General features: G+C 59.7%; 4 protein-coding genes and 3 long non-coding RNA genes across 20 annotated transcripts; 3 read left to right on the top strand and 4 right to left on the bottom strand.

The window, feature by feature from the left end:
• Positions 1 to 2,043: 2,043 nt before the first annotated feature.
• Positions 2,044 to 23,844, top strand: ZXDC (ZXD family zinc finger C). Its single transcript, XM_070463492.1, has 10 exons — positions 2,044 to 2,956; positions 5,178 to 5,330; positions 5,416 to 5,494; positions 6,257 to 6,387; positions 11,716 to 11,886; positions 14,652 to 15,298; positions 16,581 to 16,665; positions 21,418 to 21,542; positions 21,947 to 22,048; positions 22,910 to 23,844. The coding sequence occupies exons 1-10, from the start codon at positions 2,101 to 2,103 to the stop codon at positions 22,994 to 22,996; spliced, it is 2,436 nt and encodes an 811-aa protein (XP_070319593.1). The 5' UTR covers positions 2,044 to 2,100; the 3' UTR covers positions 22,997 to 23,844.
• Positions 22,377 to 45,708, bottom strand: SLC41A3 (solute carrier family 41 member 3). 7 transcript variants are annotated; one of them, XM_070463493.1, is made up of 11 exons: positions 45,623 to 45,708; positions 42,758 to 43,010; positions 31,750 to 31,857; positions 30,903 to 30,974; positions 28,857 to 29,001; positions 28,255 to 28,401; positions 27,903 to 28,047; positions 27,372 to 27,451; positions 26,137 to 26,271; positions 24,950 to 25,098; positions 22,377 to 24,383 (listed from the first exon to the last, which is right to left on the bottom strand). In XM_070463493.1, exons 2-11 carry the CDS (start codon positions 42,968 to 42,970, stop codon positions 24,174 to 24,176), a joined length of 1,404 nt encoding a protein of 467 aa, XP_070319594.1. In that variant the 5' UTR covers positions 42,971 to 43,010; positions 45,623 to 45,708; the 3' UTR covers positions 22,377 to 24,173. The 7 variants fall into 7 exon arrangements, with proteins under 7 accessions (XP_070319594.1, XP_070319598.1, XP_070319595.1 ...); XM_070463497.1 differs by having other exon boundaries at positions 42,758 to 42,801; positions 45,623 to 45,641; XM_070463494.1 differs by lacking the exon at positions 45,623 to 45,708 and adding an exon at positions 45,501 to 45,588.
• A 4,669-nt stretch (positions 45,709 to 50,377) lies between these two features.
• Positions 50,378 to 72,733, bottom strand: ALDH1L1 (aldehyde dehydrogenase 1 family member L1). Of its 2 annotated transcripts, none has more exons than XM_020881415.2 (23): positions 72,629 to 72,733; positions 70,681 to 70,830; positions 69,223 to 69,457; positions 68,542 to 68,707; positions 67,304 to 67,405; positions 66,755 to 66,844; positions 65,055 to 65,192; positions 63,137 to 63,262; positions 62,698 to 62,789; positions 61,975 to 62,119; positions 60,499 to 60,618; positions 59,554 to 59,681; positions 58,851 to 59,001; positions 58,625 to 58,695; positions 56,964 to 57,069; positions 55,695 to 55,782; positions 55,235 to 55,328; positions 54,159 to 54,258; positions 53,990 to 54,088; positions 53,130 to 53,295; positions 52,034 to 52,139; positions 51,382 to 51,581; positions 50,378 to 50,589 (listed from the first exon to the last, which is right to left on the bottom strand). In XM_020881415.2, the coding sequence occupies exons 2-23, from the start codon at positions 70,805 to 70,807 to the stop codon at positions 50,534 to 50,536; spliced, it is 2,706 nt and encodes a 901-aa protein (XP_020737074.2). In that variant the 5' UTR covers positions 70,808 to 70,830; positions 72,629 to 72,733; the 3' UTR covers positions 50,378 to 50,533. The 2 variants fall into 2 exon arrangements, with proteins under 2 accessions (XP_020737074.2, XP_070319629.1); XM_070463528.1 differs by lacking the exon at positions 72,629 to 72,733 and adding an exon at positions 72,478 to 72,562.
• Positions 72,279 to 94,249, top strand: LOC139033810 (uncharacterized). The gene is made up of 3 exons (XR_011486285.1): positions 72,279 to 72,404; positions 74,385 to 74,487; positions 93,190 to 94,249. It is a non-coding gene; the product is annotated as an uncharacterized lncRNA (long non-coding RNA).
• A 322-nt stretch (positions 94,250 to 94,571) lies between these two features.
• On the bottom strand, positions 94,572 to 97,243 carry LOC110129811 (uncharacterized). 4 transcript variants are annotated; one of them, XR_011486283.1, is made up of 2 exons: positions 95,591 to 97,243; positions 94,572 to 95,087 (listed from the first exon to the last, which is right to left on the bottom strand). It is a non-coding gene; the product is annotated as an uncharacterized lncRNA (long non-coding RNA). The 4 variants fall into 4 exon arrangements; XR_002311619.2 differs by having other exon boundaries at positions 94,572 to 94,828; XR_011486284.1 differs by having other exon boundaries at positions 95,636 to 97,243.
• A 2,241-nt stretch (positions 97,244 to 99,484) lies between these two features.
• On the bottom strand, positions 99,485 to 104,569 carry LOC139033809 (uncharacterized). Its single transcript, XR_011486282.1, has 2 exons — positions 103,935 to 104,569; positions 99,485 to 103,768 (listed from the first exon to the last, which is right to left on the bottom strand). It is a non-coding gene; the product is annotated as an uncharacterized lncRNA (long non-coding RNA).
• A 25-nt stretch (positions 104,570 to 104,594) lies between these two features.
• KLF15 (KLF transcription factor 15) lies at positions 104,595 to 117,146 on the top strand. Of its 4 annotated transcripts, XM_020881450.2 has the most exons (4): positions 105,759 to 107,437; positions 108,191 to 108,266; positions 108,442 to 109,503; positions 116,058 to 117,146. In XM_020881450.2, the coding sequence occupies exons 2-4, from the start codon at positions 108,238 to 108,240 to the stop codon at positions 116,218 to 116,220; spliced, it is 1,254 nt and encodes a 417-aa protein (XP_020737109.2). In that variant the 5' UTR covers positions 105,759 to 107,437; positions 108,191 to 108,237; the 3' UTR covers positions 116,221 to 117,146. The 4 variants fall into 4 exon arrangements, with proteins under 4 accessions (XP_070319627.1, XP_020737109.2, XP_020737118.2 ...); XM_070463526.1 differs by lacking the exons at positions 105,759 to 107,437; positions 108,191 to 108,266 and adding an exon at positions 104,595 to 104,753; XM_020881459.2 differs by lacking the exon at positions 108,191 to 108,266 and having other exon boundaries at positions 105,760 to 107,437.
• The last annotated feature ends 4,309 nt before the right edge of the window (positions 117,147 to 121,455 follow it).

Below are 121,455 nucleotides of genomic sequence, written 5' to 3'. Positions count from 1 at the left end.
GTTATAAGGAAATTCTTCCCAGGTGGTGCTAGTGGTAGAGAACCTGCCTGCCAAAGCAGGAGATGTAAGAGACATGGGTTCAATCCCTGGGTCAGGAAGATCCCCTGGAGGAGAGCATGGCAACCACTCTAGTATTCTTGCCTGGAGAATTTCATGGGCAGAGGAGCCTGGTGGGCTGCGCTCCATAGGGTTGCAAAGAGTTGGACACTACTGAAGTGACTTAGCACACAAGGAAATTCTGTCTTTAACTTTTTGAGGAACTGCCAACCTTTTTTACACAGCAACGTTCTCACCAGAAATATATGAGGGTTCCAATTTTTCCACACCCTCACCAACACTTGTTCTCTATTTAAAAAATTGTAACTATCCTAGTAGGTGTGAAGTGGTATCTCATTGTGGTTCTGAGCTGCATTTCCCTGATGACTAATGAAACTGAGCTTCTTTTCATGGGTGTATTGGCTAGTTCTTATTTGGAAAAATGTTTATTAAGATCCTGTGTGTATTTTTAAATTGGGTTGTCTTTGTGATTGACTTACAAATTTTTAAAAATATGTTCTGGATAGTAGATCCCCACCAGATACATAATTTGCAAATTTCCTCCCATATTATGGGTTATCTTTTCACTTTTTTGTTCCTGTTCTTTGACTCAAATTTTTTAACTTTTATGAAGCCCAGTTTGCTTCTTTGGGCTTTTGGTTTCACATCTGAGAAGCCATTCCCTCATCCAAGGTCACAGAGATCTACAGTTATGCTTTCTTCTAGCCATTTTATAGTTACAGCTCTTAGGTTAGACCTGGGATCCACTTTGAGTTCCTTTTTGTGTCTGGTACCAGGCAGAGGTCCAAACCCTCTCTGCTGTGTGTGACTATTCAGTGATTCCAGAATTATTTATTGAAAAGACTGTTGCCTTTATTGAATGGTCTTGGAAAAATTTATTTTTGGCACAAACATATATATATATATATATATATATATATATATATATATGTAGGTTCAGTTCAGTTCAGTCACTCAGTCGTGTCCGACTCTTTGCGACCCCATGGACTGCAGCATGCCAGGCTTCCCTGTCCATCACCAACTCCCAGAGCTTACTCAAACTCATGTCCATCGAGTCAGTGATGCCATCCAACCATCTCATCCTCTGTTGTCCCCTTCTCCTCCCACCTTCAATCTTTCCCAGCATCAGGGTCTTTTCAGATGAGTCAGTTCTTCGCATCAGGTGGCCAAAGTATTGGAGTTTCAGCTTCAGCATCAGTCCTCTTATCCAATGAATATTCAGGACTGATTTCCCTTAGGATGGACTGGTTGGATCTCCTTGCAGTCCAAGGGACTCTCAAGAGTCTTCTCCAACACCACAGTTCAAAAGTATATGTAGGTGTGTTTCCTATTCTTTCCAATATTGTTGATGTACTTTTTTTGGGGGGGTGCTGCACCTTGGGGTTTGGGGGGATCTAAGTTCCCTGACCAGCTGTGGGAATGGAGTCCTATTCGCGGGAGCTCCCGAAGTCCCTTATTCTTAAGGTGCTTTTTAATAATAAAGCAGTCACCAACGCATCACACGTTGGCGGAGTCTCCAGTGCTGGCCTCAGGACTCAGCTGTAGAGGGCTCCCCAGGGTCTCCGTCCTCACGGGCCGCACAGGAAAAGGGACGAAGAACACCAGCGCGCCGTGGACACAGACCCTGCGTGGAGCCTGCAGGAGCGGGGGGGCCGTGAAGCGGCGGCGGGACGTCCGGCGAGAGGAGAGAGAGCCGGCGGGGCCGCTCGGGTAGGGGGCGCGGCGGCCGCGGGGTCATCGCCCTAGACGCGCGGGTGGGACGACAAGCCAGGCGGCAGGACCGCAGCGAGTGGCCGCCGGACGGCTCCGCTCCTCCAAGCAGGCTCCGCCCCATGTGATGTCACGCGCCCGGCGGGCCCTGGGCGACAGCCGCGCATGCGCGCCTGGAGGGCTCCGCCGCGCGCTTGGGCGCTGACCAGCCGGCAGCTCGCACGGCGTCGCGCACGGCGTCGCGCTCGGCGGCCAGTCTGCGTCGCGCTCGGCGGGCGTGCGTGCGGGGCGGCGCTTCCGGCTAGGCGGTGGCTGGACGCGCCGCGGCCCAAAATGGACGCGCCCGCGGTGCTTGCTGCAGCGGCCCCGGACGCGCTCGGGCCCCAACTCGGCGGTGGCCCCGGCCGGCCCCGTAGATCCCCGGGCCCCGCGCGCCGCCGCCTGCTGCTGCTGAGGGAGCCCGAGGGCGGCGCGCGGGACTCGCGCTGCGCGGAGGCCGGGCCGCCGGCCGTCGCCGGCGGCGACTCTCTTGTGGTGCTGCTGGACGTGGCGCGCGGCGCTGCCGCGGCCCCGGGGCGGCAGGAGCCGGAGCCGGAGCCCCGAGCCGCCTCGAGCCCGGCCGGCCGCCCCGCGCAGGCCCCCGGCACCGCGCCCCTCGGGGGCCCCGGGGCCGCCGACCCCCAGGACCTGCTGGTGCGCCTGGAGCGCGGCGTTCTCGCGCTGGCCGCGCCGTCTAGGGGCCCGCCGCGCGGCCAAGAGGCCGGCAGCCCGGCCGAGGCCCGCCGCGCGCCCGCAGGCCCCGGCTACCGATGCCCAGAGCCGCAGTGCGCGCTCGCCTTCGCCAAGAAGCACCAGCTCCAGGTGCACCTGCTCACGCACGGCAGTGGCCAGGGCCGGCGGCCCTTCAAGTGCCCGCTGGACGGCTGCGGCTGGGCCTTCACCACGTCCTACAAGCTCAAGCGGCACCTGCAGTCGCACGACAAGCTGCGGCCGTTCGGTTGCCCGGTGGGCGGCTGCGGCAAGAAGTTCACCACCGTGTACAACCTCAAGGCGCACATGAGGGCGCACGAGCAGGAGAGCCTGTTCAAGTGCGAGGTGTGTGCCGAGCGCTTCCCCACGCACGCCAAGCTCAGCTCGCACCAGCGCAGCCACTTCGAGCCCGAGAGGCCCTACAAGTGCGACTTTCCCGGTGAGCGGCGCGGGCGGGGCGCGGTGTCTCCTCTCCCCCCGCCCCGGGGGCGCGGCGGCTCCCGGACCCCGCTTGGCCGCGAAGTAGCTCGGGGAATCTCGGAGCCCTCCCCCGGGTGCGTCGGATGAGCGGGACCGCAAGGCGTCTTCCCACCGACGGAGCCGGAGGCAGGTCTGGTTACTGGGAAACGCTCAGTCCGGCTTGCGGGCGCGCGCCCCTAGCTGCAGGAACTTTGGGTCGCCCGCGCAGCCCGCGCTAGACATTAGGGCGCCCCAGGGGATCATCGCCCGCTGCGGCGCCTCCGCCTTTTATGCCGTTAAGACCTTTGTTTCGTTTGGACTTCATGGTTGTGTGAAGTTCTGAAACTCGTCTTCATCTTCAGATGGAGACTCCCGGCGAGGTGGGTCCAGTGGGTGAGTGCCCGTGGACTCTCCACCCGGATAGGCGGCTCCAGCTGCGGAGGGCGTGTGCCTGCGAAGGGGGGGCTGGGGGCCCGGGGCCGGGCTGCGGAGCCGAGGCAGGGAATGCGGGCAGGGGGGAGGCTTCTGGAGGGCCTTTCTTAAAAGAAGCTGGAGTGTGCGCCCGGCGATCGGTTGATAAGTTGTGGACCGGGAATGCGCTCCGCATAATGTCCAGGTTATGGAAGTGTGCAGGAATGAGGGATTTTGAAAGGGCGGAAGAAAAGTCAGATGTTAGGGGGTTCTCTCTGATCTTCCCGAGCACCCTGGCCGGTCCTGTGCACTCCGTCTCCGTGGAGAGCATGGCTGGAGGGCACTCTCTCTCTGTCCCGCACTCTAGTGAAAAGCTCAGAGGGTGTCCATCCGAACACAGTGCTAGCAGGATCTGGGATCCACCTGCTTTGGGCACGGGGTCACCCTGGGTTTTGAAGTGAATGATCTGTGAGGTGTCTGTCCCGGGTGGGTGGGCGGAAGGAGGAGAGGGACCAGTGGGATGTTCCAGACTGCAGGGGGCTGAGGGCTGACCCAGGTGGAGGCCATGGGTCGCTGGGGCGGCTCCAGCTGGGGAGGATTGAGGCGCTGGGTCCTGCGGCTTCTCTGTCGGTCGGGAGAGGGTGCGTCTTGCTGAGGCAGACGCTGACTTTGCTTGTTCAGATGTGTCTACCTGACCGAGGGGGCAACGACACTGAGCCTAAAGTGAGGATTGGCCGGGGCCCTGGGGAGAGACAGATGTGTACGGGAGGAGGGTTGGGGGGGCGTTTGGGGAGATGAGCGTTTCCCCACTGAGTGTCGCTGCAGAGAGGAGGGGCGCCGGGCTCTGCGCCCCGTGGAGGCCCCGGGAGGGCTTGGGAGGGGCCGCAGCATCTACTGCTCACGGGCATCTTGCAGCCTCGTGTGTCGTGCCTGGTGTGAGCACTGACCTTTTCTGTCGAAGGAGAGCTGGTTGTTTAGTAGCTAAGTTGCGTCCATCTCTGCTTCTCCATCGACAGCCTGCTTCTTCCGCCAGGCTCCTCTGTCCATGGGATTTCCCAGGCAGGAATACTGGAGTGGGTTGCCATTTCCTTCTCCAGGGGATCTTCCTGATCCAGGGATCAAACCCAGGTCTCCTGCATTGCAGGTGGATTCTTTACCAGGGAGCCACCAGGGAAGGAGCTGATGGCTTCTAGCTCTCCCCAGTGAAGAGCTTAGTCATGTTCGAAGTCCCATGGGTCAGCCCGGGTTGAAGATGCAGGTGGGAAAAGGCCATCTAAGCGCAGATGAGCCCAGTGACTCGTGACAGAGCAGGAAACCCCAAGGAGACGGGCCAGAGCGAGGAGGAGCTGGCGGCAGGGGCTGGTCTGCCTCCGAGAGGACGTGCACAGGGATGGGGTGTGCCTGACTCCACAGGTGGGGGGAACCTCAGGTGTTACTGCAGCAGCTGGCAGCCGTTTCAGGCTTAGCCCGACCAGACAGAATCTGGTTCCTTAGTATCTGGTCCATCTTGTTGGGTTTACTGGTCGTTGAGTTCCCAGCGCACCTGGAGGGTCTGTCGCGCTGAACTGGCAGCTGATGGCTGTACCGGAGGACGATCGGGTGGCTCCGTGGAGTGGGTGGCCTGTGAACTGCCCCGAGCCGCCCCGAGGTCAGCCCCCAGGGAGGCCCCCGCCCGAGTCGTCCTCCTCGCCACCTGCCCCGGTACCAGCGGCGCCCGGGCGGTGACTGGGTCAGCTCTGTAATGTGCCTTCTGCCCCGCCAGTGAGCAGGCTCTGTGTCTTTCTGTTCAGGCTGTGAGAAGACATTTATCACCGTGAGTGCTCTGTTTTCCCACAACCGGGCCCACTTCCGGGAACAAGAACTCTTTTCCTGCTCCTTTCCTGGATGCAGCAAACAGTACGACAAAGCCTGTCGCCTGAAAATCCACCTGAGAAGCCATACAGGTAACGAGCCAGGGATGTCCGACCCCCGCCCACCATCCACACAGTTCCCGGTTGTAATCACGAGGCATGGTTTTTCTTTCCTAAGGTGAAAGACCTTTTATCTGTGACTCTGACAGTTGTGGCTGGACCTTCACCAGTATGTCTAAGCTCTTGAGGCATAAGAGGTAACCTTTACATTTGGGTTGAATTCTTCATTTTGAAAACGAGTGAGTTATTGGTTAGTAGCAGAAGCCTGTGGATGGGATAACCTGTGGATTTCTTTAAGTTATAAAAAACATGTGTGGGTAACTTGGAAAATTCAGAAAGTTTATAAGAAGAAAACCACACAGAACCCGATCACTTAGTTTTCTCTGTTTACTTGTTTTTAAATTTAGTTAGTATGCTTAACACGCAACTTGATCTTTAGAGAAGTCAAGGTTATAGACTAAGCCTTCCTCATGCCGTCATCACTTCTGTGGTTCTGGTGACCCCTCGAGGGACTGGGCCTTGTGCAGGTGAACCTTGGCGCTTGGCCTTTGTCCTGCATTTGGCCTCTCAGCAGCTGTGACTCTGAAGCACGTGTCCTCCTGTTTTGCCTGGGGACCCGGAGAGCTAGGAGGTGTTCTGTCCTTGCCCAGCCGGGGCTGAGGGCGTCTGCGCAGAGAGAGGCCGTGTGCGTGTCAGGCGCGGTCCCCTGCTGCAGGGACAGCCTGTGTGGTGGCCGGCGGCTGAACGGGGGAGGTGGCTGCTGCTCCCTGCGTGGAAGCTCCAAGTCTGACTGTGGTCGGCTCCATCAGGAAGGAGGGCTTCTGCCCGTGAGGGCTGGAGACCAAATCCAGGCTTTTCTGAGATGTGTTGTTTCCCCTGTGATGGAGAGCTCGTGGGTGGGTGCGTCTTGCAGAGCGGTGGTGGCGTGCCTGGTCACCTCGCTGCCTTCTGTCCCGCAGGAAGCATGACGACGACCGCCGGTTCCCCTGCCCTGTCGAGGGCTGTGGCAAGTCGTTCACCCGGGCCGAGCACCTGAAGGGCCACAGCGTCACCCACCTGGGCACCAAGCCCTTCGCCTGTCCCGTGGAAGGTGGGTGTGAGCGGCCCCACGGCCGCCTGGCGCCGCGGGTGGGCGCCTCTGAGGTGCCACGTGGGCCAGGGGTGGGGTGGCTCGGCAGGTCTTAGCCGGGGGTGTGCGTCTTGGGAGCAGAGTGCTAGCAAAGCAGGTCCAGAGTCCGACTGCTGGACCCGCGGCTCGGGGCTGTGGCTCTGCCGAGTCCCCGCTGGTTTGATGGTTTTAAGGATTTGGCGTAATACTGTGGGGAAAGCTCCATTCAAAGGAGACACTACAGACTCACTTGAGGCTGAGCGTTTCCTGGAATGTGGCGAAGGTACCCCGGTGGTCTAACCAGACACAGACCTGTGTCTCCGCAGGGCTCCAGTTGGGGGGGGCGGGCCACAGGTGCACAGCTAACGTGTGGGGTGCTGGGGGCGTGGGCTGGGAGCATGGCTCCCAGGAGCCGAGGAGGGGTTGGAGACAGAAGTGTGGCTGGCGGGCTGAAGACGGCCTGGGCCTGGCGGGGCTTCTCCTGGCGCAAGTGTGTGCGGCACCGTGGCCCCCTGGGACGGTGGGCGGGAGTTGGGATCTGCAGGGAAGTTTGTCGCGGAAGGTTGTCGCTGCCTTTCCCTTGAGGGGGTGACCGGGTAGAAGCCTGAGCACTGTGTGGGAACGTCTTTCTGAAGAGATGACGTGAGGCACTTAGGAGGAGGTGGTCGTTGACACACGTGGACGTGCGTGCGTGCTGCTGGGCGTCAAGGAAATCCGGGCTAAAGCAAGATCCTTTGGGCTGGCCCAAAGTTTCCTTTAGCTTCTAAGTAAAAATAAAAGACACTTTTCTCACATTCACGAAGAACTCTGTTGAACTTCTTACTCACTATTTTGTTCAACTACCTTCTGCCATTTTTCAGCTGGCATCATAATTCCATCTTTCCCAAACTCCCCCCACCCCGCGTAGCATTATTTATTTCAAGGTCTTGTAGCCCAGTAAGAACACGGTTGCTGGCATTGACAGCGTTCGGGGAAGCCCTTCTGTTCCCCTCCAGCCGTATTCTCTGGTTCATTTGCAGCAAGGAGTCCCAACAAGTGCAGCTAGGACAGTTCTTTCTGTTTTGTTTAGAAACTGGAGGAACCCGCTTTTCCGCATTCTATAGTAGCCTCATAGAAAACCAGTCAAATAGAAGGCGTTCTCCTCGAGTCTTCGTTCAGGTTCTGAATGCACTCACATCTTCCACTGGCTCCAAGGAGCAGTGGGTCATCGGAAAATCGCTTGTGTCAGCAACTCTTGTGAATCAGAATGACACTCTGGCGGGGCGGTCCTGTCAGCGGGCCAGGGTTACCTTGTGCCCCGTCTTCTTTTTCTTTAACTTCTCATTTTATTTTGGAGTCCCCTCATTAGTCCTTGGCCGTGTTGTGAGAGTTTCAGGTAGACGACGAAGGGACCGGCCGAGCTCACACACACCCCTTCCCCCCAGCACGCCCCCAGCACCCCCAGGCGGCCCCGTGACCCTGAGTGGGGCCCCGTGTGCGGGGCAGTGGGGCCTTGTTGCTCACGTGTGTGAAACGCGCAGCGTGTGCACGGGGCGCTCCGCCCCCTCCCGCCGTCCTCCCCGGCACCCATGAGCGCGTCCTCCCAGCCTGTGAGTGTTTCTGTTCTGTGAGTGGGTGAGTTTGTACCATTTCTTTTTCAGACCCCATATATGAGGGGTGTCGCGTGATATTTCTCCTTCTCTCCCTTCACTCGGCAGGAGAGTCTCTAGGTCCTCCACGCTGCTGCAAATGGCATCTCTTCATCATGTTCAGTGGGTGCGTAGTATTCCGCATGTCCCACATCTCCCTTACCTATTCCCGTCGATGGACAGCTGACCTCCACATCCCGGCCCTTGCAGGCAGTGCTGCAGTGAACACCGCGGTGCGTGTGTCCTCTTGGATCGTGTTTTTCCGGATGTGTGCTCCTGAGTGGGGTTGGCCGGCCGTATGGTGGCTCTCTTTTCAGTTCCTGAACGACCCCACACTGTTGCGTAGCAGCTGAGCCAGCTGACATTCCCGCCGGCAGTGTGGGAGGCTCTGCCCCTCCGCGTCCGCCTGCGTTTACTGTGTGTGGGTTTCGTGCGCCTGGCTGGGGCCTTGGTTGCCCTGCGGGCTCTTCTCTAGTTGCTGCGGGCAGGGGCTGCTCCTCCGCTGCGGGGGGCGGTGGCTTCTCTCACTGTGGCTCACAGCCTTCAGTGGTGGCGGCCCCCAGGCACTGGGGCACGGGCTCAGGAGTCCCGGCACCGCAGCCTTCAGTGGTGGCGGCCCCCAGGCACTGGGGCACGGGCTCAGGAGTCCTGGCACCGCAGCCTTCAGTGGTGGCGGCCCCCAGGCACTGGGGCACGGGCTCAGGAGTCCTGGCACCGCAGCCTTCAGCGGGGGGCGGTGGCTTCTCTCGCGGTGGCGCGCAGCCTTCAGTGGTGGCGGCTCCCAGGCACTGGGGCACAGGCTCAGGAGTCCTGGCACCGCAGCCTTCAGCGGGGGGCGGTGGCTTCTCTCGTGGTGGCGTGCAGCCTTCAGTGGTGGCGGCTCCCAGGCACTGGGGCACAGGCTCAGGAGTCCTGGCACGTGCTTGGCCTTAGTGGCTCTTCCGCTGCGGGGGCGGTGGCTTCTCTCGCTGTGGCGCGCAGCCTTCAGTGGTGGCGGCCCCCAGGCACTGGGGCACGGGCTCAGGAGTCCCGGCACTGCAGCCTTCAGTGGTGGCGGCCCCCAGGCACTGGGGCACAGCCTCAGGAGTCCCGGCACCGCAGCCTTCAGTGGTGGCGGCCCCCAGGCACTGGGGCACGGCCTCAGGAGTCCCGGCACCGCAGCCTTCAGTGGTGGCGGCCCCCAGGCACTGGGGCACGGGCTCAGGAGTCCCGGCACCGCAGCCTTCAGTGGTGGCGGCCCCCAGGCACTGGGGCACGGCCTCAGGAGTCCCGGCACCGCAGCCTTCAGTGGTGGCGGCCCCCAGGCACTGGGGCACGGGCTCAGGAGTCCCGGCACCGCAGCCTTCAGTGGTGGCGGCCCCCAGGCACTGGGGCACGGGCTCGGGAGTCCCGGCACCGCAGCCTTCAGTGGTGGCGGCCCCCAGGCACTGGGGCACGGGCTCAGGAGTCCTGGCACGTACTTGACCTTAGTTGCTCTTAAGACGGTGGGATCTTCCCAGGCCAGCGATTGAAGTTGCCTCTCCTGCACTGACAGGTGGCTTCTTCACCACTGAGCCATCAGGAAACTCTTGTTTGTGGATTTTTTGATGATGGCCCTTCTGATTGGTGTGAAGTGGTACCTCACTGTAGTTTTGATTTGCATTTCTCTGATAATTAGTGATGTTGAGCATCTTTTCATGTGCCTCTTGGCCATCTGTATGTCTTCTTTGGAGAAATGTCCATTTAGGTCTTCTGCCCATTTTCTGGTTGGGTTCTTTGTTTTGATGATGCTAAACCTCAAGAGCTGTTTATAAATTTTGGAGACTGAGCCCGTGTCAGTTACATCGTTTGCAAATACTTTCTTCCTTTCTGTGGATTGTCTTTTTGTTTCATGGTTTCCTCTGCTATGCAGGAGCTTTTGAGTTTAATTAGGTCCTTTTTTTAAAAAAATTTTTTTAAATTTCCATTATTCTGAGAGATGGATTGAAAAAGATACTGCTGCAATTCATTTCAGAGGATGTTCTGTTTTCCTCTAGGAGTTGTATAATGTCTGGTCTTTAATCCATTTAGGTCTTTAATCCATTGGGAGCTTATCTTTGTGTATGGTGTTAAAGAATGATCTAATTTCTTTTTTTTTTTAGTGTGTAGCTGTCCAGTTTTCCCAGCACCATTTGTTGAAGAGACTTTCTTTCCAACATTGTGTAGTCTTGTCTCCTTTGACTGTTTAGTGTGTGGGTTTATTTCTGGGCTTTCTGTTCTGTTCATATGATTTCTATTTTTGCACCTGTACCATACTGTTTTGATGCCTGTAACTTTGTAGTGTAATCCAAACGAAGTCAAGGAGCTTGAGTCCTCCGGCTCTGTTTTTCTTTCTCAAGATTGTTTTGATGATTCAGGGTCTTTTGTGTCTCCATACAAGTTAAAAAATTTTTTTGGTTATAGTTCTGTGAAAAGTGTTGTTGGTGATTTGATAGGGATTGCACTGAATCTGTAGATTGCCTTGGGTAGTATTTTGTCATTTTGACAGTATTGATTTTTCTGCTCCATGGACGTGGTATATCTGTTTGTATCTTTGCTTTCACCAGCGTCTTACGGTTTTTGGAATGCGTGTCTTTCGTCTCCTTAGGGAGGTTTATTCCTGCATAGTTTATTTTTTCTAATATGATGATGAATGGAATTGTTTCTTGAATTTCCCTTTCTGATCTCTTGATGTTAGTCTATAGAAATGCAACAAGTTGCTGTGCATTAATTTTTCAACCTGCAACTTCACCAGATTCCCTGGTGAACTCTAGCAGCTTTCTGGTGGCATCTTTAGGATCTTCTGTGTATAGTATCATGTCATCTGAAAACAGTGACAGTTTACATTCTTCTTTTCCAGTTTTCAATTCCCTTTGGTTCTTTTTCTTCTCATGGCCTTAGCTAGGACTTGCAAAACTGTACTGAATAAAAGTGGCAAGGGTGAACATCCTTGTCTAGTTCCTGATCTTAGAGGAAATGCTCTCAGCTTTTCCGTGTTGAGTGTGATACTAGTTTGTTGTGTGAAGTGAAGGTTTGTTGTATGGTCTTTATTATGTTGAGGTATGTTCCTTCTGTGCCCACCTTCTGAAGTGTTTATCTTAAATGGATGTTGAATTTGTCAGAAGCTCTCTCTGAATCATTGAGATAATCATATGGTTTTTATTCTTCCACTTGTTGGTGTGATGTGTCACACTGATTGATGTGTGGATCCTGAAAACCTTGGCATCACTGGGAAAAATCCCACTAGATTGTAGTGTGTGACCCTTTTAGTGTGTTGTTGGATTTGGATTGCTCATTTTTTACCTTTTTGAGCAAAGAGCTCTTCCAGATGCCTTCTACAGTCTTCCAGGGAATTGAAATTTCTTCTGTGGAGAGAGTGTGCAGATCAAGTTAATGGACCTCTGAAGGTGTGGTGTCTGTCACCTTCAGGTGACAGAGCAGGGAGGGTGACTCAGAACTCCCCGGCGGGCGGTGACCGTCTGTCTGGCCGTCAGAGATGCCCACGGTCTTGGTTGCCCTGAGGGGGAGCCTGTGTCCCGCTGCCTGACTCCTGCTGCCTGACTCCGCACACGTTCCCTGAGAGCGCTGCTCTTGCTCTTGTTGGCCCTGGTGCGGCCGTCGGCGTCTTGGGGTGCCACCCGGGGCAGGGGCCCTGGTGCCTGACGCTGCTGTCCTCTCTCCCCAGGGTGCTGTGCCAGGTTCTCGGCGCGGAGCAGCCTCTACATCCACTCCAAGAAGCACCTGCAAGACGTGGCTGCCCCGAAGAGCAGGTGTCCAGTGTCCAGCTGCGACCGGCTCTTCGCCTCCAAGCACAGCATGAAGGCCCACGTGCTCAGGCAGCACCGCCGGCACCCAGGTGGGCCCCCGGCGGCCCAAGGGCGCGTGCTGGGTGCAGCCGCTCGCGTCCTGGATGCCTGGCCCGGGGCCTGTGGCTGCCATGCCTGCGGCCCCGCGTCTGCCCGTGTTGCCCTGACCCTCTCGCCCGCCCGGCCTTAGGGCTTCCCTTGCCTGGCCTGGGCAGTCAGGGCTCCTGAAGCTTGCCTTGACCTCATCCTGTGTGCCGAGCTGCCCCTCCACCGCCCCTGTCCCCTCCATCTTCTCTTGTCCAGCCCTGCCCGGAACAGTCGTGGAGACAGAACAGACTGTTTCTGGACGAGCACAGGGGCAGAGCGCAAACTTCGATGAGTCCCGCAGTGACTCTGCACACGGCGCTGGCTGTCCTGACCCCTGGGCACTGGGCCCTTGGCAGCCTGGCTTTCCAACCGTGAGCCCAGGCCCCTGGTGTGGCGTGCAGGGGCTGGGTGGTCGGGCAGCAGCCTCTCCCCGGAGCCTGGCAGCCGTGCTGCTCCTGCAGTGCCTCGAGGGTGAGGTCCTGGCTGCAGTCACCTGAGCGGCTGCTGCTGGACTCTGCTCAGGGCTGCCTGCCCACCTCGGGCACAGCTGCCGCCCGCTCTGTGCTCCTGGGAGGGGAGCTGGAATGGAGGGAAGGGGACTGGGAGTGTCCACGTCCGTGACATGACGCAGTCTTGTGTCGGGTGTGGACGTCCCGGGTCTGTGACCTGACGCTGTCTCGTGTCGGGTAGGTGAGGAAGTCTGTTGTGGGTGGGCAGGGACTCACGGCTCGATGTGACTGTAGGTGCTGGGGAGTGTGTGTCTGTCGTGGAGGAACCCTGCCTGGCCCTGGAGGGGTTGGGTCGTCTCACGCTGGTCCTGGGTGGAGTCACACTGGGTGGAGGTGGGGCAAGGAAGTGCTGGCGTGGAGGGAGCTGGTTGCCTTCATGCGGTCGGTGTTAATGTTTGTGTACAGGTTGTGAACATTTGGCTTTCGCACGTGGCAGGTCTCCAGTAAACTTGTGGAATTAGCAAAAGGCTAAGGAAATTTATGAGCAAGTTGGTGTTTCTTGATGTTTGCCTAGATTCAGTTCAGTTCAGTTCAGTCTCTCACTTGTGTCCAACTCTTTGCAACCCCATGAACCGCAGCACGCCAGGCCTGCCAGTCCATCACTAACTCCCAGAGCCCACCCAAACTCATGTCCATTGAGTCAGTGATGCCATCCAGCCATCTCATCCTCTGTCGTCCCCTTCTTCTCCTGCCTTCAATCTTTCCCAGCATCAGGGTCTTTTCCAATGAGTCAGCTCTTCGCATCAGGTGGCCAAAGTATTGGAGTTTCAGCTTCAATATCAGTCCTTCCAATGAATATTCAGGACTGATCTCTTTTAGGATGGACTGGTTGGATCTCCTTGCAGTCCAAGAGACTCTCACGAGTCTTCTCTAACACCACAGTTCAAAAGTATCAGTTCTTTGGCGCTCAGCTTTCTTAATAGTCCAGCTTTATACATCCATACGTGACTACTGGAAAAACCATATTATCATTCTTGATCTTTTCATAGGGAGCTGGATTAGCGAGGTTGTCTAGGAAACTGGAAAGTTTAGGGAAAGAGACGTGTTTCCGTTTTTACCATCTTCAGAGAGCCCCTTGCCATCTCTCCAGAGTGTTCCCTGGTGGTGAATGGTGGTTGAGGCCCCGCTGGGCGGGCCCAGCGTCTAAGCTCCACGGCGGCACAGCCGCGGGCCGAGGCTCTCCGCGTGGCCGGCTGTCCTTCGTTTGCTCGGGGGCGGCGTCTGTGGCAGCTTTCCCCCCTGGGTCCCCAGTGGAACCTCGTAGCTGCTCTGCTGCGGTGTCCACGGGGCAGTGTGAGCTTGGGGTTCGCTCCAGGTTGGGGGGTGCTGGCCGCTGCAGGAGAGGCCTGTTGCAGACCCGCTTTCTCCTCCGCCAGATTCTCGTGCTCCCGTCTTCCTGGTGGCTTGATGCCTGGCGAGCACTTGCCAGGATTTGGGATGATGGGTGTTCTTGCATCTGAACTCCAGCATGAACGTTCAGTGACATCCTTTAATGTCACCATTGTCCCTTCCCCTGGGGGTGACCTCACGGCTGGTGTTCCTTCACTGAGGAGCAGTTACTCGAGTGCTGGGCGTGGGTGCCGCTGTGGTCAGGGGAGGCCACTTTGGGCCGGGCCTGTGCCTGCTGTGGGGCGGGGTCGTCTGGAAACAGCGGGCTCTCCAAGCCCATTGGGAGCCACTCTGTCCAGGGGGCCGTGGCCTGGGCTCAGCGTGCAGGGCCTGCTGTGCATCTTTGCAGCCCGGCCGGCCATCGCCCTACAGTCCTCCCCGTCCTCCCCCCTCGAGCTTGGGAGAGGCAGAGGGCAGGCTGAGAGGTGGCCTGACAAAGTTGACCCCAGAAGGGTCCCCGAGCCGCAGGGTCAGCGTGGCCTGAGGTTGGTGGTTCGTGGTCCGTGAGGGGCTCTGTCTCCCTGGGCACCGCGGGATGGCGCGAGTGAAGGGTGTGGAGCCTGAAGGACTCGGGGTGAAACCTTCTCTCTCTGTTACTTGGGGAGTGTCAGTGGCCGGGGGGAGGACCTGGGGGCTCAAGGCTCTGAGCCCCCCATGCAGGGCACCTGCGCATCCCCCGCGGCTCCTTCCTGCACAGCATGGTGCCTTCGGGGGCCGGCAGGGGCTGTGGGGGGTGTCCATGTTCCCTCGGTGTGTCTCGTCCACGTCTTAAGCAAAGACCGCCCTCCCCTCTCTGGTCACCATGGTCACCAGTGTTCCTTCCTTTTCAGATCTTTTCCCTCCGCTGGAGGCTTCGAGCACGCTGACACCCAGCAGTGACCCCGGCAGCCCCGGGCAGGGCGAGTTCAGCCACGTGGACCTGGCGGTCCTCTTCTCCGACCCGCCGGCCGACGGCAGTGCTGCCCCCGGGGCCCCTGACGAGGCGCTGGGCGCTGGGATCCTGACCATCGATGTGACTTCTGTGGGCGCCTCTCTTGGAGGGGACCTCCCTGCTGGTCAGGCTTCCTTCGGGCCGATGGACCCGCTGGTCTTGGTGGCCCACGGTGACATCCCACCTGGCCCGGACAGCCCCCTCGTCCTCGGGACAGCAGCTGTGGGTTTCCAGCAGGGCGGCCTCGCCACGGACGACATGCCGGCCATGGGCGCAGGGGCCCTGGGCTGTCTGGTGGCCGTGCCCGTGAAGAACTTGGGTCAGGACCCCCAGGCTCTGACCCCAAGCGACCCGCGGGGAGCCAACAGTGTTCCGGAGCCGCTGGTGCCCATCAAGGTGGAGCCAGGCTCGCCCCCCCACGCCCAGCCTGGCTGGCAGCAGGAGCCGGGCGAAGGGGCATCGCGGCCTGTGGAGTCCAGCCCCTTGGAGCAGAGCGGTCCGTGGAGAGATGCTAGGCTTGCGGCGGGGACCGGTGGCTTCTACCTGGTACGAGGTGCCCTGGGGTCACCGGCTTCTAGCTCGGCTCCTGCCCCATCGTGTGGTGTCCTGGATTAACCCTCTACTGCAGACGCTTCCTAGGGGCTTGCGAGAGCATGGCGCCCCGGCTACAAGTCTGGAAACCCGAATTCCTGTCTCGAATCTGGAACGGACTAGTGTTTATGACCTTGAGCAAATCACTTAACTTGTCCGAGCCTTCAGTTCTCAGTTATTTCTGAAACGAGGGGCTTTGACACGATTTCTAAGGTCTTTTCGAGTCCTATGATTTTGGTGATAACATGTCTTTTCCTGAGAAAAGCTGGGATGTTCATAATGTTGAAATGTCCTGGTGTTTGAGTGTATCATGTAATAGCAGGTCCTCAGACGGACTCCTGACAGAGAGGAATTGCGACATCAACTGTGTGTAAAGATTGATGGACGTGAAAACCAGGAAAAATTACCAGTTAGAACTGACGAGAAAAAGAGAGTGGTCTGGGAGCTCTGTCTCTGGAGGGTCATGACGGCCTCTCCACTTGTGAGGCCTGACGCTCACGTGTTACAGCTGCATTCGTGTCGGTCATGCGTTCACTGTGACTTAGAGTAAGTTAATCGGAGTCTTGGGACAGGCTTTTCCTCAGCCTCAGGTGGGAGCAGTCAAGTAGCTTTCTCTCTGTGGCGCAGGTTAAATTCGATAGTGATGTTTATGTTCAAAAAGTTAAATCTCACTTTGCCACGATTTAACGAAGAGCTAATCCATGGAGTCAGCGTCCACCATGAGGGACGCAGCGGTGGCCGATGCCCAGGGTCAGTGGCGCGTGAGGCTGATCCCCACCCTGTCCGTTTTCTCGCTAGCTGTGTGCCTGGGGCTGGCCTGGTGTCTGGGAGCCCGGAAGGCATGCGGAGAGGGGGCCGCAGGTAGGCCCGTGCCCCCCAGGGATGAGGGTCGGCCGTGTCCTCATGGGGCTCCCAGCCACGGCCCCTGGGGCAGCCCCGGGAGGTGGAGGCCTGCCCCGAGGCCACGGGGCGGGGTTCAGGTCGTCAACAGGACTTGGGCTCTGTGTTTCAGGCAGCACAGGGGTCTTCAGCTCACAGGCTGGTTTCTGTGTGAGGTGTTTCGCATGTTTTAGACTCCGGAGGAATAAGCGTTGCCTCTGTGGATCAGAGTCCCGTCTGACTCGGCGCCCATCACCCTACGTGGCTTTCGATCCTCTGACCGTGAAACACACCCTGTGCTCAGTTGCCCCCTGCTGTTCGGGTCCCAGCTGATGATGATTTTTTTTTTTGGATTCAGGAAGGTGGAGGCTCAGCGAGAACTGATTCCCAGTCCGTTCAGCGAGCCCAGGAGAAGAAGCAGAGAGGCCCCAGGAGCCGCGCTGGTGAGGCTGCGTGCGCTGGGCGGGGCGAGCGGGAACCCGGGCCGGGGGGCTTCTGGTTTTAAAGCGTTAGCCGCTTCGTGGGGTCTTTAAAACACACTGAGTGGACTGCATGGTCCGTGCTGGTTTGCGAGCTCATCTGTCTTTCCGGGGCGACCGCGCTTGCTGCGTTACGACTGACGCTGGCTTCCTCCAAAAGCACCACATGAGGTATTTGACCACAGTTTGTTTCAAAAGTGTAAGAGGTGTGTGGGGTCAGCGGCGCTCTGTCATCCGTAGGTCTCTGCTCTGTATGATGATGGCACGCTCTTCTCTGCTGGCTGTCTTCACGTAAACCCTGCCCCGTGGCGCCTGCGTGCGGTCCGTGTTCACTGTCACGGGGGAGAAGGCCCCCGGGCCCGGGCCCTGGGTGGCAGGGGCACAGACAGGCGGCGGGGGCACAGACGGGTGGCGGGGGCACAGACGGGTGGGGCCTGTAGAGACAGAGCTGCCAGGGCGGCGTCTGTAGGGCGGTTTTCTTTTTTTGTTGTGGTTTTTGTTAATACTTCAGCATTAACTTTTTAGAAGCCAGACACTTAGAAACATACCAGACAGAGTCATCACTTGGTTAGAGGTTACCAGCTGGCCCTGCTTTCAGGTTGGCATCTCGCTTGTGTCCTGTTTTCAGTTGTAAACGCTGTGAACGTTTGCACATCTGTGTGTTCGCAGCGCCCGGGGAGGCTTTGTGCTTCAGGTCTTTGACATTTGTGCACCCCTTCCTCGCCCTGGTCTTTCCCCTGTGTGTGTGTGCGTGCATGCGCGCACACTTGGAGAGTTGGGGCGGTGTGTCTGCTGGTCAGCGGGACTGTCAGCGTGAAGGTCCCTGTATCTCATGTTTCCAGTCACCCAGCTGGAGGCTGTGCCCTGGCGAGTCAGGCCGGAGGGCTCCATCCGGCCCCTGAGGCCCAGGCTCTGGGCCTGCTGCTTCCCCAGGGCTTCAGAAGACGCTGACGTCCCTCCTCACTCACTTTTAGCTAGCAGATTTCTGCTCACACAGGAGGGTCAGCAGAACGTCCCCACATCTACCCATGTTCAGGATAAGGAGCCTGCTGGCTTGTCTGTGTCCTCTGGGGGTGGTTGGCTATGTTTACCTGCTCGGTGATTGAAACACTGTATTGGCTTTCAAGGGAAGTAGAAGTCTGGAGCCTGCCAAGCATCCAGGCTTCTCATGTGAGACGGGGGGCGCTTCTCCTTGAGTGTGAATGCTCCCACCCCCACCCGCAGCTTGAGGCCCGAGACAGCCAGCAGGAGGGGGAGTGTAAGTACAGGCCCACCGTCCCTTTTCGAGAACCCTCAGGCCAGCCATGTGTTTCCCCAGAGCCTTGATTTTTGCAGACGCATAGAAACACGCTTCCCTATGCTTTGTCCCTGGTCATGGTGCCCGACACGTCACCTCGCCTCCCCTCCCCAGTGTGGACCTGTCCCAAGACCATGCATTTCTGCACGGCTGGGGAAGGGCCAGGCCATGGTCCACTGATGGCGCGGGAGTTCTGTGCATGGGAGAGGGGCCCCCGGGTGAGAGAGGAGAAGGGGGTCCCCCTACTGAGAGAGGGGAAGGGGGCCTGGCTGAGAGAGGAGAAGGGGGCCCCGGGTGAGAGAGAAGAGGGGGTCCCCAGGTGAGAGAGAGGGGAAGGGGGCCCCGGGTGAGAGAGAGGAGGGGGTCCCCAGGTGAGAGAGGGGAAGGGGGCCCCCAGGTGAGAGAGGAGGGGGTCCCCGGGTGAGAGAGAGGAGGGGTCCCCGGGTGAGAGAGAAGGGGGCCCTGGGTGAGAGAGAGAAGGGGTCCCCGGGTGAGAGAGAAGGGGGCCCCCAGGTGAGAGAGGAGGGGGTCCCCGGATGAGAGAGGGGAAGGGGGCCCCCGGGTGAGAGAGGAGGGGGTCCCCGGGTGAGATAGAAGGGGGCCCCCAGATGAGAGAGAAGGGGGCCCTGGGTGAGAGAGAGAAGGGGTCCCCGGGTGAGATAGAAGGGGGCCCCCAGGTGAGAGAGGAGGGGGTCCCCGGGTGAGAGAGGGGGAGGGGGCCCAGCTGAGTGCCCTCCGCACCAGTGGCAGCAACCCCTTTGACGGCGACTGGCATCTGTGGGGCACAGGCCTGCGCCTGTGCACTGAAGGTGCCAGGAGGAGGGTCTGTGCGACTTCGTTCAGTTAAGCGTGTGCTGACCAAGTGGGCAGAGCTGGCCGGGCCTGACCTCGTGAACACAGTGATGAGCTCGGCGCTGAAACTGGGCTCCTTGTCGAGCCCCGTGGACCCATCTGTCACTAGGGTGAAGCAGACACTCAGTCACAATGTCTAGAAGAACCAGAGTTTGTTTCTGATCCACTCGCGTGATTTTTCCTTAATTCCCCCATTTAAATGCAGCATGCGCGCCCACAGTCGTGCATGAAGACAGAGCTTGGATCCCAGCTGGGGTCTCAGAGGTAACACGGCTCGCGCTGTGCTGTCAGTGCCAAGGAGAGAGGGGGTTCAGACTCACCTCATCTTTAAGATGTGACTTGGTGACGAGTAGGAGACACACATCATGTAAACCTTGCCTGCTTTAAAAAACGTTTGCCACACTAGGTCTTGGCTGTGCACACGGGCTTGGTTGGGTCACACGGGGTCTTAGCTGTGCTCACGGGTTTAGCTGGGTCACACTAGGTCTTGGCTGTGCACACGGGCTGAGCTGGGTCACACGGGGTCTTAGCTGTGCTCACGGGCTGAGCTGGGTCACACGGGGTCTTAGCTGTGCTCACGGGCTGAGCTGGGTCACACGGGGTCTTAGCTGTGCACACGGGCTGAGCTGGGTCACACGGGGTCTTAGCTGTGCACACGGGCTGAGCTGGGTCACACGGGGTCTTAGCTGTGCTCACGGGCTCGGCTGGGTCACACGGGGTCTTAGCTGTGCTCACGGGCTCGGCTGGGTCACACGGGGTCTTAGCTGTGCACACGGGCTTGGCTGGGTCACACGGGGTCTTAGCTGGGTCACACGGGGTCTTAGCTGTGCTCACGGGCTTGGCTGGGTCACACGGGGTCTTGGCTGTGCACAGAGGCTGAGCTGGGTCACACGGGGTCTTAGCTGTGCTCACGGGGTCTTAGCTGTGCTCATGGGCTGAGCTGGGTCACACGGGGTCTTAGCTGTGCACATGGGCTTGGCTGGGTCACACGGGGTCTTAGCTGTGCACACGGGCTTGGCTGGGTCACACGGGGTCTTAGCTGTGCACACGGTCTTAGCTGGGTCACACGGGGTCTTAGCTGTGCTCACGGGCTTAGCTGGGTCACACGGGGTCTTAGCTGTGCTCACGGGCTTAGCTGGGTCACACGGGGTCTTCGCTGTGCTCACGGGTTTAGCTGGGTCACACAGGGTCTTAGCTGTGCTCACGGGCTGAGCTGGGTCACACGGGGTCTTCGCTGTGGTGCACACGGGCTTAGCTGTGCACACGGGGTCTTAGCTGTGCACACGGGCTGAGCTGGGTCACATGGGGTCTTAGCTGTGCCCACAGGCTTAGCTGGGTCACACGGGGTCTTAGCTGTGGTGCTCACGGGTTTCACTGCTCCACAGTGTGTGGGATCTTAGTCCCCCAATCAGGGATTGAACCCCCACCCCCTGTATTGGAAGGCAGATTCTTAACAACCAGAGACATCCCCACATCTTGTCTGCTTTTAAAAGTAACTTCAAAAGATGCATTATTTGGGGCTTGCCTTCATTTATTCTATAGTGGTTTCATGACAGGGGCTTCCCTGATATGCCTTGAAATGAGTTGGCGTGCAGGTGTGTCCATCTGGATGTAAAATGAGGTCAGACCCTCCATCAGTTTATTCCTGACTGTACCATGTGGGCATCGTCCAAAGCACATGAGCTGACTGCAGCTCAGCTGCAGCGTTGGGATGGAGGTATGTTTAAAGCACGTGAGCATTTTGTTAAAGAATTGTTTTGACAGCAGTCTCCAAGCTCACCCAGACCTGAGCTGCCTGGGAGCATCCTGGCAGTGCCCTCCGTGCTGTGTCAGCGGGGTTTCCCCTTCGATGTTTGTAGTTACAGTTTGGTCTGTCTTGTTCTCAACGGGTTTGTACTGCTAACTACAGTGTTAACTCGGCTTTTCAGATGCAAAACATTCACTCGCAGAAAGTGCATTAAAATACACTTGAAAGATAAGTGGAACTGCCATTTACGGACATGTTTTCAGCAGGGAAGTGTGCCAGGGTGATGGAAGACTTGAAAGCGTGACAGGGACTCCTGTAAAATTCCAGCGGAGGCCGGAATGTGGACCCAGAGGCCGTGCGGGGGCCGGGGGCGGGGCGCCTGCAGTGAGACCCCACAGGCACCGCTGTGCCCATGGGTGGCTTGTCTTCCGTGCGAGGCCATTTGGCATCCCCGTACCCGAGTTCGCCAGCCTGCCCCACCATCCAGGGTCAGGGCCATGTTCCTGCGTCAGAGAAACCTTTCTGGGGTTGGGTGTTTGTCTTCTTTGTGGTCAGTGTTTTTTTAAGTGTATTGTTATGAAAAAAGACAGTGATGGTTTTTGTGAAGGAAGTGGGACAGAAGGAGCTGCTGAGCAGGTGTCGGGGTAGGGGAGGGGGAGGCAGCTTCCGTCCGTCCTCCCAGGAGCGCTGTGCTCCATGTGTCAGGGACCCTGCGTGCCCCTGGTTGGTGGGCGTGCAGGGTGAGGCGGGGTCCACCCCAGAGGGCGGGGGCCTGCGCGCCGCCTTTTTGGAGGACGCAGGAGGTCGTGCTCTATTTCAGGAGCCACCAGGGACTCTGCACCAAGCCCGGGGGAAGGCGATGTCGGTGCCAGCCCGGGAGCCTGGCTGTGGGGCAGCCTCACTGTGCCCGGCGCCCTGCCCTGCGTCCAGGTGCAGCTGCTGCAGGTGAGGGCACGCGTCACCCAGACATCCCCCCGCCCCACCCCGCCCCAGTCTGTCACGCCGCGGTGTCCATGCTCTCCCTGGTCAGGATCTGGGCTCCCCATCTGGCGGGACGCAGTTGCCTTCAGCCTTGCCTTCCAGGGCTGGCAGGGGATGGGGAGGGGAGAGGCGTCCACACCGAGGATGCACGGCTCTGACCCCTGGCGCATATTCACTGAGCTCCTTTGTGTTGGCGGCTGTGGGCCTTGGGGCTGAGCGGGGCCACGGGAGCAGGGAGGGCAGGCGGCCGACCCCTAGCCCCTGACCCGTGGGCCTCGGGAGGACGGGCTGGGCCGGCACGGCCACGTCCAGGGGGCAGCCTCCTGGGACCAGGGTCCCTGCCTGACATGGCGCTCTTGCTTCCGCAGGACGAACCGTCAGGGGATGGGGTCTTGCCCCAGGCGCTCAGCCCACAGCCTCCCGCCTTCCAGCCCCTGCTTGCCGTCGACCTGCCCGTCTACGTCCTCCAGGTTCGGCGCCCCGTTCTCTGGGCTGGTTGCGCCCCACGAAACTCGTCCCTGAGGTGGACTCGCCCTGGGCCTCTGGCCACGTGGCCACAGTGTTTTCTGGAGGGGCGGTGAGGGTGTGAGCAGTACAGGCTGAGCCTGCAGCTCAGGTTCACACGTCTTGGTGGGCAAGGTGGGATTTCACGTATTCAAGTTCATGTGTTCAGGCCTGTGAGAGTTGGGCTGGCTGGGTTTCAGCCTTTGCGGATAGGCCCAAGCAGGTTAAACGGTTTGCTAGGGTCAGTGGTTAAGCTGCGTGTGGACAGCAGTGGATAATTCAGATTTGGATAGATAAGGGTGATCTCTGTGCTTTATCAGATTTGAAACACATATGTAAAAATCAGATAGTAACTTTGGTTTTCTTATATTCAACTTGGGCTGTGGCATTAGAAGTGGACATTGGATGGAGCTTGGAGGCCCCTGGTCGCAGCGTACGGAAGGCCTCACAGCATCCCTCCGCCCTCGGGGCGGCCCTTATCCTGGGCTCCTTCCTGGGGCAGCAGGGGGTGGGTGCTGATCAGTGTCCCTGGAGGTCTGGAGCCCAGTGCTCGGGCTGCTTCCTAGAGACAGCGGCTGGAGCCCATCCACACGGGGCTGGCTGGGGCAGGGGGTCCCCCCTCTGAGGAGACCGGGGCCCATCCACGCGGGGCCTGCCAGGGCGCGGGGAATCCCCCCTCTGAGGAGACCGGGGTGGGGACTGAGCTCACCTCTCTGCAGTTTTGTCGGTGATGGAATCTTTTCCTTGAAGTGACACACACCTGAACTGGGGGAGGGCGAATGGGTTCAGCCTGGGCGGCCGAGCTCACTGCTGTGCTTGCTTTGCAGGAAGTGCTGCCTGCGGGCGGAGGTGCCGCGGGGCCCAAGGAGGCGCCATGCTCGGAAGGCGCGGCTGCGCTGCAGGCCCGGCCGTGACCCACCTCGCCGGGCCGGGGGTGCTGCTGGGCGGCCAGGCCCGTTCTTCAGAGGCTTCGGGGCGCGGTGTTGAGGGTTTCTGTTCTGCTCTGTCAGGGGCGGTTGGGCTGGGCCTCCCGCCTGGGCTGCGAGAGCGGGTGCTGGTCTCCCTGCTTGGACACGGGGGCCCCTGAGGACGGCAGGGCCCCCAGCCGACAGGCCGAGGACGCGGGGGGCCTGCAGGCTCTGCTGCGGCCCACACGCCGGTGGAGCGTCCAGCTTCCTTAGTTTTTATTTGGGCGTTGGTGTCTCGTGGCAGACAGCGGTTTGCAAAGCCGTCCTCCATGCACCGAGGCGCGTGCCAGACCCTGACCCTGGCCTGGAGCCTCTCAGGTGTGCACCAGGCGTGTGTGCCGGCCCTCGGTGTGCGCCCGCCCTGCAGGAGGGCGCGAGTTGTGACCGTGCACGGTTACTGCCTGCGGGGGGACTGGACCCAGGCCCCCGGAGCTGGTCCCTGTGCCTTTGCAGGTGCTGTTGTTCAGATGATGGTGGTTCTCACTCTGCTTTCTGTCTGTCTCCTGAGGCGTGGGCCTGGGCCTGTGGGAATGACCCCGCTTTCCATGGTGACCCCCGGTGTCCTGCGGGGGCAGGGGTGGGGGCTGTGTCCTCATCTGTAGATGGATCTCAGCTGCCTCACCGGCACCTCAGCTCCCTGCTTGTCCAGAGTGCCCTGGACATGCAGCCTCCGGGCCAGGGTTGGTCCTTTGTCCCCCGAGGTGCTTGGGACCGGCTTCCGTTTCCCATGCACTGAGGTCCCTGCTGCTCTTGGGCCCAGCTCTTCGTGTGAGTGAATAAAAGTTTTTGTAGCCGAGCCGGAAGCTTGGGCATTCTTTCCCTCGACCGCAGCACTAGCGTCCTCTCCTTGCCGTGGTTTGGGGCCAATCCCCTCCCCTCGGGGTGGGCCAGGCATCCTCCTCTGGGGGTTTAAATCTAAGCAGAGGTTTCTGCTGACAGAGACGCTGGGAGCAGAAAGGAGGAGCAGGCCTGTCCCTGGAAAAGGGGGGAGGACGGCCCTGTGGGCTGAGGGCCCTGCCCCCGCGCGCCCCGTGTGTGCTGGGCAGAGGCTGGCCCGCCCCGGGGTCCGGCCATAGGAGCTGCATTGGGTCCCATGGGCGCGAGGGAGGGGTCTCCCGGGCCCCTAGGAGGGTCCAGGTGCCGGGTCCAGGGGGCCGCCCAGCCGCGCCCCAGTCCACAGCAGCCCGTGGACGAGGAAGCAGAGCGCCAGCAGGCCAGTGCCCAGCAGGTCACCCAGCCCTGTGAGGTATGGGATGCAGTGGTCGTCCGGGTCCAGGGCCTGCCGCCACGCCAGCCGGACCGCCACGTCCGCCAGGTGCAGCAGGACCATCACCTGTGGGGGGAGAGGCGGGGTGATGGCCGTGCAGGAGGGGCCGCGGGCCTCCGGCTAGAGGTGCCGATGGGCATGCCGTCCCGGGCCCCATGCCGCCCCGGCTCCCCTTGGCCCGAGGCACGTCTCTACCCAAAGCCTTGGGCCAGCTCTACTTCACCGGCTTGCCAGAAGCCTGTGTGGAGGCGCCCTGTGCGTAGTCAGGCCTCAGGCCCTGAAGCCGCTTGTCCGGGCCATCCTGCCTGGCGCTGCTCTGGATGGCCTCCCGGGCTCCCTGCCTACCCTTTGGGGTCACAGCCGTGCCGACGTGCCCTCACGGGGCCTCCCCCAGGGCCTGGGCAGGTGGGCTGCCAGCAGAAGCCCACACGCACCCTTAGGAGCCCCTGGCTGGCCTTGCCCATCACGGGACCCAGCCTCCGCCACTGCCCTGACTCTGCTGGGGAGGCGCCAGCAGTGCCTCTGGACACGGCCCCTGGGCCGGACCAGCCGGCCGAACCTCCGGGAGGCGGGGACCACGTCCTGCTTGTCCAGGGACCCCTCCCAGGCCGGGGCGCGGTGGCCGTCCTTACCTGGACCAGACCCGCCAGCAGGTACAGGAGCACGAAGGTCCTGTCGCTCGGGACCGACTGGCTTTCTAGCAGGGAGACGACGGAGAAGAAGGCCAAGTGGCCGGGCACCACGAGCAGCAGCAGGACGCGGGCCGACGTGGCGCTGATTTCTGTGGGAGGCAGGGCTGTGGCTGAGCGGCGGCCGCAGTGCGGTGGCCACGGGCACTTTCCGCCGCACGCGTCACGGAGCCGCCGCGTGTCCTCCCCACGGGTGCAGCCAGCACTCCTGGGAGCCGGCGTCGGAGCAACAACCAGGATGGAGCCACAGCAGCAAGCAGGGCGACTAGGAGGCGATGCGACTGGCTGTGACGGAGGTGGACGCAGACGCCCCAGCAGAGGGGCAGGACCCACAGCAGCTCCCAGAGGCCGCCGTGCGGACGTGCTAGGGCCAAGGCCAGCGGCTTCCAGAGGCCGCCGTGTGGGCGCGCTGGGACCAAGGCCAGGGACCCCTTGGTACAGTCCTCAGCAGCTGTGCGTGTGGCTCCGAGGCTGCGAGAGACGCGCCTTCCCGCTGAGACCGCAGGCTTAGAGCCAGCCCTTGATGCGGGGGTCTCAGTGAGAGCCAGGCTCCATCTGCTCTGAGTTAACACAGCATCTCATCAGCTAGGTGGGGAGGACAGCACAGTCATTCGGACGTAACGTAAAACACCCTGGAGAGGCTGCGCCAGACCTCTTCATGGTGACAAACTGCACAAGTCCTGATAGTTAAAAAGGATCCTTTTTTAAAAAAACTTAGAAAGGGAAAAGTTAGTTGTTACTATCAGCAGGTGGCGTGAAGATTCAGGAAAATCCATTGAAAACTAAGAACGATACTTTTCCCCTCAAAGCCATGTGCTGTGACCTGATCCCCAGGGATGGAGTTAAAGGTGACAGGGTCACAGGGGGGGCGACCCCCAGCCTGTGGAGTGCTGGTTCCTGCAGAGGCGCGACCAGTAGCTGCGTGCTGCCACCCCGCCCCGTGTGCGGCTCTGGGACGGCCCACAGGCTACAGCTGCACAGAGGTGGCAAGTCAGACAGGAAGGGGCAGACGGCACGCCTGGGGTGCAGGGGCCTCCTCTGTGCTGGGGGTCGGGCCTGGTGACACAGACTCCAGTGATGCCATCCTTGAAAGAAACAACCACATGGTCCCTTGAAGGCCCCAGACCCACCTGAGCTGCAGAATGTGGAGCACGGGTTGGGCCAGCATTTTTTCATCCAGAGGGGCAGGACCCCGGGCGTGCTCCACAGGTGTAGGTACGTGGAGATCCGGCTGGTCTGAATGGCCACCAGGTTGCCACCAACGCCTGCAAGACAGCCCGGTTTCCCCTCCTTGACGTCTGTGTCAGAGCCTGTCCCTTATTTTAGGTTCAACAACTCCAGGAAGCCTCCCTTGGCCGATTCAGCACTTGATTTCCTCTTTTCCTCGCACTTGACCACACGCCTTGTCTGTCTTCAGACCAGGCAGCCGAGATCTCGCGAGGGAGGCGTCCAGGCAGCAGCAGTGTCCCCTCGACAGGACACCTCTGAGCGGAGGAGGCGTGACCAGCAGCCTCGGGTCTCAATGGCTGATGCCCATGTGCAGGGCACAGGGGTGGGGGGAGGGAGGGCTGGTCTCGGGGAGCCGCTCAGCAATGGTCCAGACTGTGGGCACATCTGAGGGAACCTTGTGGCCGGAAGGAGAGGAGACGGGGCGGGGTGCACGCGGCTGAGCTGGGCTTGAGGGGCTCCTGGCGTCACCGGGAACTGAGTGTGCCGGAGCCACAGGCCTCCTGCGGGCGCAGGTCAAGGGTTGGCCCCTGGCCACGGACCCTCCCCTATTCTGTCACCCCAGCTCTGGAGGACCCCTCCCTGGGCCCCCCAGGGTGTAGGCCGACCACCTGGGCTGCTCCGGAGGACTCCCAGGACGGCCAGGGCCGAGGGGCCTGTGGATGGAGCCTGCGTGGCCCACTGTCCGGATTCCTGGTGGCGCGCCCCACACTGCTCACACGGGAGCCCGCCTGTGCTCCCCACCACCCAGTCCATCGCCTCGTGGGGCCCGGTGCTCACCCCCACTGCAGACGCTGAGCGGGGACCCCGGGGGCCTCCAGGACGTGAGCTGCTACTTGCAGCCTTGCCGCTCAAGGAGAAGACAGGAACCCGGGCTTTTACTTGTAAATGTCAGTGTATCTAAGAGGGAAGCCGTGTGGGGCCCCGATGCCAGCAGGTGGGTCTGGGTGGTGGCCGGCAGGCGTGGGCTCAGTCCTGGTCCTGGTGCCCCGAGGGCAGCCGTGCCCCAGGGGAGCCACTGAGGACCACAGCCTGGCCTCTCAGCTGCGTTTGGGGCTGACCCTGAACCCGAAGCCCTGCGGTTACTGTTCTCCCAGCACCCCCGGCCCAAAGCCCTCATGATGGCCACAGTACCTACCACACATGATGGGAGCAAAGACGGCCATGCCTCTGAACTGCGGCCGGTACAGGGTCTTGTTCAAGATAAGCCCCCCGAGGCTGCGGGCAGAGGGCAGACCGTTAGCAGCACGGGTGCCCCGTCACCCCCCACCCAACCTCTCCTGCACCTTCTGGGCCCCCGTGTGCATTTACACCTGCGTCCCGAGTCCCGCCTGTCCGGGACGCCCACCGAAGATGTCACCCCCAAGAACGCCCCAGACCCTCCTCAGGCCCCCGAGGGGGTGTGGATGTGCTGACTCCCCGGAGACGCTGCCAGGGCCTGGCCTGTGACCCCACGACCTCACAGAGACCCCACGGCCTCCGCTGCCCTCCCAGCGCATCAGCCAGGAGCGCAGGTCAGAGAGGATGCAGGGCGGGGCGCGGCGCCCGGGGAGAGGACCCCTCCGCCCTGAGGGGCTCACCAGAGGCCGAGCAAGGGGACGACGCCCACAGAGCCGCGGACTTGGGGCCCGGCCCGGGGCTTCCCGGCGAGACAGAGAGGAAGGCGCACCTGCTGACGAGCATCGCCAGGACGATAGGGAACCAGCCGAACTTGAGAATCCTCACAACGGGGGGGTTCTGCTTGGCGATGAGGACACAGGCGGGGGTGAGCACCGCGAAGCCGACGCAGACCAGTGGCGTCAGGTACTGGCTGTCTGCGGGGGAGGGGGGCGGAGCTGGGGTGGGCCCGCCCTGGCCCGCAGGCAGGCTCAGGGCTCTACCCCCACCTCCCGGGAGCCGGGCGGCTCCTGCTTGCACTCAGCCCCAAGACCGCGGCCAGCGCTGACCTCGGCACCCCGGGTGCCCGGATGCCTGCTTCCACCACCCACTCAGCTGGCAGAGACTTCAGCCGTCGGGCGCACCTCTGTGTCTGTAGAAGAAGCTGCTGACCACAGCCAGCAGGGAGAGCGTGATGAGGTCGCCCAGGCTGGCCGCGATGGGCGTGGCGATGTTGTCCGGGTTGACCCCCAGCTTCCGCGCGCCAACCACGATGCAGACCATCAGCGTCCCTGCGGGTGGGACCCGGGTGGCGGGCGGGGGTGGTGAGCGGGTGGAGGCCGCATCCACCCAGCCGCTCCTCTGCAGGGCCAGGCCCTCGAGGCTGCAACTCTGCCTTGTAGCTCCTGCACTTGACACCAGAGCGGCCCCAACACTGACGGCCCTGAAGCATGAGGCAGGTGGCTTCAGGGCTCCAAACCCCTGGGGACCCTGGGCCTCGGGGGAGACCTGAACGCAGGCCCTGGGAGGTGTGGCGGCTTCGAGGGAGGGGGCTTGAGCCTGCAGGCTCGGTCCGGGGGCTGCGCTGTGCCCTGTGTGCGTCCTTGCCCCTCCCTCCAGGGGCCACCTGCACTGCTGCTCCAGACCCCAGACGCCAGACCCCTCCCAGGCCCAAGATGGGCGGGTCCAGGTCACGGTGGGCATGAAGACTGAGGGGCACCCCTGCAGGACCCCGAGGGCCACTCACCCAGGGCGCAGGCCGCCAGGGAGGCGGTGAGGACGCTGCTGGCGCACAACACCTGGGCCTCCACCACGTCCAGCCCCTGGCCTGAGGCCAGGCCCAGCAGCAGGGCTGCCACAGCCGCCAGGAGCCCCACCACGGCAGCCTGCACCTGTGGGCGGGGACCAGGCTGAGGCAGGCCCTTCCCTCGCCCCGGAGCGGCGGCCAGCACCCACCTCGGCCCGATGCCCGGCCCGCCGCCGTGGCTTTCCCCGGCGCCCCGTGTTTATCCTGGGTCAGCTGCCCTCTCGCGGGTCTGAGGTCCAGCGGCAGCCCCATCCCCTGGGGCCCCAGGACACGCCCTGGCTCGAACACAGAACCCCAGCCAGCGTCCCAGCATGGCACCCGACAGCTCATTTTACACTGGAGTGTCACAAAACCAGTACATATACAAGGACAGCCGTGACAGTGTTGAGAAAGAAGGTGGAAGTGGTATCTCTTTTGGGCATTTTCATCATGAGTATGTGTGTTAAAAAAGCTATAGGAATGAAAACTGGGTGGCTTGGCAGAAAACAGACCAACGGGTTGGCAGGGCAGAGCAGGATCTGGGAAATGAATCGAGTATATAACTGTTCATTATGATAAAGGTGCAGTCCCATCAGGATGGAGTAAACAGGGTACGAGAAGCCACATGTTTGCTTGGGGAAAGGAAACGACTGACTTCTGTCATTCACACACATGTACCTAAACATGAAAACCTAAGCTGAGACATGAAAATATGGAATAGTACATGTTTCAGATTTTGTATTAGGGAAGGCCTCCTTCCTACAACATGCAAAATCTATAAAGAAAACTATAGATAAAATTTATATGAAGTGCCAAGTATGACTTGTATGACAAGACCTGGCACAGAACAAAGACCGGGAGAAACCACGTCCCTCCTGTAACTGGTGAAAGGCCCCCTGCCACGGGCTTCCCAGTGGTCCGGTGGTGTGCTCTGCACTCCCAAGGCAGGGGCCTGGGTCCCAACAATGGTCGGGGAGCTAGAGCCACGTCATGCCACAACGAACACCTTGTGCAGCCAAGTAATTTTTCAAAAAAAGATCGAGTCCATTTCACAAGTCTGAAACAACCATAATGATAAAAGGATAATCTGATAGGACTATGCACAACCGGTAAGACAGGTAACTCACAGAAAGGAAATATGTGTGGCTAAGAAACAATGATCAGATCCCCTCTGTGATCCTTCCGGGAAACATCTAGAGCTGTAGATGGTTCTAACCCTGTGAACGTGCCAGGAGTTCTTTTCAGAGCACCCCCAGTGCAGTGTAATTTGTGCAGCAGAAGCCTGTAACTGCAGGACAGCCCCCTCCCCGTCCTGGCCCAGGGCAATGGGTGCGGAAGAGGCTCGCCACACTGGCCGGGTCTGCAAGGGCCCCGCAGAGCCCACCCCCAGCGGTTGCACGTCTGTCCTGCCAGTGACATTCCAGGCCATACTGTTGTCAAAATGCCAGTTGTCAAGAATTTTAAATGTGATTCTATATGTTTGTGATAGGATATGCTGAAGTTATCCAAAAAGCTTAATTATTCAGTGTGCAGCATCCTTTATGCTTTGATGTTAAGCTTTTTAAAAAAAACAGGAGGCAAGATTGCATCCACGCTACACTGGGACCGGGTGCCCACCCAGGGCCTGCCTGGAGCAGGAGCGGATGGGATGCTGGTTAAGGAGGATTTGGGAGGAAACAGGAAAGGAGAACTAGCGAGCGTCACCGAGGCGACTGCGACCCAGACCCTAAGCCGGGGACCCAGGGTGAGTCCTGGCCATAGAGCTGACCATGCACAGAGCAGGCAGCCTGTCGGTGTAAGCGGCGGCCTTGCCTGCGGGCCCATGGCCCTGGTCCAGGTTCTGCGTGTGGCCACAGGCTGCCCCGGCCAAAGGAACTGGACACAGACGCGTCCTGTCCAGAGCCACGCAGGCCCACCCGGGCTATGAGACCGTGATCCCTCCATGAGGAGGATGCACGGGTTTGCAGTGATGAGTGTGGAGCGTTTGGGGGCCAAGGGGAGGCTCACCTGGACAAGGGCGAGGTTACTGCTGACCACCCTGTACTGCTCCCGGGGGTCATCGATCTGCCCGGTATTGGCCTGGGCGGGGAGAGCAGCTGACGTGAGTCTCCTGGGCACGGCCAAAGGGGTGCCCCCTCCCTGGAGGCCCCGGCAGGTCAGCGGGGGCCCCCTCACTGCTGCCAGAGCGGAGTGTCCTGCCGGCTGTCAGAGGGCGACTCGGGCAGTGGGGTGGGGACACGGGCCCCTGGAGACCAGGAGCCTCTCGCCGCGACCTGGGCCAAGCATCCTGCTCAGGAGAGGTAGTCCAGCCCCTCTTCTCTTGGGATAAAAGAATTCAGGCCAGAGACACGTTTTCCTCCTTGAGAAGCCGTCACCGCTCCCAACATCGTGGCCTTTGCCGGCCAAATTCAAGACAAGAAAAGCTTCAGAGCAACTGCATCTCTTGGCTCCTCTGTACTGAGCTCACTAAGTTACTGAATGCTGACTCCTCACTCTTTGTCTGTTCTTTTCCCAGTAAACACTCCAGGTTAAGAAAGGATCGACCTTCACTGTCCTCCTTCCTCAGATTGGAACACAGGAAAGACCTTTCAGGCTTTTATTTTCAAATAAATTGAGGCTTTGCCAGAGTTCCAGAGTTTGCAAGAGCCCCAAACCCCCATCGCCCGGCCTACCCTGACTCACGGCTCACGGGCTGCAGGTCAGCCCCCAGCTTCGTGACCGTGTGTCTGCACCGCCAGGCTTTCCAGCTCTGTCCAGACCCCAGATGCGGGTGTGACTGCCGGGTGACCCCACACGACCACCCCTGACCTCCCTGGGTGTTCAGAGCCCAGCCCCGGGGGGCAGGGTCGCTCACCGCGGTGGACAGCCTCGAGGCCAGCGTCATCTCCAGGTTGCCCTTCAGGCCCACCAGGGGCGGCACCAAGGTGAGCAGGTCCTTCATCTCCGTGAACACGGGCCAGTGCTGCAGGGGCGGGCCGGGGTCAGTCCAAGCTCGCTGCCGCGTGTCCCTGCCCCGGGCGCCCCGTCTCCCCACATGGCTGCCGGGCCTCAGACTGTGCCCTGTGGCCCCGCTGAGGGCTGCTGGTCTTCCTGCCCAACGTTTACTGAGTTTTTTTGGAAGGTACCCCATTTATTGAAGTGTGCTTATTTCACGTAGTCTGTAGCTTCAGCACTATCTGTCTTTACAGAGGACACTGGGGATTCCGCTTGCTCCAGACCTGAGCACCTGCTGTGATAGCAGCGCCCCTGTTTCCTTCTCAGCCCTCCCCTCGCTGCATCCGTGTCCTGGGGACAGTCCCCTTCACTCCTGCCCTGTAACCGCAGTCTGACGGATGTCCGCTTTCAGCATAACTGGGCTCCGCCTGCATGTCACCGCCCCTTCCCGACCTTCTACACTTTTGCAATCAAGGGACTGGTTTCCTCCCCCAGGCAGGAAAGCTGCGAGGTCTAACAACCACCCCTGTTTGTCGCAACGGGCGCAGGCGGCTCAGCCCCCGTGAGAGTCCCCACTCCAGGAGGTTGGCCGCCACGCGACCCTCCCGCCCTGGCCCACTCTTCGCGGACTTGCCCTGCCCACCTGGGGCTGCTCCCGTGCAAGCGCCCCCAGGCCGTGACCTTCCACCCCGACCCCCTCCTGCTGGGAGTCTCAGTCTCCCCAAGCCCACCCCCCACCCCACAGGGGGAGCAGGAGCTGAGCTGTCAGCCACCGCCTGTCCTCCCCCCAGGCGTCACCCCGGCCAGGACGTGGTCACAGCCAAAGAGGGTCAGGAAGTGGGGTGTAGACACGTCTGGGCAGGTGACCTCTGGGGGCTGTGTGGGGACAAAGCCAGCAACGTCGGGCGCCGGCAGGATGGAAGGCCAGGGCCCCGGGCACCCAGGTCCAGGGGAGGGTCCGGCCTGGAGCTGCCTGGCCTGCAGACCCCCAAGGGGACCCTGGAGGCTCGGCGGTCTGCTGCCCAACCCCAGAGCACCCAGACTGGACGGGGCTCCATGGCCAGCTCACACCTGCCTTCTGGCCTGATGCCTGCCCCGGCCGTAGATGTTCCCTGGGCCCCCTGCCCCACCCCGGGCTGCATTCCTCCAGCCCCCAGGTCCCCTGCAGCCTTGAGCCCCAAGTCCGGGTCCCATAGGCCCACAACAGGCAGGACAGTCACTCAGCCCTGACAACACCTCGCTGCAATTCCAGTCCCGCATACACGCTCACGTACCACAGACACACGCAGGAATGGGTGGGTGTGCAGGGAACCTGGGCTGTGAGCTCTCAACCCAGCCGGCTCACCAAACTGCATGCTCCGTGCAGTTTCATCCCCCTCGTGCTGGTCCCCATGAAGCAACACGCGGTGTGTGTTTCAGAGCGAAGAGCCAGGATGGAGTCAAGAAGCCTTCGCCCTCAGCGTCTGCCTCTCGCCCGCCCTGGCCCGCTGCCCGCTGTCCACACACAGGGCCTCACCTGGAGTGTCCGCTGCGGCTCACGCCCCCTGGAAGCAGCACCCAGAGGCCCAGCACAGCGCCCGCCAAGTCTCCGACCCAGCCGCCTCCCCGCTGCCCTGTCTGTGCAGGGGGGCCCAGTGGCCAGGACACAGATGCCAGGACGGTGGGGAGGCCGCCGTCTGCTCGGGGCTCAACCAGATGCCGACGACAAGTGGCCTTGTCCACGCGCCCGGCACACGGCTCACCCCGATCCGAGAAGAGCAGACACGTGTCCACGGGGTTCCTGGTGCCCAGATGCGCAGTGAGCCCCAGAGAGGCCTGGGAGGGGCCACGGGGACCGAGGCCAGGGCTTAACCTCGTTTCGTGGGGAGAAACGCCGACTCCCCACTTGGGTGGAAACAGTCTTGGGACGATGCTAGCTGACACGCCAGCCCTCACGGGCCTCAGTCCCCAGACCCCCAAACAGGCTCCTGGCCCGAGATGGCATGGGTGACCCCGGCCCTGGCCCGTCACATGGCCACCCAAGGGCCGTCCGCGGGGCCGGCTGTCAGGCCTGAGGCCAGGCGTGTGTGGCTCCAGGCAGGACCAGCCTGCACACCCCAGGGCTGAGCCAGGCGCACCCCCCACCACGTGGGCTTTCCTCTGGGAGCCCCAAGGCTGTGGCTGGGGGCGGGGGTGAGCAAGGAGTGTGGAGCGAGGGAGCCTTCACACACTGCGTCTGCCAAGGGGCAGGGGGAGAGGCTGTGATCTCCAGGGCCGCTGGTCCTCCTGAGGGCGTCTGCCCGGGGCCTCCTCCCGGACGGGACCCCAGAGAGTCGGGAGGGGCGTCCTGCTGTCCAGCCGGGCTCTTCCAGCGTCCACAGGAAGGTGACCTGGGCGGGTGACCCGGGGGCAGCTCCAGGGAGAAGCAGGAGGCGGGGACCCAGCTCCAGCTGGCCGCAGTTGAGCAAGGGCGCCATCCAGTGTGCACTGTGCATTGAGCTGGACGGTGGGGATGTCTGAGATCCTCGCTCAGAGCCGGGGCCCCCGGGGGGGATGTCGGATGCCCCTCCAGCCAGGGGAGATGAGATGCCACCCGGCGTCCCCCTCGATGTCAACCTGAGTCGCGTCTGATGTCTCAGGTTAGGAAGGAGTGCTGTTCAGATGATCCCCCCAGGTGAGGGGTGACCCCCCACCCTGCATCCTCACAGACATGCCCAATGTCTCCGCGACACACACTCCCTGCCTCTGTGACCCAAGGAGGGGCTCCTGGAGCTGACCCAGCGTGCACAGACCCCCTGGCCTCCCACCAAACACTCCCGATGGAGACCCCCCAGCCCCACGTCCCCTGGCCCACCCGGACCCCTGCTGGGCTCAGCACCCTGCCCTCCCCCTGAGAAGCCCCCTGGCACCCTTGTGCCACCAGGCCAGCCCCACGACCCTGCCCAGCTCACAGGTGGAGAGGCTGAGGCAGGGATGCCTGACTCCCTTCGAGGGGAGACAGAGGCAGCACTCGAGCCCCCAGGCCCCGCATCCAAGCCCTTCCAGCTCCCAGGCTGCCAGTCCACGCAGGCTGACCGTGCAGGGGCGTCAGGAGCTCTGGAGCTTAGGTGCCTGGGTCCCTAGGAAGACACGCCTGCCGGCCCCCGAGCCCGGACCCCCGCCTGGCTCTGGGGCCTGTCCTGCATGGTCTGACGCCTGGCGCCCCCACGCCAGGCCCCGCCGCCCCACACCCCTGTACGCACCTGCACGCGGTCCATCAGCAGGCCGGCCACCACCATGCCCAGGCCGGAGAGCAGCATGGGCACCAGGACCTGGCCCACGATGCTGGCGGCGGTCTCGGGGGGCGCCCCCCGGGGCCAGCGAGCGAGCTCGCAGCGCACGCCTCGCAGCCTCCCGCCCTGGAAGTGGAGCTCCAGGGCCAGCTGGGTGACCACCATGGCCGGGCTGGGACAGCCTCCCCGCTCAGGGCGCCCACACCAGGCCGTTTCTCCCAAGGGGTCCATGTGGGCGGAGCTGCCAGCCTTAGGGGTGGTCCTCACCGCCCCTCAGCCAAACCCGGAGCGAGCGAGCGGGGAACAAAGGTGGCGACTCAGCCCGGGGTCACTCCTGCCATCCCCCCCGCGGGTCCGGCTCTCCCCCTACAGAGGCCGCCGTGTCCTCCCCTGGCTAGCCGCCCACGCAGGCACGCCCTGTCCCCCTGGAGCGACCTTGATGGCAGCCAGCTGCCCGGCCTACGCTGGCTGGGGCTGCACCAGGGAGCTGGGCCACGTGAGGCCAGTCCGGCTGAGAGCGTGCAGGACCTGCCCCCCCGGCAACTCCGGGCCCCTGAGGCCTGTCACCCCTTAAGGTCCAGAGGCCGCACCCCACGGCCACTCAACCCCAGTGTCCTGGGCTCACAGCCATAGCGAAAGGTGGCGTTCACAGAAAGAACGTGGCCCTGCTCTCCTGAGGGACGGAGACCCGGAGGGGGCTTCCTGGGCCCAGGCTCGTCCCGACGTGGTCAGACCAGCCCCAACCCCGACCCCGACACCGAGGAGAAGGGGGTCCTGACATGAGGAGAATGAGGGTCCACTGTGCCTCCCAGAGTGGCTGGGGCAGCATCCAGGCCTGGAGGCAGGCTCAGCAGGGTCAAGGCCACAGGCTGCAGAGCCTGGACCTGCCCACAGCAGGCCTGACATTGGCCAGAGGGATGCCCGGGGCCAGTCTGGCCGATGCCATGGGAAAGGGGGGTGGAATCGTGACTGCGACAAGGACGGGACACCCCACACAGCGAGTGAACTCGCAGGGTGAACAGTCCGCCGCAGACCCGGAGATGCCTCCCTCCCTTCACGTGCACACAGGTCACAGCCCATTACCGGACCCTCAAGACGTCCCCAGGACACCCTCTGAGAAAGCACGGCCTCTGAGAAAGCCCTGCGAGGGCTTGGCGCACAGCCCCGAGCGAGCGGCACAGGGGCATCAACTCTGATCCAAGACCGGCACCCCCCGACCCCTTGTGCCCGCCTCTGAGATGAGGGTCAGCCTGTCCACACACGAGTCCACACGGTCAGGGGGCTGAGAGCGCAGCACGACTCTCAGGACAGCGGGGCAGGGGCTGAGTGTGAGGCCGCCATGTTCAAGACAGACCCCTCTCGGTGGGCCCTATCTAACACTGGCCGCCCCAGTCCCCAGGCCTGAAGCTGGGCCAGGTCCCCTGCAGCCACCAGTGACCACTTTCTGGCCCCAGCACCTCCTGTGATCTCTTTCTAGTTCTGACTGTGGCCCAGCATCTAATCCACCTGTGATCGTGCACTGTGGGCCTCTGAGCCACTCTCATCAGGGCGGAAGATGGGGAAACGAACAGCCGTTCGGGTGTCACATCTAGGAAGAGGCCCCCAAGGGAGCACATTCGTTATAAAGCGTTACAACAAAGGTTTCTCATTTTTGGTAAAAAAAAAAATGAGAAAAAAATGCACACAAGCAGTGAACCGTTCAGAAGGCTGTACCCCAAATGCTAAAAGTGGGTGTGCCTTTGGGGGGGTGGGACCCTAAGTGACCTTTATTTCACAACTTTCTGCACTTCTACTGTGACTGCTGGCTTCTGTGAACCATCAAAAACACACTGCACTGAAGACAAATGAAAGAAGCCATTGTGTGAGGAAGTTATTCTTTTCCCGGGAGGCTTGGGAACACGATGTGTCTTAACCCAGGAAACCAGGGATGCGAGTCCAGCAGGAGCTCAGCTGGGCTCTGGGCAGCGCTGGGTGGCAGGAGGAACCTGGGTGACCTTGAAGGGTCCTGCCCTCCTCGGGCCTCTGGCCACCCCGCCAGCCCCCCAGGAGGGTCTCAGCCCCCTCTGTTCAGAACCTACCCGGAATGGGAGCCCAGCCCCCAGAGCCACTGTGTCAGAACCACCCCGCCCCCAACTCACCAGCAAGGGTGATCATCTCGGGTCCTCGGTGGGGACCACCTTTTCCTGGGAGCACAGCCTCCGCACGGCCTCCCGTTCTCAAGGTCACCTTGAGCCCAGGCTGGTTCTAAGCAAACCGGTCACTCTTAAAGGCCTGAACGCCTCCAGCCTGTGTGGGCCCAGCGGTCAAGGTGGTTACATTTTCAGTAACAAACAGGAAGGTGGTCTTCATTTCTGCTTCCGCCATGGCAGGCTGGGCCCACCTGCCTGTGAACTCATGGGACCGAAGCCCCCAGCCTGAGGGCGGCCCGCCCCCTTGTCCGAGGTCTCCCCCCAGGACCCCCGCCCAGGGCTGCCCAGCCGCCCCCACAAGACCGTTCCTGCTGCCACCCAGCTCCGCCCCCTGGTCCCCCCGGAGCCCAGGGGCCCCGCTCAGACCCCAAGCAGCCCGTGGCATCAGACAGGCCAGTCACCCCCCGGGGGAGCCGGGCACACACTCCTGCAAGGCTGCTGCCTGCCCCGGGCAGCTCACGCTCCTGAGCACAGCCCTCACAGGCAGGACCTCCCCAGGCCTGGCGCGCGTGGCTGAGAAACAAAGACCTCCTCTGCCCAGGGTGGGGGGCCCCCCTGGGACTCCCCGACGCTGACCCAGCTGCTCTCTGCTGACCAACCAGCTCCCGACAAGGTGAAGGCCCCGGGACGGAGCCCCGGGGTGGAGGCCGGCTGAGTGGCCACCCTCCATCTGACAGCCCAGTGTGGACTGTTCTTAGTCCTGGACAAAAACAGACGGCCTCAGCATGGACGATGACAACCCTGCAGCTGGCGTCCCACCCGAGGGCCCACACCCAGCACCCGGGACGGGGCAGACGCTGAGCCCCAAGTCGGCAACCCCCAAGTGTGCCTGCTGCCACAGGTGCAGCGTCCACATTCTGCCCAGCGCCCAGTTCAACAGCCTCTCGGGGCCTTGCCCTTCACCTCTGAAGGGCAGCCCGCATCTCCTGGGGGGCCTGCCACCATTGCTGGCGTCACCACCAGCCAGCGATGGGAAGATGCCGGTCCTTGGATGCGTCATCAGCTGGTGGTGACACCACTGTCCTCCTGCGCAGTCGCCCTGCCCTGGAACCACGTTTTGGGAGATGCCAAGTTTCCTTCTGACCCTAGCCACACGAGCTCGGGTTTCCTGGGACCTGCCGCAGCTGAGACCGCCCTGACACAGCGGCAGGAGCCGGGTGCTTGTGGGCGATCCAAGGCCTGGATTATACCCACGAGGTGGCAGAGAAGCGCACAGAGACGGGAAGCCTGGGAAGACCTGTAGCCGCCCGGCCGGGCCAGAGACAGGTCAGAGAAACACAACAGGGGTCTCGAAGTCTCTCCCTGTGGAGCTGTGATTCTGAGGCAAGTTCTTACACATGAGCACGGCACTACAACCCGGGTGGTCTGAGACCTGCAGCTCCAAATACAACTTATAAACTGGTGTGTGTGCAGGGGATACATCTCTGTGTGTGAATATACAGATATGCATCCATGCATGTACAAATACACACACGTACACGATCTGCACACCCGTGCGTGTACCTGCTCAGTGATATTGTATCGGTATGAACACGCAATGAAATAGGCTTTTTGAAAATCTCTGGGATAGAGAAGAGACTGCAGGGCGACAGACCAGGCGAGGAGGCTGGCAGCAGGGCATAGGGAGGAGGGATTTCGGAGGGGAGGCCTGGGGGGCATGCTTCCGGGGCATGGACGCCCCCTGGTGCTGACTCATCACCGGTTAGAGAAGTGTGTGGGGCCGCAGGGCGCCAGGTCACAGGAGGAAGGAGAGGGCAGAGGGTCTGGGGCTGAGTCAGCCCGGGGCAGGGACTCCGGCATCACAGCAGCCCTGCTGGGGCCTGACGAGGTCCACGAGGAGCCTGGGGGGCAGACGGCCGCCATGAGGACCTGAGACCCCCGTGGTGGGGGAAGGCAGGTAGTGGAGGGAAGTGGGGGGCGTGCAGGATGGACAGTGGGGACTGTGGCCACGGAGAGGGCAGTGACCACTCACTGTGGCCATGAGGGGACATGGGTCCAACGCAGAAGGGTTGCCAAGGTTTCAAGAGCAAACAGGAATTTGAATTTTTATGCAGCATCTCCTGATTTTTAAGTGTTGGTTTAAAAAATGTATGGATATGAGAGCTGGACTATAAAGAAAGCTGAGCGTCAAAGAATTAATGCTTTTGAACTGTGGTGTTGGAGAAGACTCTTGAAAGTCTCTTGGACTACAAGGAGATCCAACCAGTCCATCCTAAAGGAAATCAGTCCTGAATATTCATTGGAAGGACTGATGCTGAAACTGAAATACTTTGGCCACCTGATGTGAAGAGCTGACTCATCAGAAAAGACCCTGATGCTGGGAAAGATTGAAGGCAGGAGAAGGGGACAACAGAGGATGAGATGGTTGGATGGCATCACCGACTCAATGGACATGAGTTTGAGTAAACTCTGGGAGTTGGTGATGGACAGGGATGCCTGGCATGCTGCGGTTCATGGGGTCGCAAAGAGTCAGACATGACTGAGTGACTGAACTGAACTGAACTAAAAAAGTTTAAAGCACCAGCCTTACCAGCTAAATGGCAGACTGGGACTCAAACCCCGACTGGATCCAAATCAGTGAGGGGCAGGCCCAGGTTCCCTGGGCATGGGGCGCTGCAGCAAGCAGGAGGCAGGGGCCAGCCTGCTCCGTCTGGCCAGCCATCCCAGATGTTCTCTGTTCTCAGCTCCTTCCAACCGGCAGGAATGACCTGGCTGCTAACGGCTTCAGGGATCCTTAGGAACCATGCCCTCCCAGGGAGAGATTGCACTGATACAGGCATGGGGCTCTGACAGTCAGAAAACAAGAGAGGGATGGCGTATTGGCTGCTTTGTCCTCCGGTTCCTCACTCAACGGTGGTCTGTTAGGGCATAAACCGAGGTCCCCGCCTCCCTTCAAAGACTGACAAGAGACATCAGCCCTCAGGGAGTGATAATCGGAACAGGAGCGGACACTTGATGGCAGGGTCAATTTAGGGAGACCCCAGCGGGAAAAGGAGAGGGTGGGATGATTTGAGAGAAGAGCATCGAAACATACATAGTACTGTACGTAAAACAAAACCCGTGAGAGTCGATGTACGAAGCGGGGTACCCAAAGCCAGCGCTTGGTGACAACCTCGAGGGATGGGGCGGGGGGTTCAGGATGGAGGGGCGCGTGTGTGTGACACGTGGGGACAGCCTCGACGGATGGGGCGGGGGGTTCAGGATGGAGGGGCGCGTGTGTGTGACACGTGGGGACAGCCTCGAGGGATGGGGCGGGGGGTTCAGGATGGAGGGGCGCGTGTGTGTGACACGTGGGGACAGCCTCGAGGGATGGGGCGGGGGGTTCAGGATGGAGGGGCGCGTGTGTGTGACACGTGGGGACAGCCTCGAGGGATGGGGCGGGGGGTTCAGGATGGAGGGGTGCGTGTGTGTGACACGTGGGGACAGCCTCGACGGATGGGGCGGGGGGTTCAGGATGGAGGGGCGCGTGTGTGTGACACGTGGGGACAGCCTCGAGGGATGGGGTGGGGGGTTCAGGATGGAGGGGTGCGTGTGTGTGACACGTGGGGACAGCCTTGAGGGATGGGGCGGGGGTTCAGGATGGAGGGGCGCGTGTGTGTGACACGTGGGGACAGCCTCGAGGGATGGGGCGGGGGGTTCAGGATGGAGGGGCGCGTGTGTGTGACACGTGGGGACAGCCTCGAGGGATGGGGCGGGGGGTTCAGGATGGAGGGGTGCGTGTGTGTGACACGTGGGGACAGCCTTGAGGGATGGGGCGGGGGTTCAGGATGGAGGGGCGCGTGTGTGTGACACGTGGGGACAGCCTCGAGGGATGGGGCGGGGGGTTCAGGATGGAGGGGCGCGTGTGTGTGACACGTGGGGACAGCCTCGAGGGATGGGGCGGGGGGTTCAGGATGGAGGGGCGCGTGTGTGTGACACGTGGGGACAGCCTCGAGGGATGGGGCGGGGGGTTCAGGATGGAGGGGCGCGTGTGTGTGACACGTGGGGACAGCCTCGAGGGATGGGGCGGGGGGTTCAGGATGGAGGGGCGCGTGTGTGTGACACGTGGGGACAGCCTCGAGGGATGGGGCGGGGGGTTCAGGATGGAGGGGCGCGTGTGTGTGACACGTGGGGACAGCCTCGAGGGATGGGGCGGGGGGTTCAGGATGGAGGGGCGCGTGTGTGTGACACGTGGGGACAGCCTCGAGGGATGGGGCGGGGGGTTCAGGATGGAGGGGCGCGTGTGTGTGACACGTGGGGACAGCCTCGAGGGATGGGGCGGGGGGTTCAGGATGGAGGGGCGCGTGTGTGTGACACGTGGGGACAGCCTCGAGGGATGGGGCGGGGGGTTCAGGATGGAGGGGCGCGTGTGTGTGACACGTGGGGACAGCCTCGACGGATGGGGCGGGGGGTTCAGGATGGAGGGGCGCGTGTGTGACACATGGTGACAACCTCGAGGGATGGGGTGGGAGGGGGGTTGGGGGGTTCAGGATGGAGAGGCATGTGTGTGTGACACGTGGGGACAACTTCGAGGGATGGGGTGGGGGGTTCAGCATGGAGGGGGCACGTGTGTGTGACACGTGGTGACAACCTCGAGGGATGGGGTGGGAGGGGGGTTGGGGGGTTCAGGATGGAGAGGCACGTGTGTGTGCTGTGTGTGGTTAGTCGCTCAGTCGTGTCCAACTCTTTGCGACCCTGTGGACTCTAGCCCGCCAGGCTCCTCTGTCCATGGGATTCTCCAGGCAAGAATGCTGGAGTGGGTTGCCATGCCCTCCTCCAGGGGATCTTCCCAACCCAGGATCAAACCCAGGTCTCCCTCATTGCAGGCAGACTCTTTACCATCTGAGCCACCAGGGAAACCCAAGAATACTGGAGTGGGTAGCCTATCCCTTCTCCAGGGGATCTTCCCAACTCAGGAACTGAACCGGGGTCTCCTGAAGTGCAGGTGGATTCTTTACCAGCTAAGCAACCAGGGAAGCCTGGACACATGTATACCTGTGGTTGATTTATACTGATACACGGCAAAAACCATCACGACACTGTAAACTGATTATCTTCTAGTTAAATACATTAATTAAAAAAACTGGGGAGACTGATAATGGAGTGACAAACAAGTCTCTTGTTTCTCAAGAGCACATGCAGAAAACATCAACTGCCAAAGGCCACCCTCCCCTCTAAGCATAGAATCTTTTCTGAAAATGAAACAGCTGAGAGATAAAGAGCCGGCACCCTGATACCATTTAACACCTGGATCCTGCCATGCCTGAAATCCAACCCCTCAGCTATTCCGATTATACGAGCTAATGATTGTCTTTTAAAGCGTAGCCTGGGTCAAAATTAGTCTCTGTCATCAGTAACTGAAAGACTCCTGCCCAAATTATAGAGAAGTGGTGTGCAAGAGCAGAAGGCCCTGCCCCCTGGCCGCAAGCTGGACTGTGTGCAGCGCCTCCTCTCCAGGTGGACACTGGACAGCACCCCACCCCCAACATCCCCATTTGTCCCCTCCTACCTGGAAATAGTGCAGAAGGATGCCTGCTCCAGACAGCCCCAGGCCTGCAAACAGGAAGGGCAGGGTCACCTGGATGCCAATGGACCAGGCAGTCTCCCTGCTGAGCTCGGGCCCTGGGGGCGTGGGGACCACCCTCGGGCTCTCGAGGCTGCTCCCTGCCCCGAGGGCCTGCAGCAGCCCCAGCTCCTCCGGCCTCCGCTGTCGGGTCTCCATTGTGGCCACAGGAGCTCAGCCGGGCCCTGACAGCCTCAACCTGGGAACACAAGCGACAAATGCAAAGGTTGGATCTTCGGAGAGAATGAGTAAATCAACAAGCCTGTAGGTGACCAAGAAAAAAAGAAGACTCGTATTTAGGAGGGAAGATAACTTCCAAACTTAAAATTTTTAAATAATTATGAGGGAATTGTAGGTATGCTGACAGATTAGAAAACCTAGATGAAATGCACAAATTCCTAGAAACATACAGACTAACTAAAAAAAAAATTTTAATGTAGAAGACCTATAACAGAAGACTGAATTAGTCATGAAAATACTCTCGTAAAGAAAATTCCGAGATCAGACAACTTCAGTAGTGAATATCAAGCATGCAGGTTGAAAAGGAAGTAGTATAACTACCTCCATGTAGAAACGGCATGTGCTGCACATAGAAAATCCTGAGGAATATGTATACACATGCACACATACATGAACACATATGTATACACACACACACACAACTATTACAACTAAAAAACAAGTACATTATGGTCTTAGCATACAAAATCGATACAAAAAAGTTGTTTTATTTCTATACAAATCCAAAAATTAAAACAGTTGCCCCTGAAATAGCATCAAAAAGCATAAACTACTTAAGAACACATTTCACAAAAGATGTGTAAAACTCTGACCCTGGAAACTGGAAAACACTGTTGAAGGAAAATGTTACAAATCCAGCAAATGGAAAGATATTCTATGTTCACAGGTTGGAAGACTTAATATTGCTAAGACGGCAATATTTTTCAACTGATCTACAGATTCAGGAGAATCCCTGTTAAAATTTGGCCTATTTTGGTGAAAATGACATGAGGATCCCAGACTTCATGTGGAAAGGCAAGGGACCCAGAACCCTAAACAGCCTTGGAGGAAAATGTTCAAAGTTAGAGAACACACTTGAGGAGGTCAAGACTGAACTATGAACTAGAGTGAACAAGGCCACATAACAGTGGGGTAAGACTAGAAATACAGGTCAATGAAACACAATTGAGAATCGTGGATAAAGCCACACACCTACGGTCAGCTGATTTTCAACAAGGAGGCCGCGCTATTCAATGTGCAAACAAAAGTCTCGTCAACAGGCCCACGGTGCTGAGACACCACATGCATAGGAATGAACCTGGATCCTTACCTCAGCTCATACACAAAAACTAACTCAGAATGGGTCAGAGACCTAACCTAAGAGCTAAAACCATGAAACAGAAGAAAACACAGGGACCTTGGATTAGGTTCTGGTTTCTTAGATGTGACATTTAAAGTACAAGAAACCAAATAATAATTAAGTAGAATGGGGCTTCATCAAAATGTCAAAGTTTGATATTTCAGAGAACTCTATCAAGAAAGTGAAAAGACCACTCGCAAAATGAGAGAGGATATTTGCCAATCATATATCTGATCAGGGTCTGATTTCCAGAATATAAAAAGAGCACAACTCAACAATAAACCCAACTTAACTCTGGCACAGGAGTTGAATTCCCCAAAGAAGATTATACAACAGCCATAAGCAAGCACAGTAAAAGATGCTCAGCACTAGCTGTTTGGAAAATGCAGAACAAAACTACAGGAAGATGCCACCTAGGGTAGCATTTTCAAGGGTGTTCCATGTTGATATACGAGTCAGCACGCCATTCCTTTTTTATACACCATTCTTTTTAAGGCTAAGTAACATCCCGATCGTGTGGCTGGATCACAAACTGCTTAGCCCCTCGTTCCAGCTGTTAGGGCTAATGCGGCCCTGAACATTCTGGAGCAAGTCTCTGTGTGGACAGGGGCTTTCTGTCCTCCTGAACTGGACATTTCAAAGGGCGGATTTTTGGTGATTTTACATCTCAGCAGAACGTATGTATGAATCACTTATGAATTAAGGTCAAGAAGCAGAACGCCCCCAGCCTCCCCAAACCCCGAGCCCCTCTCTGAAACACCGGCTCCCCACCAGCGCCCACACCTCCATGCCCTGCCCTTAGCTCCCCCAGCACTAACATCAGGTCTGGGACCGGGTCACTCACTGGTGCCCTTCCACAGCTGGGGGGTCAGGGCCACTCCTGACTACTCACTGGGAGCGAGATACTGGACCCAGTGACTGCCTTCCACCCTGCAGGCCTCTGCTTCAGGGAGCCCTGGAACCCGGGCCCGGAATCCCAGCTCCTCCTCCCCACACTAGCGTGTCCTCGGAAGAGTCACATTTCTGTGCCTCCGCAGGGTGGCGAAGAGGTAAGGGAATAAGATGACCTGCATCGCAGGACACGTGGCCTGCCCGCACTCGGCACAAGCCCTCGGAGACTCTGCGGTTTCAGGTCAGCGCTGTTTATTACAGCCTCAGCGAAGCGCCTGGGGGCCCTTAAAGGCCGGCGGCGCCGGACCCACCCGGGGAACTTTCGGATCCGCGGCGGGCTAGGGGCGCGAGTCTCAGAGCGGCCTGAGCGACAGCGCCCCTCCCCCGCTCCGAGCCGTGGGGTGCTCCTCTCTCCCGGCCGGGCCCCGCGGACCGAACCTGCAGCCCCCAGCCCTGCCTCTTCCGCGCGCGCGCTGCTCCATCCACCCCGGGCCTGGACCCGCGTGCTGCCCGCTCCGTGCACACCACCCCGGACTCAGCGGGCGGAGCACCGCACTCACCGGACGCCCTCGGCGGCGGCTCGGCGGGAGGAGCAGCGTGGCCGCGGGGCCACCAAGAAGGCGGGACGGCGACAGCCCACCCCAGCCCGCCCAGGACCCAGAGCCCCGCCCCCGGGTCGGAGTCCCGCCTCGGACCTGAGTCCCCGCCCCCGCCCCGCCCCGCCCCGCCCCGCCCAGGACCAGAGTTCCCGCCCCCGGACCTGAGTCCCCGCCCCCGCCATGCCCCGCCCAGGACCCGGAGTCCCCGCCTCTGAGCCTGAGTCCCCGCCCCCGGACCCGGAGCCCCGCCCCCCGCCCCAGTCCAGAATCCCTCTGGTCTGGTGCCGCCCACGCCCCGCAGGCCGCGCGGACCAGGACTCGGGCAGGGGCTGGGGGAGGATCGGGCCCCGGGGTGGGGGCTGGGGGAGGGCCGGGCCTGGGGTGGGGCTGGGGGAGGGCCGGGCCTCAGAGCGGCTGCCCCCTCCTTGGGCGGTGACGCCGGGTCCTCGGACTCTGGCGCCGAGACCCGCCCAGCGCGGGGGTTGGAAGGGGCTCTCTGCGGGGGTGGACGCGGGGAGCCGGTCGGCCTGGGGGAGGGGCGTAAGGGCCCGCCTGCCCCCGCCGGCTCGTCCCGGAAGAGCTCGGGCGGCCTGGGCTTGCGCTGCACTGCGCCTTTTTTCCCCTCTGAATCCCGCCCCCGCACACATTTTTGTTTTTCCTCCTGCAGTCATTTTAAAGCATCCAGCAGACATGTTACACCTGAACATCAATTCAATCCAGTCGCTCAGTCGTGTCCGACTCTGCGACCCCATGGACCGCAGCACGACAGGCCTCCCTGTCGATCACCAACTCCTGGAGTTTACCCAAACTCCTGTCCATTGAGTCGGTGATGCCATCCAACCATCTCATCCTCTGTCGTCCCCTTCTCCTGCCTTCAATCTTTCCCAGCATCACCTGTACATACTTAAGTCTTTAGTGGATAAGGCCAGTTTTCTCAGACATTCCCATAAAACCAGCATCATATTGACAAAGTTGACAACACCCAGCGGTTCAGTTTTCCCTGATGGACTCAAAACTGTCTTTTGACCGTTGGCCTGTTCTGGCCAAGGTGGGAGGAAGGATGAGAGACGTCCCCTGCCTCAGGTGGCGGTCTCAGGCACTGCTTCTCTGCAGGATTTCCTGGGAGCATGCTCAGGGTGGAGCCAGAGTGTGGGTACCCTCTGCAGGGAGGGGAAGGGTGCAGCCCGGCCCTGGAGTGACCCCTCAGGGACTGGGATTTCGGACCTCCTCCCACGGGAAGCCCACCTGCCCTGCAGTTCAGCGGACCCCCAGAGCGCAGGCTGCCCCGCCTCTTTATGGCTCAGCCGACCCCTGGGAGTGTCAGGCCCTCGTCTTTGGCCTTCCTCGCTCCTCGGAGGCATCTTGGCCGCGTCCGTGTGCTATATTAAGGAGGATATTTTTGCCTCTTGTACGGTGAATTCCCCAGGGGACTATGTGGGTTCATCCTCAGGTTCCCATCCCCAGAAAAGACTTGGCGATGAGCGTATCTGGGAGGTGGTCCCAGGAATCCTGGTAGGACAGTGCAGGGTAGGCAGGCAGGGGAGGCAGCCGTGGGCCTCCGGAGCTCAGCCCTGTCCTGCCGGGACTCTGGGGGCCTCAGAGTACCCCCACCCCAGGCCCTGCCCAGCTCCCGTCTTGCCCAACCCTAAGTGAGGACTGGTTTTTCCTGGACTGTGGTGCCCTGGACCTTCAGGCCAGGTGGGTAGGTGGCTCCCTTCGGCAGAGAGCCCTCCTGGGAATCCCTGAAGGTCCCACGGGCTGGCTGCAGGGGTGCAGATGGCATGGTGTGTGCTTTCTGGACGTCACCGCTGACCCCCAGGGCCCACCTGCGAGGTGATGAAGAAACTCGGAAAGAGTCACTGCACCTGCCCAAGGCCACGCCTGGAGAGGCAGAGGCGGGTCGGTCCGCTCTCTCCACCCGGCCAGCTCTGTGGACACCAGCTGAGCAAATGCAGGACCACCCTCTGGTCACCCAGGGTCCAGCTGAGAGGTGACCGCTCCATGGGTTATCTGGCTTTGGTATTCAATTCATATCACATGTATAATTTATCACATGTAAAATTCTCAGGAAGCCAGAAGGCTTCCCAGGGCAGCAGGGGGTCTTCTCCATCCCACGCGCCACTTCCCAAGCAGGAGGACTTACCTGCTAGCAGTAACAGGGACTCAGCTGTGGGTAAGCTGCGGGTCCCTCCTCCAGGTGGGGTGTCAGGAGAGATGGTCCAGCTCCCAGGACCCAACCTGAGGAGCTGTGGAGGGAGCAGCCACTGGGAAGACACCTCAGGGCTCTGGACCTGAAGGATTAGGTGACGGAGCCACCACTAAAAATAGTCTCACAGGTCTGGCTGACCTCATGTTGTGGAGAGGCTGGCAAAGGAGGAGACCTGGGGTCAGTGAGAGCCTGTCCCCTGGCCCTGCCCCAAAGGCCACGCCCTGGCGTGGAGGTTGGCAGGGTGTTAAAAAGATGAATGCCAAGTGGGCTTGTGGTACATCATCAGTGTCAGCATCTCTGACAGTGTGATTTATTAGTAAGACACACACTTGGTTTTCGTCTGCGGTTCCTGGCACAGAGCTCCTTAAACCCTTGGATTTCCCTTTGGTGAGCGGGATGAAGGTGACTTTCGTCCTGCAGATAAGGTGACTCTGGGAAGCCTTACCTAAGAGGAGGGGGTGCTGGCTGACCAGAGCTCAGAACTGGAGTCCCAGCCCCCTGACCTTCGGGGAGGAGAGGGGCTGGAGGTGGGACCAGTCGCCAGTGAGGAGCCGGTCCTGGGGAGGAATCCTCCAGGGAAGCCCCAGAGGAGGGGCCCAGAGAGCCTCCGAGGGGGGAGACTGCGAGAGACGGGGACCTGGGGAGGGTGTGGGAGCTTGGGACCCCCCCCCCCGCCTGCCGCTGTGTCTCTGCCACCTGCCTGTTGCTGAGGCAGCCTTTTATTAATATAAGAAAAACCTACGATCTAGCAAGTAAAGTGTTCCTGAATTCAGTGAGCTCCTCTGGCAAAGTAACTGGGCCTGCAGAGGGGGTCGTGGAGGGGTGGGCCGTGGGGGTGGGTCACTCTGCTCTGCAGCCGGCGCGTGGGTCAGGACCACACGTGCCCACCTGAGGCTGGGGGCGGGGAGAGCCTCGCAGGACCGTGCCCTTAGCCTGAGGGAGACAGTGTCAGGACTGAGCTCCACTGAGGACCCCCAGCTGGTGTCTGAAGTGGGAGTCTCTTGGGGCTAAGTCTCCCTGCCTCCAGGGAGATGGAGTCAGGACTGGCTTGAGCTAACCCAGCTGGTGTCAGAACCGCTGGGAGGTCTGGGGACCCCTCCATACACACTCGAATCTGCTGCAGAACCTCTGAGCATGGAAGCGTGAACGCTCGAAGTGTGATGGAACGTGACTGTGTTAGGACTGAGCCATGACACAGATTACTCAAAGTTCTGAACTGTACTATGTCCTGTGTAGCGACTACGCGCAGATCTGCGGTGGGCAGTGTGGGCCTCTTTCCTCCTGGCGGGAAGCGACAGCTCAGCTCCCTGGTCACTGAAACTCTGAGTTTCGGTTCAGCAAGATGAGAGCGTTCTGAGATGAGAGCTTTCTGATGCTGGTGATGTTTGCTTACATTTTTCTCATCTTGCCTTAAAATGTGGATTTGATTTCATCACCACCCTGTGTAAAATCATGTAAGACAGTGGTCACTGCAATTTTAGGAAAACTAATATGTTTCAGGAGGATTTGTAAGATGAATTTCTCTCTCTCCTCCAGAAAAGCGAGTCTGTTTCTGTCCCTCAGACGCCGGGGGTCAGGTCGCTGGCCAGGTCTCCTCCTCCTCACGGCAGCTGGGATGCTTTGACGCTTCTCCAGCTTTAGAAGCAGGTTGAGTTCCCCCGTGGGTGTCTCCTGCCTACCTTCCCACCGCACACTCTCTGCCCCGGTTCACTCATGAGTATTTTAATAGTAGTATTTTTCTAAACTGCCTGGAACGCTTCTGTTAACATGGTGAGGATAAGCACATTTAAACATTATACAGAGAGGGGGCAGGTTCACTCTCCCCACGGGACAGGCTGCCGGCAGGTCCCCTCTGTGACGCCGGGTGTTCAGTGGTGTCTCCTCCCCCACCCCAGCCGCTTGCTACAGCCACATCTGCTTGTTAGGTAAGCGCCCATCACCGGGTCCACACTCGCCCTGGTGGGGACAGCCTGAGCCCTGACTCCCCTCAGAGCTGGGCCTCGGGACCGGGACCGGCAGGCTCCACGTCCCCTGGAGCTCTGTCCACTCAGCGGGGCCCCATGACCACCGTCCGGCTGCCGAGGAGGCTGGGAACTCTGCCCCCTTCAGGCATCCATGAGCCCAGATAAAATCTGGGAGTTAGGAAAGGAGGAATAAAGGCAAACAAATGTAGATAACTCAGTCTGTGCTCCTTCCTGTGAGACAATAGAGACTGCACACGGGACTCTGCCCCCGAGCCCTGCCATGCCCACGGTGAAAGGAAAACTGGGAGCATCTGTTTACTGGGGCGACACTGGGGGCTCCTGGTGGGCTGCTCACCGGAAAGAGCCAGCCAGGACCAGGAGCTCCAACTCTCAGTTCTGCCCCGACCCCATCCTCCAGAGAGGGGAGACAGTCGGGGCCGGAGCGGCAGGTCACGGCCCCTTCGGACAGGGTGGGTCCCCTCTACGGCGCGTCTCCACAACAGGCCCCAGGCAGGGGACAGAGTCCAAGAGCCAGGGCACGCGGACAGGCAGGGACGTTTATTTGCATGGGGTCACTTCCTGACCGAGGTCACGTGGATTGGGCAAGGTGGGGGTCCCGGACGGGGACAGAGGTGCAGGCCAGAGGCTTCCACTGCATTCGGGCTCGAGCCACAGCTGGGGACAGTCCTGAGAGCCTCCTCAGTACTCACAGGTCACCGTCTTGACCCGCAGGTACTCGTTCAGGGCTGCTTCTCCTGCGAGAAACCCCACGCCAGGGGCAGCGTCATGGTCCCAGCAGCTGCTCTGCTGGGTGGCGCTGCCGTGCCCGGCACTGTGGTCATCTTAGGACCCCCGCTCCCCGTGTCACTTCCCAGACCCCCGTCTTCCCTGGGCTCCGAGGGGCTCTGCTGCTCTCCCGCATGTTGCTGCCCACCCCCCTCCCCCAAGCTGGGCACCGGAGCCGATCCCCCACAGGATCCAGCCCCCAGTCACCGGCTTCCACAGTGGCAGGGTGGGGGGTGGGAGCCACCCCAAGTCACTAGCGGCCAGGGAAAGGGGGGCGCTGGGCAGAGGTCCGCTTCCCTGGGGAGGCCGGGCCTGGTGCCACCCTCTCTGCCTTGGCACTCACATCGTCCTCTCAGGTTCGCTCGGCCCCCACGGGCTTCCTCTCTGAGGATGAAGCCTGAGCCTGATCGGGGCTCCCAGGCCCCCTTGATCTTGCACTTGCCTGCCCCCCAGCCCACGCGCGCACTCAGCCTGTCTCTGCAGCACCAACAGCAGATCCTCCAGCCGCTCAGGTCTTGGCCCAGGGACACCTCCTCTGGGAGGCTGACCCAGCCCCCAGCTAAAGCCACTGTCCAGCTTCCTGTTCCGACCACTGTCTGGACAGCTTCTAGCAGGATCTGACTCCCTGCCTTGGTCACTGGCCTGTTGGCTCCAGGAAAGAAGTAAGTGGCCATCTTGTCAGCTCTACCCTGGCCCCTGGGCTGAGTGGCCTCTAACGGGTGTTTGTTGAATGAATAAATGAGCAAGCATGGCTGGCTTACCCAGGTCCTTGCCAAACCCTGACTGCTTGAACCCTCCAAAGGGAGCGGCCACGTCCGTCTTGTTGTATGTGTTGATGAACACGGTGCCAGCCTCCAGCTTGTCGCTGATGTACAGGGCCTTGTTGATGTCCCTGGTGAAGACGCCAGAGGCCAGGCCGAACTCCGTGGCGTTGGCCCGAGTGAGCACCGCGTCCACATCACTGCAGGGAAAGCCAGGAGGGCCTCCGTGAGGAGGGCACGGCCCAGCCCTGGACGGAGGGCACCAAGAGGCCTGCACCCCCGCCCCAGGCAGAGCCCGACAGAGCACAGGGCCAAGAATGATCAGTCCTGCCAACCAAACCACAGGTTCACGAGCAAAATAAGTGAGGACTGCTGTGCGGGCCCCTGAGGTTTGGCCGGTTCACGATGCAGCTGTTGGGACTCAGGGCAGAAGCCAGCGCGCTATGGAGCCACCCAGAGAGATATGGAGGACACCCCCAGAGGGCCTGAGGCCCTGCAGCCACCCCAGCCGGGGCCTCCTCCTCTGCCAAGAGGACTCTTCAGCGTCCGGCTGCATCCACAACCCCACCAGTCCGAGCTCCCTCCCCGCAGCTCGCATGAAAACCCCAGGGAACAGGACGGACTCTGAAGAGGCCTAAGTGGGACCCCCTACCCGTTGGCAAACCGAGAGATGATCATGACGGGCCCAAAGGACTCCTCCCGGGCTATGAACATGTGGTCCTGCACGTCTGTGAAGACCGTTGGCTCGAAGAAGAAGCCTGGGGGGAGACGAGGGGTTTGAGACCCTCCAGCGTCTCCTCTGCTCCTGCACACCGGCCACAAGCCTCGCGGCCTTTCAACCACACACCCCGTGATGAAGCTGCTCCACCCACCACCAGGGGCCGGTGCTGTCAGCCAGACACACCTCCTCCCATCCCGACTACCGCCGCACAGGCCTTGGCCACTCCACGGAAACATTTCTGGCATCAGAAAGGCTTTCTCTAACTATTTCACCTCTGGACACAGAGTCATGGGCCCTGAGACCTGCTGGACTGAGATTGAATTTGACCCAATTTAGGGAAAATCAAGAGACTTGAAATTTTCTCTCTACTGTTTAGAAGAACAACAACAAAGAGATAAATTTAATAGTGTTGTTAGTTGCTTAGTCGTGTCTGACTGCAACTCTATAGACTGTAGCTCACTAGGCTCCTCTGTCCCTGGGATTCTCCAGGCAAGAATTCTGCAGTGGGCTGCCATGCCCTTCCTCCAGGGGATCTTCCCGATCCAGGGATCGAATCCATCTTTACCCTCTGGGCCACCAGGGAAGCCCCTGTTAATTCAATAAAATATTCTATGCTTATATATATTTACCAATTGTAAGAGCAATTATAATTTTTAAAATATGTATCATGTATGGACGCTTGCTGACTCACAGGGTGTGGGTGTGGCCTGTATTCACTTGTCTGGAAAGGAAATGTGTCCCTAGCTCTTGAAGCTCCACAGCCCAGTCTCTGCACCCTGCTACCCCTCCCGCCCCCACCGTTCTCTGCCCTGCCAAGGAGAGCTGCGTGTTGGGGTCTGGCCCCCAGCTGGGAGGAGGCTGTATGCAGGCCCTACACCTGATCTGGCAGGTGCCCCAACAGCCAAGTTCCCCCACCCCTGAGGTCCTAGATGGGGGAGCGGAAGTCTGCGAGCCCAACTGCAGGGGCCTGCCCCCAGACACTTCCCTAGCGGCCATCCGCCTGCTGCCCAGTCCGGAGGGCGCTGACCTGGCCGAGGAAGCTGCCTCCCGCCGCACACCAGCGTGGCCCCCTCCTCCACGCCGCGCTGGCAGTACTGCAGCAGCTTCCGCAGGTGGGCCTGGTGGTTCTGCGGCCCGTGGTTGGTGTCCCGGTCCAGGGGGTTGCCAATCTTCATCTTCCCCACCTCCTCGACCTGCAGACGCCCTCCTGGTCAGTGCTGCCCGGGCTCCTGACCACCATCAGCACCTGACCCGCCTACCCCATACACATCTGTGGTGACCAACCACTGGGCCCTGGAAAGTCCACATGCCAGACGCTGGCCTCTGGAACCATGTTCTAGTTCCAAACCTGCCTTCTGGGTTGAAACCTCAAATGCACCCTCTGTTCAAGGGCATCTGAGCTTGGTGTGGGAGCTGGGATGGTGCAGGCGTGTAGGGAGGGGGGACAGGTGTGCAGGGAGGGGGAGGGCAGGTGTGCAGGGAGGGGGAGGCAGGTGTGCAAGGAGGGGGAGGCAGGTGTGCAGGGGGGGCAGGTGTGCAGGGAGGGGGAGGCAGGTGTGCAGGGAGGGGGCAGGTGTGCAAGGATGAGGGCAGGAGTGTGGACGGCAGGTGTGCACAGAGGGGAGAGGGCAGGTGTGCAAGGAGTGGGTGGGGCAGGTGTGCGGGGAGGGGTGCAGGGGCGGGGCAGGGAGAGACAGCATGTGGGTTGGAGCCATGGGGCTGCTGCTTCTTGCTGAAATACTAAAGACCAGGGAAGACTTGTCACGGCCGCCCTGAGGGGTCCGACACCCAAGAGGCTGGCACCAGACTGCACTGCCCGGCCCTCCCTGGCCCCCAACGCCCTGCAGCTGGCGAGCGGGCAGCATCAGGCCCGGCGATGGGACCTACCACTCTCCGCACAAACTGGTCGTGGATGGAGTCCTCCACAAAGAGCCGGCCAGCGGCGATGCAGTTCTCGCCTTTGTTGAAGAAGACAGAGCTCATGCCCTGCGCGGAGGGGAGGACAGCACTGGGTTACGACCCCCGAGGCAGCCCCCCCGCCCCCCGCAGTGCTCACCATCTGCACGGCCTTGCCCAGGTCACAGTCCGCGAAGATGAGGAGGGGTGACTTCCCACCCAGCTCCAGGGAGACCTTCTTCACGTTGCTCAGGGCACAGCTGAAAGGGACAGGGGGAGGTGGGCTGGGACAGGGGGTGGGGGACGCGGGACACGAGACACGGGACACGGGATAGGGGATGGGAGACACGGGACATGGGACACAGGACACGGGACATAGGACACAGGGTGGGGGACACGGGACACGGGACACAGAACATGGGGTGAGGGACACAGGACATGGGATGGGAGACACAGGACACAGGACATGGGACATGGGACACGGGATGGGAGACACAGGACACGAGACACAGGACATGGGATAGGGGATAGGGGACATGGGACACAGGACATGGGGTGGGGGACACGGGACACGGGACACAGGGACACGGGACACGGGGTGGGGGACACGGGACATGGGACATGGGACATGGGACACGGGACAGGGGACATGGGGTGGGGGACATGGGACACGGGACATGGGACACGGGACATGAGATGGGGACATGGGACAGGGGACACGGGACACGGGACATGGGACACGGGACATGGGACACGGGACACGGGGTGGGGGACATGGGACATGGGACATGGGACACGGGACAGGGGACATGGGGTGGGGGACATGGGACACGGGACATGGGACACGGGACATGGGGTGGAGGACATGGGACATGGGACATGGGACAGGGGACATAAGGTGGGGGACCTGGGAAATGGGACAAGGGATGTGGGATGGGGACATGGGAAACGGGACATGGGGTGGGGGATATGGGAAATGGGACAGGGGACACGGGGTGGGGGAACACGGGACATGGGGCTGAGGGCAGCTCCAGTGCGGGGTCACTCAGAAGAGCAGCTGAGGGTCTGCGCTGGAGGGTCCCCATGAGGCCAGGCCCGCACCCCTTCCCCTCCCCCACCGTCCCAGCGCAGGCCTGGCTCTCGCGGCCCCCCACCCCCGACACCCTCTCTCCCTTCAGGCTGACCCCAGAAGGGGGTCATGGAGCCCCCTGGCCCGCGGCGCTCTCCACCACCTGCCTTTTCATGATGTGCTTGCCGACCTCGGTGGACCCTGTGAACCCAATCTTCCGCACGTCCGGGTGATCCGACAGCCTCTGGCCAACCAGGGAGCCTGTGCGGGGTGGGTGGGGGTGGGTCAGGGCAGCCGAGAGCCGGGCCACCCGTTTCTAGCCTCCCAGGGCCAGGCACGCCTGTCCTCCCCAGGGGTTCAGAACGTCCACTGGGAGGTCTTCCAGCCTCTCAAATTCAGCGTATCTGAGAGTCAGCTCCTCAGCTTCCCCAGTCCTGCTCCCCCTCCGTGTTCTCCATTCGGTCGACAGCCTCTCCTCGCAGTCAGCAGCTGCAGCCAACAGTCAGACTCGCCAACCCCCATCCAGCAGTCCCCCAGCCCTGGGGCTCCCCCAGGCAGCCCCCCCACCGCCACCCGCACATTGGGGCGTGTCATGCAGCAGGCCGTGTGCCCCGTCCCCAGCCGTACCGGATCCCGGCAGGACGTTGACCACACCCTTCGGGATGCCCGCCTTCAGGGTCAGCTCTGCAAACTTCAAGGCCGTGAGCGGGGTGACCTGAGGATGCGGGACAGGCGGTCAGGTCCAGAGGGCTGGGCAGAGGGAGCCAGGCACCAGGCTGCTCACCTCAGCGACTTCCCCCGCACCTTCCCCCACCTCCACCTGTATATGCCAAGCCCTGGGGTGCCGGGGCCACACCCAGAGGCCGAGGGTGTGCCTCTCCCTGGCCCTCCTCTGCCGCTGCCTGTGCCCGCTGGCCTCCGAGAGCTCCTCCGTGCCCAGCCTCACCCCGCCAACCCTGTGTGATGCTGCCGCGGCCAGCCTGCCTCCACGCCCCCCAGGCTGGGGGAAGCCTGGTTCAGGGGTCTGGCCCCGCCCCCCACTGGGCCTCAGGCTGAGTGGTGCCTGGGTAGGTGCTTGGAACCTGAGGGGCTGGGCTAGTGGACGCTCCGGGGACCTCTGCCTTCACCTGTCAGCAGCCCCCCAGCCTCAAGGGGGAAGTTAAGGTTGTCACCTCAGGGGCTGCGGCAATGCTTCCGTGAGCAGATGTGTGTGCAAGTCGGTGGGGAATTCATTGTGTGTTAAAATGCCTGAGGAGTGCAGGACTCTGGTGAGCAGGTATCATTTCACTGGTTTCTGTTATGTTATCCTTGGGGCCCAACCGCCCCAAAGGAGCTGAGGGAGTGGGACACCCCGTCCCACTGCCCCAGCATCAGGCCTGCAGCTCCTAACTGATCTCCCTGAAGTCCAGATGAAGGATGGCGGCTCGTGGGGTGATCCCACCACAGGCCACGCTGCTCAGGCCCCTTCAGTGCAAGGACCCCGTCACATGGCTTCCCCGAGAGGGACCCCGTCATGGGGCTTCTCTGAGAAGCCCAGGTGGTGGACACATAGGAACTTCCCCCAGATGTTTGGGGTTTGAAGCTCCAGCTTTAACAGTAGACACCCCAGGCTCAGAGCCCAGAGCCTGGGTCCTGGGGTCCACAGGGGGACTGATGCGGAAAAGATGTGGACGCTCACCGAGTGGCCGCACGCGGTCTGGCCCGCCTGACCCAGCCCCGAGACGCAAACTCACCAGGTCTGCCCTGAGAGTCGGGCTCGCCGGCTGCCGTCACCAGCAGAGCCCTCTCCTCCCGGCCCATGTGGCGTGGGGGGGCGTGTGGGGGTCGAAGGGGCCTGTGGCCTCCCCCCGCCCACGCCCTCCAAGCCCGTGGGCCCAGGGCCTTGCCCGCACCCACCTGGGCAGGCTTGATCACCACTGTGTTGCCCGCGGCCAGGCAGGCGGCCGTCTTCCAGGACAGCATCATCAGGGGGTAGTTCCAGGGGATGATGATGCCGCAGACCCTGTTGGGGAGGGAGGCTGGCCTTCGTCTGTCGGCTCCCCCGGGGTCCCCGCCCAGACCTCACGGTGGCCTCCCTCCCCTCCAGGCCAGCCCCTGCCCAGGGCCAGCACACAGCTGCCTGCCCAGGCCGGACGGGGCAGTGTGCCCCGTCTGCGGCAGCCCCTGTCCAGGAGGGGTGATGGCAGAGGACCCTGCGGTTTCTGCTGGGGCACCTTCTAGGGATGCAGCCTGGAAGGGGCCGCCCGAGGAGGAGGGTGACGGCAGGTGGGCACGGGTGGGGACAGGCAGGGCCTAGGAGACGGTCTGGGACCACAGGGGTGGATAGGCAGCCATGAGAGAGGGTCAGAGCTTGTGTGTAGGCAGGAGGATGAGAGATGGTCAAGTGTCACTTGGGTGGGTGTGGTTGAGGGTCCTCCTGGGCATTAGGCCAGGGCCATCGCCACGGGAATGAGAAGGACGAAGCTTGACACTGTGTTGAGCGGTGGGGTCCAGCGTCGGTGCCGCCCCTTGTCCCGGAGAAGCCTCTGGCTGGGCGGTGTCTCCACGGAGGGACCCCCACGACCTAGGAGACCTACTGATCACACCACGTGGCCCTGTAGAACCTGGAGATGGCAACCCCTCGCTGCGGTCAGTGAGACGAGCTCATCCCCATGGGAGCCCCTCGAAGACCAGGTGACCGCTGTTTCCTCACTCTCACTGCTGTCTTCACCATCGTCTTCATCACCATCATTTTCACTATTATCTTCATCACTTCTATTTTCTTCATCAGCATCTTCTTCACCATCACTGTCACCACCATCTTCTTCATCACCTTCTTCACCATCGTTTTCATCACCATCTTCTCCACCATTGTCAGAGAATGTTCCCCCAAAGGAAAGCCTGGCTGAGCCCGGCAGTGGGAGGAGGGTGCTCAGAGACCAAGGGCAGGCAGGTCAGTAAGTGGCCACATGGCCGGCAGAGCCGGAGTGCAGGCGGACTGGGGCCAGCCTGAGGCCCACACACCTTCCTAGGAGTGGTGGGGTGTGCTGAGGCGTTAGGAAAGCTGGTGCCCACCCCAGACCCACAGGGCAGACCCAGGGGCGCAGGCTTGAGAGGGAGCGGGTGAGAGCCCAGGGAGGAGGAGGGCTGGGCTGGGGGCTCCAAAGCTGAAGCCCTGCAGAGACTCGCTGCCACCAGGGCTGGGCTGTGCCTGCAGCCCTGTCTGAGGGTGTGACCTTATCTGGAAACAAGATGTCTGGCAGGCAGGGCTGGCAAAGGAATGAAAAGTGAAAGTGAAGTCGTCAGTCGTGTCCAACGCCTTGCGACCCCACTGACTGTAGTCTACAAGGTTCCTCCATCCATGGAATTTTCCAAGCAAGAGTACTGGAGTGGGTTGCCATTTCCTTCTCCAGAGGATCTTCCCGACCCAGGGGTTGAACCCGGGTCTCCAGCACTGCAAGCAGACGATTTTACATCTGAGCCACCAAGCAAAGGAATCTCTGTCTGACAAACACGTGGCTGGGGAGGGACCTTTGAGCCCCACACGCATTCCCGGAAGTGCCTGGCCCGTGACTCACCCGATGGGCTCCCTCCGGGTCATGGTCAGGTTCCGGTTGGGTCTGGCCTGGCTGATGGGGATGGTGGAGCCCTGGAGAAGCAGCAGTGGCGTCACTGGGCGGGCTCTGGCCGCACCCCCCCGCCCCTGGGCAGCTCCTTGCACCCGGGCCCACGACGGGATGGGACTGCCTGTCCCGAGGCCCCAGCAGGCATCAGACGGGATGGCTGAGGTGCTCAGAGCCCCACCTGGATCTTGTCACACCAGCCAGCGAAGTAGCGGAAGGTCTGGATGGACATGCCCACGTGTGTCTTCAGGGCCAGTGTGTAGACTGCGCCCGCGTCCAGGGCCTCAATGGTCGCTAGCTCCTCCTGGTGCTGCTCCATGAGCTCTGCCAGCCTAGGGGGGTGGCGGGGGTGTGGAGGGGGCGCTGGCCTCAGGCTGGCACCGCCTGCCTGCCCTCTTGGGGGTCTGCCCCCCACTCGGTCTCTGACCTCCCATGTCCTCATCTGTGAGATGGGATGGTGTTCCCTTGGCTGGAGGGGTGTGAGGGGCGGCTGTGGGCTCCTGGGAGGTGGGATGCCCCCCATGTGAGGGCCTCACGTTTGGGGGCAGGGTTGGGGGGGCAGGTGGAGACCACCTGTCCAGAGCTGCCCTCAGCCTTGAAGGCAGCTGACCCATCCTTCCGCCCCGGCCACAGCACGGCCCCAGCACCCCCGTCTGCTCCCAGCTTGCTGGCCCCTCCAGGGACCCCCAGGGAGGCAGCCCCCAGCTCCTGTCTGGCTGACTGGCCATGAGCGGGAGCACCCCGAGTCCTCCCCGGGCTTCATCGGGAGGGGGACGTGCCATAAGAGAGTCCTCCCTCGGAGGCCACTGGCTGTGCAGTCTCGAGTCCTTCCTCCCAGAAGCATCCCTGCGCCTTGGGAACAGGGATGGGGGCGGGGCTCACACCTGTACAGGAGGCGGCCCCGGTCCCGCGCGCTGATCTTCCCCCACAGGCTGTTCTCAAAGGCGTCCTTTGCAGCAGCCACGGCCTTGTCCACGTCGCTGACCTGGGCCAGGGACACCTGGCAGAGGACCTGCGGGGGAGCCAAGCCCTGAAGGCCTCTGGGCCCCCTGGGTGGCCCCGCGGGGAAGGCTGGGCGGGGGGGCGGGCCACGCGGCTGGTGGGACGGGCTGTGTTTCCATGTCCCCCGGGGCCTTTGCCGCCCCGAGGCCAAACAGGGTGACAGACCCAGGCTGCCGCTGCAGGCCAGGGGCGACGCAGTGTCCTCCACCGAGAGCAGCAGCTGACCCACACGCTGAGTGGATCCTGGTTGGGAGGGCTGTTTCTTAATACGCCCGCCTGAGCCCCTGGATCCTGTGCCCTGAGAGTGCCCACCTGCCCCGCAGCTCAGGCCTCCACGTGGACGGGCCGGTGGGGGCCGCTGAGGCTGGCGTCTCTGAGCCCACAGCTCAGGCATCCACACGGCCTCCCGCTCAGGGTCCCCAGCGCTGGCCTGGAGGTGGTGACAGCCCCTGACAGGCGCCCCCCGGGGGTCCTTGTCTGGGTCCACGCGGCCCGCCTGTTGCTCTCTTTAAGCCTCTCAGGGCCCATGACCTGCGGCCCAGTCCTCTGCAGGTGCGCGTGTGTGGGAGTGTGTCCACCCCGGGACGTGCGTGTGTGTGTGTGAACGTGACCGTGTGTGCTCTGATGCCTGACGGCCACAGTCAAGGATTCTGAGAGCCTGGGATGCTGAGGGCTTCCTGATGTCGAGGGGGCGGGGGGCTCCTGATTGAGGGGGCGAGGGGGAGGGGAGGGGGCCTCCTGATGCGAGGCAGGGTGTCAGTGGACAGGAGAGGGCCCCGAGGGGTCACAGATGGTGGTGGAGGCGAGGGCCCCAGGCCTTCACTCACACTTCCGTCTGTCGGGTTGATAGTCTCGTAGGTCTTGCCGCCCTCGGCGTCCACAAATGCGCCCCCAATGAACAGCTGGTGGGGCATCCGGAGGGTCAGCTTGTTCACGGCTTTTTCCACCTGGGTGACAAGGATGGCAGGCTGGAGCTACAGGGGCATCCCTGACAGGCAGGGACTGCCACCACCACCCCCCCCCAGAGACACGGGTACTACTTGCCCCCGCAACCCTTCAGCACACAAGCAGAGGCCTGGGGTCTCCTCACAGTTCCAGGCCTGCTGCCCAGGGCCGTCATGCGGGGCAGAGGTGACTTCTGAGACAGAGACGCAGGGCCAGCCTGCCAGCTGGAGCCGCCCAAGCCCCAACCCTTGGGCTCCACACTCAGGAAGTGACAGGGCAACAAACACGGGACGTGACACGGCCCCCACTGCATCGCACACACACAGGGCCACTGGGGGGCTTCTCCTCCAATGTCCACAGCCTAAGGCCAGCCTGGCGTCCGCCCTGGTCACCTGTCCTTCCTTCATCAGCCGTGCTCTAAACTCCCAGCCAGACAAACCATCACAAAGCTCATTCCTATAGGAGCAGTAGCCTAACGAGACACCCCAAGGGTGGTTTATACAGAGTTTCTTTACAAACAGATCTGCGTTACTTCCTCACACTGCACGCACACGAGCTGAATGTACAGGGTCATTTGTTTTCCTTCTTGGAAGCGAAAAGTGCGAAAGTCACTCAGTAGTGTCTGACTCTTATTGTGACCCCATGGACTGTATAGTCCATGGAATTCTCCAGGCCAGAATACTGGAATGGGTAGCCTTTCCCTTCTCCAAGGGATCTTCCCAACCCAGGGATCAAACTCAGGTCTCCCGCATTGCAGGTGGATTCTTTACCAGTTGAGCCACCAGGGAAGCCCTTCTTGGGAAACCATTCCCAATTCCCCTCTCTCTCACTCAGTCTCTCTCTCTCCTGCGTCAACCAAAGCCCTTTAGTGCAGTGACTGGTCGCCCAGGTGACGGAAGAGCTAAGAAACGGTGAGTCAGGCCAGAGGCTGAGCCCAGCAGGAAGCACTGCCATTGCTGGCTCAGGATGAAGGGAGGAGGCGGTGGAACCCGAACGAGGCGCGAGGATCAGCACGGGGTGCAGGACGGGAGCTGGAGGCCACACCAGGAGACTGCCAGCGGAAAAGGGGGCTGCAGAGATGCATTGTGGACGTGTCTCCTCGACATCCTGTTCCCTGCCCTGAATCTTAGACAGCAGCAGCCTCTGTAGAGCCTGTCCCACTGCCTGGCATCTTCAGGCTGCTTGGAGTTACCAAGGGGAGCTTGGTCACCAAAGGGCAGGCTCGTGGAGTCCTGGCCTTCCGGAAGCCCAGGCTTCCCCAGGTGTCCCTGTGGACCCACAGATGTGGGTGCCTGTGGGGTGTGCAGATTCACACGACCCACGCATCCAGGCCTGTCTGCGGGGCTCCTGGGACTCACGTAGTCGATGGGGCCCTCAGTCTCCTTGTCCCCTCGCAGCCTTCTCACTAACAGCTGGATGAAGTCCCCGAAGGTGGTTGCCATGTAGACATCTTCATTTTCCAGTTCCAGGCCTTCACACAGCTCCTTGACTTCCTCCACCAGCCTGGAGGACAGAACGGGGAGAATGGGAGACTGGACGAGGCCTGGGGCCCTGCCCTCCTCTCAGCAGAGCACGTGGCTCCGCTCAGCACCCAGAGCGTGGGTGCTGGTCTAGAATCAGTCTTGAAAGCCCAGCTTGTGGATTCAGAGGCTCTGGGTTCAAGTTCCGGCTCTATCAGTACTAACTCGTGATCAGTTGCTTTGGGAAGGCTTGCGATTGCTTTAAAACTGCTGCATACAGTTTGCTCTTCTTCCCATGATGATGGGGCCTCAGCCCCCTGCCCTGCCCTGTGCATGCCGAGACCTTTTGGGGCGGTGGTCCTCATCTGTCTGCTTGCTGGGCTCCCGCTTGCAGAGCTGTGAGCCACCAGCTACGTGTCCAGGCCCAGAGTGGCTGCTCCGGGGTTGTAACCCCATGGGGGATGGACGCGCCTGCCCACCAGCTGTCCCACGCCGGGTAGGCTCAGGCCTGCACACTCGCATCCTTTCTGGATCTCTGACCTACACAGTGCCCGCTCCTCAGTTTGGGGGTGACTTCCAACCCAGAGACCCCGGGGGCTCCACCCCTGCCCCCCGCCTCACCTGACGACATCCACAGATGCGGCCCCTGACTTGAAGAAGTCCGTGGACTCGTCTACCTCCGGCACGCTGGGGAGGATCCGCTTCCAGGCACCCTGAAGGGCAGGGTGGTGAGAAGAGGCTCCCAGGCCCAGAAGGCAGCCCCTGGTGTGGCCTGGCCCCGGGTTGGCCTGTCCCCTCTGGGCTCAGCTGCACCCTGGGCTGGACGGTCCTGGGGTGACTGCCTCCCTCCCAGCACCCAGACGCAGGCCCTCTCGCCGTTGGGGGGTGGGACCCAGCAGAGGAAGTAGGGCCAGGCGACATCCGGAAGAGAACCATGGCGCGCCTGAGGCCAGGACACATGGATTCAGGATGTGCACGGCCCGCCCCCAGCAGAACACACACCCAGTGCATGCACGCCCCCTCCTCCCACCCCACAACGGCAGCCCTGTTGGCTCCTCACCCGCACGGCCTCTGCGGTGCCCAGCTCCTCCTCTGTCAGCTCCAAGGCACTGCTGTCCGCCCGCCGGAAGAAGTGCGCAGCTGGGATCATCTTCCCGTCCTCCAGCTGGATGTTCTTCACCAGCAGCTGTGACGGGAGGGCCGTCAGTGCCCCTGAGCCGTCCCGCAGCAGGCATGCGCTCACCCCCATTCTCCCCTAGGCAGGCCTGGACGCAGGCAGGGCATGAGGAGACCAGACAGTCGGAGGGTGTGGGCAGCGGTCGGGGGGAACCCGTGTCCTCCACCCCAGCACGCTCTCAGGCTTGAAAACCCATGATGGCTGTATTTGGAGAAGGAAATGGCAGCCCACTCCAGTATTCCTGCCTGGAGAATCCCACGGACAGAGGAGCCTGACGGGCTGCAGTTCACGGGGTCACAGAGACTTGGACACGACTAAGCAACTCACAACAGCAATGGCTGTATTATTCTATAAAATCGATGCCTGCATGTGAGACGGAAGTCATCCCAGCACTGCCTTGAAGGCCAACGGAGAAAACAGCTAGTCATCCAGCACCCAGCCCCCAGCTTGCAGAAACTGCGTGGAGACTGGCCCTGGTCATCAGAGGCTCCCTCTGGGTCGGGGAGCGTGTGTGTTCATGGCAGAGGACGCTCCTGCCAGGTGAGGTGCTCTGTGAAGAGTGCCGCCCCCCGGAACTGGAGCTGGGCTCCCTGCTCACCACCCCCTGCCCCCGACTGCTGCCTCCATGCATGTTCTGGAGCCCCAGCCCAGCCAAGCCCGGCTGGACGCTCCTAAAAGACCCTCATCCCAGGGCCACCACGGCTGCCTCTAGGCCTCGCGATTCCCTTGGGGATATCAGGGAAGATGCGGCCCAAATCCACGTGGCTGGTGCCTTCCTCCTGCAGCTGTACCAGGACCTACGCCCGGGCCCTGTCCTCCACTGCGGCTGGCAGCTAAGCTCGGTCATGGTCAGCAGAGAGGCCCGCCTCTCTGTGACCACTGTCCTCCTCCCGAGCTGCCTCCTTCCATAACCCGAACGCACACGCTCCCGCCTGGATCTGCTGCGGGAACCTGGCCTGAGACAGATGCCCTCGTTCAATGCAGTGCTGCCCACGAAGGGTCACCCATGCCCTGCAACCCGCAGGCAGCCTCGGGCCAGCAGGACGGGCACCCAGAGCGAGCTCTCACTGGTCCAAGCCAAGCTGTTCCCCGCCCTGGCCTGTTCGCACGGCCGCCACCACGCGTTCAGCATCCACAGAGTCCCCTGGAGCTCCCCCAGTGCCCCGAGACCCTGCCTGCCCTCCTGCTTTGCTGCCCCCGGTACCTTAGGGCCCAGGCCACGTGTCCACCACCTGGTGCGGTGAGTGTCATGTGCGTGGATAACAATAGACAGGGGATCTGAATTTCTTTGCTTCAGTTTTCTACTTGGTCAAATGGTAAAATGCTAACACGGATCTCATACAGCTGTGGGGAGAACTCAGTTGCTTTAAACAGAGTGTGGCTTTCAAGCACACATAAATACTTAGCTGCGTAAATCCTCCGTGCCACCCTGAGCTGCAGTTGCTAAAGCGGGTCAGAGCAGCTTATGTGCCCGGCGGGACTTTTATTCAAAGAGAAGGAAACTCTGCACGCTATGTGCGCCTGGACTCTGCTGGGCTGAGACGAGGCCCGGGAACAGGGCTCTCTGGACAAGACCCCCCGACTCTGATGCACCCCAGGGTCCCCAGCTTGGACAGGGCACCTGGTCAGTAAGAGCCCGGGGCAGGTCTTCCTGGGATGGAAAAGTGGCCGACCCAGCAGGTGAGGGTCTTCCCTCTTGGATTCTGTGGTCTCCTTTCCCGGTTTTCTCCAGAATGGCTGGGGGTCTCCCTGCGGGGCCTGAGCCCACAGTACAGACAAGGAGTCACAGCAGCACCCTTACCATCCGGCCGTCGTTCCCGAAGAGGACGAGGCCTGCTTTGGTGACCACCCCCGGCCGGTGGGCGCCCGGGATGGGCAGGTCCTCTCCCTCAGGCTCCAGGCCCGCGGTGCTCAGCGTCGAGTTGAAAAACGTAAGCTTCTGTTGGGGACCGGAAACCGGAAGGTGGAGATGAGAGGGGGGCCCCCGTGGCCCACCAGGAGGGGCTGAGCTGACGGGGGATGACGGGCTGTGACAGCCCAGGTATCAGTGCCCGGAGCACAGATGAGACTTGGGCAGGCGGGAGGCCCCAGAGGGGGCCCCTCCCACCTCCCATGGGACTGTGACCTCCGACCCCCCGGTCAGACACCTGCAGAGAGTGTGCTCAGCCGGTACTGAGGGAGCGCCTGCCTGGGGACGCGCCACGCCCTGGCCGCGGTGCAAAGGGGGCTGGTGGTGGCAAGGCCAGAGACCCCAGATGGTCTGGGAAGCCCGCCCATGAGCAGGGGTTCAGACGGTCAGGGAAGTTCGTGGAGGACAGGGCTGTCCTCGAAAGGGCCTGGCTGAAGCCCCTCTGCCCCCAGGGCGAGGGCGAGTCAGGGATGGACTGGAGTCTCTGAGGGCCACGCAGTTCAGTTCAGTTCAGTTCAGTCACTCAGTCGTGTCCAACTCTTTGCAACCCCATGGACTGCAGCATGCCAGGCTTCCCTGTCCATCAACCAACTCCTGGAGCTTGCTCAAACTCATGTCCATCGAGTCAGTGATGCCATCCAACCATCTCATCCTCTGTCGTCCCCTTCTCTTCCCACCTTCAATCTTTCCCAGCATCAGGGTCTTTTCCAATGAGTCAGCTCTTCGCATCAGGTGGCCAAAGTATTGGAGTTTCAGCTTCAGCATCAGTCCTTCCAATGAATATTCAGGGCTGATCTCCTTTAGGATGGACTGGTTGGATCTCCTTGCAGTCCAAGGGACTCTCAAGAGTCTTCTCCAACACCACAGTTCAAAGGTATCAATTCTTCAGTGCTCAGCTTTCTTTATAGTCCAACTCTCACATCCACACATGACTACTAGAAAAACCATAGCTTTGACTAAACAGACCTTTGTTGGCAAAGTAAGGTCTCTGCTTTTTAATATGTTGTCTAAACAGAGAGTGGCCTTGGAAAGCACGGAGCAGACAGGACAGCTCAGTCACACAGCAGAGCTTGATTTAGCTTCTTTTGCAAGACAAGCAAAACCAAGTTGGCCTCAATCACTCCCTGCTTGTGTCTCTGGAAATCATAAGCAAAGTTTAAACTGTTCTTCGAAATTGAAATGAATGACCTTTAGCCAAATCCCTATCATTTAAGAAAACTCTTGTGACAGCCAGTCACTGCCTCCTCACCGTGTAACCTGCTTCATGTCAGCAGACCGTGCATGGTCTGGGGCCTCTCGGCTCTGAACCATCTTTTCTGTGAGTGCTCAGCACACAGGTACTAAGTACCACATTGGTGATTCACTGTTTTCACTTCTGCTGTTTCAGAACTTTTAATCACCAGGGGGTGAAGGCCTGACCCCAGAGCTGCTGCCTGGCCCGGAGGCCTTGTGTGTGTGGACCCCACCCCTCCAGGGCCCAGGGGGCGGGGGCTGGGGCCCGCCCGTGCCTGGCGACCATGTGGCCCGCACCTTCCCGCAGTTTTAGCGGCAGGGGGCCCCGGAGCACGGCCGTCCTGGCCGCAGGGACACACCTGCCCGCAGGCCTCCGTCCAGGCGCCCGGCACCTTGTCGTTCCCACGGATCCAATTATGGATGGCCTCTGCCGGCTGGTCCCAGTCGATCTGCGGGGCAGGGTGTGTGTGCTCAGCGGGCCCTCCCTGCACCCCGAACCCTGGGGCCCCACCCCCAGCCTCCCCTCCTCCCCGTGGACACTCCTGTCACTGGGTGGAGCCCTGGGGATGGGCCAAGGAGCCCGGCTTCCTCTGAGTCCCAGAGCTGGGCCGGCCTCCACTCGGGGCCCCGGCTCTGGGTGCGCGGGGACCCTTGGTCTCTGACAGGATGTGAAGTGCAGCATGGTTTGTGGGAAGATGACGCTCTGTCGGGTCACCAGGGCCCGACACACAGGGCTCACCAGGTCCCTTAACCCCGGTCAGGGACCCAGCCCTGTGACCCCCTGGGCTCCCCAACCGGGGCAGCCCCCAGGAGTCCAACGCCCCCCCGCCAGCCCATCTCCCTGGGGCCCCCGCCCTCCCTAGAGAGGAACCAGGGAGAGTTCAGATGCCCGGTCTGTTGGCGCTCACCCTGGCAGTCTCCTTCCTCTGAATCCCCTCATAGGTGGCGCCCTCCTCGGGCTGAGGCAGTCTGGGGGCTTTGCCCTCGGAGATCAGCTTCACAGCCTGAACCTGGGAGGCGGGGGGTGGGGGTGTTCGAGGCATCAGGACCCTCCCCTCGGCCCCGGGCTCATGGTCCGAACTGTGGGATTGCATAGACCCACCCAGCACCACGCCCGGCTCAGGACAGGCACCTCGGGATCTGCTTTGGGAGCAGGTGGATCCACGGCTGAAAGCGGGGCACAGGAGGAGGCCCGGGGGGTGGCCCCTGCTGAGCCATGGAGACGCCCCGGCTGGCCCCTGTCCCGCCACCTGCCCTGCTGGACGCGCTGCTCTTTGGGGCTGCACAACAGCTCTGACATCAACCCCTTGGGTCTGCCCTCTGCCTCCAGATCCTGGGAGCATCCTCGGACTTTCCATTCATGAATTCTTGGGGAAAGAGGGTTTCTTGTCCTCTGGAATCAGGAGGTGTGGCCCTTGAGCCACCAGGGACAACTCCTCCTCCTGACAAAGGGGGGCCAATGTGAGGAGGAAGCTAATTAAACAGGCGAGTAGGGTCAGGGTGAAGGGACAGGCCCGAGCCTCCGGGTCCTGCCAGGCTTGAAGAGGTCCCTGTCGAGTCTCCTCTCGGAGAGGAGTCCAAAATGTGCCTTTTTGGCCAAGGTTTGTTGAGTTGTTCCAACAGCTGTAAGCGAGTCCTGTCTAATAGAACAGTGTCGTTGTTCAATCACTCAGCTGTGTCTGACTCTTTGCGACCCCGTGGACTGCAGCACACCAGGCCTCCCTGTCCTTCACTATCTCCCAGAGTTTGCTCAAATTCATGTCCATTGAGTCAGTGATGCCATCCAACCATCTCATCCTCTGTTGTCCCCTTCTCTTCCCACCTTCAATCTTTCCCAGCATCAGGGTCTTTTCCAATGAGTCAGCTCTTGGCATCAGGTGGCCAAAGGATTGAAGCTTCAGCATCAGTCTTTCCAATGAATATTCAGGACTGATCTCCTTTAGGATGGACTGGCTGGATCTCCTTGCAGTCCAAGGGACTCTCAAGCATCTTCTCCAGCATCTCAGTTCGAGAGCATCCATTACCTGTTCTAAGCCCGCCTCTGTGAAGCCTTGAAATGAGAGTCCCTCCCGCCTGCAGACCCCAGCCAGCTCAGGGCAGTAGCTGGCACCAGGAGCCCTGGGGTACGTGCGCAGCCCTGCCTTACCATGCCTTTGACGCCTTCGGGGAAGAGGAAGCGGTTGTACAGGGAGCTGACGGTGTCATCCGGGAGGACGTCACACTCCTTCTGAAGCAGCAGGTCCCCGGTGTCCAGACCATCGTCTGCCCAGAAGATGGTAAACCCCCCTTTCTTGTCTCCATGGATGAGGGTCCTGGGGCAGAAGAGTGACACCTGAGTCCAGAAGGAAGGGCTGAGGAAAAGGGGGCCCAGGGGCCTCCCCACCTCCCCAGGGAAGGATGAAAGAGGGAAAACGGTGTTTACTGATGCAACCGCGTGCCAGGTACCATGCTATAGAAGCCCTAATGCCCTTGTAACTTAATCCTCCTTGCCGTGTAACATCCTCGCACGCCCCTCCTACAGATGAGGAGACTGAGGCCCAGCGAAGCGAGGAGATGTGCCTTGAGGTCAGGAGGCTGCGTCCCAACTGGTCTGGCTACAAGCCTGCCCTCTCTTCCGGCTCAGATGCCTGCCTCCCTGATGGCGCCTCCGATGGCTCCACCCTGCAGACTCTCGCCCTCTCATCTGGAGCTGTCTGCTCCTGGTGTCTCTAGTCTGTCCTTCTCTCTGGCCAGGTGGGGAGGGGCAGGGTGGGCAGCCTCTGGCAGCGCTGACCCCTCGGGGGCCCTGACGCGCAGCCGCGGACCCTGGGCAGCCGGCCTGTCTCACCAGTTGATGGCGGAGGCGCCGCGGTGGCGCGGCAGCAGGCTCGGGTGGTAGATGATGGAGCCATGCCGGGGGGCGCTGATGACCTCCATGGGGATGAACTGGCTGCAGAAGGGCAGCACGTTCAGCTCGGCTCCCAGGGCCCGGTACTGCGCCACCACGTCGGGCAGGGCCCGCCCCTGGGCCCGCCAGCGGGGGAACTTGAACACCGGCACGCCGTCCTGCTCAGCCTTCAGGCCTGCGGATGCGGGTGAGAGTCCACCCCCAGCCTCTGAGCCCCCGCCTGCTTGTGGGGCGGGGGGGGCTCCTGCACCCCTCTCTAGGTCTGTCCCTCCCAACAGCCCAGCCGCCTAGCCAGGCTCTGCAGGGCAGCACGGAGCGATGGCCCCAGCCAGGGCCAGCCTCAGGGACACCTTTGCCTGGACTGACCCTGCTGACCGCCAGGACCTCTGAGCACCTCCATCTCCCAGATGCCTGCATGGCCCCTGACCTGTTCACCTACAGGCCCCACGAGTGGGTCTCCCTGCCCCCTGGCTCTGATGCGTGTCCCCCACGTCTCCAGGTTTGAGTATGCAGCACCCCCCGCCGCGTCTGCCCTGCCGCACCCCTGCCCCCTGCGGGCACGATGCCCTGGGCCCTCTCCTCGGCCTGCACCCGTCAGCGCTCCCCAGCAGGTCTGGGGACAGGTGTGACAGCTCCGTCACACACGGCCGCTGCGTGGCCCTAGTGACCACTCGGCCTTGCCCTGTGTGCAGGGAGGCGGGTTGGCGTGAGCAGACTAGACCTTGACCCTCTGAGGCCAGGTCGAGGAGCAGCCCCGGGCAGGGGTCACTGTCACAGGCTGCACTGGGCCAGGCGCAGAGTGGTGGTGCCCTGGCCTGCAGCGCTCCATTGTGGGAGCCCCCTCTTCCTACAGAATCGGGCCCCGCATTTTGAAACATTCAGGCCTGAGGAGGACACGGGGCTGGCCTGAAGGCCCGGCCCTCGAGCTGAGGCCCCAGCTCAGCAGTGATTCTCACACAGTGTTCCTCCTGGAGAAGGGGTGCCTCCCCGGGAGCCTGTCAGAGGTGCAGACTCCCAGGCCCCGCCCCATCCTGGGGGCAGAAACTCTGGGGCTGCGGGTGGGTCGGGGGCCTCTGCTCAACAGGTGCCCCCACCAGAGATGGGGCGCAGGGCACGCTCATGTCCAAGAACCTGACTGTGGTGATTCCCGCCCGGCAGCCCCTTCAGAGCCTGGGTGAGGGGAGAGGGGAGCCGGGGTGCTCAGGCTGTGGGGTCCTGGGTGCAGGCTGGCCTTCTCCACCACCCATCCCTGTGATCCGCTTTGTTCCAGAAAAGCCCGGCGGTCAGTGGGCCCTGAGCAGGACCCAGGGAGGACCATGTGTGGTCACTTCAGGCCGGGGAAGCCCACACAAGACCCGCAGGCCCCGCTGCCACCACCGCCCACCAGGCCCCACTCACCAAGGGGGTCCGCCTTCCCGTCCTTGTCGGGCACAGTGAACACGCCCACCACTTGGTGGCCCTCCTCCCGCAGGTGGCAGTAGACCTCCTGGCCGAACAGGCTCTGTCCGATCACTGCGATCTTCATGGCAGCGGGCTGGGCGGGAGGACCTGGGCAAGGGACACAGCATCCCACAGGGCTCGCTGGCCCAGGGGGCAGCCCACCTCTTCCACCCCAACCCCTGGGCCCAGCTCTGGGCACCCAGGACAGCCAGCCACTGCGGGGAGGGGTCCACCTGGGGGACAGAAGGAGGGGCCACAGGGGTAAGTGGCGTGCTGTCACAGACCCTGGACCCCCCCACCCGACCCCCGGAGCCCCCAGCCCAGCACCCAGCGCTGTGTGTGGTGTCCTCCCGGGTCATCTGAGTGCATCTCTGCAACTAACCAACCCTGCCACCTCAGTTAAGTCACATCAGCTTCTGTCTCCTCATTTGCTGATGAGGAAGCAGCTCCTCAAAGGCTTCCAGCCACAGGCCGGGGCTGGGGGCTTGGGGCCTGTCTACTCCATGGTGCCTTTGGATGAACCCAAGTTCTTAAACTGAACATAGTACCCTGCACCAAAGTCTCCCTTTATGCTGAATGGGCTTTGTATTCTGTTTAAGAAATCTTTGCCTCCTCCAAGTTCCTGCACACCTTCTTTTCACCTTCCGGTTGTTTGACAGAGGAGCAAAGGCAGTCTCCTCTACAAATGTTGCTGGAACTGCTAGACACCCACACGCAAAAGATGAGCCCAGATACACATCAAAGTCTTCACAAAAAGTAACTGGCAATGCACCACAGATGTGAATGTAAAATGCAGATGCTCCCCAGGCACCCTGCCCAGTGGCCAGGCCCTGCCCAAGGCCCCTGTTCTGAGCTGCGGTCGGAAGGCCCTTGAGCTGGGCAGTCAGCCACAGGCGTCGGTCCCCAGCTGCCCTTTGCTGGCCCAGTGCCACTTCCGTGCCTGCAGTCATTCCAGCTGGGCACCTGGTGGTCCACACACTCGTGACCCCTCAGCCTGCAGGGTCATGCTCCATCCGTGGCCCTTCCCACGGTCCTGGGTCGGGGGATGGGCCACCGCGTAGCTGCCCTGGGTTCAAGATTTCCTTGTCTCCTAAAAGGACAGGGGCATCTCCCAGCGCCATCGGGAAGCTTCACAGAGGGGAGATTCGCAGAGGGTCTGTGGCCAGCGTCAGGCACAGGCCCCTGATTTTCAGAATTGGCCTCAGCCGCTGAGGGCTGTTATTATACCCCCCCCCCTCAATTTTAGCCCAAGAAACTAAGATCCAGGGCTTAAGAAAGTGGCCCGATTTCTGGAAAATTGAGGGTGCGGGAGAACTGGGGTACCTGGCGGGGGATGCCTGCCTCCCCCAGGCAGCTGGCAGGTGAGGGTCCTGACAGACCCCTGGAGGGCACGGGCTGTGAGCAGCTTGGGTAATGCAATCCCCAGACTAGGAAGGGGGCTACCCCTACCCCCTGCTAGGGTCTGGGGTCCCGCTCCTCCCAGCGGGAAGGACCGCGACAGGTGGGCTGGAGCTGTCCAATCACGAGAGGTCCTCGCGCCCGGCCCCCCGCTCTGGCCAATCAGGGAGGACCATCCCCAGTCCTGAAAATGGGGTGAGGGCCTTAGGAGGAGGAAGGACCCTCTCCCCTCCAGCCTCTGTTCTCTCTCCTGAAAGCGGGACTGATGATGCCCAGCGCCCACGGTGCGGCTTCGGGAAGCGCCTTTTCCCCTCCTGCGTCCCTCCCGCGCGATCCCCCGGCCGCCCGGCCCCTCACCGCGGTCCTGCGGTCAGAGGATCCCCAGCCAGGCCGGGAGCCTCTGCCGGCCCCAGTGGAATCCCCGCTCGCGTCCCCACCGCGGGCCCAGAGCCTGGAGCCCCAGAGCGCGAGCAGGGTCAGCCTCCCTGCCTGCCTCCCGGGGACTCACCACGCAAGGAGGAGCGCAAGCCTGACTGTCCAGAGGGACCTCTGAGTCAGGTCCGGGCAGGGGACGGCGCTGGCGCTGACTCGGCCTGGGCGGCGGAGAGGTGGGGCTGGTCCCCGCCAGTCCCGGAGCCCCGGCCAAGGCCAAAACCCCAGAAGGGAGGGGCGCGGGGCTGGCGGAAAATCACGCCAAGGGGCAGGGAGGACCCTCCCAGGAGTCGCAGGCTGTGAGAAGGGCCTGCTGCGGTGGATCTCGGCAGGGCTGACTTGACCCCAGGACAGTGGCCCCCAGAGGCAGTAACTTCACTCACTGGCCCGGGAACTTCCCACTTTGTGGTCATGTCTTTCTGCGGAGGCCCCGACTTCAAGGTCACATTCTAAGGGAAGCTTTCCCCAACCACATACCCACTAAGACAGGCCCCACCCTCACCCCCTGAACACGGAGAGCTTCAGGGTGCTTCTTCACCCTCTCAGCCACAGGTTTATCACAGGCTCAGCGGTCACCTGGCCGACTGTCTCTCCCGCTGCGCGGTCTGCAGGGATCCCAGCACCCAGGGCCTGGTGTTCTGTATTCTCGTTCAGTTGCTAAGTCCTGTCTGACTCTTGGCCACCTCATGGACTGCAGTCCACCAGGCTGCTCTGTCCGTGGGATTTTAAGGGCAAGAACACTGAGTCTCCTGCATTGGCAGGCAGATTCTTTACCACTGAGCCACCTGGGAAGGCCCTTGTGTTTAACAGGTGCTCAATAAAATTTGTGGAATACATGGCTGAACGTGAGGACCCTCAGGGAAGGTCTCCTGCGGTCCCAGCCCCTCTCCCTTCCTACATTCATAGCACAGTTGTTGTTCAGTCACTCAGCCATATCTGACTCTTTGCAACCCCATGGACTGCAGCACACCAGGCTCCTATCCTTCATCTCCCGGAGTTTGCTCAAATTCATGTCCATTGAGTCGATGATGCCATCCAACCATCTCATTCTCAGTCGCCCCTTCTCCTACCTTCAATATTTCCCAGCATCAGAGTCTTTTCCAATGAGTCGGCTCTTGGCATCAGGTGGCCCAAAGTATTGGAGCTTCAGATTCACCATCAGTTGTTCCAATGAATATTCAGGGTTGATTTCCTTTAGGATGGACTGGTTCGATCTCCTTGCAGTCCAGGGTATTCTCAAGAGTCTCCTCCAGCCCCGCAGTTTGGAAACATCAGCTCCTTGGTGCCCAGCCTTCCTGGGGCTCCCCTGGTGGCTCAGACAGTAAAGAATCCACCTGCAATGCAGGAGACCTGGGTTCAATCCCTGGGTTGGGAAGATCCCCTGGAGAAGGGAACGGCTACCCACTCCAGTATTCTGGCCTGGAGAATCCCATGGACAGAGGAGCCTGGTGGGCTACAGTCCAGGGGGGTCACAAAGAGTCAGATACACTACGCAGCTTTCAGTCTCAGCCTTCTTTATGGTCCAACTCCCACATCCATACACGACCACTGGAAAAACCATAGCTTTGACTAGACAGACCTTAGTTGGCAAAGTAATGTCTCTGCTGCTTTAACGCTTTCTAGGTTTGCCATAGCTTTCCTTCCAAGGAGCAAGCAACTTTTAATTTCATGGCTGTAGTCATTGTCTGCAATGATTTTGGAGCACAAAGTAAAATCTGTCGTTGTTTCCCCTTTTTTCCCATCTGTTTGCCATGAAGTGATGGGACCAGATGCCACGATCTTAGCTTTTTTTAATGTTAGCGCAGATCACACCCTGATGTACTTTTCCACAGGCTTGTTTGTCTCTCTTCACAAGAGCAAGACCCCTGAGGTGGAGACGGGGCCCCAGTCAGCTGTGTACCCCAGAAGCCTGAGCAGGGCCTGCATCCAAGAGGGGTGAGTGGAGATGCACGGTCCTCAGCCTGCAGCGGCCGGGGCTGGAGGGGGAGGGCTGGGGGGTGCAGATAGTACAGTGAGGGTTTGCTCGGCCCTCGTTGTGGGTGAGGGGCAGGCCGGGGGCAGCTTAGAGGGAGTCTGGCTCAAGCCAGGTGGACGGGTGACCCGATGGAGGCTCTTTCTGTTATGTAAGGATGACTCAGCTGTCCTCGAGGGATTTGGGAGCCAGTGCTGTGTGTGCGTTGGGGGAAAACATTAACTCGTCAGGTGTGTGTTCTCGGACCACGGCCGCGTGACCCGCTTCCCTCCAGCTCCAGGCCACTGCTCCCTCTGGCCGGGTCCTAAGGGCTCCTGTTCAGGGCCCCACTGCCTCTCCCCTCCCCGCCCTGCTTCTGCCCACCTTGGGAGTTACTCACAGTGGCACCTGATGCTGGCCCCCAGTGGGAACCGAGAATTCAGGATGGCTTCCTGCGATATTCCCCTTGGGATGGGCAATGTATGATTTTACATGTTGCCTCATTCAGGCTGAGAACACGATGCCACAGGCTGGATGGCTTATAACAACATCCACTCATTGCCGGGGGCCTGGAGGTTTGTGATCAGGGTGCCAGCCCGGTCCAGTGAGGGCCGTTTTCTGCGTCCTCACATGGCAGAGGCAGTGAGAGGGCTCTGGGGTCTTTGTATGAGGGCTCTGATCCCACTCTGAGGGCTCCACCCTATGACCTGGCCACCCCCTGAAGGCCCCCCCACCCCCCGTATATCATCACCTTTATGGTTAGGAGTCAACATATGAACTGGGGGAGGGGGGCACAGCTGTAGCAGAGAGAGGTGGCGTCGGGGGGAGCCTTCATACAGCTCCAGGCTTGAACCAGGGTCCGCCCAGCGGCCCGGAAATGCACTCGGGTGTTTCTGGGAGTGGGCCGAGGTGCGCCGAGCGCACAGATGTTCTCCTGCGAACGCCTCTCGGGGGGGCCTCTTGACCCCTCTGGAGAGTCAGATCCCGGGTCTGGGGCAGGGCCGGGCCGGCAGGTGCATCCCCCACCCCGGGGCTCATCACAGGGAAGAAGTGAGACCTGGGGGGTGGGGCACAGTGTCCCTCCTGGAGGTGTTCTCAGTCCAGTGAGGGGGGCAGAAACCGAAAGCTGGGGGCGGTCGGGAGAGGGGCCCGGGGCCCTTGGGACCTTCAGGGGGAGCAAGGCCTGGCAGGACTGGGGGAGTTCAGTCAGAGAAAGCCTCCAGATGGAGAGAGAAGTCAGAGCGTAGGTGGCGGGCGTGGGCAGGGCGTGTGTGTGTGGGGGGGATGAATGGGAGTGCCTGGGGGGGGTGGGATGTGTGGGTGGCATGTGGGTGGGCGGGGCGGGGCGTGGGGGAGTGTGCGGGGCAAGTGTTGGGGGGGCACAGACGTGAGGTGGTCTCTAGGAAGCGTGAGGAAGCAGGACTCGCCCATGGGGGCTGCCTGATCCCTGAGAAGCTGCACACAAGGGGAGTCTATGTTTCCCCCTGAGGTCCAGTGGTAACTGGAAGAGCCATTTCATAGGCATTTGGGCAACTGACATCGGGTGGCTAACTTCTTATTTTGCCAAGTAAGAACATCTGAAAAATAATCAATTTCCCAGAATACTATTCAGGTTTAAACAGGAAGGAAGACCCGACATGCCACATGGAGGAAACTTGAAGACACTACATGCAGTGCAACAAGTCGGTCATGGAAGGGCAAGCAGGGCATGATTTCACTTACATGAGGCCCCAGGAGCACTCAGATTCATAGTGACAGAAAATTGGACGGTGGGGGCCAGGGCTGGGGGAGCTGAGTGGGAGCTGGTGTTTAATGGGGACGAAGTGACTGCTTTACAAAGTGAAGTGTTAATCGGGTTGGATGGTGGTCATGACTGCACAACAATGTGAATACGCTTAATGCCACTGACCTGGACACTTAAAAGTGGTTAAGACGGTGCATTTTGTTATTTGACCAGGATTAATTTTTTTTCAAAGGGCTTCCCTGGTGGCACAGCACAGAGTCTGCCTGCAATGCAGGAGACCCGGATTCCACCCCTGGGTCTGAAAGATCCCCTGGAGAAGGGAATGGCTGCCCACTCCAGGATCCTCGCCTGGAGAATCCGGCCACTCTCCTCACATGCTCCATCTCCCTCTGGGTGACCGTAGGTCAGGGCCAAGAGGCTGGTGGATGCGGTCTTTCCAGGTCTGACTCCAGAGCAGCGAGGAAGGAGGAGGGTGGGGAGCCCAGCAGGTGAGCTGGTCCAGGCCCGTCAGCAGAGGGCCCAGCGGGCACAGTGGGGAAAGCCGAAGGGCAGCCGCAGGCATGAGGGCCCCAGGGGAGCTCAGAGTGCAGACGGCACTCGGTGAGGCCCCGGCGGGGGCGGCAGACAGGGAGACGCCGCGCGCAGGCCAGATGGACCAGGGAGGCCCAGGTCACCGCCGACAGGGCCGGCGCTCGTGGTTCTTCCTGTCCCGACCGGCGGTGTCAGCCACACATGCGCGCGCGCGCTCAGTCACTCAGTGGGGTCCAGCTCTTTCTGACCCCGTGGACTGTAGGCTCCGCTGGTCAGTCAGACAGCGGCTGCCTGGGGTGGGGCGCACTGGCTGGAAGGGCACTGGGGGGCTTTCCTAGAATGACAGAAGCATCCTAAGCTCTCTGGAGTGGTGGCCACATGGGCTGTTCAGTTGTCAAACTTCATCAAACTAGCTGCAGAAGATCTGTATAGAAGTCACACAAAGGCCACAGGTTCATCACAAAGTAATATTGCTCAGCACAAACTGCGAAACAATCAGAAGATGGGTAAAGGAAGAGTTAAAAATCGTCCCCACCAGAGCCCTTCTGGCCCTCCTTGACCCTGGCCCTAACCGTCCCAGACTTTGAGCCACAGGAGGCCCCAGGACTGGCTCCTCTTCCCGGAGTCCAGGGCAAACCTCAGCGTTGCCCGCCCCTCCCCTTCCAGCAGGACGTGTGTGCGCAGCGCCCGACACTAGATCGCCTGCACTGCAGGACCCGCCCCTGAGGTGCAGATTTTGTTTTTGCAAAACACAGTGGATACACCCAGGGCCAGAGGTGTTTCTGCATCTCAAGAGACCCTCCGCCCCCACCTCCGGCCCACCTCAGGGTGCTGAGAGGTCTGGACCCCTCTCAGACATTGCTGGAGCGGCTGGAGCCTGTGACCCCACTCCTGGGTCAGCTGAGAAGCTCACCTGACTCGGGTGCAGAGACCTCCCCCCCACACCCCTCAAAATAGGCACACAGCCCCCCTCCATACCTGGGCTCCTGGGATGCTGAAAGGGCCCTACAGCTACATAGGGACAAGTGGGGGGCCCTCTGACTCGGCTGTAAGGTCTGTGGACCACATGCCGGCCGTGGCCGGCGGATGCCCCCCTCCAACTCCGCACCCAGAACCAGGACAGTGGGGCGCGGGCCGCGGGCACCTGTCAGGACAAACTGCAGAGCCGATCACGGGCCAGCAGGGGGCGCAGAGGAGCAGGCCTCGCAAGCGCACACGCTTATCCTCTGGATTCTGAACTTTGTAAACCTATAATCTCCTCCAAAACCTTAATTAATTAAAGGGGGAGAGGGCACACGGAGCACCGGGGCTCCGCCGTGCGCCACCCACCGCACCCCGGCGCTCCTCCCCCAGCGCCAAAAACCCAGCCTGGAGTCCCACTTGGGGCTGAGACTCACACGGGACTTGGCCGAGCCGCCCTGGGCTCATCTGAATGCAGGAGAGTCCTGCTGCCCTGGCCAGTCCTCCCCTGCCGCCCTCCCAGAGAGGCTGAGGACAGCCTGCTTGTCCTGCTGCAAAAACAATGGGGCCCGAAACCTGGGGCGGCTGGGGGAGGGGCCCAGCCCCCGACACCTGCCACAGCCCGCCCCCGTCCCAGAGCCCAGGGCTCCTCCAAGGGCCGCCTGCTCTGGGCCTGAGGGACTGGGGGCTGCCCACTCCTCCGGCCACTGCGATGACCCCTCACACACATCGGAGCCCAGCCCCACCCCCTAGCCCCCCGCCCCCTGCTCCCCGCCATCCTGTCTGCCTGCACACCATGTGGCCGAGGTTCTGGGCCTGCAGCCAAAGTCATTTTGCCCTGATTTCAAAAGCGCTGTCTCCCAGGACATGCGCCTTCCTGCCTGGGAGCTCCAGAGTCTAAGCCACAGGGGAAAGGCCTTTGTGGGTCCTGGAAAGACTCCATCCCCAGGGCCCTCAGTGGCTGGGACCCTTGGGTCTGTGAGGCGCCGCCTCCCGCCCTGATGAGCTCCGCAGGCCGGCTGCTCCCTTCTCCCTTTTGCACGAGCGCCAGCATGGGTGGACCTCACAGGCGTAGTCAGCCTCTGGTGGTGCTAGTGGTAAAGAATCCGCCTGCCACTGCAGGAGACTCAAGAGACACTGGTTTGATTCCTGGGTGGGGAAGATCCCCTGGAGAAGGAAATAGCAACCCACTCCAGTATTCTTGCCTGGAGGACCCCACGGACAGAGGAGCCTGACAGGCTACAGTCCAGGGGCTCGCCAAGAGTCGGGCAAGACTGAACACGCACATACAGGCAGAGTCTTGAATTCTCACGCATGAGGACAGCTGTGGAGTCCATTAAATAAAATACAGAACCAAGCAGAACTGATCTACACAGCAGATATTGGAGTGGACGTTTAGGTCAGTTCCCTGGGAGCAGGCACCTGGATGGGGGTTGTGTCTGGATCTTGGTGCCCTCACACCAATGTCCATCATGTAACTGTCCACGTACGTGTAGAACTTCATCTCCCTGTCACATGAGATTTGTGCATTCTGCCAACCACAGTCACTCCTGCTCCCTTCGTCCTTGGCAGAAGCCCGTGACCAGCTCTGGCCTGTGAACAGAAGCCGTGGTCAGTCCCCCTGCTGGCCAGCAACGAGACGCTGCTAATACCCTGCCTCCGGGTGCTGCAGCTCCCTCAGCTGCGCCGTGGGCACGGTGGTGCTACCAGGCCGGACGACTGCCAAGGATATCCAATAAGGACTTCCCTGCTGGTGCAGTGCATAAGAATCTGCCTGCAAGTGCAGGGACCTTGGTCCAATGTCTGGTCTGGGAAGATCCCACGTGCCGTGGGGCAGCTAAGCCTGTGCGCTACAACGACTGCGCCCCACCTCTAGAGCCCGTGCTTCGTGACAAGAGAGCCGCACTTGCCGCAGCTACAGAAAGCCTGCGTGCAGTGGCGGAGACCCAGAACAACCAAGAAATAAAATATTTTTTAAAAAGAATATCAAATAAGGTAATGTGTATGAAGTGTAGTAAATTTTTTAAAAAAGCTCTAGAAAGACCTCAAAATGTGTCCCCAAACCTCCAAAATGGTCTTGAGGTTTCCAAATGGTGTGGGTTATTTCTCCTCATTTTCTGGAAAAGTTGAGTATGGGGGCATAGCTCCAGAACTTGCATCCCTGTGGGGTAAGGCAGATCTGCGTAACCAGCCTCACTGCTTGTGGGGGATGGGGGCATCTGTTTCCAGCATCAGACCTGCTAGGTCGAAGGGAGCAGGAGGTAGTTGGAGATGAGCAACTTTGGAATTCGGCAAGCAAGCAAAAATTGTACATTTTAGGTGGATTTGTAGTGTGAACCAGGTGGCTTTGTAGTGTGAATCAGGTGGATTCGGTGTGAATCAGGTGGATTTGTAGTGTGAACCAGTGACGGAGGCATACCAGAGGAAGCGTGCTGCTCACCAGAATGTAAAGATGGTAAGAAAGCTAAAGATGCTGCCAGAAATAGCTCCAGAGGCAAGACACAGCTCTCGGGATGGGATTAGCTGGAGAGAGACAAAAGCTCAGTTTCAGAGTTAGTGCTTGGTAACAAGTAGCCTTATTCCAAAATCCAACGTGATTTTTGCCACTGACTGCCAAGGCTCCTCTCTCCAGTCGGAGAGCCCGAACATGTGACGAGCTGAGGGTGCAGAGGCCCTCAGCTGACACCCTTGGGAGAAGCTCTCCTGGTTCTTCAAGGCCACCCCTGGGGGGGGTGGCACACCCTGAAATCAAGCACATGGGGATCTCAGCAGGCAGATGTGCTCACCCAGGTGTGCACCTGAGGAGTGTGAACAGTTGACACGTGCTCAGGTCAGGGTTTGCTTCCCCAGGAGTGTGCCACAGACCTATGAAAGGACTTGTAGGTTCTTGGCAGATACGGTATTGAAGACCTGTGCTGTCAATCAACATTGCCCACAAAATTCCATATAATGCAAAAAGACGAAGAAAAGAGGCAAAACCTTGGGCAAGGAAGGAGATGGACATGTCCTTCTATCCATTGTCCATTTCAAAACAATAAGAGCCTGCAGATGGATTTCAAAGTTACACTTTTTAAATTTGCTGTTTCATCTATGACTGTAACATGTGTGTGCACGTAGGTGTGTGTCTGTGCACACTTATGAAAATGGGCAGCCTCCTTTCTCCTCTCCCAGATGGAGGCCGGGGACACTAACAGCCCTTGGCTGACCGTCAAACCCACTGCTTTCTGGACTGCTCATTTCTCAGGCTTCCACTGCGTTGCCAAGGGAGCCGCCTGCAGAGGAAGGGGTCTGTGGGCGCTTTCTCAGCTGTGAAGCCTGAAAGAGAAGCAGGAAGAAATACCAGACTTGGGATCATAGTGAGATTTACTGGGTCCCTGGAGGGGCCGTCTCCTTGCTAATGAAGAGGCAGTTAGGAACCGCTTCCTTCCTCAGGGCAGCAAGAACTAACATCGATCGTGAAGAAGTGTGTGATTATGTTTAACTCAAGAGCTACTGCTGTACCATGCACACATTCATTTCTAGAAGGATTAAATATTTAAACATGACAAACTAAGAAATAATTTCAATAAGACATACAGTAATCAATCAATTCTATAGGCAATCAACCGTGAATACTCATTGCAAAGACTGATGCTGAAGCTCCAATACTTTGGCCACCTGAAGAGAAGAGCCAGCTTATTGGAAAATACCCTGACGCTGGGAAAGACCGAAGGCAGGAGAAGAGGGCGGCAGAGGTTGAGATGGTCAGGCAGCATCACCGATTCAATGGACGTGAGCTTGAACCAACTCTGGGAGCGAGTGGAGAACAGGGGAGCCCAGTGTGCTGCAGGCCGGGGCACACAGGACTGAACGACCCAACAACAGCAGCAAATACAGTAATCACTCTAAAAACAGAGTGAAAAGCATTTCATGCCTCAGAAGTCGGAAAGGAAAAACAACGGATTTAACTATAGAAAATGTGAATTTTCATGCTAAAAATTACCACAAATATTAAAAGAGGAAGAAGTCACTGGTGAAAAAACTCACAACCAACACAAACATTGCGGAGTGCTATGGCCTGGGTTGTACGCACCCCACAAACTGAGGTCGTAATCCTCAGCACCTCACGACGTGGCCTTGCTTGGAAATGGGCTCTTTACAGGGGCAATCTAGTTAAAGTGAAGTCACAGGGCAGGCTCCAATCCCACACCCGGGGTTCTTATAAAGAAGAAAATTGGGTGGTGAGGCAGACACACAGGGAAGCTTGTGTGTAGATGGAAGGTCAGGGCGATGCATCTTCAGGCCATGGAAGGCCAAAGGTTGCCAGCCACCTGCCTGCAGCAGGAAGAGGAGAGGAGGGAGCAGGCCCGCCAGCACTTTGACGTCAGATTTCTAGTGTCAGGACAGGGACAGGCCATTTCTGCTGTTCTCACCCACCCAGGAAACTAATACACGGAGTTGACAGCATTTAGGTATAAAAACTCACATATCAGTCATCAAAAAGATGATGATGCAATGTAAGGGTGATCACAGCATAGAAACAATAAGAAGACAGCAGGACTTCCCTGGGGGCCCAGTGGTTAAGGATCCACCTGCCGATGCAGGGGACACAGGTTCGATCCCTGGTCAGGGAAGATTCCACATGCCACAGAGCAACTAAGCCTGTATGCCACAACTATTCACCTTGTCCTCTAGGCCCCGGGCGCTGCGACCACTGGAGCCAGAACCCCACAGCGCCTCTGCTCTGCAGCAGCACGGCTCCTGCGATGAGAAGTCTGAGCATCACAGCAGAGAGTAGCCCCTAACCGCCACAGTCAGAGAAAGCCCGAATGTAGCAACCAAGACCCAGAACAGTGGGGAAAAAAGAAGAAGAAGATAGTAAAAGTATCCTCCAGGCTTCCAGGGTCTTGGGTCAGCTGGGGCTGGCTTCCAGGATGGTGGAGAGCAGGGTGTCTGGGCGGCTTCCCCTGCCTCGCTGGAGCCCTGGTGGGGGCGCTGTCCCCTGAAGCCAAGGTCCCCGCTGGGGCCGCCCTGTGTGGCTGCAAACCTCGTGAGTCCAGGACCCACTCCCCTGCGGGGCTCCTGAGTGGGGGGCGGGCAGCGCCCGTCTCTGCCCTCCTCTCTGCAGATGCCCCCTCCCGAACCCTGTCTCCCGCTGAGACAGCACCTGTGGGCTCCTCGCGACAGAGGCGGCACCTGGGACCCTCTGCTGCGGTGCTTACACCGGGACAAACGTCTCTTTGAGCAACAACACAAAGAAACTATAAGAGAATAAAATCAAATAAAAGTGTACATGCTCAGTTCAGTCACTCAGTCGTGTCCGCCTCTGCGACCCCATGAACCTCAGCACGCCAGGCCTCCCTGTCCATCACCAGCTACCGGAGTTTACTCAAACTCATGTCCATCAAGTAGGTGGTGCCATCCAGCCATCTCATCCTCTGTCGCCCCCTTCTCCCGCCTTCAATCTTTCCCAGCATCAGGGTTTTTCCAGTGAGTCAGTTCTTCATATCAGGTGGCCAAAGTATTGGAGTTTCAGCTTCGAGCATCAGTCCTTCCAGTGAATATTCAGGACTGATCTCCTTTAGGATGGACTGGTTGGATCTCCTTGCAGTTCAAGGGACTCTCAAGAGTCTTCTCCAACACCACAGTTCAAAAGCATCGATTCTTCGGCGCTCAGCTTTCACTGCACACAAGCCCCTTCAGAGCCTCTGCATACCTCATGGTGTCTGCAGCTGTCTGAGGAGGCTGAGGAATGCTGCTGACCTCTGAGGGTCCTCCCAGAGCCAGAGTCAGCCTGGGGTGCAGACAGCACTGGGCCTGGAGTTTAGCACCTCTGTCCCAGTCAGCTCCAGCCCTCAGCCGGCCTCTGGCTAGCATAGAGTAACTGCCTGGAAGGTTTAAAGCCAAGGCTCCCAGCCCGCCCTGCTCAGAGAGCCCATGGGCTGCCTGATCTCAGGGCCACATTCGTCAAGGGTGAGGCGTGGCCGCCTCTGTGGCTCAGCACGTGGCCTGTCACCAATGCTCTCCTGTCCCTGACCCCATGACTATAGCCACTGTCCCGGGATGGATGCTTTCTGTGAAGTGCAGTCCCTGCTTCTCGGTGGGACTTTCTGGCTCCAGGGAGGGATCGGCTCAATGACTCGGGCGAATGGCCAGCGTGGATGGAGAGACAGTGGTGGCTGACGCCCCGCATGTGTGGATGGAGGCTCAGCAGAGAGAAGGACGGGGGCTGGGCTGAGACAAAGCAGGAGATCCAGGGCCCAGGCCGCTGAATGCAGGTTCTGGCCCCTGAGGAAGGGGCTGGCTGAGGGGTGGGTTTCGTGGGGCCCTTGCCCATGTGCTCTGCTTCACCACCCATCCACACAGATCAGCCTTTCTGTCTTTGCCCTTCCCAGCCTCCAGAAATGGAAAGGACCCCATTAGTGTATCTTTTCCTGGAGGCCGGGAAGTTTCTTCAATTGCCCTGAATCTCAGCATCTAGAAGAGCTCAAAACTTCCTGGCCCAAGAGCTCCAGGTTCAATTCAGTTCAGTCGCTCAGTTGTGTCCAACTCTTCCCAACCCCATGGACTGCAGCACTCCAGGCCTCCCAGTCCATCACCAGCCCCTGGAGCTCCAGGTTATCGATGGAGAAGCCAAGGCCCTGGGAGGTCTCACAGCGCTGGACGCTGCAGGAACAGGACACTGCAGGAACGGTCCCGGTGAAGGAGAAAGGCAGAGACAGTGCACACGCAGTGCACACGTGCAGGGCACGGCCTCCCCTGTGAAGACCCTCGTAGAAATAACAACAGGGGGCCTACAAGCCACCCCAGCCTCATCCCTTCACGGGATAGGCCGTTCCCCCTGCGCCCGCAGACCAGACCAGAGCCGGACCTGCGGGCGGACTGGCCAGAAGGGGGCAGTGGCACGCAGCAGACCCTCCGGAATCTGGTTCTGCTGGAGACCTTGGGGCGGGAGGCGGTGCCCCCAGTGCCACGTTCTAGGGTTTGGGCGGACAGGTCTAAGGTCCCACGGAAGACACCTGCGGGTGGATGGCCTGGCTCAGTCAGCAAGTGCCTCCGCAATGGGTCAGCGTGCCACCCAGCGTCGGGGAGCCTCTGGGGGCTCCCAGATCCCCCAGAATGGAGACTTGCTGCTGGGTGGGCAGTGCCAGCTGGCTGCACTCGCTCCATCAGAGACAGCGATGGACAGAGAGGAGCACTCAGCGGGAGCACTCAGGGGGAGCACTCAGGAGGACTCAGGGGGAGCACTCTGGAGGGGAACTCAGGAAGAGCACTCAGGAGGGTGCCCCGCCTCCTCCCCAGCCACATTCTCCTGGGCTTTCGGACCCCCATTGCCTGCAAGTGAGTTTGAGGGCTTGGCCCCATTCGACAGACTGACAGACAGGCCATGTGTGCCTTGCCCTCCTTGGAGGCCCTGTCATCCCATTGCACAACAGAGACAGGTTACATCAGCTCAGCGCCTGGCCAGCACGCGAATCAGCAATTCCAAGACTTTCTCGGCTGCCTCCCAGGTTTGACGGGGCGGTGGGGGAGGGGTCCGAGGAGACCCTCCTGACAGGAGCAAGGCCCAGAGATGTCCCAGCTCTTGCTTTGGCCTCATGGTTCCTGTGGCCACTGCCTCCTCCCCCACTGCTGCCCGGCCAGTCCCCACTCCATCCCAGAGTCTCAGAGCAGAGAAGGGCCTGTGCAGGGGCTGGGCTGAGCTCCCCAGGCCGAAAATAGGAGTGAAGCGTGAGAGTACAGTGCTGTAAAAGAAGTAAAATCAGCAAGGTTTTGATGGAATGAAAAGTTAGAGATTTTCTACAAAAAACTTAACACGAAGCCCATAAAGCACAGGTTTTCAGTGGAATTCATCAGGCAAACTCTACCCTTCCCATCGTTGTTGTTCAGTCGCTAAGTTGTGTTGGACTCTGGGACCCCACGGGTTGCAGCCCACCAGGCTCCCCTGTCCCCCACTGTCTCCTGGAGCTTGCTCAAATTCACGTCCATTGAGTCGGCGATGCCATCTAACCGTCTCATCCTCTGTCGTTCCCTTCTCCTCTCCACCTTCAATCTTTCCCAGCATCAGGGTCTTTTCCAATGAGTCAGTTCTTTGCATCAGGTGGCCAAAGGATTGGAGTTTCAGCTTCAGCATCAGTCCTTCCAATGAATATTCAGGACTGATTTCCTTTAGGATGGACTGGTTGGATCTCCTTGCAGTCCAAGGGACTCTCAAGTCTTCTCCAACACCACAGTTCAAAAGCATCAATTCTTCAGTGCTCAGCTTTCTTTATAGTCCAACTCTCACATCCACATGTGACTACTGGAAAGACCAAAGCTTTGACCATATGGAACTTGCTCAAAATCCCCGTCAGTTCAGGAACATGCCTCCCCTTTCTGGGGCCTCCTCCATCCCCCGTGTGTGAGGAGGGAGTCAGCACCGTGTTCATCCTGGTGCTGACTGTGGGTTCAGGAAAGCTGGAGGCCTAGATGCACGCATGCGTGACTGTGGTCTCACACCACCTACCAGCATCTTGGGATGGGCAGAGAAGCAGGCCTGCCCTAGGGCCAAGGGAGAGAGGGGACTGCAGGTGGTCGGTTCGCGAGTCCACCTTCCAGGGGGCCTGTGGCTCAGGCGTGAGGACAAAGACATGGGACATGAGGGAAACTGGCAGACTTCTTCGGGCACAGTCTTGCAGGGAGGGGCATAGCCGATCCAACCAGCTGCATCACCCTGACCACGGGCAGGACAGCTGTGCAGGCATCCAGACGTCTGGTAGCACTTTTTCTCATCATCAGAACAAAGAGATGAGCGGGTATGAAGGTGCTGGGCCTGAATCAGTGGGGGATGGTTGGGGCCGGGGACGTGTGTGGGTCACTCACTCAGGCTCTGGATCTCAGCCTGCAACCGGACGTCCCCTGATGAAAGCGGAGGATGACCTGAAGTACAGAAACGTGGGCGGATGTTGTCAGCGACTCAGGCAGGCAGTGCCCGGGGCTCCGTGGGATTGGAGCTGCTGGGGTGGACGCCCCTCGCCCGAAGCCTGGCTGTGCAGTGGCCCTGGGGGGGCGTCGCTGACGGCAGAGGGCAGTGCTCCGCGCGGCTTCACACGAGCTCAGCGCCTGAGATGTCTCACGCTGCAGTCATTTGTGAAGAATCCGAGGCTCGTGATTCCCACTGGCTTCTCTCCCGAAGCACATGGGCTCCCTGCCTGCCTCACGGTGAAAACACGTCTGCCCAGAGTTCCAAATTAGGGGAGTCTGTCCGGTCCCTCCAGTGACTGGGGGCTGTCCCTGCCTTGACTGTAGGGGGTGGGGCACATCCGTGCTCTGACTTGTGGGGGGTGTCCCTGCCTTGGCTGGGGGCCCCTGTCACCCCCGGGCTGTCAGAAGGGGGCGTCTGGGCAGGCTTGACGTCACACTTTACCCATTTTTCCAAAAAAGCAGAAATCTCGGTTTTTCTAGGAAATCAAAGGTTTGAAAATCGCAGCAAGGCCAAAGCAAGCCTGTCTGGGCGCTGGACCATTGCGGAGGGTGGGGTGGGGATTGGGGGCCCAAGTGAAGGGGGTGGGGCGCCCAGCATGACAGGCGCTCAGCAAGCACTTCTGGATGGATGGATGAATGGGGGGATGAATGGATGGGTGATGGATGGGTGAATGAGGGTTTGGCAAGGCGCCCGGTTCCCATGGGGCCCAGAGGTTGTTTACCCCGTGTCCCGTGGGAGAACACCGTGTCCAGCCGGAGCCATGTTCACAGAGGCGCTGGAGCCCCAGGGTCTGAGGGCTGGCCGCTGGCCAGGCGGTGAGAGGCTGGGCAGGAGGTTGAAGCCCTGGGCTCAGACCTGGGCTCCCAACGCTCCATTTCTCCACTTCAGGTAGTGGCTGCCTCTCCTTAACCCCCTCCTCGTGGTTCAACACAAACACATAAATCTCAGTTACTGCAGCCCCTGAGAAGCCTGGCCCCCAATACCCCCTGGTGCAGCTCTTCCCAGGAGGCCTGGGGCCTCCGAGTCCAGGCCAGAGGGGTAGGGGCTGGGCTGGCCCAGAGAGGAACCGGGGCGCCCCCCCCTCCGCTCCATCTGGGGCGCTGGGTGTGAATCTGTGTCCAGGACGTCAGGGCCCGCCGCCTTTGGCCTGTCTGCTCAGGAGAGGGGCTGCTCACCCCAGGCTTCCCTCCAGGTGTGCTTGGGGAGGGGGTCTCTGTGAGCACTCCACTGCAGTGCCTGCATGCACGTGTGTGCAAGCCTCCTGCACGTGAGTGCATGGCTGTGTGTGTGTGAGAGAGCAGCCTAGCTGTCTGTATTTGTGGGGAGCACGGTGGGGATCGTACAGACTTCTGCGCGTCACACCTGTAGAATCTGCCCATCCCCTTAGTGCATTCACGAGCGCGCCAATCTAGGAGGCCAGCGCTCAGCCCCACCCTCAGCGGCGCCCCTAACCCTGCGCTCTCAGTCTGGGAGGAGCGGAGCCTCGCCCGCCCCAGGGAGGGCGCATTCCTGCGCGCTCAGGCTGGAGTCGGAACATTCCATTCATAACAGTCCCGCGAGCGGGGGAGGGCGGGCCAGGCGCAGAGTCAGTGATTAAACGGAGGGACAAGGAGGCTCTGCGTGGCTGGGCGCGGGCCGCGCTGGGGGAGAGGAGCGCGTTAGCCCTCCTCTTCCGGAACCCGCGGGTGCTCACCAGTCGCACCCAGCGCTGCGGTGCCCCCGGCCGAGGGGCAGTGACCACCTCAGATGGCCTAAGCACGGGGAACCGTGCCCCACAGGCCCACGGTGGATTTTGGTGTTACTCCCATTCCACAGATGGGAAGACTGAGGCTTAGAGATGAAGGAGCTTGTGCCCTGGCAGCATCATCAGAGCAGCAGGGGCCTTTTCAAAGCTCTGGGCCCTTCAGGGGAGTTTTGACTGCCTGATATTCACATCTGCCTTAGCTGGGTGGGGCCTGGGTGTGCTGTCCCATCTGCCTTTGGTTGAGGGGTGGTGGTCTTGCTCCCCAGCTGAGCCGTGCCTTCCCCAACCACAGGGCCCAAGTCCTGCCTACGGGTGGGGGTCTACCTGGCTGGCGACGGCTCTACTGGAGCCCGTGGCCGCGAGAACAGGAGAGAAGCCCTGAGTCTGTCGCGGCTCCAGATGGACACGGAGGTGGGGGGTGGGAGGAGCCCTGCTGGCGGGCACAGCTGTGGCCTCGTCCAGGGGCGGAGCAGGGCCGATGTGGAGACGGCGGTCCATTCCCAGGCCTGCGGGCCCTGGCCGCCTGGGTGCAGACCCTGCTATGTGTCTGAGGATGGCCTTATGGAGCTGGGGGCTGGGAGGCAGTGTGGGTGGCAGGTCAGCTCCGGCCCAGGGAACTCTTTGGGGGGGCACTGGATGGACCTTAGATTCATGCAGCAGGCAGATGGTGGGTAGCAGAGGCCCATTCCAAAGTCAGAGAACAGTGACATGTCCACCTGCACACTGCAGGTCTCCATCCAGCTGGGGCTCTGTGACCCCCGGGTTAGCCTGAACGATGATGCGTGGAGGCTGTGATTAACAGGGAGCTGCTGGAAGCGGGGTGGGGCGGGGAGTACGGTCCCCGCTCACTCAGCCAAGCATCAGCCAGGGCCCCGGGTTGGGGGGGGACTCTCCCTGGCAGGCATTTCAGTGCATCACTGTCTGGTCAGTCTTTCCTCTCCTCGACACGGTAAGCAGTGATTATCCTGCTGCCTCCGGGGCAGGGTTGCCGGAGGCAGTGACCGGGGGCACTCAGCGAACACGTGGCTCCCCTGATCTCCAGCCCTTCTCCGCCTCCCCCCCCTGCACCGGATCCTTATCACGGTGGACTCCCCGACCTGTCCTCCCGGAGCCAGAGACCAGCCTCTCCATCAGTGCTCACAGAGGCCCCTGCCTCAGTGGCTCAGAGACTGCGCGTGGCTGGTCCTGCTCATGGTGTTTCTCGCGGTTGGTCCAGAGAGCCCCGGCCCCTGAGACTGTTTCGGGGGACCTTCGGGGTGATAACCACACTCGTGGTGGTGCCAGGAGGCTATCCTCCTCTCTGGTCCTCTGCAGAGATCTCCGCAGCATCTCCAGGCTGATGTGCAGGCTCAGTGCCGACAGCCAATGGAGCCGTGTCTCCTTGCGCTTCAAAATCTTTCTCATGAAAATTGTGTGTTTCAGTCGCTCAGTCGTGTCCGACTCTGCGACCCAGACTGTAGCCTGCCAGGCTCCTCCATCCATGGGACTTCCTAAGCAAGGATATGGGAGTGGGTTTCCTTCTCCAGGGGATCTTCCCAACCCAGGGATGGTACCCGGGTCTTCCGCATCACAGGCGGATTCTTCACAGCCTGAGCCACTGAGGGAGCCAATTAATTCATTTAAAAAGGGATCTGGAGAGCAAGATGTTTGAGAATCACCTGTTTAAACCGGATTCCAACCCAGGATTTGTCTCTGAATGTCTACAAGCAGATACCTATCATGAGGACCTGAGGCTCCTCTTCTCAAAATGGGCAAAGCGGTGCCTGCTTCTGGTGCCCGCTGGGCATGTGACGCTGGAGACAGAACATGACACTGGCACACCCAGCGGGGAAACCTGCGGGGCTCTGGCTCTCCCAGGCCCCTCCATCCTGGGGGAAGCTTGCTAGCTCCCTCCAGGTCCCGGGCACCCGTGGGGTTTGGAGGGACTCTTAGCAGCTCTTCCAAGTCCAGCAAACAAGACCCGCGCAGCCCCTGCCCAGCGCATTCATCTCGCCTGGCACCTTCCCCAGGCGGGCATGCGGCCAGCTCCCTGCGCACACATTTTCCTGCATGTCCGAGGTGTGAGAAAAGTAACACGTTGTTGCTGGTCTTGCTGGAAAAGGCCTGGTTTTAGAGAGCACTGGGCTCTGAGCTTGTCGCAAAGTACGCTATGTGAGTCCTGACCGAAATACCAACTGACGTAGCAGAAGTTTCCTCGCGGACAAAATGCTTTGCTTGGAGATGGACCCCTGGGTGCTGACGGCTGAGCCAGGGCCCTCCAAGGGCCAGGGCCATCCTCACTGCCTGGCTGTTGCCTCCCGGGGAGCCACTGGAGAAAGGCAGTCCCATGGAAAAGAGAATTCAGGCCGGTGACCAGTTACAAAATAAATACACCAAGCCCGCGGCTTGCCCAACTCCCCAAAATAACTATAACAACATATGTTGGAGAAAAGATCCCATTCATAATTCAGTGAAAAATTAGGAATCCTGGGAAGAAACTAAGCAAGGAAGCACAGGACAGGAGACTCCCGCTGTCATCTGAGAAATAAAATCCACCAAGTCAGCGGAGGGAAAGCTGCGACTCTGGGTGGAAAGACATGCTATTTCCAAATGTCCATTTTGTAGCAGAAATACTTGAAAAGGAAAGCAAGTGGGTGGGATCGTCAGAGATGAAAATGAAAATCGTTTAAACCTTGAACTCCGGATGCAAGAATGGAGTGGAAAACCATGTAAAAATCTACAGGTCAGTCTGAAGTTACATAATCATTTCACACATGGAAAGATGACCTTTCGAATCAGCAGGGAAAGACAGCGCCATTTTCAATAAACAGTTTGGGCAAGTGGCCAACCCCTTGAAATGAAATAAAATTAGATTCCTGTTTTGTGTTTCTAGATGGATTAAAGATTCGACTGTAAGATGAAACCAAGAAAACACTAGACGCATAATTCAGTGAATATTTGTGTGATCTTGGGGGTGACGGAGAACTTAATAAACATGAAACCAGAGATTAAAACAATAAGGAAAAGGTAACGGGTTTGACCAGAAAAATTTCAAAACTTCATTGTGTCAATAAATACAAACAGATCTTCGCTTTAGAAACGGACCAAGGAGCTCTTCCAACTTTTCGCCAACACAGGAAGAAAAACACGACTTGCCACACTCATCCAGGCAGCAATTTTCCATCTCCAGCAGTGAAAGCAGACAGACAGAAAAACCCCTGCCCCAGCGGAGCCGACATCCATGATGAGAGACAATCAGTGAGGTGAACAAACAGAAAGAGTCGGCCCCGGGGGACGTCCCTGGCGGTCCAGTGGTTATGAATCCACCCGCCAATCCAGGGGACGTGGGTTCAATCCCTCATTGGGGAACCATTAATAGATCCCAGTGCCACAGGGCAGCTGAGCCCACTTGCCACAACCGGGACCTGATGCAGCCACAGAACAATACATAAATAGCAATTATCTTTAAAAAAAAAGGTCACCCACTGAAAACTCAAGCCGAAACCCGAATCAGCGTCTGGAGAAGCTGCCGGTGGCAAGGCAGGGGTGACTGCCTCTGTCTTCTGTGGTCCTTTAGGAGGTCATCTCAGGGGCATCTCCCTTCCTAAACCGTTTCCCCTTCTTCAGTGTGTTTCACCCCTCATGTTACTTCATCCTCGAAAGGCTGAGGGTTCACAGCGTTTCACACAGATACGTGGAGATGAACGTGTGGTTTTAACTGGTGCCAGGAAGAGGCATCCTGATGGCAAGTGGTCCTTGGAGGGGTCATCTACATTTTAATAGCTTTCTATTTATCTTAGAGTCTACTAGGAAAGCACTGGTTTTCTATTTATGGGAAACCTATGGCATTTCTTTTTCTTTACTTTTAGAAAAAATTTTTGACTGACTCCTGTGGCATGGGAGATGTTAGTTCCCCAACCAGGGCTGGAACCGTGACGCCTGCATTGAAAAGCAGAGTTTCAACCACTGGACCTCCAGGGAAGTCCCTGGCATTTTCTTTTAAATGAGTATGTTAAAAAAAAGAAGTATGTTTAGGTAGGCAGCTGATGTGAGGACCAAGGTTAAGTGCATGATAAAACACGTGGTTCCAACACAGGGCCCGTTGTGACCTTGAGGGAAGTGGCCACTTTCTGGGAGGGCGGCTGTGGCCGGGGCCCGGACCTCCAGGCAGAAGCTCTGAGAGGTCAGGGATCCCTGGCGAAGCTGAGCAGGATGCGGGAGGGGGTGGGGGGTTGAGCCGCAGCAGAAGGGAGGGGGGTCCTTGCGGAGGGACTGGGGGAGGAGGAGGTGTCTTGGCTACTGTGAGACCTCAGAGGGGTCCCCGGGAAGGACCCTCGGCCCCGAGGGCTGATGCTGGGCTCCAGGGTTCCTGTTGTGCCAGTCCACGCAGGGTCACTGCTACACCCAGGGAGCCTCCAGGACTCCCGTGGTCCCTGCCCCCGGTTCGGAGCTCTCTGGCCCTGGGAGGCCAGACCGATGCCCACATCTCTTCCCCGCCCCCGCCAGTGGGGAGTGCAAGCCAACCCTGAAGGCCGCTGATAGGTTGTTAGGCTGGACTTGGCTTCGCTGGGTGTGAAACCAGACCGGGGGCCTTGGTGCAAAGGTAACTGCAAACAGTGGGTGTGCGGCAAGCGGTGAGCAAGAAAGCCTGGGACGAGTGTAAGGAAAGGAACCAGACTCAGATCCAGTGTTTTATGAAGACCCACAGCTCTTCACTCAGTCCTTTTGTTCCCGGTAGCCTCTGCTTATGTTCCTCCTCCCTCCTCCCTTCTCTTCTGTTTTAGAATACATTCAGTTTAGTATCCAGAGAGTTGAGAGCAACGCTTCAGTGCTTTGTGACACAATCCCCCCCGGCAGACATCACAGAGGCCATGCTTGTGAAACACAGCAGTTTCAACAGTGTTGGAGTTGGAACGATTGCCCAAGGCCCACCTGCAGCTACCCGCCCCCCGACGTGTGTGCGTGGGGTCTGCGTTCACGGAGGTGGGCGTCTGGATGGCGGGGGAGCCCTGCAGGCTGCTTGGAGCTGCAGGAATGCACTTCTTCATGGAAGGACAGGATCGGGGGGCAGGGGGCACCCTCAGGACAGCAGGGGCTCCCGGAAGCGTTAGCGGACCAGGACCGGGGGCTATGTTAACCCACCTGCTCATCAGCCCGTTACCCAGCCCCCCGCACCCCCCCCCACGCTGGGGAAGGACCACGGCCGCCGGGGCCACAGCCCCCCGAGGGGCAGGTGTGCTGCATGGTTCTGGGGCTCGCCTCGCCTCCTGCCTCTGCTCCACGTGTGTTGGCTGGACTCTGGAAGGAAGACGTTAATGCGTGTCTCAGCATGAATAGTTAAGCCACACTCCTTGGCTGGAGCCTGGCCGGAGGGAGAGGCTCCTGGGACCCCCGGCTTCTCCTGGCTCTCAGCCTTCGCCTGACCACGACCAGTCTCCAGGGCACGTGGCCCCCAGTCTTCATCCTCTGGCGCGTCCCTCCCAGGAGCGAGACCTGCCTCCTTGGTGAGGCAATCTCTCAGAGCTGCTCCCCCTGTTCCTACCCTGCCGTACCTTCTCGTGAAAGTGTGAGTCGCTCAGCCATGTCCGACTCTCCGTGACCCCATGGACTGTAGCCCACCAGGCTTCCCTGTCCATGGGATTTCCCAGGTGAGAGTACTGGAGTGGGTTGCCATTCCCTTCTCCAGGGGATCTTCCCAACCCAGGGATCAAATCCACATCTCCTGCACTGGCAGGTGGATTCTTTACCACTGAGCCACCTGGTTGCATCTCTTACAGCCAGGGGCTTTGTGGGGGGCCCTTCCCTCCACACACACATGTGCACGCATATAGGCATGCAATGCACACATACATACACAGCCCCCACAGGTAGACATGCATGCATGCACATACATAAACACTCACAATGCACACGTGTGATACACACACACATCCATCTTTTCACTATACAGGTTAGGTCATTGTTTTTAAAATTCAAACAGCAAAAGGACTAACAGCAGCCCAGGCAGTCACATCTCCCCTGGCTGGCTGCCTCATGGGAGCGTCAACGACCAAGGCCTGAGGCCTGGCTGTTGACCAGGTGGGAGCCCGTCGGGCAGGCCCAGAGCTTCCACAATGGGTTTGGACACATGACACAGCCTTGCCACTCTGCTCAAAACTCAAAGTAGTAAAGACAACGGACGTCTAATTTTTACAAGCTGGACGCAGATTTCAACAGATAGTACACCAAGGAAGATAGAAGGAGGGCAATCGAGTGCATGAAACTAGCTGGCAATCAGGCAGCTTCAGGCCCTGATGCTGTCCCCCGAAGCTGTTTTCACTGCTCCAGCTCTGGGGTCTTGCGACACGCGTGTTGGAATCAGCCGGTGTCTGTGAAAAGCCGGCTGGGAAGCTGAGTGAGATTGCATTGACTCTATGGATCAACCTGGGGACAAAGGTAACAATGTCTAGTCTTCCGACCAATGATGGAGACTCTCTCTCTACTTACTTGGGTCTTCATTGATTTCTCTAGAACTGTTTTGCAGTTTTTAGCCTCTTTGATTTACCTTTTAGGGTTAGTATTTTTTTCCAACTATAAATGGTGTTTTACGTCAATTTCTGATTGTTGCCAGTATAGAGCAATGGAGTGGGTAGCCATTCCCTTCTTCAGGGGATCTTCCTGAACCAACTCAAGCCTGGGTCTCCTGCGTGGCAAGCAGATTTTCTTACCATCTGAGCCACGAGAGAAGCCCAAAAGGAGAGTGGCATCTCAGACTGGACTGGCCGGCCGCCCTTCGGGATACTGCACTGTCCCCTGGGCACACACTGTGTCCAATGAGTGCCTGCATGTTGGACGGGGCGTATTCCCAGGGTGCCTGCCACGCTCCACCCTCGGGGCCACCCCAGGGCCACCCCGCAGCCCCTTCGCCCACATGGGCCCCATGTGCCCTCCCCACCATCCCAGCTGAGACGTGCCAGGAGGCCTTCAACCAGAGAAGTCAAGGCCGCTGTGCCCGCGCCTGCTGGGGGCCGGCTCTGCAGTCTGATGCTGGCGGCCGCTCAGCGCAGACCACGGGCGGGCTCTGCTGACTGCTCAGTGCAGACCGCGGGCGGGGCTCTGCTGACTGATCAGAGCAGACTGCGGGCGGGGCTCGGGTGGTGAGGCCGTCAATCCTGGCTCCCCGTCCCAGGATGGCTCATCCGTTACCTGGGATGGCGGCACTGCCTGAAACGGGCCCACCTGACCCCTCACCCGGTAGCTTCTCCGGAATCCTCTTCTGAAGGCAACACCCTCTGGGACAGGCTCACCTATTAGAGAAGGAAAGTTCTCTTCCCACAGGTGGATTGAGAGGGGCCGGGCCCACGGGGGAGGAGCAGGCACCCAGGGCTCCGCCTCACTCGTTTCCATTGGAATAAAGAGGCCAATGGAAACACTGGGCTGGAACAGTGCAGGGAGGTGACCTGGGAAAGTCTGTGTCCAGCACCCAAGAGCAGGACACGAAAGGCAGTGTCCGTGACAGCATCTCCAGGCCACGCAGCCACTTCTGTGACCACAGGATCTGTATACCTGCACACACGTGCGTCCACACCTGTGACCACAGGATCCACACACACGCACACACGTGCGTCCACACCTGCGACCACAGGATCCACACACCTGCACACACGTGTGTCCACACCTGTGACCACAGGATCTGTATACCTGCACACACGTGCATCCACACCTGCCAGGAAGAAGCAGCTCAGTGTGGTCCCAAGAGTGGAGGGCAGAAGTGGGCAGCGCATAAAGAATCGCAACTGCCAGTGGGAGACAATCAAAACAGTAAACACACTCAACTTTGCTAGGAATGCAGGGGGCACAGACTAAAGCAATGGCACCTTTTGAAAAAAACAAACAGACTATCGCTGTCAGAAACTGGCCCCAGAATGCATCACGTTTTGTAAAGTGGTTCTGTAACTCAACGCCGAGAGAGATACAGGACTCGCTGACGGCAGGGATCCCACCCGATCACAGCCTCCGGAGGATGAGTTGGCAATGAATATCAAATCTAATGACACCCTTTGACTCAGATACCTCACCTTCCACATTTATTTGTAAGAAGTTATAGAATAAGGAGACAAACATGTGCCCACTGGGGAGATTTACTGCAGTTTTGTATAGGATGGTGAGAGTTGGATTATAAAGAAAGCTGAGCACCAAAGAATTGATACTTTTGAACTGTGTTGTTGGAGAAGACTTCTGAGAGTCGCTTGAACAGCAAGGACATCCAACCAGTCCATCTTAAAGGAAATCAGTCCTGAATATTCACTGGAAGGACAGATGCTGAAGCTTAAACTCCAGCCCTTTGGCCACCTGATGCAAACAACTGACTCATTAGCAAAGACCCTGATGCTGGGAAAGATTGAAGGTGGGAGGACAAAAGGACAACAGAGGATGAGACGGTTGGATGGCATCACCGACTCGATGGATATGAGTTTGAGCAAGCTCTGGGAGTTGGTGATGGACAGGGAATCCTGGCGTGCTGCAGTCCATGGGGTCGCAAAGAGTCGGACACAACTGAGCAACTGAAGTGAACTGATAGGATTGTGAAAACCTGGAAACCACATAAATGTCCTTCAGGAATGGATCTACCAAGTAAATTATGATGCAGCCACTTCTAGGAAGAGTAGGCGATTCTTGTAAATGACAGCTACTAACCTGTCGTGTTGTTCAGCTGCTAAGTCAGATCTGACTCTTTGTGACCCCATGGACTGCAACGTGTCAGGCTCCTTTTGTCCTCCACTATTTCCCCAAATTTGCTCACACTCATGTCCATTGAGTCGGTGATGCCATCCAACCATCTCATCCTCTGTCGTCCCCTTCTCCTCCCACCTTCAATCTTTCCCAGCATCAGGGTCTTTTCTAATGAGTCAGTTCTTTGCATCAGGTGGCCAAAGGACTGGAGTTTCAGCTTCAGCATCTGTCCTTCCAGTGAATATTCAGGGCTGATTTCCTTTAGGCTGGACTGGTTGGATCTCCTTGCTGTCCAAGCAACTCTCAAAAATCTTCTCTAGCACCACAGTTTGAAAGCATCAGCTCTTCATTATTGGCATAGGAAGAAGCATACATCTATTGCTGTTTTTAAAAAGCTCCAGAAGCACCCCCAAGTGTCCCCTGATGGACAAATAGAACAACAATGTGACCTATACACACAATGAAATATTATACACCTGTGACGAGGAAGGAAATTCTGACACACGTGACGACATGGATGAACCTTAAGGGTATCATGCCTAGTGCGGCGAGCCAGTCACTAAATGAGAGGTACTGTGTCATTCCCTTCACACGAGGGGCCTGAAGCAGTCAAGTTCATACCATGGTGGCTCCCAGGGGGCTGGGGGCAGGGAGGCGGAGAAAAGTGTGCAATGTGGGCAGAGTTTCAGTGTGGAAAGAAGAAAGAGTTTGAAAATAGATGGTGCTGACGTCTGCCCCACGACGTGAGCACACTTCGCACCACAAACTGCGCACCTGGATGGCTCTGATGGCAATTTTACATCATGCACTTTTAGTCACATTTTTCAAAAAGGCTCCAAAGCAGTTCAATTTTCCGTTTTTGTAACATAGCAAGAAATGTTAACAATGGTGTGATTATGAACGTCCTTCCTTTTTTATACTTGTCTGTACTTTCTGATGTTTTGGGCAGTGAGAACAATAACTTTTATACCAGTTTAAGAAGCTATTTCAAAAATAACACACTAAATTGCACAATCAGACATACTAGGTTGACCAAAATGGTCATTTGTTTTTTCCTGTAAGATGGTTCTAGTAGGGCTTAGTTGTCTCTAATTTCATTCGAAGCAATTTTGATAGGTTGTAGTGTGACAGCTGTCATACCAGGATGCATTAAAAAAAAAATCAAAATTTGTACATTTTTGTGTAGCTATTTTAATATCAAAGATGGAAGAAAAAAAGCAACATTTTTGGCATACTATACTTTGTTATTTCATGAAAGGTAAAAATGGAACTGAAATGCAAAAACTGATTTGTGCAGAGTGTGGGGGTGGTGCTGTAACTGATGGAACGTGTCAAAGGCAGTCTGTGAAGCTCGTGGTGGAGGCTTCTCGCTGGACAATGCTCCACATTGTGTAGACCAGCTAAAGCAGATAGGGATCCAATCAAGATGTTAATAGAGAATAATCAACATCGTACCACACAGGAGACACTGCCATACTCAAAATACCCACATCAAGCACTGAAAATCATCTGCACCAGCTGGGTGACATTCTCACACTGATGTCTAGGTTCCACACAAGGTGAGCAAAAACCTTCTTGATCATATTTCTTCATGTGATTCTTTACTCAAAACATACTGAAAATGTTCCATTTTTAAACTGTGATGGGTGATAAAAGTGGATGATATACAATATTGTGGAGCAGAAGAGATCGTGGGGCAGGTGGGATGAACCACCATCAAACACAGCAAGGCCGGTCTTCATCCGAGAAGGCGTGTCGTGTATGTGGTGGGATTGGAGGGGAGTCCTCTGTTATGAGGGCCTCCCAGGAAACCAAACAATTAATTTCAACAAGCACTGATCCCAGTTAGACCAGCTGAAAGCAGCACTTGATGAAAAACCTCCAGAGTTGGCCGAGAGAAGATGTGCAATCTTCCCTCAGGATAACTAAGAGCCCATGCTTTTTGACGACCAGTCAAAAACTGTTACAGCTCTGTTGGGAAGTTCTGATACATCCTCCATACTCACCAGCCATCGCACCTTTGGATGTCCACCTATTCCATCTTTACAAAATTCTCATAATGGAAAAAGATTTCAATTGCCTGGAAGATTGTAAGAGGCACCTGGAAGAGTTCTTTGCTCAAAAAGATAAAAAGTTTTAGGAAGATGGAATTATGAAGCTGCCTGAAAAATGGCAGAAGGTAGTGGAACAAAATGGTGAATATATTGTTCAATAAAGTCCTTGGTGAAAATGAAAACAATGTGTCTTCTACTTTTACTTAAGAACTGGAGGAATTTTTGGCCATCACCCTACAGCAGAACCGTATTTTTTTTCTGGTTATAGAAGTAATATAAATTCGTTCTAGAAAATCTGGAAAAGTGAAAGAGATAATGCTTAAAAAAAGAAACTTTAATTTCATCACTTCAAAGTAAATATTCTTAAAAATCGTCACTGTAAATACTTTGATATCTATTTCTTCTTCTACAAATGTTTTTTCTTTAAATAATCATATCCAGAATACTACCTTTATAGGTTTTTGCATCCTGCATTTTTTTTTTCACTTTAACTTTCATCAAATAGTCTTTTAAAGAGTGGAGAAGTCTTTAAACTATGGCAACTGACTCCAGTATTCTTGCCAGGAAAATACTATGGACAGAGGACCCTGGTGGGCTATAGTCCACGGGGTTGCAAACAGTCAGACACGGCTGAGCAACTGAGCAGAAAGGCTGGAGAAGACTTTTGACAGTCCCTTGGACTATAAGGAGATCAAGCCAGTTCATCCTAAAGGAAATCAACCCTGAATATTCATTGGAAGGACTGATGCTGAAGCTGAAGCTTCAATACTTTGGTCACCTGATGCGAAGAGCTGACTCACTGGAAAATCCCCTGATTTGGGGAAAGATTGAAGGCAGGAGGAGAAGGGGACGACAGAGGACGAGATGGTTGGATGGCATCAGTGACTCACTGGATGTCAGTTTGAGCAGACTCCAGGAGGTAATGAACGGAGAGGGACTGGTGCTCTGCAGTCCGTGGTGGCAGAGCTGGACACGACTGACCGAGTGAACAAGCCTTTCAAAACCCTGACTGAGACAGACAAAGGGTATTCTGCTACACAGACGGTTCATTACCATCTTCTTCCTTTTGTTGGGCTTTAGCTGGTTTCCAATTTTTCTCAAGTGTCAGTAATATTGAGAAGTCTGTTCATAAATCTGAATGCGAATCCGATCATTTCTTTAGGCTCAGGCTCTAAAAGGACATGTACTGACTCAGGGCTGCTGTACAGAATTCAAGGTTGCTTCCTGGGAAGGTACTAACTTCACGTCTTTCCAACAGTGGAATCACTCTAAAATATCCTGATCAATTGGATGAAAGGGTATTTGGCGTCTCTGGGATCAGTGGTGAGGTTAGATACTTCCCTTGGCAGCGATAGGCTATTTGCATGCTCTGTTGAGGTCTGTTTTCCACTTGACCCCGTCCTGCCCTCACTGTTTGAAGTGAGGAGGAATCCCGCCCGACTCTGGTGGGGGTGTCGCCTTCGGGGTCTTCTCATCAGCCCAGGTCTCTTGTAGGGTGCCCCCTCAGCGGGAAGCCGCCCGTGCAGTCGGTTCCCAACCCTTGCTTCCTTGTGGTTTGCTCAGAAAGGTGATGGCCAGTGGCCCAGGAGAGGGGATGGGAGGCGAGGCTTCGGCCGGTCGCAAGGCACATGCTGACCCTGGGGACTTTGGCTGGGCAGGAGTGACTCATTAACTAGTCACCCCACCAACGCCCCTCCCCGAGGGGGGCCTGGGCAGCGGTGTCCCTCCTCCTGTTTCTGAACGTGAACCTGGCTCCTGCCCAGGGGACATCCAGCTTAGCCGTGGACTCGCACACTGTCCATCTGCCCTTCGATGCGGTTCTCAGCTACGTCCGCTCTCAGATCAGCCTCGCCCGGGTTTCCGTGAAGACAATGCCGCTTTCCATCTGCGGGAGCTCTCCCTTGCTCCCCCACAGCTCCTGTCTCGTCGCGGCTGGCCTGTGTCACAGAGCACCCTCCACGGCTGCTGCCAGCCCCTCTGGCCTCACAGGGCCTCGTCCTCTCTGCCCTTCTTGCCAGCCCCAGCAGACTGTCTGATGGCAGCACCGCCACGCACGGCACCTTATTGGACACCGTTCTCCATCATGGGACATTCTACTGGACACACTTCCCCTTCCCCAAGCTGGGTACTGTGGGCTTCCTGGGGTGACTAAGAAATGGCCCAGCCCCCCCAAAAAGCTCAGCCACCCATCTATCAGGCACGCATCAAGGCCCTTCCAGGGAGGGGGATGTTGTGAAACCAAGATTCATACACTTCCTGCCTTCACAGAGCCTGGGCTGCCAGGGTCCTCACTCACTCACTTACTCGTTAAGTCCACACACACATTGTCGGAGCCCTCTTATTCCAGGCCCTGGGCTGCGAAGCACAGGCATGTGAGCCTGACCCAGCCTGCTGTGGGAGGCAAGGCTGAGATGGAACTTCAGGGGCTGCTGATACCTGAAGGGTGAGCAGGTCTGACCAGGAGGGGAGAATGAGCCAGGTAGGGGCACCTTTACTGAGCAGCCCCACAGAAACTGGCCAGGGGTGTTCCGGGTCTCTCTGGGGAAACGGGTCTCCTAAATTCCCCAGTGACCAACTCCTTAACCTGTTTGGCAGTGATTCCTCAGCACTGTTTAATTTCTCCCAAGCTGACCATGTGTAAGTCTTTCAGAAACTCATTAATTCCACAATGGAGCACTTACTGAGTGCTTGGTGCTGGAGATACGAAGGGACCGAAAGGACAGGGATCACTGCTTTGGTGGACCTTACATTCTTTGGAGGAGAGAGAAAGCAAATGAAACAAAATGCAAAATATATAATATGTTAGCAGGGAAGAAGCACCAGGAAGAAAAGTTCAACAGGATAGGGGAAGAGGAAATATCAGGAGAATGTGAACATTTGAGACGGGGTGGTCAAGGCAGGGTACCTGAAGGTAGTGTTAGTCCCTCATTTGTATCTGACTGTTTGTGACCCCATGGACTGTGCCCGCCAGGCTCCTCCATCCATGGGATTCTCCAGGCAAGAACACTGGAGTGGGTTGCCATGCCCTCCTCCAGGGGATCTTCCTGATCCAGGGATCAAACCCAAGTCTCCTGCATCACAGGCAGATTCTTTACTTTCTGAGCCACTACCACGGAAGGTAACATTTGAATAAAATCTTGGAGAGGGCGATGGAGCCATGGGGACGTGCTTACACAGGCAGCAGGAACAGCAAATGCAAAGGCCCTGAGGTGGGATCGTATCTGGAATGTCTGTGGAGCCACGGGGAGCCAGTGTGGCTGCAGTGATGTCAGCAAGGGTGAGACGAGAGCAGCAAAGGTCGGGGTCAGGATGGAGGCCAACCCTGCAGGGTACTGCAGACGGTGGGAGGCGGGAGCCGCTCAGTGTTCAGAGAAGCGACGTGATCTGACTCAGGCTGTAAGGCAGCATCTTGACTGTTCTCCAGTTTCCTTATTTTTCTCCAGTCTTACTGAGACATCATTGACACATGTCATTGCATAAGGTATACAACATAATGGTTTGATTCACATTGTTGTAAAGTGATTACTGCAGTGTTTAGTATGCATCTCATATGGATACAATGAGATACAAGCAAAAGGAGGAATAAAAAAGGTTTTTGTGATAAGAACTCTTAGGTTCTAGTCTCTTAATGACTTCCATAGATAACACACAGCAGCATTAATTATATTTATCATGCTGTATGTTACATCACCGATTCAATGGGCATGAGCTTGAGCAAACTCCGGGAGACAGTGAAAGACAGGGAAGCCTGGTGTGCTGCAATTCATGGGGTCACAAAGAGTCAGACATGACTTAGTAACTGAACAACAGCAACATAACATCCCTAGTTATTTATCGTTGCCTGGAAGTCTGTCCCCTTTCGATCACCCTCCTGCAATCCCACCCCTCACCGTCCTCTGGTAAACCTCATCTCTTTTTCTACTGTTTTTGTTCAGTTGCTCAGTCGTGTCTGACTCTTTTCGACCCCATGGACTGCAGCACACCAGGCTTCCCTGTCCTTCACCGCGTTTCCATTTTTGCATTCCACATGTAAGTGACAGCCATACAGTGCCTGACTGTCTCTGCTCAGCTTCTTGCTAGCCTGTGCAGAAGCCTCCTGGTGTGCTGAAGCTATGGATGCGCCTTTGTTTCCAAGCTTCTTCTGAAATTTCGGTGTGATTGTCAGTGAGAAGATGGGGAAGACTGGCCTGAGAATGTGTGAGGAGCAAAGGATTGATGGCAGGCAGGGATGTGTCCGCCTCTCACCTGCAGAGACCAGGCATTGAGCTTGAACCCTGCAGACCTCTGTCTCTTCTGTAAAAAGGAGTGAGCTGGGTCTGTTCTGCGGGTGCTGGCCAGGGCCTGCATGAATGTTCAGGCGGTGCAGACAGCAACATCACCATCCTTGATCTCGAGGCCAGTCTCCTCCAAACCCTCCCACCGAGCCTCAGTTTGGCCCCTGGTGGCAGCCAGATTTGTACCCGTGGCTCTGCGGTGTGCATGGGGAGGGTCCCAGGATGCAGGGTCCAGTGTCCTGCATAGTCTTGAGAGTCCAGACCCACAGCACTCCGGAGAGCCTAGACAGGACCCAGCTATCAGTTGTGGCTCCAGCAGTGTCCTGGAGAGGAACAGAATCAGAAATGCTGCCCGCCTCCCACACCAGGAGGCAAGGATGTGTGCGTTCTGTAGAAGGCACTCCCAGGCCACCATCGAGGTTGTCTGGAAGATGCCATCTCGGCAGCGCGGATGGACCACCTTGCTTGCTCACCCGCCTCCCTCCTTACCAGCTGTGCCTGGGAGGACCGCGGCCTCGGAGTCCTCTTCATCCGTAAAATGTTGGCTGAGAACACGACAGGTTTGGGTAAACGGCGCGCAGGGTGTCACCCTCAGCGCACGGGTCTCCAGGGCTGGTCACTCAGCGTCCCGCGCCTCCTGTCCCCCGGGGGCTGCCGCGGACTCGAGCGAGCGCGTTGTCCCGAGCGGGCTGGCGGCTCACCGGACGCTCGCCCGCATCTCTCCAGCAACGTCCCGGACAAGTCCTGGCTTTGCCTGTGGGCCGCCCGGGGCTGCAGATGGGAGCGGGGTAGGGAGGGTCGGGCCGGGGCTGTTCGGCGGCTCCCAGCCCGCGTGGAACCCCTCGGAGCCCCAGGCCAGGCCCGCGTTCGTTCTCTCCTGGGCTAGAACCTCCGGAGCCGCCGCTACCAGTCCAAAGCGACTGGAGGGGCGGGGCGGGGGCGGGGCCTGGACATGGGAGGGGCGGGGCCTGAGCATGTGACGCGCTGCCCGGGCCAACGGGCGGGGCCTGGCCAGACAGGGGCGGGGCTGGGGGCGGGGCCGGGGCGCGTGACGCGCGGCGCGGGCCAATGGGGCGCGCGCCCGAGGCCGAGCCTCCTGCGAGCCTTCTCGGCGCCCGGCGCGTCACGTGAGCCCGGAGAGTGAGCGCCTAGAAGCGGCGGCGGCGGCGGCGGCGGCGGGGGCTCGGCCGCAGCGACGCGGGCCGGGCGAGGCGAGTGAGTGCGGGACGCGCGGCCGCCGCCCCCAGCGCAGCCCGCGTGGGCCCGGGACCGCCGGGCCTGGCCGCCGGCCGGCCGCGCCGAGTTCAGGTAGGGGCGCGCGGCGAAGACGGGCACGCCTGGACCGGGCCCGGCGAGGGCGCGGGGGGCCCTCTGCGCGCCGGGCTGGGCGCCCGCACTACTGTCCGGACTCCGCGCGAGAGTCGGGGGAGATGTCGGCGGAGCGGGACCCCCGGTGCGGGGCCGGGGCCAGGGCCTGGGGCTGGCGGGCGGGACGGCGATTCCCAGTGCCCACCGGCCCGGTCCCCGCGCCAGCCTCGGTGCCTGGCCCCGCGCGTCCGCGCGCGCTTTGCGGGCCGGCCGCCCATATGGCGGGCGCGGCGGGGCCTGCGGGCGGACGGGTTACTGCCGGTCACCGCAGCCGGCCCGGGGGAGGCGGCTCCCGGCTCTCCCCGCCCCTTCCCACGCGCGGCCCCACGCGAGCCGGAACGGGGTCCCCCGCCCGGCCCTCAGCGCGCCCCGCACGCGCAGTCACGCGGCAGGAGCTCGCGCCCCCGCCCGCCCCTCTGCGGGTCCCTTCGGGCCCTCCCTCCACCCCCACTGTTTGCCGGCCCAGGCCCCAGAGGTGACGGGTCCCCGGGTGCCTGAAGCCCTGGAGCCCCTCCGCCGCCTCCAGGGACCTGGCGGACCGCGGGGAGCCCAGTCGCCCCACAGGTGCGAGACCGCGGCCGCGGGACTCTTATTTTGAAGGGCGGCCCCCCCGCCGTGGTCTGCACGCTGACCCAATGGAAGGCCCTTGGCCGGCGCTGGGCTTGTTATCAATTACATGTTGTTCCTGCGGCCGCCGTGTCCCCGGGAGGATAAACAGCAGGCCCGGCCGGCCGGGTGGGGAGGGGCGGAGTCCGGCCACGGCCAGGGACGCTGCCCGGGACAGGGCGTCCCCCCTCCCTCCCCCCCCGCCCCGCGGCCTGCGTCGCTGGCCGGGCCACGTGCTGCTGTGTTTCAGGGCCGGTCCCGGCGCCCCGCGGGTCCCGTGGGCTCTCAGTGCTCGCGTCCTCCCCGCGGAGGAGCCCTGCCCGAGGGCCCAGGCGGTCTGCTGCGGCCCCCACCCCCGGGTCTTTGCACTCTGTCGGCAAAGTTCGGCCAGGGTCCTGTTTCAGAGTCGGGGATAGACAGTCCAAACAGCTTATATTCTGGTGGGGAGACCGAGAACGAAGTGTGTAAATACATAACTGCAGTAGCAACTGTTAGGAAGACTATGATGCAGGGTGGTATAGCAGAGGGTGGTGGGCAGGGAGGGAGGCCTCACAGGGAGTGACTTCAGAGCTGAGGGATCTAAATCAGGGGCTCCCTCCTAGAGGCTGGGAAGAGGGGTCCTTGGAGAGTGAAGTGCTGGGGCCCTGGCCTGGGGCGGTGAGGCTGGTGCGCTTGTGCACAGCCTGTGAGTGGGGCAGGTGGAGCAGTGGTCTGGGGCAGACCAGCCTTCTTGGAGGAGACTGGGTCCATTCCTTTGGGAATCTCTTGAGTTCCCGCCTACCCTGTCCTGCTGTACTTATTTCCCCCCTTATTTCTTTTATATCATTTAATCGTGGATATCTTAGTTTATGTGTCTAAAATGTAAGGCCTCCTTTGAAAAGTATGTACCAACCACAGTACATCATCCCATTTAAAAATATTGACTGTAATTCCTCAATATCATGGAATAGTCAGGTAGTGATCACATTTCTGGGGAGAGTTTCAAGGGCAGGGACATGGCGCTGTCTGCCTTTTCTGCCTGGTTCCTGCCTGGTTCTAGGAAGACTGGAGTCCCCGGGTTCCTCAGCATGGCAGCAGAGGGGAGAAAGACCACGACCTCACCCTTGAGACACCCTGATGGCTGGTGCTGCCTGTCTGTCCCTGTAGCGAGTGCTCAGCATGTGTAAGCTCATCGGTCTTACAAAAACCCAGGAACTAGGCACGGTTGTCAGGATCCCACCCAACACATGGCACAGAGAGCGAGCACCGCCTGCCCGAGGTCACACAGCTGACAAGCTGCAGAGACAGCAGCTCAGTGTGGGCGATGGGGTGGAGGTTGGGGTCTCAGGCTGAGTGTGGGCTCTGTTCTTCACATTATCTGGCATTTTCATGCCTTCTCAGCACCTGATTCAGTGAATAGTGTATATTTTAAAACTCTCAGCTTTAAAATCCTTAGCTAAAAAGCCAAACGTTCTCCTGCAAACACTGCCCTGGATGCAAACTTGCACCTTGCCTTATTTTCCTGGGGCTTAGTGAAGCTTCCTGGCTGGGTCATCACACACGGAACAGGTGGGGTGACTGGGGTTTGGGGGAGCAAGGACTGGCCCCAGGTCACGACTGAGGATGGCCTGGCCCTGGGAGGTCCCGAGCGCTGGCTGGGCCTGCCGAATGTTGGGCAGTGCCGGGCCCGACCGAGTGCTAGAGACAGAGATGGGTGTAGTGGGAGCGGATGTGGTGCCCGGTGGCCGAGACTGTCTGCTTTAGCTGCAGATCGTTCCCCTTCCTCAACTCAGTAAACACCGGCTGTGGTCACTGGGTGGGGACAAAGGTCTGCAGGGGTGGCCCTGTCACAGCCACTGTTGACTCTCCTTGGACACCGACCTGCATGGCCTTCAGCCTGCCCCTGTCCTCTCTGCTGACGTGCCCTGAGCCCCTCCTGGGCACCAGCAGCCTCACCAGGGGCTGGGAACACAACCAGACCCGACCGCCCAGCCTGCACCACGGGGGCCCTGGTCTGGTAGGGAGGCGGCGTGAGCTGGGTAAGTGCTCCACGGGGTGCCAGCTGGGGGTCTCATCGCCCACCAGGCAGCTGTGAGTCAAAGGTGGGAGTAGCTGGGCCCTGGGACCTGAGTGCGTTCTCCCTGAGTTGTTGTTGCAAGGCAGGGCCCTTCTACTGCTGGTGAAGCCTCTGAAGGTGCCCAGTCCAGTGGAGGGTGCTTGGTGGAGGCCCATCGCTAATTCACTGGAGAGGCAGCTGAGATGGGAGGGGCCCAAGGACTGGGTTGTGGGTGGGCTGCCCCCTTTTAGGTGGTCAGACAGCACTTGAGGGGATCTTTAATTTATGCCTCAGAGTAGACTTGTCTGGTTGAAATACAAACTCCTCATTTATATTTGAGTCTCAGATGAAACAATTTTTTAGTATAAGCTTGCTGAATCCAATGTTTGGACATGCTTCTGTTAAAAGTTGTTCATTTTTTAAACTCAGTTTCAAGTTGAACCGGGTGGCCTTTATTTTTATTTGCTCAATCTGGCAACCCTACCAAAGCTGCAGCAACAGGGGGTCAGAGGGCATGTGGCTGTCCTCCGCCTCTCCCCCCCAACCCCCGCCCCGCCACCCACCGCCGGCAGTTCTTCTGCAGGAACGGGACTGAGGTCAGTTGTTCAGGGATGATGGTGACTCTGCTCAGCTGGATGGGGTTCCCACCTGGCCATTTGGGGTGCAGAGTGCCTCCTCACACACCCACCCTCTCCCTCACATGCACTCACACTCAGACATGCGTGTTCCTTTTCAGAATTGTTCTGAAAAATCTGTGTGAAGCCGCAAGAGCCGGGTTGTGCAATGGGCTTGGAGAGCACTTTTGCAAACAGGTGGTGCAATTTCGGAAAACACGCTTGCAGCGTTCCCCCATCGGATGGATGGAGGCAGGATCCAGGCCTGGGGCGGCGGGAGGCTGTGGCTGGCCACGGCATGGGGCCAGGAGCCTCCGAGGAGGGGGTTGACTGTGCTGCTTTCCTGACGGGGCCTTCTTGGTTTTCTCTGCAGCCGCCAGGCCAGCATGGTGGACCACTTGCTCCCAGTAGACGAGACCTTCTCGTCGCTGAAACGCCCCGTTGGTTTTCTGGGTGACGGGCGGGCGTACCATATGCTGCCCTCGCCCCTCTCCGAGGACGACAGTGATGCCTCCAGCCTCTGCTCCTGTGCCAGCCCCGACTCGCAAACCCTGTGCTCCTGCTACGTCGGTGGCCGGGGGCCCAAGGGCCAGGACAGTATCCTGGACTTCCTGCTGTCCCAGGCCACCCTGGGCGGCGGCGTTGCGGCTCACGGCAGCCCCATGGCCTGGGGGGCCTGGCGGAAAACACCGGCCCCCGTGAAGGGGGAGCATTTCAGCTTCCCCGAGTTCCCGGTGGGCGACCCCGATGACGTCCCTCGGCCCTTCCAACCCACCCTGGAGGAGATCGAAGAGTTTCTGGAGGAGAACATGGAGCCAGCGGTGAAGCAGGCCCCAGAGGGCAGTGGCAAGGACTTGGACGCCTGTGGCCAGCTCTCCACCGGGCCACACAGGGGCCACCTCCACCCCGGGGCGGGTGGCAGAGAGCGCTGTGCCTCACCTCTGGGGGCCGGTGCAGCTGGCAGCCAGGGCCCGGCTGGGGGCCCCACCCCCGACACCCCAGTCCCACTGCTGCTGCAGATCCAACCGGTGCCGGTGAAGCAGGAGTCAGGCACCGAGCCTGCCTCCCCGGGGCAGCCCCCCGAGGCCGTCAAGGTGGCGCAGCTGCTGGTCAGTATCCAGGGCCAGACCTTCACGCTTGTGCCCCAGGTGCTGCCCTCATCCAGCCTCAGCTTGCCCTCCAAGTTCGTGCGCATCGCCCCTGTGCCCATTGCAGCCAAGCCCCTTGGGTCAGGACCCCTGGGGCCCGGCTCCACAGGCCTCCTCGTTGGCCAGAAGTTCCCCAAGAACCCGGCGGCCGAACTCATCAAAATGCACAGGTGCACTTTCCCCGGCTGCAGCAAGATGTACACCAAGAGCAGCCACCTGAAGGCCCACCTGCGCCGGCATACGGGCGAGAAGCCCTTCGCCTGCACCTGGCCGGGCTGTGGCTGGAGGTCAGTATAGCAGCGGCAGCCAGGCGCTGCTGCTCAGGGCCCACACACCTCTGCTCCCGGGGTGCGTGGCCAAGACCGAGTCCGCGCTTGGATAAGGCTGCTTAGGGCGGGGAGGGGGTGGGCAGGCCCAGAGGTCCCTGTGTACCTCTGATTGCTGGTGTTCAGTCTCATGGTGACCAGGTGAGGCTGCGGCTGTGCCAGGGAGGGGCTGGGCCACGCAGAGGGCTCCCCTGGTGGCGCCGGGGCTGCTGAGAGCCGCGGGGGGTGGCTGCGCACCACGTGTCCCCGCGGCATTCCCGTGCTGCGCGCCCCCGTTCCGTGCACCCCCGCAGCACCCCAAGGGTAAGTACCACCTCTCACCCCCCTTCACCGCTGAGCACACGGAGGCTCAGAGCCGCTCAGTAATGTGACCCTTTGCTGATGGGGTCGAAGCCAGGGGCCAGAGGCGGCCACCTCCGCAGCCTGAAGGCCCAGCCGCTTGATGGCCGTCCTGGGGGACCTGGCGCTGTCCTGGAGATGCCAGAGAGGCCACGGAGGGCTCCGGGCTCGGGTGCCGAGCCAGAAGCGGGAGACTGCTCCCCGGACCTTGCTCGGTGCACGTGCGGGACCAGCTCTCAAAGCGGGGGGTGGCTTGCCCAGGGTCACCGAGCCCCTGGGCGGGCGGAGCGGGTGGGACCACCGTGGATCGCCCCCAGTCCCCCGGCAGGCCCGCCCTCTTGGGAGGGAACTGTTCCTGAGGCTCTAGTGCAGGTCAGGGGCGACGTGCTCAGGACGCCCCCCTGCAGGAGGCTGGCTGGCCCAGGAGGTGCGCGTGTTCCTTGCACACTCGGTCCTGCCTAGTATGGCTTCCGTGTGTGAGGGGGTGGGAGGCACGCTTGGCTTTGTGCAGACCTGAACCTCACAAGGGGCATGTGTGACCACACGCTATCGTGCATGCTGCATGGTTGTGCCCCATGCGTGTGTGTGGGTGCACATGACACCCCGTGCTTCCGGATGGAATTGCTCCTGAGAGCAGGGGAGAACTGGCCCTGGGCCGGAGGTGCTGGCCTCTAGAGTCGTGGCAGGCCGAGGCTGGGTGGATGGGAGCCCTGTGCCCAGCATCCGGGGTCGTGGAGCAGTGAGCTGGCCAGAGAAGGGGCTTTGCCTTGGCACCCACAGCCCTGAGGGCTCCAGGAGCCCAGCTCCAGCCTTGCACTGCCCACAGCATCGGACAGAGTTGGCCGGTGTGCTTCAGGGCAGGCTTGCCGGCCGGCGGGGAAGCCGGGGTCAGTAGACAGACCCGGGGCCCTGCGGGGGCCCAATCGCAGCAGGGAGCATCCTGACCCCGAGGGTGGGGCGGCTGGTGGCAGGGAGTGGACCCCAGCCCTGCTCTGCCCACTGGCCGGTGTCTTCCCGTGGTCCCCTGGCCAAGCCTGTTTCCTCCTCTGTCGAGTGGAAGGCTTGCTCGTGGTCTCTGTCCCTCAGGGCCATGTGTGCAGGGATCGTCCTGGTCGTGTGCTGCTCTCAGAGGAGGTCAGAGTGTGAGGAGGACCGGGGAGGGGTCAGCCCACTTCCACTGGGCAGCACCCATGTTGCAGGCTGGCACCCGGAGACTCCCAGGCCAGTGTTGTCTTTTTGGTGGGGGTGGGGCTGTGGGCAGCCTCACAGTCCCAGGCACTGTCCACCCCCCAGAACTGAGGCTGGGAGGAAGGGCCTAGTCGTGGTCAAGGCCACCTGCTTGGCCGCTTCCCCGGGAGAAGAGGACCTGTGTTCCGGGCTGTCCTGGAGGGCACATGGGACCCTCGGCCCAGGGCGTCAGGGAGGCAGGTCTTGGCCCCCAGCACAGCGGCCCTGGAGGGAGTGAGTTCTCCATGGGGGGAGGTGTGTAACCCAGAGTGGGATTCATGGTGGGCATTCAGGTTTGCACTGCCTGAGCCCTTGGGTGGTCTTGCCCAGGACCCCCGAGTCGGGGAGGCATGGTGGGAGCTTGGCACCGTGAGGTCTCGCGGAGCCCTTGGGAGCCATCAGCCAGACAGGAGGCTTCTCCCGGGTCTGGGTCTGGCCTTCACGGGGTCACGTGCGGGTCTTGCGAGGCAGCGGCCCTGCCAGGCAGGGAGCTGAGGGCACCTGCCCTCGTGGGGGCCGTCTCGCCGGTTGGTCTTCAGGGGTCCTGAACTGCTGCTTATGCGCCCATGAGCTGGCCTGTCCCGTCCACGTGGTCGTAACTGCCGGCTGCGCGACCGAGGGCCATCCTTCCAGCACGTGGGTGCGAGGGTGGGCCGACTTTGGGGCAGCTCCGTCAGGACAGGACAGGGGAGAAGGTGACAGTGGCCAGCTCACCAGGCACTTACTGAGTGCCAGGCGCTGTCCTGAGGGTCTTATAGCTGGGCTCCCCTCTGCAAATCCCCACCCTGGCTTGCATGATTCCTTCCACGAGGGACTTATTACCTTTCCGCCCCCTCAGGCCTTCTGTTCCTCTCAGGTACACTTAGACTCCTATCCAGATGCCTCATTCTGGACCGCAGGCTCATTTGGTCTGCCTGCCGGCCTCCCTCGGGCAGCGCGGGCTGTCATGGCCCCCTGTGGCCTGTGTCTCCAGCACTCCTCTCCGGGGGTGGCTGTCGCTAGTCTTGCCATGACTCTGGCTCCGTCATTCCCAAATCCCGGTCTCTTCGAGGCCTCCCAGCACCCCTGTGGTTTGTTGGCACCATCTCGTTTTACGTAGGGGGAAACTGAGGCCCAGAAAGACCCAGTCATCACCTCGGCGACAAAGCGCACCCCGCCGTGGTGAGGGCAGCATGCCTCTGCCACGTACAGCCCCAGGGCCAGGCTGGCCACGCCTCTCGGTGGGCAGTGCTCTCGTGTGCCAGGAGTCCTGTCTCTTCCCCGAGGTCGTCAGTGGCCAGGCATCAGCTCTGGGCTGGGAGGGAAGGGCTGAGGAGTGGGACAGTGAGACACAGCCCCGGGGTGCTGGGCAGGCGCCCGCGTCACACTGAGCCTGTGAGCAGGCGTCAGCCTGTCGTCCTACTTTGGTGGTTGCTCAGTCGCTCAGTCGTGTCTGACTCTTTGCGCCCCCATGGACTACAGCAGGCCAGGCTCCCCTGTCCATCACCGACTCCCGGAGCTTGCTCAGACTCGTGTCCATCGAGTTGATGATGCCATCCAACATCTCACCCTCTGCCGCGCCACTTTAGAGAAAGGAAACATGGCTGGAGCCAGCAGGCGGTTCTCACCATCACCCGGTTGAGAGGTGGCTGAGGCAGGGGCTCGGCCCAGGCTCCCTGCCCACCCCGCCCCACCCCACCTGGCAGGTCGTAGGCCCAGCCCGCCCTGCAGCAGCCCCTCCACACCTCCCGAGGGGGTGGGCCGCCCCCTGCACCACGCCTGCCCTACCAGTGGGTGCTCTGCATCCCAGACTCTCTCCTTCCTGGTGGTCCTGGCGAAGAGCAGCCGCCTCTCTCCATCCAGCACCTGTCCTGTGTCCTGCTCACTGAGGGCCAGGAACTCTGTCCCCCAGGGTCATCCCTGGCCTGGGCAACCTCCCGCCACTTCCTTCGGCGTCTGATCGTGGACCCCGGAGTCCCTGCTCTTCCGCTTAGGGACGCGGCTCCGGAGGCCGGGATGAGACTGGGGCCGGATTGGCCAGTTTGAGGCTGCGCGTGTAGGAGGTGCTGTCGGCCTCTGCCTAGAAGTTTCCTGCTTCCCTCTTGGACACCAGCCTCCCTTGTTCTCTGCAGAGGGACATCCTGTCCCCTCCGAGGAGAGCGCCCTCCTGCCTCCACCCCTGGGGGTGTGCCAGCTCCCCGTGTTGGGGGGGGGGGGCCTGGGTCTCCACAGTGGACAAGGAGGCCCTGGAGACGGGGAGGCCGGGACAGGGCCGGTGGCTGCAGCAAGGCCCCCGAGCCCTGCCTGCGGTTGCAGCCCTGCGCTGTTCCACGCACAACCTGGCGCCACGTTCCCACCACCGCCCTTGGCCTGGGTGCTCACAGTGACGGCTTTCTGGCTGACCGAGGGCCCCCTGGACCTGTGCTTCCCCACAGCCCAGCCGTGGGGATCGTGGTCGACACTCACCAGGGCCCAGCTCACAGCCGTGGGCCCCACACCCGCTCTGCACCCTCAGTCCTGGCACCCGATATGCCCTTCCCTGTGCCCAGAGAGCACCTCCGAGAGATTGGCGACTTGCCAGGCAGTCCCGGCAGGAGGAGCAGGGCCCGCTGCCTGCAGAGGCTGAGTTGTAGCCGACCACCCCATCCCATGTGGATGTGGTTTGGGAGAAGGTGGCATGGGGGTGTGGGCTGGGGGGGGTTGTCTGGGGGCTCAGGTCACAGGACCCTGAGGGGGGAGGGGGCATGCAGATGGGGGGGCTGTTCTTGGGGCCACTGTCCCCACTCCGCACCCCTCCCAGGCGTCTCCTGACAAGAGGCTGCTTGCCCTGTGTGCCCACTGTGGCCTCTGAGATGAGCCTCGGAAGGTGGACGAGAGCCCAAAGGCCCCACTGGAAGAGAGGACCCCGAGGCCCGGGACGGGCCTGCGTTCACTCGGGGCTGCACGGGCTTGCGCCGAGCCATCTGGCTTCCCCGCTGCCCCTGTCCTCACGTCCTCCCCGGGGTAGCGTCTCCAGCGGGGCTGGTCTCGACTCCCTGAGCGGGAGGGTGAGGCCGACCGACCCTGTGCCGCTGGGGGAGGCGGGGGCTCGGGGCCGTTGCGGAGCCTCCTTGCCACTGCCCTGGGGGCCCTGACTCCTCCGGGGTGGGTGGTCCCGGGTTGGCCCCTGACGGCCGGAACCTTGGTGCTCCTTTCACCCACTTGAGCTGCAGGGGCGCGAGGCACCCGGCCCGCTCTGGGGGAGGCCAGGCTGCCTGCGGTCACCAGGGCGGGATCTTTGCTCTGGCCTTGGCCACTCTGTGGCCGCTGACCCTGGGTCAGGGTCTTGCATCTCTGTGCCTCGGTTTCCTCTCGTGGCAGATGGGCCAGGGTCTTATTTTCAAAGGTGCTGATGGCACTGTGCCCTGTGCCTGGGCACCTGGGCTGTGATGTGAACACCAGCTTCCAAGCACTGGCACCTGGCCATGCTCTGGGCATCAGGGGAGTGAGGGAGGTGGCGCTTGTCCTCCGCGCCTCTGGGCTGAGGCACCCGCTCAGCCTTCCCCGTACAGCTGTGGGTCCCGGGCTTCCACCCAGAGGGTCAGGCCCGGCTGAGCCTCCGATCCCCTCCTTGGTGGGGCGGGGATGGCTGCTGCAGGCACCGCCCCCTTCCTCTCAGGCGTGGGTCCAGGAACGGGGTGCTGGGCCTGATGCTCCTGTGTGCGTGTGTTCACGTGGGTGAGCATGTGCACACATGCATGTGTGTGCTCCGTGCTCAGTCGTATCCGACTCTTTGTGACTTGTGGGCTGTAGCACGCCAGGCTCCTCTGTCCATGGGGATTCTCCAGGCAGGAATACTGGAGTGGGTTGCTATGCCCTCCTTCAGGGGATCATCCCGACTCAGGGATCGAACCCAGGCCCCCTGCAATTGCAGGCAGAGGCTTTAGTGTGGCCTGTGTGTGTGCGCAGTGTGCACTGGGTGCTTGCCCGCCCCGGCGCTGGCGAGGGCTGCCTCTCTGACAGCTCTCCATCCTCCTGAGGTGCTCTGTCGCTAACGCACAGACCAAGAACCTGAGGCGCCAGGTGCTGGGCTGGCCACGGGGCACTTGCCTTTCCTCATGGAGCTGACGGTCTAGTGGCTCAGACTGATGCTCATCAAAAACTTGGAAACTAAAGTCGCAGCAGTGGTAGAGGTCAGGGAGAATGACTAGTGCTTCTAGGCCCTGGCTGTGGGTGGGATGCAATCCTGGAGGGTTTTCCTGAGGACGTGACGTTTGCGCTGAGGGCTAAGGGATGAGTGGGAAGAGCCTTTCGGACGGAGGGGATGGTTTGGGCACACGTCCTCTGGTGGGAGGGGCTCAGGGCAGTTTGTGCAGGCAGAGCGCAAAGCACACAGCGTGTGTGCGTAGGGTGGGGTCTCGCTGCCAGGACGGAGCTCGGGAGTGAGGAGAGGCTGGAGTCCCTGAGGTCAGCTGTGCCAAGAGCTGAGCCCTGTGGTCAGCTGGGGTCCGTGGCCACTGTTCCTTTGCAGCAGACACTGGGGCTGTGACAGGGAGGCAGCTGGGCTACCTTGGAGGTCTCTGAGCACCTTGTGGGGCATGGAGTCGTCTGGGGACCTCTCAGCTGCTGGGAAGGCAGTCAGGGTCCAGAGTTGGGGGGTCAAGTCTGAGGACCCCTCCTCTGCTGTGACAAAGGCCCGCCCCCTGCAGGCTGGGTGGGGCCTCTGCCCTAGCCTGTGCCCCGGGTTGGGGGGCTGCCTGGAAGGATGCTCCCAAGAGCCCCACACTTTGGTCTGAGGGGCTTGAGACACAGCTGCAGTTGGGGGGCCTGTGGGGTTACCAGCTGCCCTTAGGCCACAGCACGGGGACGGGCCCCTCTTGCCTCCCTGGAGGGGTGTCGGGGGAGGGGCAGGGTGGGCTCAGCGCCCTCCCCGCGGACCCCAGGCTCCGCTGGGCGGCGGGGGCGAGGCCGCTGACTGCCCTGTCCCACAGGTTCTCGCGCTCGGACGAGCTATCGCGACACCGGCGCTCGCACTCGGGCGTGAAGCCCTACCAGTGCCCCGTGTGCGAGAAGAAGTTCGCCCGCAGCGACCACCTGTCCAAGCACGTCAAGGTGCACCGCTTCCCGCGCAGCAGCCGGCTGCAGCGGCCCTGACCCGCCCCCGCCCCCGCCCCCGCCCCCTAGCGGCCTCCGCCTCCGCCCGGCGCTCTGTAGCAATAAGTTATCAGCCCCCGTTGGAGGGACGTGACGCCCATCTGGGCCACCTGGAGCCCGGGGGTGCGGACTCAGCACCGCCACCTCCCCGGGGACCCGGAGGCGCCCGCGCCGGCCGGAGGCAGCCTGCACGCCCCTCGCCTTCCGAGGCCCACCCCCCTCCCGCCGGGCTCCCCGCCTGGGCCGGGGCCAGCACTCGATTGCCGGGGAAGGAGAAGTGCGCAGTGTTGAAATGTCAGTTCCCGGAGGGAGCCTGCAGGGAAGAAGGAAGTAGGCCAGAAGTCCAGGCTGCACTATGGCGTGGGCGTGGCTCCATCCCCGGCCTGACCACCAGAGGGCGGACAGGGGCGGTGCAGGGGCGGGACCTGGCCGCCCGGTGGCTGTGGGCTGGGTGAAAAGGCCCCTCTCGGCAAGGTGGCAGTGCATGTGCTTGAGTTAAACATGCAGGACAGACGGACAGACGCAGGTCTGCCCCAGGCTGACGGTGCCGTGTGGCCCATCCCCTCGTCCTGTTTGCAGACAAATCCAGAAGGCACCTCGGGTCACCTTCAGGAGGAGAGGGCTGGTGTAGAAGAGCTATGTAGAGCCTCCCAAATCCTGATTTAGAAGTGCATTCCTTATTTTGTCTAGAAATTAATATCAAATGTACTAGTTTGTTTTGAGAGGTTTATTTCACATCCTATGAATGTATGTAAATAAAATGTACATAGGTGCATTGACATAAAATCTTTTAATAACATACCAACATTGTGTAAATTTGAAATAAAATCTATAAAGCTGGTGTACATATGTTACAATTATGTATATTTTCTTTTGTCCTTCATAAAAATATATTTGCCAATAAAAAGAAGAACTTGATAACTCTGGCTTTGGCGTGCTGTTTTCCTTGTCCCTGCCGGGAAGTGGAGTGATTCTGGGGGCTGAATCTGCTTTGCCACATGTGGGGGACCCTGGCTTGCACCCCGAGCGACACAAGGGCTCCGTGGATGTCCGGCCCCTGGTCCACCAGTGCAGGGTCCCTGCACCGCCACCTCCGCACCCGAGGCTGGGCGTCTGCTCCTTCTGTGTCCCAAGGGCTGTCTGCTCCACAGACCCATGGCCACCCGATCCCAGCTCACTTGTGGGGAGAGACCACAGGCGGGCCCAGCCCGCAGGGCCGCCACCCCGCTGAGCTCCTGTCTGAGGCCTTGCTCGGCACCTCCTACCTTGTGTGCAGTGCACTGAGCATCGATTATGTGCCCACTGTATCCACCGGGAAAGGGACAAACAACTCTTCCGGGAAATGGCACGTGATGGCCACTTGCAATTCTGAACGGATCAAGCGTCTTGACTGGGTGGAGGCAGTGCCTAGCGTGAGCTCTGCAGATGAGGCCTCGGGCCGGCACCAGCCTGCTTCTCTGTCCACGTGCCCTGGGGGCTGTCAGTGACAGCCTCGGGCCTGGAGCTGGAGGTGGAGCCCCGCGGGTCTGCAGGGGAGATGCGAGGGAGGCGTGCGCGTGTGTGTGTGCACCGTGTCTCCTGCGGTGCAGGCCCTCGTCCCCGCTGACCTGGGAACCTCCTGCTGTAGCCATCTGTCTGTCCAGCAGAGCACAGCGCAAGTGCAGAACGGACGCCCCATCCCTCCTGGTCCTGGGGCGAGGACCCGCCTTGTGACCCGTGCCCTTTGACCCTGACCGGACACACTCCCTGGGGGCAAACATGCCCTGGGGAAGCGAGGCGTCCATCCCCACAGAGGTGTCTTCTTCATCCATAGAGAAGCGGCCCAGTTACACGGGTCCTGGGGGCTGAGGACAGTCACATGGAGGATCCGTGAGCACGTGTGTGTACACGCCTGGGTGCCAGCTGGACACGGCTCACCTCTCCACATGCGTCCTCAACGGCCACCCGCTTGGGTCCTCGGCCCCCGGCCGGCCTCTGTCGAGGCCCAGTTAGGTGAGCACTGGGAGATGTGCAGTGCTGTCGGCCGCCTCCTGGGTCCCCTGTGCCCCAGAGATGCCTCTGCCTGTGAGAAGGCAGTTTAGAGCACGTGGTTTACTCATTGTCCGTAGACTGTGTGCCACACGGACAGGCTTTGTGTCAATCCAGATCCTAGAATATGTATCATCATACTGAGCTGTAAATTCTGGTCTCTGGGCACCACAATTTACTTATCAATTAAATTTAATGGTAAGTTACCATTAACTAGCTTTAAGATTGTTCCCACATGTTTGCTGTGATATGTAATGATACAAAACAGAACAGACATTGCACATAGCTTCATATACAACTTTTAATGGTGGGTTTGCTGGGTCAAAGAGCAGGCCAGTAACTTTTGCCAAATTACCATCCAAAAATCAATTGCACTGGGAACATAATTTACTCACGCATTCAGTGTATTATCTGTTCTTCCACACTAGAACATGAACTCGGGAAGAAGGGTTTTGCCTGTTATGCTCAGCACTGAGCCCAGCTCCCCAAACAAATATTTGTTGAGCAAATGACGTGGGTGGTAAGCAAGCGCTATGGCTAAAATTGGGATAAGACATAGAGGTTAAATATACAATTTAAAGTTAAAAAGTCATCAGCAGAATACTGGCTCCAAGGATTGTTGTTGTTGTTCAGTCGCTCAGTCGTGTCCGCCTCTTTGTGACCCCATGGGCTGCAGCATGCCAGGCTTCCCCGTCCTTCACCATCTCCAGAGTGTGCTCAAACTCATGTCCATTGAGTTGCTGTTGCCGTCCAACCATCTCACCCAAGGATGTCTGCATCCTAATCTCCAGAACCTGAGACTATGCTTCCTTCTGTGGCAAAGGGGACTCTGCAGATGTAATCAAGTCAAGTCCAGATTCAGTTCAGTGCAGTCACTCACTCGTGTCTGACTCTCTGCGACCCCATGAACCACAGCATGCCAGGCCTCCCTGTCCATCACCAACTCCCAGAGCTTGCTCAAACTCATGTCCATTGAGTCAGTGATGCCATCCAATCATCTCATCCTTCTGTCATCCCCTTCTCCTGCCTTCAATCTTTCCCAGCATCAGGGTCTTTTCAAATGAGTCAGTTCTTCGCATCAGGTGGCCAAAGGATTGGAGCTTCAGCTTCAGCATCAGTCCTTCCAATGAATATTCAGGACTGATTTCCTTTAGGATGGACTGGTTGGATCTCCTTGCAGTCCAAGGGACTCTCAAGAGTCTTCTCCAGCACCACAGTTCAAAAGCATCAATTCTTCAGTGCTCAGCTTTCTTTATAGTCCAGTTCTCACATCTATACATGACTACTGGAGAAAGGAGAGATTATCTGGGATTATCTCGTGAGCCCGAGGTAGTCACATGGGTCCTTTAAAGTGAGGGTCCCCCCCGCCCCCCAGCCACACACGAGGTGAGTGCAGGCAAGTTAGTGGAGCTCCATCTGTATTTACGGCCTCTCCCCATCATTGGGGTTTCCACCTGAGCTCCATGTCCTGTCAGATCATCCAGGGAGTCAGATTCTCCTAAGAGCGCGAACCCTACTGTGACCTGAGCACATGAGGGGTCTGGGTTGCGGCTCCTTCTGAGAATCTGAGGCCGGACAATCAGTGGCGGAGCTGAGCTCTGGGGAGCATCTGCAGGTACCAATGATCACGATCACATCACAACATATAAGGTGCTAGAAGCATCCGCAAACCATCCTTCCCACTCCAGTCTATGGAAGAATCGTCTTCCTTGAAACAAGGCCCTGGTACCAAAAAGGTTGGGCATTGCTGCCTTAGAGCAGCTCAGGAGGCGAGGTGGTGGGCAGAGGTCAGAGGCTGGGAGCTCTCACTCTGCTGACTGAGGAGGGGGAGCAAGGGACTGCAAGTCGAGGGGCAAGGTGCCCCTGAAAGCGGGAAGAGGCGAGCAGATGTTCTGCCCTGGAGCCTCTGGAGGGGAACAGCGGTGCGGACAGCTTGATTCTCTGTCTGACCTCAGAACCGCGAGCGGAGGAATGGGTGTTGTTTCAAGCACCACTTTTCTGGGAATTTTCACAGTGGCAGTAGGAGACTGATGCAGGTGACACAGGAGAATTAGGGTCAACATTCGATTCCCAGACACTGTGCTGTGCAAGAAAGAGGCGGGAGGGTGGGGTGGGGCGGAGGCGACTGAAGGCGCCGCTCTCCTCATAGGGAGCCTCGGCCGAGTCAGCAACTGAACACACAGGTGGTTTAGTTCCAGGTTCGGGAGGGGGCACTGAATCCTAGGATGCAAAGCACCACCTCCTGGGTGTGGGGTGGGGCCACATGACCCCCACATGAGCCCCTGTGACCCCCGCTCTGGCACCACGCCCCCTGACCTGCTCTGAAGGCTCCTGGCAGCGGTGCCCGCCTCCCCGGAGGTGCGATGGGGCAGTCAGAGCCTGCTGGGCTCCAGGCCAAGGTGAGCTGGTGGGGCCAGGCTGGGGGACACACAGGAGACAGAAGTGCCTCCTGGGAACCCGCTTATATCAGCCCCTACACAGGCGGCCCTGCCTGGCAGCAGGTACCGGGGTTTCCAGGCATGCTTTATGCCCTTCTGTATGCCCTCTAGGTCTCTGTGTGTGCTGGGCACAGCTCCAGCCTGGGGCCAAGGCCCGATCACTTTGTGGGGCTCCTGGCCTCCGGATGTGGCTTCCCTAGCATGTCCACGCTCTAGAGCCTCAGCTTCCTCACTGGTCAGTGGGAGTTGGCAGGGTCCCCTGCCAGTGGAACTTCAGGTTTCAGGGGACCCTTGGGGGTGACTCCTCCTGGGTCTGCCACCAGTGGGTACTGAGGGGGCTCAGCTCCCCCGGGTCTGTTGTTGGGAGCAGCTGGTGGCAGGGCGATGTGAGGGCCATGGGCTGAGCACCTGCCCTTGGTGGCTGGCCCCTGGGGGAGACAAGCCCCTCCCTGTGTCCCACTCTGCTCACCACCCAGCACGTGTGCACCCTCCTGCAGACACCCCAGTGAGGTCTACAGTGGGCTGGGGAACTGAGGGCCGCACGTGAGTTGTTACATTTGTGGTTCCGTTCACATACTGGGTTGCTGAACCACAGGAGGATCAAGTCTGTCCGCTGCTCTAACTGGAAATGCTCTAGAAAGAGTTTTGAGGCCAGCCAAGTCGACACAGAATGTTTCAGGAACACAAGCAAAGCTTAACACTCCCACTTCAGGTGGGCCTGTCACGGAGGGCCCCTTGGAGGAGGTGACGTCAGAGTGGGAGGAGCCTT

The sequence above is a fragment of the Odocoileus virginianus genome, unplaced genomic scaffold, assembly GCF_023699985.2.
Source record: "Odocoileus virginianus isolate 20LAN1187 ecotype Illinois unplaced genomic scaffold, Ovbor_1.2 Unplaced_Contig_3, whole genome shotgun sequence".
In the NCBI taxonomy this organism is placed as follows: Eukaryota; Metazoa; Chordata; class Mammalia; order Artiodactyla; family Cervidae; genus Odocoileus; species Odocoileus virginianus.
Note: the sequence above shows the minus strand (reverse complement) of the source record. Positions and strands in the feature narration are given on the sequence as shown.

Excerpts from the sequence above, each read along its gene's own strand:
- ALDH1L1 (XM_020881415.2), bottom strand. The coding sequence starts at position 70,807 with ATGAAGATCGCAGTGATCGGACAGAGCCTGTTCGGCCAGGAGGTCTAC. Across the intron at positions 62,790-63,136 it reads GCACCGCAGAGGCCGTGCGG|GGTGCCTGGAAGCGGATCCT; the intron begins GTGAGGAGCCAA and ends CCTGCCCTTCAG. Across the intron at positions 55,783-56,963 it reads TGGTGATCAAGCCTGCCCAG|GTCACCCCGCTCACGGCCTT; the intron begins GTGGGTGCGGGC and ends CCGCATCCTCAG.
- ZXDC (XM_070463492.1), top strand. The coding sequence starts at position 2,101 with ATGGACGCGCCCGCGGTGCTTGCTGCAGCGGCCCCGGACGCGCTCGGG. Across the intron at positions 2,957-5,177 it reads CTACAAGTGCGACTTTCCCG|GCTGTGAGAAGACATTTATC; the intron begins GTGAGCGGCGCG and ends CTTTCTGTTCAG. Across the intron at positions 11,887-14,651 it reads GCAGCACCGCCGGCACCCAG|ATCTTTTCCCTCCGCTGGAG; the intron begins GTGGGCCCCCGG and ends CTTCCTTTTCAG.
- KLF15 (XM_020881450.2), top strand. The coding sequence starts at position 108,238 with ATGGGCTTGGAGAGCACTTTTGCAAACAG. Across the intron at positions 108,267-108,441 it reads GAGAGCACTTTTGCAAACAG|CCGCCAGGCCAGCATGGTGG; the intron begins GTGGTGCAATTT and ends TTTTCTCTGCAG. Across the intron at positions 109,504-116,057 it reads TGGCCGGGCTGTGGCTGGAG|GTTCTCGCGCTCGGACGAGC; the intron begins GTCAGTATAGCA and ends CCTGTCCCACAG.
- SLC41A3 (XM_020881542.2), bottom strand. The coding sequence starts at position 35,311 with ATGGACCCCTTGGGAGAAACGGCCTGGTGTGGGCGCCCTGAGCGGGGA. Across the intron at positions 31,858-35,050 it reads TGCTGATGGACCGCGTGCAG|CACTGGCCCGTGTTCACGGA; the intron begins GTGCGTACAGGG and ends CCGCCCCTGCAG. Across the intron at positions 30,975-31,749 it reads CCTCGAGGCTGTCCACCGCG|GCCAATACCGGGCAGATCGA; the intron begins GTGAGCGACCCT and ends CTCCCCGCCCAG.